At 40.2% G+C, this 125,818-nt stretch overlaps 1 protein-coding gene and 1 pseudogene across 5 annotated transcripts; both read right to left on the bottom strand.

The window, feature by feature from the left end:
- Positions 1-19,635: 19,635 nt before the first annotated feature.
- On the bottom strand, positions 19,636-99,053 carry GK (glycerol kinase). 4 transcript variants are annotated; one of them, XM_025372134.1, is made up of 21 exons: positions 98,790-98,979; positions 86,595-86,668; positions 83,734-83,840; positions 74,141-74,218; positions 60,106-60,182; positions 57,056-57,193; positions 55,256-55,365; positions 54,724-54,790; positions 53,667-53,684; positions 51,310-51,345; positions 50,848-50,915; positions 43,853-43,895; positions 43,320-43,400; positions 32,364-32,442; positions 31,448-31,544; positions 30,869-30,953; positions 30,225-30,345; positions 29,972-30,115; positions 27,088-27,168; positions 23,388-23,474; positions 19,636-21,501 (listed from the first exon to the last, which is right to left on the bottom strand). In XM_025372134.1, the coding sequence occupies exons 1-21, from the start codon at positions 98,865-98,867 to the stop codon at positions 21,491-21,493; spliced, it is 1,680 nt and encodes a 559-aa protein (XP_025227919.1). In that variant the 5' UTR covers positions 98,868-98,979; the 3' UTR covers positions 19,636-21,490. The 4 variants fall into 4 exon arrangements, with proteins under 4 accessions (XP_025227919.1, XP_025227921.1, XP_025227920.1 ...); XM_025372136.1 differs by lacking the exon at positions 23,388-23,474 and having other exon boundaries at positions 98,790-99,053; XM_025372135.1 differs by lacking the exon at positions 53,667-53,684.
- A 21,997-nt stretch (positions 99,054-121,050) lies between these two features.
- Positions 121,051-121,929, bottom strand: LOC112616412 (annotated as a pseudogene). Its single transcript, XR_003117631.1, has one exon. The product of XR_003117631.1 is annotated as a ferritin light chain pseudogene (transcript).
- Between the last annotated feature and the right edge of the window lie 3,889 nt (positions 121,930-125,818).

The raw sequence follows: 125,818 nt of genomic DNA, 5'->3' as shown, positions 1-125,818 counted from the left end.
AGGGGGCGGAGAGAGAGTGGGAGGAAGGTGGGGTGGGGCCGGGAAAGAGAGGAGAGGGGGGAGAGGGAGAGGGGGAGAGAGAGGGAGAAGGGGGGGGAGAGAGAGAGAGAGAGAGAGAGAGAAACAGAGGGTAAAATGGCGGCAACGGGGAGCATGAAAAAAAAAAGTGGGAGGAAGTACTTCAAAGGGTAAAAAAAAAAAAAACAGTGGATTTGAACTCCTGTTTTGGTCAACATTTGACTTTTTAATTGCTTACCAGATATGAGCCTTTAAAATATCTTCATCTTTTATTTTGTGCTGACATCCATATAGTTAGTTCTGGTTGTTCCTGAGGCCCAAGTACGTCCCATCTTTCTTCTGCTTGGCTCAGTCTCAGAACACACAGGGTTGTCCGACAAATTTTCCTTGTTTTAAGCTTAAAAAAAAAAAAGCTAAGCAGTTAGCTTTTACGGCGTAACTCCCTCCTTTACGACAGTGGCGTAAAACCAGCATTTATTTAGCTCCTGATAATGTGGGTCAGCTAGAGGACTCTGGGCTGGGCTGCGTTAGTTGATCTCACCTGCGCTAACTCACGCATTTGTGGTTAGCTGGCAGCTGGGTTATCCAGAGGATGACGTCATTTATGGGCCGACAGGTGGTTGGCTATTGGTTAGGGTGTTGTGGAGGTGGGGGAGCCATGTTTTTTCTTGTTTTCAGTAGGCCAGTTCGCCTTCTCCACGCGGCAATTGTGGGATTCTGTTTGCTGCTGGAGAAGGCAAGCCTCAATATGCAAACACTTTTCAGGCTTCTGATTGCATCACATTTTTTAGTGTCCGATTGGCCAAAGCCAGCCACATGGTCAATCCCGGTGCAAAGGTTAGAGAAATCAATTACACCTTGGGAAGGGAGGAAAATAATTTTGATAGTTTGCAATCTACTATAGCTAGTTCAACTTGGATTTCTGTCACTTGATCAACTACTGATAGAAGCTATTTAAAAATTGTTAAAGTGGGCCGGGCACGGTGGCACATGCCTGTAATCCCAGCACTTTGGGAGGCCGAGGTGGACGGATCACCAGGTCAGGTTTTCGAGACCAGCTTGGCCAACATGGTGAAACACCATCTCTAGTAAAAATACAAAAATTAGCCAGGCGTGGTGGCACATGCCTGTAATCGCAGCTACTCAGGAGGCTAAGGCAGGAGAATCACTTGAAACTGGAAAATGGAAGGCGGAGGTTGTAGTGAGCCGAGATCACGCTACTCCACTCCAGCCTCGGTGAAAGAGCGAAACTCCGTCTCCAAAAAAAAAAAACAAAAAACAAAAAACAACAATTGTTAAAGCGTTAGTGTGGAATGTTTACAATCATACATCATTGCCACAGCAATCACTTACAACTAATCAGGGAAATTTTACGAGACGTCTATTTCAAGTCTTTAAACCAACAGTAACTTCAAAGCAATCCCCTACTGGCATCTTAGCTGGGTAATCCCATTTTTAAGGACTTTGGATAGGATATTTAATTAATGATCTCGGAGATGCACATTGTATATATTTATTCTTTGTCCTGAAACTTATATATCCTTTGCAAATCCAGTTGGTAATACTCCAAAGTGCTTTTCTGCTAGTAGGCTGAGGGACAGTTCTATAAATTCTCAGTTGTGGAAAAGACAGTAACAGTTCCCTGTTGCAATAGCAAGCAGTTCTGATTACTTTGTCACACTTCATGTGAGTTTTACCAGAAATGCTGTAGGCTTAAACTGAAAACTCCTCCCAAAGTGGTACAAGTGGCTCCACACATATTTAATCTCCCAGCTCAATAAAACATTCTTATTTCCTCAAGCATTGACGAAGCCATCTGGAGCCCAAAATGACCAGACAAATGGGCAACATTGGTTACTACCGCTTCTCCTCAAGGAACATTAACTAAAATGTCCTTTTAAAGTAAAACATCTACACCTATTTATCACTGTTTAAAAATGTGAAGGGGTTGCATCCTAAACAGAGTATTGCACTAAGATGCTAAGTATGCATCAAAAAAAAAAAGAAAAGAAAAGAAATTCAAGGAGAGAATGACTACAAACATTTCTCTTTCCCTAACACTTAGAACTCTGTCAATATCATGTATGAAAAAAAAAATCCCCAAAAGTCTGAATTTTCAAAATAAGGTTAAAACTTGCCACTAGATTAGATTCCACAGAAACACGTGTAATTTCATGGACACTGAGTCATTCTCTGCCCCAAACACGTGCACGCGCGGGCACACGTGCACGCGTGCACACACACACACACCCCTTACCAAATTCCTGAATGAATCTTGACTTTTTTTCTGAGAGAGACCTTCTTGGCTAGTCCCCGGTTCCTCAGAGATGATGGTTCTTGAAGGTTTTTAAGTAATAGAATGACATATCAGATTCATGTGTGGAAAACTCTGCTACAGTGGCAACATTGGGGCAGTTAGTTTTTGCTGAGTAGCAAAATGAACCCCAAACATAAAGGCTTAAAAAAAACAGTCATTTTATTGCTCATGATTCTGTGGGCAAAGCAAATCACATGGTCAAGCCCTGATTTAGTGCACTTGTGCACGTGGGGACCAATCAAAGGCGTGGATACAGAGAGGTCTGACAAAATTGGGGCCTATCATTGCAGCAATCTATAGCAGAGGGTTTCATTGTATCACCTGTGGGTTACTTCAAACTTTGTGGGCAGATTTTCTGCAGCTCTGGTGACTTTTTAAACATCTGTGTACATTTGAGAGCTGATGAGGCTTTAAATAAGGTTAATAAGGGGGACAATTGGGGGACAGGCTAACATGTATGTTCTATTTTGATTTCTATTTATGTTTAGGAAAAGTTGACTATAGTTTGTGCTCATTTCTGTACTGGGAAGATGTTAACGTCGTACAAACCTAGAAAATTCATCCTGTAGACTGTATAGAAATGTTAGGTAATTATGATCCCAAAGTATTGTCCTATAGAAACTCACCACTGTTTCCAGCTCTACATCCAGAGAGGTACCCATTTAAATTTACTTTTTGTTTGCAGATTAGTTTCATATCTACACAAAGGAGGCCACTTAATTCACGATTATTTCAAGTATAAAGGAAACAAATTATTGTTCCCTTGTTGTCCGTATTCCTATTTATCCCTTCAAAATTTCCTAGTTAGTTGTTCATTCTGAAAATACTTATTTGGCTTATTATGTGCAAGGAGCAATGCTAAATGTCACGTAAGATATGGTTTCTTATTTGCCAGCCCCTCCTCATTGCAGGCTTATTCATTCATTCCGTACTCATTCAGCAAATATCTATTGAGTAAATTTTGTATGCCAAGTACTACAATTGCAACTCTGCATATCAAACCATCCATTCCATCGACAAATACATACTGAGTGTCAGTTATGTGTCAGACATTATGCTTGATGGGTACAATGCCTGATATTAGAACTCTACAGGTGAGCAAAATTCAGCATTCTTTGCTTTCTAGAGTTTATACTGTAGTTGGGAATACAGACATCAATCTTATGATTATACAAACGTAAGTATATCCAATCCAAAAAATGCGATAAAAGTACAAATAAAGGAGAAGAATATAACCTGGACCTGGGGGGCAGAAAAGGCTTCCCTGAGTAAGTGATGCCTGAGATGAGATGAGAAGGTGGGAAGGAGAGTGGGGAGCAAGAGGTGCAGAATCCAAGGCAAAAGCAACAGCACACAAAAAGGTTCTGTGGCAGGAGGAGCCACCACCCTTCAGCAGAACTGAAGGAAGGGCCGGAGGCTGGAGAAGGGGAGCAGCATATCCTGGGAAGGGCTGTAGGTCCCAGGAAATACAAAGGTTTTTATCCTAAGATAAATGAGAGTGAATAAAGGATCTTAAGTTGGGGGAAAGGGCATGTTCAGATTCGCTTTTAAAATGATTGTTCTGACAGTTGCATGGAGAACAGATCTTCAAAGTGGGACCAGGGTGGGTGCAGGGAGATGGGTTAAGAGGAATCCCTGGTTATTACTATAGCTGAGAGCCTGGACTAGGATGGTGCCAGTGGACATGGAGAAAAGGAGTTCAGATGTATAGGAGATAAGAACAACAGACTTTGGTGATGGGTAGATGCAGGCTGAAGAAAGTGTCAAAGTTGACTCACATATCTCGCCAAATTTCAATATTATCTTTATTAAGGTTTCTAGCAACTTCTTAAAGGTAAAAACAAGCTAACAAGCTGCACTTTCTTTTGGACAAGAATTGCAACGGCATTCACATGAGGTCACTCACACAGTGTATCAGGTAGCTTTTACTGTATAATCACCCCCAAAATGTAATGGTTTAAAACAACAATAATCTATTCACTCACAATTCTGAGCTTGCCAATTTGGGCTGTGCTCAGATGGGTGGTATGCTCCACATGATCTGCTCATCTTCCAGTAGGCTAGCCTGCTGATATGGTTTGGCTGTGTCTCCACCCAAATCTCACCTATAATTGTAATAATTCCCACATGGGGGGGCAGGTGGAGATAATTGAATTATGGGGGCAGTTTCCCCCATACTGTTCTCATGGTAGTGAGTAAGTCTCATGAGATCCGATGGTTTTACAAAGGGCAGTTTCCTTGCACATGCTCTCTTTTGCCTGCTGCCATGTAAGACGTGCCTTTGCTTCTCCTTTGCCTTCCACCATGATTGTGAGGCACCCCACCCCCAGCCATGTGGAAATGTGAATCCATTAAACCTCTTACCTTTATAAATTACCCAGTTTTGGATGTGTCTTTATTAGCAGCGTGAAAACAGACTAATACACCTGCTCTCTTTTACATGATGGTATCAGAGCTCCAAAGACTAGCTAGCCCCAGAGTGCTGTCAGTTTCCCTGCTTTCATTTGCATCTCATTTACTGTTGTTCCATTGGACAAAAGTCACATAGTGAAGTCCACAATCATTGTACAAGAGGACCACTTAAGGACCTGGATATAGAGAGCTGTGACCAAATTTGAGATAATTACTGAAAAAATCTGCCACATATGTTTTTATTGTTTTAATAGTGAATGACTTCAAAACTTGTAGGAGAATTTTCTACAATCCCAGTGATTTATTGACATTTATGTAGAGTCAGTACATTAGCATATGCCCAACACCGATTTGACCTAGTGTTCTTGACCTGGTGTCTAGCTATGTTAACGTTATTTGTGTCCTCAGTAGTCAAGACCAAAGCATAGAATTGATTGATGCTCAGTCATTCCATGGCTTTGATGCATTGATTCCCTAGCAGGTTCTCCAGCCACTGCAGTATCACTTCTTGTGGATTTTGTGATTCTAATGAGAAAACTTTGAATTGTATTTTGGTATGTCCCATGTCTTCTACTTGACTCAAAGTATTTCATGGACCACTATACATTTACTTATGTAAGCTTTTCATCTCAAAAAAAAATCCTTTCTTTAGAACATTTAGAAGAGATATAATTATTGTATCAGTCAGCTATTGGTAAGTAATGACAAAATGCAATGTTTCTATGGCATACAGCAATAAACGTTGATTTTGCTTATATGTCTGCGGATCAGCTGGGGGGGTCTGATGGTTTAAGCTGGATTTTCATTAACTCCATGTGTCTCTCATCATCCTTGATTCAGAGGGTTAGCCAAGGCACGTCTCCTGATGATGCAGGGGCGCAAGAAGACACACTCAACTGCACAGGCACTTTTGAAGTCTCTGCTTGTGGCATATCTGTTAACATTCCACTGGCCCAACATGTAGCCAAGTTCAAAGTTAAGATGGGGTGAAATAGAGTCCTTCCACAGAAGTAGAGGAGAGGGATGGAGTATTTTTGCACAATAATTTATCATATTAACTTTGACAGTGAGCTAATAAGGGTTTTTCAATAATGACTTGTCTTTTCAATCTACTGGCCACACTGAGTTCCTGGGTTGGTTGGTTTGCTTGTTTTGTTTTTCTTTTTTCAAGATGGGGTCTCACTCTGTTGCCCAGGCTGGAGTGCAATGGCATGATCACATCTCACTACAGCCTCAACCTTCTGGGCTCAAGTGATCCTCCAGCCTCAGCCTCCCAAGTAGCTGGGACCACAGGTGTACACCACCACACCCAGCTAATTTTTTAATTTTTTGTAGAGATGAGGTCTCACTATATTACCTAGGCTGGATTTGAACTTCTGGGCTCAAGCGATCCTCTTGCCTCAGCTTCCCAAAGTGCTAGCATCCACCATGCCTGGCCATTTGGTTTTTAATTTGCTTCTTTCTCCCTCTCTCCTCTTTCTCCTATCTTCCCCTGTTCCCCTTCCTCTCCCTCCTCCACCTCACATTTAAAATGTGGTTTTAAAAAGTTTTAAGGCACAGAAGATGATTTATTTGACCTTTTATTTCCAATTTTTTCCCCTAAATGATGGTTAAATTTATCTGAGATGGCTTCTCCTTTATTTTATTTATAAAACATATACAAACCTTTTAATTTATCTATTATTTCTACATGTGTATATTGCCAGAACAGGTGGGTAAAAAGTTTGTTCATTAAACTGAGTTATGAAATGTATCACTCACTGGGCCCCTTTCACCCCAAGTATGTAAAGAGATTCTTTTCTTGTCTGGTTTTTAATTATTATTCACAGAGGAAGGTTCACCTTCCATCCTTATTTTTAAATAAAAGTTGTAGACATTTATCAAACATCCAGCATTTTCAAAGACTGCTCAGTCTATTTTTCTAGTGAGCTAAAAAGCAATGGCCATGAAAAGCTCTGAAATCCCCACGCCCCACAGAGAATCAGTGATTACAAAATAAATTACTCCTGGAACAAATAAATCTTCTGTGGTTGATAGGATAGAAATTTGATAATTTAGGGTCACCTACTTAGGTACAATCATGTAGGCTTTGTGGATTAATAATAAATATTAATGGCAGAAGCTATTGAAGTAGAAAATAAAGGCTTAGAAGTAAATATACCTGCAAATATTCGTCATGGCAACTTTATTGAGTGGGAGTGGCGCACGTTCCTGGAAAGTCTGCGTGTGTCATAGACTAGAATGTATAATCTAAGCTATCCTAGTAGGATGTCAAGGTGGGTGGCTGAATTGCGCCTGACCATATACTATCTCACTACCATTTCTTGGTAACATTTTTGAACATATGCATCCCCCAACTTTTGGCCCCAGAAATGCATATGGCAGAACAATAGTTGATCATGTTCAGAAGAGGGTCAATGATGCTAAGAAACTTGGGGGAGTGGTTAAGAGGTTTGGCTTTGGAGTCTGACACTTGGGATGACTCTCAGTGTCCTTTGCTTTTTTTTTTTTTTTTTTTTTGAGACAGGGTCTCGCTCTGTTGCTCAGGCTGGAGTGCAGTGGTGTGATCTTGGCTCACCGCAACCTCTGCCTCCTGGATTCAAGCAATTCTCCCACCTCAGCCTCCTGAGTAACTGAGACTACAGGTGTGTGCCACCACACCAGGCTAATTTTTTTTTTTTTTTTTTTTTTTTTGTAGATACAGGGTTTCACCGTGTTGCCCAGGCTGGTCTCAAACTCCTGACCTCAAGTGATCCACCCATCTTGGCCTCCCAAAGTGCTGGGATTACAGGCCTGAGCCACCATGCCCAGCCTCCTTTGCATTTTTTAATAGTTTTACTACCTATATATGCCTCCAGCCATTAGCTCCTGCAGGACCCATGTCAGTTTTTGAACAGAGATTATGCTTTTCTCAGGGTGGCCCCCAGCCAATGACTGAGCATGAGGTATATAAACTATATAAAGAGATTCTTTTCCTGTCTGGTTTTTCATTATTATTCACAGAGGAAGGATCACCTTCCATCCTTATCTTTAAATAAAAGTTGTAGACATTTACCAAACATCCAACACTTTCAAAGACTGCTCAGTGAAACTTGGGCCTGGCCACTTCTGCCCAGTGTGAGACTTCTTTAACTGGCAATCTCCACTCCAGGACTCCTAGTCGGGCTGGCAGAGATTTTTTCCCCCTTCTTTTTTTTCTTTGCTCAATGCTGGGTAATTTGTCCCGATCTGCTTTCCAGTTTGCTAATTAATGGCCGAGAACGGTAGCTCAAGCCTGTAATCCCGGCACGTTGGGAGGCTGAGGTGGGTGGATCACTTGAAGTCGGAAGTCAGGAGTTTGCAACCAGCCTGGCCAACATAGTGAAACCCCATCTCTACTGAAAATACAAAAATTCGTTGGGCATAGTGGTGTGCGCCCATAGGCCCAGCTACTCCGGAGGCTGAGGCACGAGAATCACCTGAACCCAGGAGTTGGAGGCTGCAGTGAGCTGAGATTACACCACTGCACTCCAGCTTGGGTGACAGAGTGAGACTCCATCTTAAAAAAACAAAACCAAAACAGTTTACTAATTAAACTGGGAGAGTAATAAGATGTGTCCAATCTGTTCAATATATTGTGAAAGGAAAATAAATTTCAGTACCCCCAAATCGCTAAACCAAGGGAAAACTCAAGCTGGGAACTGCATCAGGCAAACCTGCCTCCCATTTTATTTCTAAATAATATAGCTACAAAGATTAAAAAAAAAAAAAAAAAAAAGCTACAGACCTCCCTCACAATTCGCCCACAAATTCTTTGTGGACAAAGGACAGACAGACAGGATCCGTCTGAGGCTCCTGAGATCCCCTTCCTCTGCCCTATTATTTCACTAAACCACACTAAGACGTTAGTGACTGTTCCTCTACCCTCCTCTCACATGTAAATCGTCCATTCAATGAAAGGCTAATCGGAAACTCGAAAGAATACAACTGTTTGTCTCTTAGCTACCTATGACCAGGAAGCCCTCTCCGTGGCCTGAGTTGTCCCGCCTTTCCAGACCAAATCAATGTACATCTTACATATATTGATTGATGTCTCATGTCTCCCTAAAATGTATAAAACCAAGCTGTGTGCCGATCACCTTGGGCGCATGTCATCAGGACTTCCTGAGGCTGTGTCACGGGCACTTCCTTAACCTTGACAAAATAAACTTTCTAAATTGGTTGTGACCTGTCTCAGATATTTAGGGTTCACAATATCCACTGCGTTCTTAAGTTTGGTTATTGAATTTTCCATCCCTAGAGGTTCAGTTCGTTTCTTTTTCAAACCTGCCATGTCTCTTTTATAGCTTTCTGCCTTGTGAATGTTTTCAAGTTTGTCATTTATTTCTTGAAACTTGTCTGATAACATCTGAAATTGTTAAAATCTCCTGCTGTTATATCAGCTGGTTCACATTCATGATGCCTTGCTTTCTAGTACTGAAGCAGCATCGTTGTCTAGGGTAAATACCCGGGGTTCATCATCCTGCTCCAAGAAGATTAAGGACACAAACACATGTGAGTGGGTTAAGGAGCGGAAAGTCTAACAGGCAAAAGAAAGAAGAGAGGAGAGCAGCTCTCTCTTGCGAGAGAGAGGTGTCTGAAAGGGAAAAGCCAGCCTGCGGTGGACTGCAGCAGATTTTATAGGCAGAATTGAGGAGACAGTGTCTGATTTACATAGACCCACAGATTGGTTGGACCAGGTGTGACATTTGCATTGTTTGTGGGGAAAGCCAGTCACCCTACCTAATCTTATTATGCAAATGGGCTTTCCACTTCGCTGGTGCCATCTTGTCTGTTCCCTATTGTACACATGGCTGGCAAAAGGAAGGGAAGATGGAGCTGCCATTTTGATCATGTCTTTTCCTATTGTCACAACTACCGGCATTCACCCGTGCAAAATTCAGGCTTGCTTGTCTCTATCTGCAGCTCGATTTTACAGGCTGCTTTTTGTTAGAAAATAAAATGATTTGGGGGCTGCTTTTCATTATAAGGAAGACCTTACTGCGGACTCCCGTTCCTGTACCCTCCCTATCCGCCTAAGTACTTTCTTCTTAACTGCTGTATCAGTACTATCTCTGACCCCATGCCTTTCATTGCCTTTGGACAATTATTTTTGGTGGCCTCCAAAGGCCTAGGTTAAAGAGGCTTTGTGATTTGATTCGCTCAGCCACCTGGGAGCACTTCCAATCCAGATTGCAACGACCAAGTTTAGGGCTTGATGGACCCTGTTCATTGGGGCTACGGGTCCCTGGGGTGCAAATTTGCAAAAGGGCAGGTATGTGGCAACAACGTCTGAGGGATACGTTTCCTTTTATTTTTCCTTCTCTAGCTCTGCTCTTAGCCAAGGCAACCATCTCTGTAGTCCCCAGGGACAGGGGAGTTAGGCAATAGATCGAGTCCTTATACTGGAGGTGTAGTCTTTTTGGATCCTTCTGTAATGCTGGAGAAACTTCTAGAAGAGTCCCTATATTTTGAATGCATCTTGATCCTGGACTTCTGGATCTGGATCTCAAGTGTGAAGCCTGTTCATCTTTGGTGCTCAGAAGCTTATTTCTCTGATTACAGCCTATCCCCCCGAAATTAAAACTTGCCCTAGGAGTTCACAAATGTCTTTTCAGCTCTTCAATACTCTTCTATTTTTTTTGAGATGGAGTCTCGCTTTGTCACCCAGGCTGGACTGCAGTGGTGCAATCTTGGCTCACTGCAACCTCCGCCCCCTGGGTCCAAGCAATTCTCTTGCCTCAGCCTCCCAAGCGGCTGGAATTACAGGCGTGTGCCACCAAGCCTGGCTAATTTTTGTATTTTTAGTCGAGATGGGGTTTTGCCATGTTGGCCAGGCTGGTCTCGAACTCCTGACCTCCAGTGATTCGCCTGCCTCGGCCTCCCAAAGTGTTGGGATGACAGGCGTTAGCCACCACACCAGGCCACTTCAATACTTTTAAGGTATTATTTTGACATTTTCAATGAGGTTGATCTGAATAACCTACTGTGAAAGATAAATATAGCCACAAACTATCTGCTGCTCTTCCTATCAAGAGGTCTTAGCCAGGCACGGTGGCTCACGCCTGTAATCCTAGCACTTTGGGAGGCCAAGGTGGGCAGATCACCTGAGGTCAGGAGTTCGAGACTAGCCTGGCCAACATGGTGAAATCCCGTCTCTACTAAAAATACAAAAATTAGCAGGGCGTAGTGGCTACATGTCTGTAATCCTAGTTACCTGGGAAGCTGAGGCAGGAGAATCACTGAAACCTGGGAGGCAGAGGCTGCAGTAAGCCGAGATCGCGCCACTGCACTCCAGCCAGGGTGACAGAGCGAGACTCCATCTCAAAAAAAAAAAAACAACAAAAAAAAGGGGGGGTCTGTTTTCCCTTCCCTTGAATGTAGGCAGTCTTATGATTTGCTTTGACCAATAGAAAGGTGTGGAAGTAGGCTTGCTGTGGTGGCTCACGCCTGTAATCCCAGCACTCTGGGAGGCTGAGGCAGGTGGATTGCTTGAGTCCAGGAGTTCAGGACCAACCTGAGCAACATGGCAAAATCCTCTCTCTACAAAAAATACAAAAATTAGCTGAGCATGGAGGCACGTGCCGTGACCCCAGCTACTTGGGAGGCTGAGATGGGAGGATTGCCTGAGCCCAGGAGGTAGAGGCTGCAATGTGCCACTGCTGTGATCATGCTGCTGCATCTATCCTGGGTGACAGAGTGAGACCCTGTCTCAAAAGAAAAAAAAAAGTGGCAGAAGTGACACTGTGGGACTTTCCAAAGTCAAGGCCTCATGAGGCCTTCCACTCTTGCCCTCTTGGAATCCAGCCACTATGGGAAGATGTCTGAGCTATCCTGCTGGATAAGCAATGTGGAAAACTGAGGGGCTCTGGCTGATAGCCCCAGCTGACTCCCAGATGTATGAGTGAGGTCAACTAGGGCCATCCAGCCTCCAGCCAATGGGCCATTTGACTTGGATTACTTGTCCAGGAGTAATCTAAGCAAGACCAACGGAACTGCCCTCAGTAGAACAGATCAAATCGATGCTCTACAGAATACTGACCAACAAAATGGTTGTTGTTTTAAGCCACTACGTTGTGAGGTGGTCTCTTACATAGCAATAGATAACTGATATACCCAGCTCACTATTTATTAAAAACCACAAACACTGGCTGGGCGCGGTGGCTCACGCCTGTAATCCCAGCACTGTGCGAGGCCGAGGCAGGCAGATTATGAGGTCAGGAGATCGAGACCATCCTGGCTAACACGGTGAAACCCCGTCTCTACTAAAAATACAAACAATTAGCTGGGCATGGTGGTGGGCGCCTGTAGTCCCAGCTACTCGGGAGGCTGAGGCAGGAGAATGGCATGAACCCGGGAGGCGGAGCTTGCAGTGAGCCGAGATTCTGCCACTGCACTCCAGCCTGGGCAACAGAGCGAGACTCCAACTCAAACAAACAAACAAACAAACAAACAAAACCCCACAAATATCTTAAACTGAAATTTTAATGCCTAAAACATTACTATCATAATTCTTGTTATTTGTTATTTTGAGAAGATATTTATGAAAAACGTGTTAACAATGTAAATATATTTTACTGTAGTCATCAAATATTTGATGGCAGAATTGTATTTTTTTTCCTTTTGACTTCAGAAAAATTTTTAAGCATACACAGTTAAAATGGCCAAGTCCACTTGGGTATACCAAAGTCAATTGATTACTGAAGCAGGGTAAAAAAACTGAATTTTCCTTTTTCCAATCCCTTCACCCAAGGGGACTACAATTAGCTCTGCCAAAGCAACATTTAGAAACAAAATTCATTATTTCTTAACCTAGAAACCTGAGAGGAGAAGGAATAGCATAACCCTAAGGCCATTCACTTTATTTCAAGTTAACATCCTACTGAAACATTTTGGATAAAACCCTTTTTGATGATTTTCTATAAGAGAGTTAGCTCCAAAAATAGTTTTGTGAGCAAGACAATTTATATGCCTACTTTCCTTGCCTGTACGTTCATTGTTGTATAATTATAGCATCTATAAATCTACAACTCAGTTCTCACTAATAGTACAATGCAAAGCAAAATGCCTTTACTTCTTTTACATTTGGATTACTGAGTTCCAAAATAGTTTGGTTTTTAGAGTAATATATTAAATTTTTAAAAATTTCTTATTTTAAATAAAACAATTCAATTTGAAATAAACCTTATCCAAAAGATGCCCAACAGATTACGGTGTTAAAATTGCTGGTTTAGGCTGGGGATGGTAGATCATGCCTGTAATCCCAACACTTTGGTAGGCCAAGGTGGGAGGATCTCTTGAGCCCAGGAGTTTGAGACCAGCTTGGGAAACATGGCAAAACCCTGTCTCTACAAAAAACACAAAAATTAGCTGGGTGCAGGTGCAAGTATGAGTCCCAGGTACTCGTACTGGGGAGGCTGAGCTGGGAGGATCACCTGAGCCCAGGAAGGTCAAGGCTGCAGTGAGCCATGATCACGCCACTGCTCTCCAGCCTGGGTGACAGAGTAAGATCCTGTCTCAAAAAAAAAAAAAAAAAAAAAAAAAATTATTGGCTTAAAGATTAAAGAAATTTTGTGATTAAATAAATTTAATCCTATATGTAGCTTATTATTGTTGATATGAATCTATTGTGGTTTTTTTAAAGAAGTATATACTTTGTGTCTTAAAACTGTATGTGGAATGTTAGCTAGGACCACCGGCATGTACCACCATGCCTGGCCAATTTTTCTTTTTAAGATTATTTTTGTGTAGAGATGGGGTCTCACTGTGTTGTCCAGGCTGGTCTCAAACTCCTGGCCTCAAGTAATCCTCCCACCTCAGCCTCCAAAGTGTTGAGGTTATAAGTGTGAGCCACTGTGCCTGGCAGTTTTATTATACTTGGATGCTATGGCACTTCCAACATATGATCAAAATGCTGATGGATTGTGGTAATAAAGAATACTTTCTTAACAACTTCGTAAAGCTCAACATGTAAAAAGCTAATGACAATGATAATAGAGTTACAGATTTGCCTGGTATTGATGCAATAATGATGCTATCAACATACAGGACAATTAACATGATTTTGTCTTGATTTGGCCATGTTTATAGATTGTTATATAAAAAGAGATTTTTTTTCTGTATACCTCTCTAGAATCATTCGGTGAAAGGCAAAAGCAAAAAAAAAAAAAAAAAAAAAAGAGTAAAAAAAAGTTGGTTCATACTGGGAAAATAATGAAGGAACAATTTTGCCTTGGAATTGGTTGATTCTAGTATGTCATTCCAAGACTCAAGCATAAACAGAAATGTTTTTATTAAAAAACGCTTTAATAGAACAGGGTATAACTAAGATTATATTTGTGATTAAATAAATTTAGCAGAGTATATGTGTAATTAGCGGAGATATTCAAGTAGTAAGTGTTAAATTATAAAGAGAAATGTCTATAAACCTTACTTTTATGATGAGCTGAAAGTCTAAGGAAAATCAAAGATGCAAGAGCGTAAACGGATTGTTGGATTCAGTTAATCCTCTGGTTTTTACGATCCTAGCATGAAAGCATTCTGTACATCTCCCACGGTCACTACAATGCTTTCACTTTACTATGATTACTAAAAACCAGTACAGTAGCAACTTCTGCTGATAGACTGAGACAGAGAAGCCCAACTGTGGAAAGTAGCGCCACCTAGCGGCCGAATTTGTTTCTTACAAGAGACCAGCTTTTCAAAAGGTGACTGACTGGGTCACTAGAGCCTATTCTATTTACATGGCCTTTAGCAAGCTGATAAAAGAATTTAGGCTGAGTGTGGTGGCTCACACCTGTAGTCCCAGCATTTTGGGAGGCCGAGGTGGGAGGATCTCTTGAACCCAGGAGTTCAAGGCCAGCCTTGGCAATATAGTGAGCCCACATCTCCCCAAATTTTTTTTTTTTAAATTAGCTGGGTGTGGTGGTGCGTGCCTGTGGTCCCAGCTACTCAGGAGGCTAATCCTGGAGGATGGCTTGAGTCTGGGAGGTCGAGGCTGCAGTGAACCATGATTGTGCCACTACACTCTAGCCTGGGCAATAGAGCAACACCCCATCTCAAGAAAATAAATAAAACTTAAAATAGTTTAGACTACAAGTGATGGATTTGGAAAATAAGGGAATTTTTTTTTTCCCTAAGCTTCTGATTCTCTGGTTGAAAAACAGGGGAATCTTGTATGGTACAATTCCTTAATAAATTTTGATTGGATATCTGAGACATTTCAGTAGAAATGGTTCAGCATCTGTTCACATTAAAATCACTTAATATTGGCATTATGGTGTCTAAAATACAACTTAATAATAAAACCACAACCATTGAAGTCCTGTCCACTATGATTTAAATGTAAGAAATCTATGTTAACACTTGTAGCTTCACCAGTTCTTCGAGTTGGGCACAAAAATCCTTGGCTTGAGCTACATAGGTACTTGGCTCAAGCCAAGAATCTGGGGCTGGATAATGGTGTGAAGATTTTCTTTCCTTAGTTTTGAAGGGCAGTCTTCTTTTGGGGAGACTCAGGTGGCTAGCAGGGAGTGCAATTCAATTAGCCAAACACAGTTATTGGAGCTAACTAGGAGACAGTAATAACCAGCTGCAGGCTTCAGCATATATGAAGCCCTGTGTATGACAGGCATGGCCCTGCCCACGCCTGCCATCTATGGGTGTCTCTCTCTGAGAGGGAGACAAGGGGAACATGGTGTCTCTGATGAACACCTGTATACATGGGAGACCTGACAAAAAAATCTCCTTCCAATAATTTTTATTATTCCAGTCTTAATCCATAGAAGATAATAGCTCTGGTTTTGTTTATTCTAAATGAACCTGCTTAATATAAAACATTAACAATCTCTCTTATACTCATTTCTGATTATCCTGAACAAAAATATGTACTCTGGCTGGGCGCAGTAGCTCACACCTGTAATCCCAGCACTTTGGGAGGCTGAGGCAGACGGATCACGAGGTCAGGAGTTCGAGACAAGCCTGGCCAACATAGTGAAACCGTGTCTGTACTAAAAATACAAAAATACCAGGCATGGCGGCATGTGCCTGCAGTCCCAGCTACTCCGGAGGCTGAGACAGGAGAATCGTGTGAACCCGGGAGGTGGAGTGCAGTGAGCTGAGATTGCAACACTGCACTCCAGCCTGGGCGACAGAACGAGACTCCGTCTCAAAAGAAAAAAAAAAAAAAAAAGTACTCTGTGTGTGTGTGTGTGTGTGTGTGTGTGTGTGTGTCTGTGTGTCTGTGTTGGGGGTGAGTGTATATCCTTGCAGGATACACATTTATTTAACATATAGAATTAGAGAATTAACTGAACCTGTGGGATGGAGACATAGATAACATTGAAAAGCCATGGAAGAATCCTAATAACTTAGTTTTAGTCATTAGTTATGTCTCTTCCTTTAAAATCGATTATATAATGCAACTAACTACCAGTAACGTCTCCCTGAGTGGGCAAGGAGAATTAAAATATCAAACCATAATTGGGGAGAAACCCAGCATAGGTGAAATTAGAGAATTGTTCTATTTTAGAGTCAAGTTTTCCCTTCAATAGCAGGTTTTAATCACTTCCATGATCACCCTACCGTTTTGTTTTAACCACGTTTTTGTGGTCTTTTAAACACATATTCGAAAGGAAACAAATGTCATTCCATTTTATTATTTAGTGCTTTCTTTGGACTGTAATGAATTAGAACACGGAATACAATAAAACAGGTCTCATACGTAACTTAAAATCTAATATGATGATAACAATTATTTTCCCTTGGACACTAAACTTAAATGTAGAGTCAAGACTTTTCTGTCTAGAAACTTGCTAGCCTTAACACGTAATTACAAATATGATGGTCTTACAGCCATGCAGTTATCTATTAAAATTCATGGAAGGTACTATATAGAAAACAAATGGGCATTTCTTTTTTGAGTCTTCTAAATTTTGTTCATAACAAGTGAATGGCTAAGTAAGGATGTAATTTCTTTTTTTTGTTTGTGTGTTTTGTTGTTGTTGTTAGAGATGGAGTCTTGCCCTGTCATCTAGGCTGGAGTGCAGTGGCACCATCTTGGCTCACTGCAGCCTCCACCTACCAGGTTCAAGCGATTCTTCTGCCTCAGCCTCCCAAGTAGCTAGGATTACAGGCGTGTGCCACCACACCCAGCTAATTCTTGTATTTTTATTAGAGATGGGTTTCACCATGTTGGCCAGGCTGGTTTCAAACACCTGATCTCAACTGATCCGCCCACCTTAGCCTCCCAAAGTGCTGGGATTACAGGCGTGAGCCACCACGCCCAGCCAGGATGTAATTTCTAATACACATTATTTCTTCTGTATATTGATGCTTCATAGGAGGTGCTTGAAATAATTCTGCCAAAAGATAAGATCAATAAAATTTCAACCCTTCTAATTGGGAAGGCTGTCAGTACTAACAAAACTACACTGATAGACAGACAGTAAGTGATGGATTTAGATCCACACAATCAGGAGAAACACACTTTATCTTTTTATTATGAAATATATGGAGCATACAGAAATGTAGAGGATATAATAAAGACATGTGTACCCACCACTAAGCAGTGCCAAATCTTAAGGTATTGCTATATTTGTTTTAACTCTTAATTTTTTTTACAAACACAACTTTCCAGGTTTCAGCAAAGTCCCCTTCCCTGACCCCATCCACCTCTTTCAGAGGTAATCACCACTAAACTTGGTATTCATCATCTCTATGCCTGTTCTATACTTTTAGTTTACCTGTGTCTACATACATGACAGCCCTGATTATTTTGCATGTTAAAATTTTTATATAGTTTATGAACGCTCAAGTTCTATGAAATATTCCCTTAAAGTCTGGGGGAAAATCAAAATAACCACAGGGATCATTTTAGGACTATGGGTGACTTTCTCCTTTCTAACCTTTCATTTTACAATTTTTATAAGAGGAGTAACATTCTCATTTCCAAGCAAACAGTTTTATCAAAGAAATAAAGTGGACAGGCGGACACAGTGGCATCACGCCTGTCATCCCAGCACTTTGGAAGGCCAAGGGGGGGGTGGATCGCGAGGTCAGGAGTTCAAGACCCATCTGGCCAATATGGTGAGACCCCCGTCTCTACCAAAAATACAAAAATTAGCTGGGCGTGGTGGCATGTACCTGTAGTCCCAGCTACTCGGGAGGCTTGCGGCAGGAGAATTGCTTGAACCTTGGAGGCGGAGGTTATGGTGAGCCCAGATCATGCCACTGCACTCCAGCCTGGGCAAGAGTGGGACTCCGTTTCAAAAAAAAAATGTGTATATATCCACACACACACACATATACATACACACACACACACACACACACACACACACACATATGTATAGTGAAATTTTTTCCCACCCCTTTCTCCCAAGTGCCTAATTATCACCCCTTTCTGTCCCAGTGGATAAGCACTATTAACAGCTTTTCTGTCCTTCCGGCATAGGCAAACATTCTAGTTTCTCTGTCTCTCTCTCTCTCTCTAATAGAAGGGTAGTACAGTTACATGCTGCTCCGCACCTTGCTTTTTCACTTACCCTGAATACCATATCTTTCTAGAGAGTATCCTCATCCTTTTCTAAAGCTACACATTTTCTCTGTATGGCTGTACCAGAATTTATTTAACAAGCTTCTCTTTGATGGATATTTTGGTGATTAAATGATTTGATATTTATGAAATCCACTTGTAAACTAGTCATACAATAATAAGAAATCTATGAGACAGATATTATCAAGTTCAATAATAAGGAATAAAAGAAACTACTTAATACTAAACAGGAAAATTGAAAGCGGCCTGAAGCTGCTTTTTAAAATAAAATATTGTCATCCTCTCAACTGTTACACTGTCAGGTAGAACTAGTTATTTGAAATTGAATGAAAACTGGCAATTAAAGATATTGGCCTAGTTGAGAAACTTGTTTTTAACCTAACTTCTCCTTCTCAGAATATTTATCTTTATGGTCCTCAAATTTAATTTAATGTGTCATTTTCATTAAATTTGATGATGGGGCAATCTCAGGAAATACCTGTGAGAGGTTTTTTTTTTGTCTATGATACTTGGCACAATGTATATTTAATGATAAGGCCAAAATGAAGATACGTACCTATAAAGTACACACAAAGTAGAAATCAGATTGGTTTACAAAGTCACTCAATTTTCTACTCATTGTTTATTATGTGAACTTATTATTAAAGTTGTTAGGTTGCAAAAGCAAAGGATCAAGGAAACGTCATTATTTAAATATTACTAGATAAAACAAGCTATGAAAGAGTTACAGTTAAAAAAAATTTTGTACTTCTATCTACTATGTTGTAAACACTACAGAGTAAATACTACCTACTCCACTGTCAACCCCATTAGCTTCTGTGCTATCACAGCTTTCATTTGTTGATTTCTCCAAAAACTTTCATTCTTCACTCCCACATGATACCAGATACCCAAAAGATATCCCAAAGAATTGGGCTTTGGGCATTTCAAAAGAAACATACTAAAAATTCTAAGATATCATTACAGAAGCAGAGATGCATTACTTATTTTACTGATTAGTTGGAGAACAAAGGATTGAGGTGTTGCCTATCAGATTGAGAGAAGAATGGTGGTCAAGGTTAGCCACGCAAGGCCCTATTGATAATGGCTGCTGACCTTACCAACGTATTTTCTGCAAATGCTGAGATGGGACAGTGTAGTCTGTTCTAACAGAATGATTAAGGTGTTCATCATTACAGAAATTACTTCTTCGGCTGTTGGTTAACTCTTCAGAGTGTGCCCTATCAAGTGCTAACAGCCAAGTTTCACATTTCCTGAAACATCTTTCTTAATTTAACTTTCATCTAAGTTCTAGTCTGTAAATGAGAAGTGCAAGTAAGAATGAGGGGTCAATTTATTTTAAGTAAATTTGTCATTAAATATCAATGTGTACAATTTCAAACATTTATAAATCTACAATTTATAGAAAAATTAATGTAATCTTAAAATTATTTGAACAGTGGTTTTCACAATTATTTACAATGAACTCAACCTACTTTTGTAGAAACATTGTTTAAAAGTACCCCTGCCACAAAGTGATCATTTCACAGTACCTCTCTATAATATTTATGTCACTTAAGTGGTGGCTGCATCAATGAAACCTAGCAGATTCAATAATTTAGAAACAGCACAATCAGAACAGTAAATAAAGCTACCATCAATTCCAAACAAAACAGAACCTTTTATAGTAAGATATAAATGTTTTCCCATTCAGCACTAATTGAAAAAAATAATTAGGAGGCAATCTTTTCTTCACTGTTTACTACAAAACTAAGTAATTTTAAGATTTTTTAAAAATTGACATTAAGAAGCTAGATTAGGTAACTTCTTATGTGACATTAAATGTTTTGAGAAATTCTTGGTTTCATTGGAAGGCATTTGTAATGATAAACCTTTTTTCAGTTACAATAAGATACTAAGCAGAGATAATTCCGTCATCCCAGATAGCAATTTCTTATTAACAATTGCTAACATTTGAACTGAAAGAGATTATTGGCTTTATTTCTATATTTTTTTCTACTTAGGTATTTAACTTTTTTTGACATCCTCTTATCCCCTCAATAGGATCCCAAATATGTCTAAAATTAATTCAAAAGAAAAATAACTATTTGAATTATTGCTTGTGTTTGAAAACAATATTTACTGTAGTATTCCACAGTTTCTTCTTTTTTTAAGCTAAGACAAATAAAAATGTAAGGGATAAGAAATATAGTTGAAGTCACAATAAAGTATATTTTCTTTTATTGACATAAAACATAAATTTTAAATGTTGGCTTTTTAAGAAAAAAATTCTCCTGGTAAATATTATGCATAACCGTTGCCCAAAAATGTATACAGCTGTTTTCTAACATATTTATATACATAGTGGTTCACTTAAGACCAGCCCTGTTAGAACCTTCTGAATTTAATGTGCTCTTAATTTATAAATGGGCTACCCTCAGTGTATAAAATATATAGGCAGGTATGACAAAGTAAAAAATATAAAAAGGAAAGATGGAAGAAAAAAGAAAGTATCCTTTCCTGTAAGATCCAGACAGAAAGTCATCATAACTAGTGGGACAAAGGAAAATATCTGAAGGATTTCAGTTTTGGCAAATACTTTTCAGAAAAATATCCAAGCTGTGAGAACACTAAATGTCTATTTTAATAATTTAGTAGAAGCTTCTATTCAAACATTCAGTGAAGGTGTTGCCGTCTTCTACTATGTAGACAAGAAGACTTTTGGGGTGTCCGTTAAAATCAAAGAGCTGTTCATTTGTAACAGGTTAGTAATAACCTTTTAATCAAGTATATGTCATGCAGAGACTCAAATCCTGGTCCAATAGTGTTTGAATATGTTTGATGGAAGATTCCAATGGTGAGGATCCAAATTCTTCCTACATCTTAGAGGCAATGCAGCAGGATGTTATGGCAATGGAGGGGGTCAGCCCCAAAGGTAGCTGGTCCAACCTTAACTGTGGATGTTAAAAAAAAAAAAAGAAAAAAACAAAACCACCAAATATTTCTATAGCATTCTTTTTGCTGCATTTTCTTTATTTTAAGCCACAGGTCTACTCGGAGGGTCATGCAGCAAGTGGCTTATAAATAAAATCAAAGTCTATGAATAGTGTCATCGCATTAAGAGACAGAATTGCTGGGTTCTTTCATTATGTAAAAAGCTCACATCTTGGGACTCCATGAGTTGGTAAGTTTTATGGAATACCTGAAATGGGGAACAAAAACCACATATGTCAATAATACATGCATACAATGCAGGAGTTAAAGCAATGAAGACGATTCAATCATTTATTAAACTAGAAAGTCCATATGATTTCTAAATCATGCCTCACAATTAAAATGCAACAAACAGGGCTAATTCCAAAATTAGCAAATATTGCCACTGTTGCTAATTGTTTACCAAGGCAAACAATTTCCAGCCCTCTCAAATTGCAGGGTATGTCATCAAAGAGAGAACCTAAATATAGTGACCACGTGCATTTTAGAAGCCTAAGAATCTAGACACGTAGCACATCTTTTAGCTTAGAGAGATGCCACATGTCTCAATTTTCATAGAGACAAGGCCTTTTCATGCTGTCATGATACCAAGGGGGAAACAAACAAACAAACAAATCAAAACTTTCAGCTGCAATGTTTCTTTTCTTTACTTTTCCAGACCATTGTTATGCAGCCCAAAATACTCAGGATAATGAAAAGTAACAGAACTTTTTCTAAAACAATGTGTACGTTTCTTTATAGATTTAAATTACAGTTCTCATGGGAATGTTCCACCAAACATTCCTGAGAAGCAGAAAGAACAGATTCCATATAGATTTATGTATACAGAGGCCTTTTGTAAGGTAATTCAAAGAAAAACTAACTATTTGGACTAGTGGTTGTGTTTTTGGAAACGCAGTATTTACTGTAGCATTCCATAGTTTTTTCTTCTGTTACTGATACCAAATTAAGGTATTGTTAGTACAGAAGCAGACAATTTGAACAAATTTATTCTGAATATGCATGAATATTCAGAATATGGAAAAAGTAATATAATCTAGTTTTAAATTCTCATGCAAGTAACCCAAATTTTCTCATTAAAAGATAACCTAATGTTCTGCAAATAATTTTCTGTAAATAATTTTCGTTCTACATTTATGTATAGCACTAAAATGATAATGACAAGCTAAATAAATGTTTGTCAGATCTCGACAAACAGATGTTCCCTCTCATATCACTAAAGTTTAAATTTCACATCTTAAGCTCAGGCCATTATCTTATTAATTGAGAGAGAATTTAACTCTCCCTAACCATGAAGATTTTTTTTTTTTAAGTTTCACTTTCATGGGAACATACAGAATAAGAAGCATCATTTCCATTTAAGCCAGTAATTTTAAGAAAAATTGAGCTATCATCAAGAGCAGCTTCCAAAAATGGCTATTATAAATTAATAAGATTATGCAATATATTTCATAACATGCTGAGCCATTTTACTTTTATTTTAAAAAGATTATTCAGTAGAAATTAATGTGGAAAAATAATTCTATTTTCATTTCAACCCCTTTATTTAAGCAATCATTTTTAAAACTTCAGTTCACAAAATACATTCTTTTAACTAAAACAAAAGTGACTATAAATCTTCCCTGGTTTTAGGGTTTTACAGGAACTCTGCTGACATGCTCTGGCTGAAACTCTTGCCAGAATTGAAAAGTTAAGACTTGCTTAGCAAATTTTCAGGAGTATGAAAAATAATTTGTATACATTTGAAAGACAATTTAATTTATGTCAAAACTATACTTTAACTTTCAGCAGTCTGAAAGTCCTTTCATTTAAATATTAGTATTTTCACTTTTGCTTATTGCTGCAGCTCACAGCAGAATGTAGTCCCTCTTAAATAAATCATCACATTAAAAATGTAAATAGGTTAAGCAGAGTCACAGTTCTTACTTCTAACTGCCCCCAAAGATTAATTGGTCTAACTAATTAGAACTTTAATTGAGTTTCCAGCTTCCTAGACACAGAAAGAATGAAAAACACTGAAAAATTTCTGTTAAGTTATACACGAAAACATTAAAGCTAACTAAATAGAGTTGTCTAATTTAAAGAGTAACTAACCTGAGATGTACCTTGCTCCGATTAACATTACCATGCTACTCACTATAAAAAAGCCCAAGGGCAGACTACAGAAGATACTAGGGTCACCTGTGGTCATCCAAGCAGAAGAGAATTCCAGTCAAGCAAACCAAAAGAGAGACACATAATTACAATATTTGTGTTAAGAATCACAAGATAGCAAAACAAAATAAGCTATAAAAATAGTATATTCATAAAAGCTAGCAAAGAGTTATTACTTCAAATCAAAAATATAATCAATATTGAAGGCTTATGACAGTTAACAAACAATACAGATAGCATGCCACACAGCCAAGAACATAATACATATAGACCAACATTAGCCTTCCGCTGGCAAAGCCAGAGAGAGCCTATGGATAACTTTTTGGGAGGCTGTTAATTTTAGCTTTCTTGATTCTTCCCCCAAATATACTAAATGATCTATTTAATTCCACCCAAGTTCAAATTATAGGTCTTTTGGCTATGAGAGAAGAGTTATATTAGTGTTCTAAGATGAACTTAAAACCCTATTTTTTGCTAAAATATTAGTTCAATTTTAATTTTTATTTATTTATTTTTTTTTGAGACGGAGTCTCGCTCTGTCACCCAGACTGGAGTGCAGTGCAGTGGCGGGATCTCGGCTCATTGCAAGCTCCGCCCCCCGGGTTCACGCCATTCTCCTGCTTCAGCCTCCGGAATAGCTGGGACTACAGGCATCCGCCACCACGCCCGGCTAATTTATTTTTGTATTTTTAGTAGAGAAGGAGTTTCGCCGTGTTAGCCAGGATGGTCTCAATCTCCTGACCTCGTGATCCACCCGCCTCAGTCTCCCAAAGTGCTAGGATTACAGGCGTGAGCCACCACGCCCGGCCAGTGTTATTTTTTTAATAGAATTTGGTATGTAACAAGATGCACCTGACAATACATTTTAAACACATATTAAAAATATGTTAAAAATTGTTTACAAAGCATTCAAATGTAGTCACAAACAAGAAAATAAATATGATTGCTTCAAAATTGGCAAACTGCTTTGAAACTTAAGCAAGCCTCATATTCTTCCCATAGGTAAAGATACAGGTAGCAGTTCTAATATCCTTTCAAGTTTATTAAAATAGGATTCTATCTGCATTGCTGTTATCATATAAATTATATAGTTATATAGCTTAGATTGCTTAAAGGAATACAACTAGCATTTTATTAACTGACGATTACTATTCCAACTTTATTACACAGCTTAGAGACCCCCAAAATATTACATATTAGAGTGTTTTTCATAAATCTATTCAAAAAACATTTTCAGGCCGGGTGCGGTGGCTCATGCCTGTAATCCTAGCACTTTGGGAGGCCGAGGTGGGCGGACCACCTGAGAGGTTGGGAGTCGAGACTAGGCTGACCAACATGGAGAAATCTAGTGTCTACTAAAAATACAAAATTAGCTGGGCATGGTGGCACATGCCTGTAATCCCAGCTACTCAGGAGGCTGAGGCAGGAGAATTGCTTGAACCCGGGAGGCAGAGGCTGCGGTGAGCGGAGATCGCGCCATTGCACCACTCCAGCCTGGGCAACAAGTGTGAAACTCCATCTCCAACAAACAAACAAACAAACAAATTTCAAACTGGCTTAAATCCACTGCAGCCTAACTGAAACAAAAACAAAGTTCTTTAAAATATAAAACTCTCACAAACCAAACTACTTTTATCATTAATGCTGATAGCAGAAATTGGAGCAATCATATCTTTTTTTTGTTTTATCAACTTTTTTTTAGGATTTTAAATTCATTGATAGTCAAGTACACAAACAAGGGAAAAATGATCAGTTGATTTTGTGGGAATTTTGCAGTTAAAATTACATCCTGAACTGCTAGTGAGGAGAACTGTATATCTGTGTGTAAGACATGGGGTTGAAGGGAGGGAGACAGGAGGATTAAAATGCCATTTTAAGGCCGGGCGCGGTGGCTCACGCCTGTAATCCCAGCACTTTGGAAGGCCAAGGCTGGTGGATCACGAGGTCAGGAGTTCAAGACCTGCCTGGTCAAGATAGTGAAACCCCATCTCTACTAAAAATACAAAAAAATTGCCGGGCGTGGTGGCAGGCACCTGTAATCCCAGCTATTCGGGAGCCTGAGGCAGGAGAATGGCTTGAACTTGGAGGGCAGAGGTTGCAGTGAGCTAAGATCGCAACACTGCACTCCAGCCTGGGCGACAGAGTGAGACTCCATCTCAAAACACAAAAAACAAAACAAAATGCCATTTTAAACATGCCATTTAAAGTGCCATTTTAAAACGTCTAGCTAGTTAAAGAAATCATGTAACTCCACTTCTTACAAGCAATAATTAAGGGCAACTAGAAAAGAAGTCAGGGCTTACGTCTATCTCACACAGCAACTAGCACTGTGCTAGAAAAATACTTATGATTGAGAAGTTTAATTGTAAAGGGTCTCTCAAAATTACAGTCTTAGCAAGAAAAACTTTGCCACCATCTTGGAAAAGGAAGCTGAGTCTCACAACAAAAGATATTAAGCTTATTTAGGAGAAAAACAAAAGCTTCAAATAGGAACATCCGGGACTGAAAATACAGACCACAGTTATCTGTGGCAGTAGATAGTTCTGGAAGCTTTCCTAAAAAACAGATACATTAACTTTGGGGTTGGAAGGAAGGCAGGTATTATTTCATTTGTCAACTCTTCCCCATTAAAGTATATGCTCAAGTCAGGTGCGGTGGCTCACGCCTGTAATCCCAGAACTTTGGGAAGCCAAGGCAGGTGGATCACTTGAGGTCAGGAGTTCCAGACCAGCCTGGCCAACATGGTGAAACCCCGTCTCTACTAAAAATACAAAAAAAATTAGCTGGGCGTGGTGGTGGGCACCTATAACCCCAGCTACTTGGGAGGCTGAGGCAAGAAAATCATTTAAACCCACGAGGCAGAGGTTGCAGTGGGCCAAGATCGTGCCACTGTACTCTAGCCTGGGTGACAGAGCAAGACTCTGTCTCAAAAAAAAAAAAAAAAAGTATATGCTTCAATAAATTATTTGCCATTGTTCCATTCATTATGCTCCACATCTTGTATTTAGCAAAAAATAATACTATGCATCTTAAGGCTGTTTAAATGGTTTACTTAAGCTCTTGACCTTCCTAAGTGATCGTAAGGTAGAATAGTCCACTATTTTTTCTGCTAAGAGCATTTCCCAATCTATTTATAAGAGTTCGAATTTACTATGTTTGGTATATTTCTTCCTCTCTGATTCCAAAGGAATTCCTATTATGTACTTGGAATCAGCCTAGGAAGTAGCAGAATATATTCTGAAATTAATACAGTTTTCAGTTGGTTCAAGTCATAAAGACAGCCCCCCAAAAAGGTAAAGTAAGAGGAGAGGGGGAAAAAAATGAAGACTCTAGTTGATTTTTTTTTTCATTAAGAAGAAACTAGAAATAATTTTACTCTTGGAAGACTAAGTTGTCAATTGAAGTACCAAGAATAAACTAATAAGGAAAGATATGGCAGGATAGAGTTAAGTATGTATATCAACCTGATAATTTACATTTTGTGTTTAGAACTTTAAAGTGTTTTCAAAATGTTAGAATCTCTGGACATACGATAACGCTTTGCTTCAGAGCAGCCTGGCTATGTGTAAATGGCTAGATACTTAAATAACTATTTAACATACTAAGAAAATGTGGCAGTAATAAACAAAAACATTTTTACCACTTTCTGGAGATTGAGTTGTAACCCAACCCATTGACTTCATCACAGCTTTCTTCCATGTAGAATAACGAATTTCACTTTCTAGAATTAGAAGGTAGAAAAAACACATATGAAAGGTAGTTTGCTGAGATGTTCTACGTACCATACTTATGATCACTCAACATTCTTCACAAATTATTGCACACATTAAACTGCAGTGGGGCTTTAGCAGTACTCAGATTTGAAAGCACATGGTTGCTGATGACTGCCAGTGACTGGAAGAGATGCTTGCTTGGAAGTTGGAGTGAAACAGGACACAGGGAGGCTGGGTGTGGTGGCTCATGCCTGTAATCCCAGCATTTTGGGAGGGTGAAGAGGGAGGATCGCTTGAGCTCAGGAGTTTGAGACCAGCCTGAGCACCATGGTAAAACCCTGCCTGTAGTACCAGCTACCCGGGAGGCTAAAGTAGGAGAATCATTTGAGCCTGGGAGGCGGAGGTTGCAGTGAGCCAAGATCATACCACTGCACTCTAGCCTGGGTGACAGAGCAAGACTCGGTCTCAAAAACAAGCAAGCAAACAAACAAACAAACAAAAACAGGATAGGGGAAATTCAGCAGGGTAAAGGAAGACTGGTAGACAGACTGCCTGCTATGCAGACTGGGCCACTCACAAACAAGTGGTAATGAATTAGAAAGGGGAATCCCATTTGATCTGCTTTCTCTTCTTTTTGGGGGAAAGAGTATGAGGAAAAGGGTATGCTGTAATGTGGGAAGACTAGAAGGAGGCGTTTTTATTTCAGTCAGAGGATTTAACAAATACTGGTTTCTCATAAGATTTGAATTGCATTCCTCTGAGTCAGCCCCATGCCCCCTAACCCCAGCATCTTAAAGCAAGATTTTTTAAAGGTGGAAATCCACAACAGAAAGTCTAAACAAAAATGAGCTTGATGCTGTACTTCTAAGGGTGGTGAACCCCATGTGGGGCTACCTTTCTCTCAAGCCTCCCAGACTTTCCATAGCACCTGAGGCCTGCAACACCCAGGAGACAAGGCTCAAGAATCACTCACTTCAGAAAGCCTTCTGGTGCCCCATTTCTATCCCCGCCTCCTCTTCACACATACCCCAGGATGTCAGCTACCACAGTGAATTTTTATGGTTTTGTCTACTGCTCCCAATATACTTTAATCTTCTGAAGGGCAAAAGAAGGTAAGAAGATAAGGCTTTATTCATCTCTATATCCCCACATCAGTACAGTCTCTGGCCTGTGGTTGGCTATAAACAACTGTTTGCTGGCAAAATGTACTATTTATATCTAGGCGCCCATTCATTTATGGGGAGGAGTGAGGGCTGGTGAGAGGGAGGACAATAGGGCATGACTGATCAACCCCAGGCTAAGGCCTTCAACACCAGCAAAGATGGCTCTCCTACGAATGGAGATGGCTGTCTTGACATAGAGCTTCCTTGCTTTAAGAGTAAGATTGGCATTTAGAGGCCATATACCTGCTCTGGACATTATTTGCTTATTATAAAGTTGATTTTTTTTTTTGAAAAGTAGAAACATTTTTTGAACTTCATATTTCATCCAGTATTGCAAAAGTTAAAAATGACAGAATATCAGATGTTGAAATACATTTCTAAATCAAGGTACATGGTATACTCTGACTATAAAATTACTAGTATTATAATTCATTTTCTTATATGTTGAATGAATAAAATTGAGAAACACTGGCATAGTCTCCCAGAAAACCAAAGAAAAATGCATTTGAAAGCTTATTCCCAATATCTTAAAATCCACTTCGATGCTTTCTTTTTTTTAAGAGACAGGGGTCTCATTATGTTACCTAGGCTGGACTCGAACTCTTGGGCCCAAGAGATCCTCCTGGGTAGCTGGGACTATAGGCACATATCACCATTCCCAGCTGATGCTATTTTATGCATAGGTTTTTAAAAAGTTATAAAACCAATTCTAATATATAAAACCTTATTTTTTCTACATTTATTTAAATTTAAGAACGGCATCACTACATTTTAGTGAAAGTGCTGATCACAGCTTGTGGCTTAGCTTAGTTAGCACAGTGAATCAGATATCTAATGTTCACTTACTTAAATTGTTGCTGCCTTCATCAGGTTAGTCCTGCTGTGCTTAAAAGTTAACAGAGTGTCTCTTAACCCAGCTAATTATGTCCCAAAGCTGGACCACTGGCACCAAAGATGATCTGGTATAGACATTAGAGATGAGTGGCTGATATATCTTCCTTCTCACTTTAAAAAAGGCTGTTCTAACTAGCTATACCCGACAGTGTGTCAGTATTATTATCCTACACTAAAGGACCATAAACATTAAAAGCAAATGGTTTTTAAAAAGTGATTTTAGAAGTTCTTTTGATAAACAACGATTTCTGTCATTCACATTTATTCAGTAAAGCCCAATATGCTTAGTACCCGAATCTGCAATGATAACATTTACTATTTTACTTGGTTCCTTAACTTTTTTTTTTTTTTTTTTTTTTTTTTTTTTGAGACGGAGTCTCGCTCTGTCGCCCAGGCTGGAGTGCAGTGGCGCGATCTCGGCTCACTGCAAGCTCCACCTCCCGGGTTCACGCCATTCTCCTGCCTCAGCCTCCCGAGTAGCTGGGACTACAGGCGCCCGCCACCACGCCCCGCTAATTTTTTTTTTTTAATGTATTTTTAGTAGAGACGGGGTTTCACCATGTTAGCCAGGATGGTCTGGATCTCCTGACCTCGTGATCCACCCACCTTGGCCTCCCAAAGTGCTGGGATTACAGGCGTGAGCCACCGCGCCCGGCCGGTTCCTTAACTTTTAACTAAACAGAAAAACAAAACTCCCATGCACTAAGGTCGTTTTCACAGTATTATCACTAAACATTTCATTATTTAAATGTACCCTCAGCATTAATCTGAGGTTCAAACCGCTCCATTGTGACGGCAGACAAATCCTCGGGTTCGAGACTCCATACGCCGACTCCTTCTGCAGCCCCTGCCGCCATAGCAGCACCTAGTGCAGTGGTTTCAGGCATCGAGGGCTTCACTGAGGGGAGAGAGTTCCATCAACATCTTTGTGGTTACATATGCCCAAAGAACTAGTTTTTCCCAAGAAACATTACTCCAGGAGTTTAAAGGAATGAAGACTTACTAACCTACTGGAATATACAGAATGTCTGCTTGTAGCTGCATAAGAATTTTGTTGCTGGTCATTCCTCCATCTACCTGCAAATGACTGAGTGGAATTCCACAGTCTCGATTCATGGCATCCAAAATCTTAAATAAACCAGTGCAATTAATGTTATAAATCTATTTCATAGTAACATCTCTGAAAATGGCAATCCTCCACTCAACTCTCAAGGCTTCCAAGAGCCTATGGAATAAATTGAGACTTCTTATTCTAGTCTTCTAAGCCCTCTTTGATCTGCTCACAGCCAACCTTTTCTCTCACTACACCTCTGCATTCACCTTGATATTCAGCTAAGCTATACAACTCTGTTTGGTACCCTGTTTTTCTGCCTTGATGCCTATGTTTGTGCTATTTCCTTTGCCTAATGTGTGCCACTCAGCCTCCCCACAACCATAACATTCTCAGTGCCTGACAGGGAACAGGAACTTAGAAGGTAATGACAGCTGGAAAAAGGGAAAAAAAACCCTGCTTATATTTAGATTAGTATTTAGGTAGCCGTAATATTTGATTAACTACATTTTCAGTACTGAATAAAGCTCAGGTGTTACCATATAACTTAAGAGTGATAAAAGTGAACTAAGTACAAGAAAACAGGCCCGTATTTGTTACCTCTCGAGTTTGGAAACAAACAGCTTCTAATGCAGCAAAAGCAATATGGCATTTATTGGTGAACTGAGTGAGTCCACAGATTATCCTAAAAATACGCACAAAGATTTTCAGATTAGAATGGTATAAACCAATCAATTTGAAATATCTCAAATATGAAAAGGTCAAATTTGATAGATAGAAGTGTCCAGGAAGAGAAAACTGGATATAATCATTAGGTAACTCAGAAAGTCCTTATATTTCACAATTCTGCATTCATACATGAAAAAGTTTATGATGCATTTGAAGAGATGATGGCATCGTAAAACTGACCAATATTCATTATGATGATGTCCCTTCACTATACAACTTGCAGACATCTTGAAGATAAAAGATAACATGAATATGGATATGGCAGGGGTTATTGTCAGCTGATTCATAACTTCTTGGAGCTTAAAGTTTCTGAAATTATATTCTCCAAAAATAAAAGGTTTTCTCAACACATTATAATTATTTGAAAATAGATAAGAAACTAATTAGTTATTAATGACTGTAGTAAATAAATAAAGATCCCCAAAAGCACACCACATTTTCAATACTTACCCTCTTGCACTGGGCTCCCAATAAGGTGCATATAACCCCGAAAATGCTGGGACAAAGTAGCAGCCATAAGAAGTACCTACTTCTTTAGCAAGCTTTTCTATCATTAAAAACAAAGCAAAACAAAAAAAAAAAAAACAAAAATCATACAAATATTGTGTATTATTAAATAAGCACACCTATTTTAAAAATTAGAAAAATTAGGACAGGGGTTTTGGTTTCCAATTCATTGGTAGAGCAAAATGTTGCTAACTATAGTAGTATGCTAGGATCAACAAAAACGAGTTTCTCCCACATTAAATACCCCCCACTAAAATGTAGCTTAGCTCAAGAAATCAAGGAACCAGATGCGTTTCTTTAAGGTATTTTAGCTCATTTCCACTATTTTTAAGGTTGCTGACTAGGAGATGAAAAAGTGGCCTCTAGTGTGTCCCTAATCAGAAATGTATTTCTGATTGTCTCACCTTCAGGCAAAGTTAAACAAGCGGATGAAAGAGTGACTAGGGAAGCTCAAACTAATTATCTATAGACTGAAAACAGCCGTATTAATACTTAAATTATAGGTACCAGAGTTTTAATGCTCACTCTAATCTAAGAGTTAAAGCTCTTTCTCATCAGATAAATTTAACTCAACTTCTCTATCTGCAGCTTCTGGCAATCTCCAGTGTTCAATTTTACACTTGGATAATTTTTATGCCCTACATTGCCAGTTTATTAATAACCACCACTAATTATGACAATTCCTTGTTTTATAAGTCCTCACAAAATAGTCTTTTGTATAAGTCAAACTCATACTAGGGATCTATATAATTTATGGATCACATTTGGGGCAAAGCATAAGTATTCACAGATTGCAAAGATAAAATACTGAAATGTGTCATTTTTCAGATTTTCTGACCTTTTGTTAGAACACACTCACCAATTTCTTCTGAGGTCTTTATAATTCCAAGATTGTCTCTTAGCCAGCGAATAACAGCACCAGCTATAGCTACAGAACCCTAAAGAAAAAAAGGAATCCAAGACAGAACATATTTTATCACGATCAAAGGTTTTTATTGAGCATATTCTGTGTATGACACAACCAGATGGACAGAATTCAGTTTCCATTTTGGGACTCTGACAAATACGATAAACTAGGTCTTCTAATACAAACATAGTTTTGTCTAAGTCACTAATAAAAGTTTTTCATGGGATGGGGAAAAGAAGTGAGCCTTCCAGCACACCCTTGGATTTGTCCCTATAGGTGGACATCGATCTGTTGGTCAGTTTGCTTCTTGAACAATTTTCTGTCTGTTGCTAAGCTACTGAGGTATGTTATCACTTAGAAATATATTGCCATATTATTCATAAAATTACTGGGAGAGGCCACATTAAAAGTTTTTTCAAGTCTGTTTCCCATATCTAACAGTATAGTAAATAAAAAAAATAAAATAAAATAAAAAAGCAAAGAAGCTAGCTAGTGAGTAATTTTTCTCTTCTTTTTTTTTTTTTTTTTATTTTTTTGAGACGGAGTCTCGCTCTGTCACCCAGGCTGGAGTGCAGTGGCCGGATCTCAGCTCACTGCAAGCTCTGCCTCCCGGGTTCATGCCATTCTCCTGCCTCAGCCTCCCGAGTAGCTGGGACTACAGGCGCCTGCCACCTCGCCCGGCTAAGTTTTTGTATTTTTAGTAGAGACGGGGTTTCACTGTGTTAGCCAGGATGGTCTCGATCTCCTGACCTCGTGATCCACCCGTCTCGGCCTCCCAAAGTGCTGGGATTACAGGCTTGAGCCACCGCGCCCGGCCTGTAATTTTTCTTTAAAACAAAATCACCTAGAGCTGTGGCAATAACGATAAAAACATATTTTAGAGTTGGATAAACTGGCTTTGAGTCCCAGTTCTAGTACCTAATTGCTGTGTAATCTTAGTAACTAATCTAAGTACTTTAGTAAGTTAATCTTAGTAAATTAAGTAACTTGCCTACGTTACTTAGGCTTTCTGAGCCTCCATTTCTTCACCTATAAAATGATGACTATGACAACACTTACCTAAACAAACTACTGTGAGGCTCAATATGAGAATATATGTGAAGGTTCTTACTAAATGTGAATATTGACTTCATTAATTTTTTAATGTTAAAGTATCAGCCAAACACCAGTGACTGATGAATAGATAAAACACAGTATGTCTATACAATGGAGTATTATCGGACTATGAAAGGAATGATGTCTTAATACATGCTACAACATGGATGAGCATTGAAAACATTATGCAAAGTGAAAGAAGCCAGGCACAGAAGACCATATATTGTATGATCCCATTCATATAAAATGTCCAGAACAGACAAATCCATAGAAAAAGAAAGTAGTGGTTGCCTGGGCTAGGGGATAGGGGGTGGTTATGGGGTTTCTTTCTGGGGTGGTGACAATGTTCTAAAGTTAGATAGTGGTGACGGTTGTAAAACTCTGTAAATATAGTATTACTATAAACCATTGAACTGTATACTTTAAAAGGGTAAATTGTGTGGAATATGAATTATATCTCAATAAAGCTATTATAAAAAAATCCTGACGGCAAAAAAAAAAAAAAGTACCAGCACAAACCACTAGGAATTCCAAGAAAATTTTTTTAGTTCTGATAGTTCATTCATATAGATTATTAATGTATATTACTTCCACAGAGTCACTCCAAACCAAATGTCAGGTGATATTAAATGTAGGGACCTGTCCCCATTTCTATTAACTGAATTACAAATGGTAATGCCTTCTTATTGTCAGTTGTCAAGATGCAAGTAAACTAGAGAATGAATATGCTGGCATATTCCATCATTCATAGCTTCTATGAGAAGTTACTATGTTACTGCAAACCTACAGAATGCCTGTATTCTGTTTATACGTTTACACATTTTTATATATGTAGACATACATACAGTACTCTGTATTACTACATACATAAAATGGCTTTTTAACCACAAAAAGTATTTGAGGAACAGATCTGACATAGCTGTGCAAATATGACAAGGCTTTAAAAATGGGACAAAAACAATTCAACAAATACCTTACAAGGGACTCTAACACAGCTCATTCCCTGCCTAAAAGAACTCGTTGTACTTATTAAGTTTGACACATTTACATATTTAGGTACTTAGAGGGATCATTCAAGAGAACTAAGTAAAATTTTGGTTTAAAGAGATTTAAGAACTTTACTCTCAAATTTCCTTTGGAAACAGACAATTCAGAGATAGCAGCTGCCAAATATTAGTAAATATGTAAGAGTTTCTAGACCAGTGCTGTCCAATAGAAATATAAAATGAGTCACATATGTAATTTACATTTTTGCCACATTAAAAAGGTAAAAGTAAGGTAAAATTAATATTTTATTTAACCCAGTGTATTAAAAAAATAATTTCAACATGAAATCAATATTAAATTATTGAGATTTTTTTTTGTACTATCTTTGAAGTCTGGTATATACTTTACACTTAACAGCACATCTCAGTTAAGACTAGCCACATTTCCAGTGCTCAATAGCTGCATGTGGCCATGGCTGCCATGGGCAGTATAATTCTAGACCTAATTGAAAAACAAAAACAAAAACAGGTGTCCCTCCTCCTTATACTCTCAAAGACACTGCCCTTAAATGGCATCTAACAAGAAATGCATACATAATTGTTTTAGGCAAGTAGAGTTAAACTATGAATTTTTAGAAGCCACTGTGCTAGGAGTCTAGTAAAGTGATTTTGTGGCACAGCTGGTGGGACTTTATACTCCAGGAAACCACATGCTGATATACCTCATTTCCATTGAAAAAGATAGGATGTGACATGCTTACACCATATTTTTAAGAGGAAGCAATATGATTTTAGCAAAAGGAAAATCAAGGTTTTGATTAGAGGTAACTAGTTGAGAATCAGAGTATCATTTAGATTAAAACAAAAGAAAAAAAATACATAGTTACTGTTAAGGCTCCAGGAGATAATTGTTTTAAATTCTGTCATCAGGAATATACAGAAGTGACTAGTTTCAATATAACACAATAAAAGGTAGATAAAAACACTTATCTGAAAAAAGTAAATAATTTTGCTGTCAGGATATAATACATGGTATGATTTAGCTTTTAAAGAAATAAAAATGAGAGACACCTCTAAATTCACAAAAGACATGTGGTCTTCTGAATTCAGAGGCAGGAAATAAAATGGAAGATGGTTGGCCGGGAGCGGTGGCTCAAGCCTGTAATCCCGGCACTTTGGGAGACCGAGACGGGCAGATCACGAGGTCAGGAGATCGAGACCATCCTGGCTAACACGGTGAAACCCCGTCTCTACTAAAAAATACAAAAAACTAGCCGGGCAAGGTGGCGGGCACCTGTAGTCCCAGCTACTCGGGAGGCTGAGGCAGGAGAATGGCCTCAACCCGGGAGGCGGAGCTTGCAGTGAGCTGAGATCCAGCCACTGCACTCCAGCCAGGGCGACAGAGCTAGACTCCATCTCAAAAAAAAAAAAAAAAAAGGAAGATGGTATAATGCTTCAAAGTTGGACAGGAAAAGAGTATAGCAGCCAAAGCCTAAAGTGATAAATAGAAGGTGACTGTCTATTTGTTATCAATTAAGTTGCCATAAGTTACATCCTAAGTATAAAGATCCAACTCTTTAGTATATCATCTACAAATTTGAATCAGCCCTTGTTCTAGGTTATGACTCCCTGGAAAAGATGCATGCAAGCCTAACAGTTGTATACTAAGGGAGATGCAATGAAAGTGAGAGGGTGTAAAGAATAATGGATTAAATTATAACAGGGCAAGAGGAATAAATTATTTTAAAACTAGACACGTAGCCTGGAAAGTGAAAGGCTAAGAAATAAGCTATACGAAGATTGAATTAAAAATAATCAAGTAGATCTGATGTAATGTCATAGCAGGCAAACACATTTTTCTTCGAAAGCTCCTTGACATGAATGCCACTGCCACTAACAGTATAAAAATAAAGCAGGATATTTCAGGATGCAGTAGAATTGTAGCTTACAAGGCAATTAGGGTGAAAATTGGTGAGTATGAAGAAAAATCACGTAAAGTAAAGATTACCCTAAATTGCTTACAATCATCCATCAGGCATAGCAAACACAGTTTTGTGTATACTACAGTGCCATGTATCTGTACATATATAATTTATAATGTAGTTAATTTGTATATATTATATTACAAATGCAGTGTCTAACTCTATAGCATTTTTAATTGCATAGAGAAAAGGAAGAGTTGAATTGGAGCAACATTATTTTTGAAATGTGACAGATTTCATTAATACTTCAGTAACAAGTTGGGGAACTACAATTAAAAGCATTTATTGCTCAGAAAGTATACTTTTCAAGAAAGAACATTGTAAAAGTTCATAAACAATGTTTACATGCTTGTGGCAGATAGACTTTTAATTAAGGTGGCTCCCATGATCCCTGCCTCTTGATGTTCATACCCTTGCATAATCACCGCCTCTTGAGTGTGGTGATATCTGTGACTTTCTTCTACCCAACAGTACATGTCAAAAGTGATGGGATATGTGTGGTGATGTGTATGTGCTTCCATTACATGATTTACTGTGCCTGTCTTGCTGGATATATTCCCTCCCATCCTGACTTTAAGGAAGCAGACAACCACAAGGAACTGAATTTTGCCAATAACCTGAATGAACCTGGAAGCAGATTAAACCTCAGATGACAGAAGAGCCTCAGTCAACACCTTGACTACAGCCCTGTGAGACTCCGAGCAGGGTACCGAGCTAAGCTGTGCCTGGATTCTGAACCCATGGGAACTGAGAAACAACACATGTGTTGTTTTAAGCCACTTAAGTTTGTGGTAATCTTGTTACACAGCAATAGATAATCTACTACATAGGTTTATACCTAAAATCGGGATTTAGCTCAAGAAGGATGAAAAACTCTAAAAAGGAAATCTTAATGCTATAATCGTTAAACCATACCAAAGAAAAAATAGGGGAAGAGACATTTAAAGAAACCAATAAGGCGATATAGGGAACCCTCTTTGAAGTTCATATTTAAAAAGAAAAAAAAATGGCCTAACATAGGATTCTGTATTTAAACAATATTTAATGGGTACGTATTATCTGCCAGCCTGCTGGGACAGAGTGGTAAACAAGATAGACAAGTACCCTGGCCTCGGGAAATCTATATTCTAGTGACAAAACACAGAACATGGAAGTCTCAAGTCATAAGCTCAAGTTCATAATCATTAAAAGTTCCCAAAAGGATTTTTGTGTTGTGAAACAGTATTTGGAAAAAGAAGGGGAACAAGGATGCCAGAGGGAAGGCAGAACCATTCAGTGGCTCTATTTTGCTCCAGTCTCTTCCACTACTGAGAAATATTTTCCAACTAGAAAGGGTGGGACAAATTTAACCAGTTTAATATGAGTTTAATGTCACAGAACAACTTAAGGATCATGAACACCAATTTCTTTTTACAAATATTGAAAATGAGAATTTAGAGGTGTTAAAATGTCAGGCCTTAGTATCACCTGCCAGGGGCTTCAGAGAGAGAAAAAGAGTTCTCTTGGTGATGAAAAAGAAGATGCAGATGCTTACATGAGCAGAAATAATGAGTTTGTACTTCAAAAATCCCCTTTGTTCTAACCACAGAGGATAACAGACACTATATAAAAGAGAAAACTGAAACAACATGCTGACTCAAATACAGAATAACATCTATGTGGACAGACACGGAAACACATAACCAAACAGGACTGAAGCCACGAGCATGATGGCTTCTGATTTATTTTTCTATATGTGTCAGGGAGTAGGAGTGGTGGCTGGGAACTGGTTCCTCCAGAAGAAAGGGGTCCAAAATGTTTTGTGTAAGACAGGGAATAGAAAGAATCAGGCTCAATGCTTGAAGCCAGGGGCTAGGTGGCGCTCTCTTACTTGTGTAGGAATGTTAGAAAAATAAGCAAGTGTGTATTTGCTGACTGAGGCTATATGGCTTAATGGAAGACAAGGCTGGAAGTGACAATTCTAAATTATATGAAGAACTCTTGTATTAAGAAATCCAACAAGGCCGGGTGCGGTGGCTCACGCCTGTAATCCCAGCACTTTGGGAGGCCGAGGCGGGCGGATCACGAGGTCATGAGGTCGAGACCATCCTGGTTAACACGGCGAAACCCCATCTCTACTAAAAATACAAAAAATTAGCCGGGTGTGGTGGCGGGCGCGTGTAGTCCCAGCTGAGGGAGGAGAATGGCATGAACCCGGGAGGCGGAGCTTGCAGTGAGCCGAGATGGGGCCACTGCATTCCAGCCTGGGCGACAGAGCAAGACTCCGTCTCAAAAAAAAAAGAAAGAAAGAAATCCAACAAACTTAATAGCTGGACTAGAGTTCATTCTGGCCTAACACAGATTTTAAAATACGTATGCTTTAAGTATTCGGAGATAAATTAGGAAATGAGTTCCATTTTAAAAACAAACAAACATGAAATTAAGAATCAAAATAAAAACAGAGAACTGAAACAAAATCAGGTGGATGTGAAAAATAACCAAATAAAAACTATAGAAATGAAAATATTAAATAAGATGAAAAATGTAATAGATGGGGTAAACTCTAGACTAGATAGAGATGATGAGTAAATTAGCACTCCCCCACATTGCTGGTAGGAGTGTAACTTGCCACATCTACTGCGAAAAATGGTTTGCATTATCTACTCAAAGTGAAGACACACATAATCTATGGCCTAGAAATTCTACTCCTACACAAAGGTGAATATATTTACATCAGGAGGCATATACAAAAATGTTCATAGCAGCATTTTTCATAATAGCCAAATACTGAAAACCACTCGAATATCATCAACAGCTGAATAAATACTGAACTTCAATAATTTCATATAGCAATAAGAAGGAATGAAAAAAACAGCTATGTATAATACTGTGGATGAATCTCACAAACATAATGTTGACTGAAAGAAGCCAGATCAAAAAATACAAAAAAAATATATACTAAGTGACTGAGATACGCATGCACATGCTCTCTCTCTCCTCTTTTATATTTTTAATATATCAAATATTAAACACATGCAAAACTAAACTCTGGTGTTCAGGGCTGCACATTTAAGTGTTAGAACTACAAAGAAAAGCAAGGAAGTGATTATGATAAAAGTCAGGCTGATGTTTATCTCAGGGAGAGGGAGGAAGTTGTGATCAGGGGCAAATAGAGGTTCTTGGGATTGGCAGCGTTCTAGGAACAAGTTACATGAGACTTTATAGTAATTTTTCGAGTTGTACATTGATATTTAATGCATTTTTCTGTATGTGTCTTATATTTCACAATACAAAAAAGGCTTTTATGTTTTGTCTTGTTTGTTTTAAAGAGAGAACTTGGAAATGGAAGGTAGATACTGAGAAACTCACCAGGGACGCAGCACAGAGAAACAAAGAGATTAAAAAATTATAAAAGGGCAGTTAAGAGACATGGATGATGGGTTGAAAGGTTCCAATATTCATCCAATAGCAATTCCAGAAGAGGATGGAGGTAATGGTAGAGGAGCAATATTTGAAGAGATAATTGCTGAGAACTTTCCAGATCTGAAGACAGACTTGGATCCAAGTACCTAACAGGATAAATAAAAATAAATCCAAACCCAGGCATATCATAGTAAAACTATAGAACATCAATGATAAAGAGATAATGTTAGAAACTCCCAGACAATAAACCAGATTATCTACAAATGAACCACATATTAACAGCAGAGGTCTCATCAGCATCGAAAATGGCCAGAAGGGATGTGGGAAAAACAATTAATATAGGCTTTTATACTAATCCTTAGAGTGAGGGCAAAATAAAGACAAACCTAAAAAGAATAGGCTTACTATCCCACACTATTACTAAAAGAAATATAGAAGGATGCCCCTCAGCAAAAAAAAAGAAGAAAAAAAAAAGTAGATGGGAATAAAAAAGGTATGAGACGAAAGAAATGATACTGGACACAGAAAACTAAGAAAAATAAGTCAATAAATATGATTTATTGTGGACTGCAAAGTAAACAATAGTAATTATTGCATGTTGAACAAAATGGGGGAAATGAAAGCTTTAAACAAAATAACACGATTGGTGATGAAGGAGGTAGAATAAAATATTAGAGGTCCTCATCATGGTTGGGAGATTAAAAATATCAAACAATGACATACACGCTTAGAAAAATATATGGTTAAATAATGTCTTAAAAATCTAAGGGTATACACAAAAGAAAAAAAAAATCACCAAAATAAAAACATAGAAATACTTCTTATTCCTCCCAAATCAGCAGAGGAAGAATGAAAAAAGACTAAAAGACTGAAGATGGGTAGCTATAGTCTCAGGTTTTAAAGAGCATAAAGACTAAAATGTTCCTATCTCCAACTTCTAAGCCTAACAACAGTCGATCAAATGAAAGACAATATTATTAAATATATACTTCGTAAGCATTTACAAAAAAATGAATTAGTATGACCAAGTGAAATTAGCATGAGTTTACTGATAAAAAGTCTTACCAATCTAGCATTATTCCCCACCCTTGTTTTTTGGTTTGGTTTAATTTAATTTTTTTAAATGTTTGTTAATTGTAAAAAAAAAAAGGTAAGAAAACATAAAGAAAAAAATTCTAACTACACCGTTAACATTAGTATGCGTATGTGTGCTGTTGTTGTTGCTGAGACTGCTAGGTTAGCAGATGAAGGAAAGGACATAAGCTAGATGCAGGGACAACAACACTGGGCTTGGTAGACTGGAGCCCAGAACTTCCAGACTTACAAGGAAGGAAATGGTACAGCAGGGTGGCCTAGGCATCAAGGTTTTGATGTCCAAGCATCTGGATGTGCATCCTGGATCTGCTACTTACTGTTGTCAAAAGTTACTTGGCCAAGGGAGTCCAATTTCACTTTTCTAATCTCAGTTTCCTCACGTGTAAAACATGGGGATAGGAGGGTGTAACTAAGTATATTGTCATATGATCTAGTGTCTCTCTCAGCTTTTACAATTCTAAGCATCTAAAAGCATTACATAAATTGAAACAAAATCATAAAGCATATGCCTGTTAAATCTCTAGATGAGACAAAACTGAAAGAGTAACAGTAAAGAATGAAAACGAATTCAGACTATATAGGAATAGGCTAAAATCACTATTATGAAATTAAACAGGAAGAAACAAAGACCTGAATTTAGATTTAACAAAAAAACTACACAAATACAGAACGAAGCAGACTTGGTTTGACAATGATTCATTTGAAAACAAGCTAGGTTTTTTAGCATATCCTCCCAGGGCCAATAATATGAAGGGGTTATTAGTCTAAATTAATGAACTCTCAGGCTAGAAAAGCAAAAGTAGTGCTTATGGCAGGAGAGGCACAAATCACCCTATTGATTGAGTACAGGTCAGATTAGATGTAGAATATTATATTCCATTCTGGACGACATGAATTGCAATGCACCCAATGAAGGGAGCTCAGAACTATAAAGCATCCATAAACCATGTGAGATCAAGGCATTGGGTCAGTTTACCCTGGAGGAGGAAGACCCAGAGAAACTGACTGCAGCCTCTAATGTTGGAACGCTTTTGACAACCAATGCAGGTCCAATGCTAGAGGTGTTATTAAGAAGCAACTTTGGGTGCTGTCTTCAGATAGAAGCTGGATGGCTACTGGTAAAGGACTGGTAAAGGAGACAGGAGAAGGCTTTTCATATTGGGAGGGGAGTTAAGACCCGGTGACCCCTGTCCCTGAGGCCTGTCCCAGGTCAAAGGCACCTGTAATTCTAAAGCACTAATTGTCTCCTATGCAAGAAGAAAAAAGGCAGAATCATATTCTTCTTATCATATTATAGGTAACACTTATCAAGTGCATATTTTATGTGCCTATTGTTGTGCTATGCACTCTCCACAGATGGAAAGTAGAAAGGGAGAGGGCTTGTAGGATTTTAAGTTCTGAGAAGTGTTAAGATACCTTTAATATACAGACTAAGTTTTCACAAATGCTTCCATCCATAGAAAAGGAGCTGGGGCAGATATTATAGTGTTTATGGGTTGGGGAAGGGAGAAAAATAGAAATAAACTAATATTCTTCATGTGCTAGGCATAATGACTAATAAAATGTTTTAACTCTAACTAGAAGTCTTTAACTTGTGACCAAATTATTATCAGACACTCCAAAAATGAGCCTCAATAAGTTTGCAGATCACGTGTATACTTGTGCATTATAAGGTAGCCATTTCAAAATTAATTATATAGAAACGCTTATAAGAAATGTATCTAATTTTACAAAAAGAATACTATTTCTTTGACTTTATAAATAAACGTTTCTAACACAAACTTACCATATCCTACAGGCTTAGGCTGGCATATTCCTACTATAACATACAAACATGTTTGAAACAAATGTTTCCAGTGATAAGTGGTATAAATCTCCTCACTTTCTTTTCTATATCAAAATGTTACACAAAATTTATTTTTATGAGGAGACAAGTGAAAAGAGTTATTCTGCTTTTTTGTGCCCAGGGTTCTCTTTGGAACACTGGAGCATTTTATTTATAAAAACAAAGAATTTTCAAGATGAAAGAAATGTTAGCACGTTAATCCAATTAAACTTTAGAGATTGAAAAAAAAAAAAAAACCTTACATTGTAGAGCTGTCAAGTAATATGCCTAAGGTGACACAATTAATTGGCATAAGAACTGAGGAACCAATCTAATCAAGGTCTCCTGTGAGTCCTGACACCCAGGTCAGTCTCAGGTTCCTTCAACTCAATCAAATGCCAAGAAAGCAGAACTTTTTGAGTCTTCTGTATTAAGATTTACCAGAAAAGTGTTAGAAAACACTGTAATTTTTATTAGCTTTGAATGTTTGTCATATTATCCATATTGATTAAAAAGAACTTACTTCCAAAGCATAATATACTGGTTTGTCTCTGCCAAGTTTGTAAGCCACTGTGGTGAGAAGGCCATGATCAGAAAATACACACTGTAGGAAAGAAAAAAAAAAAAAAAAGATTTCAGTAGTGGAAAATGAAAAGATAACATGAGAACATTTTTTTAAAGTTATAATAACATAGGTACAAAATAATGCAATCAATAAACCAATTTTAAAAAATAGTCAAAATGATCAGAATTAAGAACACATTTCAGCCTTATAAAAAGTTTATTCCTTGTTTCAAATTAGATTTGCATTAAGAATTTGATGAGGTCTCAGTCTAGATTTCCCACCAACACAATTAAAAACACACATATAAAATTCAAAAAGCCTAAAATGGTTCTTATTAGAACCATTCAAATTTTGTATTGAGCTCTAAATTAAACCCTGATAAAGATTAAGTAAAAGCTAAAGACTAAAAGTAATTTAATAGCAAATTATGTTCAAGCATTATTTATATGAACTTAAAGACTTTTATCAATTTTTTAATTTAAAGAACCAACCTTATGGCCTGTATTACATAGTAAGAAACATCCTGTTCCATACCTAGAGTTGAAGGGAGAATGAATAGTAAGACAATTTTATTGAAAGCAAATAATGAAACATTAATAATACAAATGATCAAAACTGACATATAATTTAGTCCAAAAAAGTCATTATATTATAGTTTTATAAAAGTTCCTAAAGTTAACAAAAATCATATATCTTCATGGAATGTTTTAGAAATCAGCCTAGAAGAAAATGTACTTAGAGCAATCTTTTTTTTTTTTTTTTTGAGATGGAGTCTCGCTCTGTTGCCCAGGCTGGAGTGCAGTTGCACAATCTTGGCTCATTGCAACCTCCGCCTCCCGAGTTCAAGCGATTCTCCTGCCTCAGCCTCCCAAGCAGCTGGGACTACAGGCATGTGTCACCACGCCCAGCTAATTTTTTCTATTTTTAGTAGAGACGGGGTTTCACCGTGTTAGTCACGATGGTCTTGATCTCCTGATCTCGTGATCCACCCCCCTCGGCCTCCCAAAGTGCTGGGATTACAGATGTAAGCCACTGTGCCTGGCCAGTGCAATCTTAATAGAAAAATGCAGATACAGTATTTAGTGTTTAGTCAGTCCTAGGCCAGGGCTGTGTTTATAAAATACCATTGAATTACAATAAATTCTAAGTTCTGTCATAGTATGTTACTACTAATCCATGTGGAGTGAAGCATCATAACTGACAGCCAGCTTAGCTCTACCATTAATACAGTCATAAACCGAGAAACACCACTATCTTCAGGCAGCGTAGGGAGGCTGGATACAGAGTGTGGGAGGGTGTAGTTGGAAAGCTAGGACAAGAGTGGCATGGAAGGGAAGGCAATTTAAGGTCTACCTTTGATAATCAGAGCCAGAATGTAACATGGCTGTTACAGAAGAACTAAATTTATTTTGTGGCAGCCTTATCAATATAAACTTTGGACTCTGCAGCAAGTCTGGCCCTTGGACATTAATAGGTAGTTTTGACTTGTGCCAGGCAGATAAGTGGCCCAAAGTGATACCAATAAGAGTCACAGAGGAACAGTTAAGCTGAGTTGGGGTAACAAGGTTGCTACAGTCACCCTTGCTTAGCTCTGCCCAAGCTGGGCATTCCCTCCCCGTGGGCCTTGCTGCTATGCCCTGCACCACCAGGGTTCTGACTGTGTTGGTGACATTCCAGCAATTGAAAGATGGGACAGCACTCAGTCCAGGAGCTGGCAGAAGGATCCCAGAAGAAGCTACTACCAGTCAGCACTAATTCAAAAGATCCCGTCAGCTGCATTTTGATTGTGCAACAAACACAAAACCAAGGGAAATTGTTTTCTGACATTTTTCCAGGTACCATTGTTCTGAATAAGGATTAGCCTAGGATAGTCTATATCCTCTCATCCAAATATATTCTTGGCCTGCTTCATGAGCAGGTGACAAATTCAAGGAGCATGGGACTGATATCTAATTTTGTAAAGACACTTGTCAAATAACACTAGGTACAGGTAACACATTTACAAACTAAAACACAAAATCACTATACCGTTTTATTGCCACACACTGAAAAAGCTATATATTTCAAGTTAATCTACTGTGATAAATACTCATAAAAATGGAGGTTAATTATCTATTTCATGCTTTTTAAAGGAGAACTCTGTACCAATTTAGCATCCATATAAACACTATACTGAACAGTTGCATATGTGTCTTAGTGCAAAATTGATGAGAAGACTCAAGGCACTTAATAAAAGTGAATTCTTAAGTGAGTATACTTAATAAGCAATTAATGAGTATTAGCAAATATGAAGAGACTTCCTTGCTATATTTAGGCCACAGCTTTTAAAGCAGTACACATGCAAGTATTTTCCTCTTAAATTTTATTGTTCTTTCTTCCCAGTCATCAAGCACATATGGAGCTTTCAGCATTTACGTGATCTACCTCGCCTTCTTCACTGTACATTGTACTCATAGAACACTGTACTTTGTTCAAACATCCCAGAAAGATGTCTCACTTTTCCAGCTTCTGCAAAGGTAAAGGTTGCTTGCTCTCCTTCATGACTATCAGATCAGGACTGAGCAGCCCAAAGAGGTGTGACAAAGATGGCACACAGGGGCAAGGGGTTGACCCTGGAGGAAGCTATGAGGGAGGTAAAAACTTTGTCACACTCAATCAGCACTCCTGGATAAATGAGACAGCTATCTTAGGTGCTCTTTCAGAAAAATAAAATTTAATGTTCAAATAATCAATTTTTTTTAACATTCTAGAAAAATTGGAAAATACAGCTAAGCTGAAAGAAAAATTAGAATCATCCATAATTTCTTCCCCCACTCTGAAACAGAGATGGGCTTTTCATTGAATTCTGAGTGGACTGTCATTTTCTCTCTGCTGAGGTTGGGAGAAATTAACTAAATTTTCAATCCCAGTCTCTCTAACCTCTTATTTGGTCTTGCCCATCACTTATACCCCATTTATTTTACAACTTTCATCTGTTCTCTGCTCAGACTCCAAAGAAACATTCTCTGATCTTACCATAACTTACAAAGAAAATCAAACAAAATTCCCAAAATGTTACATAATCCTGTTAACCTCACAAACTATGTCCTTCTCTCACCATTCCTAGATGGTTGTATTTTTGCAAAGCACATATCTTCGATTTCCTACCTGCTTACATCTCTTTTGACCATTTGCAATCAGGCTTCTATCTTGAGCATTCTAGTAAAACTTCACTCTTGAAAGTCACCAAATGGCCAGGCATGGTGGCTCACACCTGTAATCCCAGCACTTTGGGAGGCCAAGGTGGGCAGATCACAAGATCAAGAGATCAAGACCATCCTGGCCAACATGGTGAAACCCCGTCTCTATTAAAAATACAAAAATTAGCTGGGTGTAGTGGCGTGCACCTGTAGTCCTAGCTACTTGGGAGGCTGAGGCAGGAGAATCACTTGAACCTGGGAGGCCGAAGTTGCAGTGAGCCGAGATCACGCCACTGCACTCCAGCCTGGTGACAGAGTGAGACTCCATCTCAAAAAAAAAAAAAAAAGTCACCAAATGAAGACCTAATTTCTATGTATAATGGTCCATTCTTGGTACTCAGCCTCTATGACCTCTTAATGTTTTGTGCTACTGACCATGCCTCCCTCATAAATATCTCCACCCTGGATTTCCACACTAATGAATAACTTCAGGCTAGGTGCAGTGGCTCATGCCTATAATCCCAGTAGTTTGGAAGGCTGAGGCAGGAGGATTGCTTGAGCCCAGGAAGTTGACACAACCTAGGCAATATAGTAAGACCCCATCTCTACAAAAAATTTAAAAATTAGCTAAGTGTGGTGGCATACACCTGTAGTACCAGCTACTCAGGAGGCTGAGGGGGAGAGGATTACTTGAGCCCAGGAGGTCAAGCCTGCAGTACGCTGAGATCTCACTATTGCACTCCAGCCTAGGTGACAGAGTGAGACCCTATCTTATATATATATATAAGATATATATATAATTTGTAATCTATATATAATCTGTAGATAGATATCTATATATATCTATAGATAGATATCTATATATCTATAGATAGATAGATATCTATATATATCTAGATATATATAACAAAGATAGATATAACAAAGATAGATATAGATATAACAAAGATAGATATAGATATATATAACAAAAAATGAATAACTGCATTGTTTTTCTGACTTCTCTATCCCAGTGCCTGCTACTTCTACTTATGTAAATATCTTCTCTACTTGTGTATTTTTTCTTGGTAATTTCTTCTACTTCTACTGCTTCAAAATCCCCTCTATCTAGGGAAATAGGGAAATTCCAAATTTTCCATCTTTTTTTTTTTTGAGGCAGTCTCACTTTGTCACCCAGGTTGGAATGCAGTGATGCAATCTCAGCTCACTGCAGCCTCTGCCTCCCAGGTTCAAGCAATTCTCATGCCTCAGCCTTCTGAGTAGCTGGGATTACAAGCACTTGCCACCACACCCAGCTAATTTTTGTATTTTTAGTAGAGACGGGGTTCTGCCATGATGGCCAGTCTGGTCTCAAACTCCTCACCTCAAGTGATCCACCTGCCTTGGCCTCCCAAAGTTCTGGAATTACAGGTATGAGCCACTGCGCCTAGCCAAAAATTTCTATTTCTATACAGAACTTATTCCACATTTCCAAATGTGTGCAACATACAGTGTGCCAGCACCACAAACATGCTCTGAACAGAAATTCTTCTACTCAGACCCTTTCCACTTTGGCTAAGCCTAACCACAGGGTCCACGTACCTAGATGACATACCTACTTCCCCTCCCTTTCTCCTCTACAGTGCCATGCACATTCACTCATGGCCTCCCTCTGTCTCCATCCTTCTGAGCCCATGTGCTCATTACCAGGACACTACAGTGGCTTCCTCCATGGCGTCTTGGCCTCTAGTCTTTCCTCACTTTCACCCAAGACTGCTACTGACAACTCCAGTCATCTCTGAACACCAGCTCATAAGCCTTCAAAAGTTTCCTACTGCCTATCAAGAAAAGCTCCTTAGCCTGAAATATCAGGCTTCACAACATGATCCTAGCTTTATATTTTTTGTCACTTCCCTACTCTAATGTTCTCTATATTCTCTAAACAAAGTCTTCTATTTCCCCATACGTATCTTTGTTCCATGTTCCCTGTACCCTCCAATACTGCTCATTTTTCAAAGCATCTCATTACTAAGATAATCTTTTGTAATTTTTATTTCCTCCCATTGAAACCCAACAGCTTTGCTTCAAAGTTTCTCATGGCACATAAGTTCTGATTTATACATGATTAACTGCATATTTGTGTTCTTTTCCCTCAGGGAGATAAATATGAGATCAAAGATCTTATAATTTGTTATTTCCCTCTTCCAATCTGTAGTAGCTGCAGAGGTACTCAAACAAGTCCTCCCTAACTTAAATTCATCACTTAAGGACTTGGCTGATAATGCTAGCGGGGAGGGGAGTAAAGAGAAGAGGAAAAGCAGGCTACTGTATTGGGTACCTACCATATGCTACATACAGTCATCCCTTGGTATCTGGGGCGGACGGCATTGATTGGTTCCAGGGTCCCCTACCGCCCCAACAGATACTAAAATCCAAGGATGTTCAAGTACTGTGGATAAAATTGTGTCTATTTGCATGTAACCTACATACATCCTTCTCTTGCATGTTTTAAATCATTTATAGATTATTTATAATACCTAACACAATGTAAATGCTGTGTAAATAGTTGTTATACTGTATTTTAAAATTTGTATTTTTCTGTTGTATTGTTATTTTTTTCTGGGTTTTTTTCCTGAATATTTTTAATCCACAGATATGGAACCTGCAGATACAGAGGGCTGATTGTACCATGCTAGGCACCTAAAATATAGATAACATTTGATTTACTAGCAATAGTGTTCCTGGCAGAGGAGGAAAGAAAGAGAAAAATAACCTAGTTTTCTACCTTATTTCTCTTGACTCTTGATTCAGCTGCCTGGAACCCAGATTCCAAGAATGTTTCCAGACTCAGGCTGACTCAAATGCTCTTGGTCATGTAATCTCAGATTACCATGACCTGCAAAGAATTCCCACATCCCTCCTCCTCAAAAACTTCTCACACAGGCCGGGCGCGGTGGCTCAAGCCTGTAATCCCAGCACTTTGGGAGGCTGAGACGGGCGGATCACGAGGTCAGGAGATCGAGACCATCCTGGCTAACACAGTGAAACCCTGTCTCTACTAAAAAAAATACAAAAAACTAGCCAGGCGTGGTGGTGGGCGCCTGTAGTCCCAGCTACTCGGGAGGTTGAGGCAGGAGAATGGCGTAAACCCGGGAGGCGGAGCTTGCAGTGAGCCGAGATCACGCCACTACACTCCAGCCTGGGCGACAGAGCCAGACTCCGTCTCAACAACAACAGAAAAATTCTCACACAAATAATGTCACACTCTTACATGAGAACCGCTGACCCTGCTAGATTACAAGAACGTTTAATCTAGAAATGTTACATATTCCATTATTCACAAAGGAAGAACTTAACCACTGAAGTTAAAATCGATGAGATAATTAGGAAATCCTCAAGAAGAGAACAATTAAATGTAGCCTCTTGCCAGTCGTATAGAAATCTTTTCCATACAGGAGGTAGTATAGTACACAGGTTAAGAACCCTGGCTAAGGAATGAGATGGATCTGGGTGCAAATATTACATCTCCCACTTACTGGTTGTATGCTGTTGCATAAATTATTTTCTTTAATTATCAGTTTCCTGATGTATAAAATGGGAATAATAGGATCTATATGTGGATTAAATGATATCATGTGTTTAAAGCACATGAAACATTATAGGTAACACAATAGCCATTGGCTGAGCTTGTGTTATAATTGTCACTATCATTTCAGCTTTTGAGGCATATTCATTTTTGTTCATGAATACATATACTTGGCAGGTAGCTTTTTTAATATTTAAAAGATTACGTTGGCCAGGAGCGGTGGCTCATACCTGTAATCCCAGCACTTTGGGCCACGCCTTCTGAGTCTGAAGCTGGCACTTCCTTTCTGTTCCACCAATCACTATACTTATTTGAAGGTAATATTATTTATTTATTTATTTATTTTTATTTTTATTTTCTTGAGACGGAGTTTCGCTCTTGTTGCCCAGGCTGAAGTACGATAGCGCGATCTCGGCTCACTGCAACCTCCACCTCCCGAGTTCAAGCGATTCTCCTGCCTCAGCCTCCTGAGTAGCTGGGATTACAGGCATGTGCCACCACGCCCGGCTAATTTTGTACTTTTAGTAGAGACGGGGTTTCTCCATGTTGGTCAGGCTGGTCTTGAACTCCCGACATCAGGTGATCCACCTGCCTTGGCTACCCAAAGTGCTGGGATTACAGGCGTGAGCCACTGTGCCCGGCCTACAAATTAAGGTCTTTATAAGATCCATATTCCTTATTCAAAGCACCAAGTAGAAAAAACAAAACAGTACTGGTTTTTAAGTCTGTTTCTTAAACTCACGTATTTTTGGCTTGTCCAATCTGGAAGCACATTTGTCCCACCAATGCAGCAGACTGGTCCCCTAAACACTGAAAGTACAAATGACAATAAAGAACACTGACTAATACAATAGTATTAATTTCCTTTTTAGAAGAGCCATAGGATTTATTTTTCATTTTTTATTTATCAAAGAATGAACTGTCTACATTACTTTGAATTTTCTCCATTTGGCCATTTTCCCCATTTGGTAATACCATTTGTTAATACATAAGAGAATAGGTATGGGAAGGGAGAGTTAAAATTAATTTATTCAAAAGATTCTCAATGGCCTACAGTATGTCACATAAGAACAAGAATTAGCCAATTTTGTGACTTTCACTTGTTTTCCCTAGTTTAAAAAGGGGCAGACTGATGAACTAAGAGGAGGAAAGCCTTGACATGGAAAAGGGTGGGGATGGGAAGATACTTGGTGATGAAACTTACCCCAGATATTGGCACACCTTCCAAGGCCCCAGCTTTCTAATAAAATTTAAAAAAAGGATTATGAATAGTCACAAAATTTTGGCTCTACTAACATAACTGCAACAAGAGTGAACACAAGTAGCAATGTGCCAGAGGATGTGGGCAGACAAGACAAAGAAAGCATTTCAACTAAATGAATGATACAGAGACAGATACTACAAGTATTCCTAGAATGACAGGAAGAGATGTGGCACTGGAGAATGAACATAAAACATTAGACGGGGAGCCAGTAAATGAGGGCTCTACTCTTGGTTAGTTAGTTAGTATTAATCCACTAGCAGGCTGCTGAAACCTCTCAATACATCACATTATTTCTCTACAAAATGGAGATTGGGCTATGTGGTTGCTCAAGTTCATTAGTGCTTTGCTATTATTGCCATTATTAAGAAATGAAATGACTAATATATTCTTGCAATAGCCATCAAACCAGTATGAAACATATTTATTTTGCAAGGCCATATTTTAGCAACTTTTCTTTTTTTTTTTTTTTTTTTTTTTTTTGAGGCGGAGTCTCGCTCTGTCGCCCAGGCTGGAGTGCAGTGGCGCGATCTCGGCTCACTGCAAGCTCCGCCTCCCGGGTTCCCGCCATTCTCCTGCCTCAGCCTCCCGAGTAGCTGGGACTACAGGCGCCGCCACCACGCCCGGCTAATTTTTTGTATTTTTAGTAGAGACGGGGTTTCACTGTGTTAGCCAGGATGGTCTCGATCTCCTGACCTCATGATCCGCCCGTCTCGGCCTCCCAAAGTGCTGGGATTACAGGCTTGAGCCACCGCGCCCGGCCTGCAACTTTTCTTTCTACTCAAGCTGCTCTAAACACAAGAGTGTTCAGGTATTGGATATTATTTGTTCATAGCAAACATCTTTCTTCAAATTTAGATAAGCAACAGTTAATTTATGTCACAAATACTGGTTTTTATTTTGATCATGATGGCCAGCATTCTAGGAAGAAAAATGAGATTTAAGTGGCTGACTGTAGACTTTACAACCTTAATTTTAAAAAAAGACATACTAACTTAAGGCAATATTTAATGATATTAAGGAATTAGGAGAACTAAGAAATAGAATCCCTGGCCGGGCACTGTGTCTCATGCCTGTAATCCCAACACTTTGGGAGGCCGAGGTGGGAGGATCACCTCAGGTCAGGAGTTCAAGACCAGCCTGGCCAACATGGTAAAACCCCATCTCCACAAAAATACCAAAATTAGCCATGCATAATGGCAGGTGCCTGTAATCCCAGCTACTCAAGAGGCTGAGGTGGGAGAATCACTTGAACCCAGGAGGCAGAGGTTGCAGTGAGCCAAGATTGTGCCATTGCACTCCAGTCTGGGTGATAGAGTGAGCCTCCGTCTCAAAAAAAAAAAAATAATATATATATATAATCCCTGAAGTAGGAGTGATGTACTAGGATGAGCACCAAACTAAAGCTTTGGACCTGACTCCTTGGTCTGCCACGTATAAGCAAATCTCCCAGGCTCTGAGAGCTTTAGATATCCCATCTATTAAAGTGAGGGCAAGAATAGAATCCACCTCACATAGCTACGATAAGGAAGAAATAATAGGATATACGTAGAAACCCTTTACAAAACAGAAAACGTCCTCTAGATGGCTGGTATTATTTTATTTCTTTCATGTTTTCCAGTTAATTCAAAACCTGCTATTTTTATTTACTGTATATATTCTTTGAAAATCTGAACCTGGATATTAAGTAAAGGGTAAATTTCATAAAAGGCTTAAAGTGAATCTATAGGAAACCTAGAGGCTATATATCCTGATATATTTAAATATTATAAGAAGTCTTTGCTTATACTTTCAAAATTAACAAACTATCAACAGGATCTACTATGTGTGTTCAGGCATGTAAAGTGCTCTTTTTTCTTCATAGGGAGGGACCTCTGATGCTCCTCCTGGAGCATCCTTGATGAAGCATGCAGAAAAAGTAACAGTGCATTTCCAACTAACTGGTCTGGAAAGGTGGTCAATATGCCATTTAAAATAGACGTTTCAAACTATATCTATCTAATTGCCCTATTATGGTAAAGCCCAAAGTACATCACAGTTGTACTTTATGAGAATATCAGAATCTCTCATTCCAGGAAACTACCTTAGTCTTTTATTTTAGAACATTACTCTTTAAAAACAAACAGGATTAAGGTTTTTTAAAATTAAAATGTGACTAGAGCTTATAATAATTTGGAAGGTCACGGAAGTTCTAGATATATATGTTTAGTAAATGGACTTCTGCTTGTGTAAAAATAAATGGAAGTGCACTGTATCTTTTCCAAATGAATGGGTACATAATTGGTGGGCAACCTACTCACCAGGCTATGAGAGATTTTCTACAGTCAGCAAGGGGGAAAAAGAAGGATATAAGCATAATATTTTAAATGCAAGAGAAAACTAGGCCAGTTCAACGGTTTTCTTCTAACCATCCTCTGAAACTATTTCTCAAGCATTGTTTCTTTTTCCTTGACCCAAGTCAGTTTGCAGACAGCTATGAAATGATCAAAGCACTTTTACTGTAGATAAGCAATGACTATGGCTCCCTTAAGAAATTCTATGTTGCCTTAAAAAGCTTTATTGTAAATGAAACAGTTAAAAATTCTTGCTCAAGCTTTATCCAGAGCACTTACTGCTCATCTATATTAACTTTGTAAGTGAAGTTTTTCTTATCTTTCACGAAATGTCTAAGCAATACTTTTTGTAATTTATCGGACTTACTCTTGAGTATTATCATAAATTCCAGATTTTTGTGCTCAAACACCAGTGCAAATCCTCCTAGAGGTTTTCATTCCTGATGTTTAACCACAGACTCTTAATGCACACTTTTTGCTGAAGCTATGTCTTTACTGGATTTCAATTAAAACAAAAGTAAAAATGTCCATTATAGAAACTAGTTTAATTAGCAATCCCAAATCAGAAACAGACTCTTTGCTTTCAGTTTCTTTGCTAAATTTTGCTCAGGCAGATAAAGAATCTAATATATAACATAGTTTGGCCATAAAAAAAGATACAACGGGAAAAAGAACACTACTAAATATGCAGAGTCTCTCCGCTAAATTAAAAGCAGACACCACAAGTACTAAACAGTTATTTGGATTCAAAGAATAAATTGGCTCATGCCAACATCTAAAGTTAGAGTATCCCATTAATTCTTTTAAAATAATAATACTCAAAGAAAAACCAATTAAAGCTTATAAATGCAAATCCATTGATAAGAAGGGCTTTAAAGTTTTTAAGTTACAAAATATAACACAGTTGACCTTTAAATTTCGAATAGTAAAGGTGTTTTCTAATAAAAAAACCTTTAATTATTAGGTTTTTACTTTTTTGTTGTTGTTGTTGTTTTGTTTTTTTTGGTTTTTTTTTGTTTTTTACCATTAGGCCATAGATCTCAGAAGAACTCCGGACATTTGGAAGAATTTCCATTGGAATTCCAAAAAATCTGAAAAACAATAAGATTGGGTATTTAACACTGCTTTAAATAGACATATAGAAACATATATATGTATTTAAATGCAAAAAGTGTAAATAACAATTAGAAATGGATGTTTTTGAGCATGGAGTTAGATAGTAATAAATACATAAGCCAACAGAACATAGTTGTATTCTTAGATATTTAACATTCTAACTTTATGCAAGTCAATCAGTAAAAATTAGAAAGCACACAGAAACCAAAGTACTTTTATAAAGGAACCTAATCTTCCATGAAGAATAATTAATTTGGCCTGTTTATTATATATGCAATAATAGTCTCTCTTTAAAAAACACACAACATAGATTTGCATATTGTAGTTGAAATATCAACAGTTAAATTTTGGTGCTCCACTGACATCTGAAAATAGTAAGATTTCGGTTATAAATAGGTAGTGTATTGGGAAAACTATATGTAGAACAAAGCAGAACTCACTCGCAGAGCTGTTTATCCCATTCCAAAGAATGAATGTTGAAAAGCATAGTCCTACTTGCATTTGTTACATCTGTACAGTGGACACCTCCATTGACTCCTCCTGTCAAACTCTAGACAGAATAAAAAAGACAGGATTTATTTGTACTTATTTGCAATTTAATTTACATATTGTTAAGGGTCATAATCAGCAGAGCATATAAAGCAAAACAATGGAACATTACATTTATCTAGTTTTCTAGTTTACAGCAGTGTCCAATAGAAATAAAATGTGAGCCACATATGTAATTTTAGATTTTCTAGTAGCTATGTTGAAAGTATACAAGAAACAGGTAGAATTAATCTTAATACTGTGTATTTTATTTAACCCAATATATCCAAAATATCATTTCAACATATAATCAGTAAAAATATTGAGACATTTTACCTTCTTTTTTCTGTACTAAGTCTCTGAAATCTGGTGTATATTCCATGCTTACAGCAAACCTCAATTTGATCATGTTTCAAGTGCTCAATAGCCAAATGTGGCTAGTGGCCAGTTTATCAGCACAATTCCAGTTACTTGATGGATAAATAAAAAATCAGTTTTGTTTTCATCCTATTATGTTTAGAAAACTCAGAGTCTTATTAAATTTGGCAAGATGAAATAAATTGAAATATTTGCCTCATAAGGATTATTAGAGAATTCTGTGTTGTTGTTATCTCTGTTTTGTTGTTGTTGTTTCTGCTGTTGTTGTTTAAACAATTCGCATTATGCTGTCTACACTCACCTAAGCATATATCTTAAAAGGAGAGTTTTAAACTTTCTTTCTCAGGTATACCCACATGCCTGAACTGGAGGCACTGCTGCCTTCCTTTACATGGAAGCAATAAGAGGTAGGAAAGGAACAAAGGTCGATAAACAGCATCCAGTGGGTTATAGCCAAAATGTGCTCCCTTGAGTCTCCTGCAGCTCACGGTTTCCACATCTTGCCTTACTCTGGTCGATGCAATTGTCAAAGGTACTCATTCGACTGTGACTGACACACGTGAAAATGGCTGGCCATGAACACAAAGCACATTCTGCCCTGGCCAAGCACATGGAGAGGTGAAGAATGTGCCTTTTTCTGATACGGGTTCTGAAAGACCTGCTCTGTGGATCTCGCAAGTGAGAGTGGGGATAATATTTCCTTGACGTTCCTTGAATGTTGAAAAACATCATTACATACTGAAATATTTACAAATAAAATGAAATGTCTGGCATTTGTTTTAAAATTATCTGTGGGGAGAAAGAATATGTGAGTATAGTAGAAACAAGATTGGCCATAGGTTGATGATTGCTGCGTGTTCAGCTTAGGCAAAGAGATTCTAAATAGAAATGTCCACTATGATTTAGTTTCACATTGTGGCTTGATTATACAAGAGACAGTTGTGTAATGTTGAAAGCAAAACATAAAAGTACTCTAAGTATTTTATCCTGCTAAAGAGTTATTTTGTCTAAGACATGGCTAGTGGGAAAGGAGTATATAACAAACAATAGAGAAAGGGTACCTAAATTACTCATCCTAAAGATAATAGATATGAGATACAGTTTTGGTAATTATCCTTCGTTTTCACTGAAATAAAACAAGAAAAAATAAAGAGGAAGTAGGCAAAAATCCTTCTCGAATGGAAGCTGAAATGTTCTCCTGCTGCTTCTTGAGTGGTTTTTCTTCATAATGCTGCTAATTAAAAAGTCTGACCTGCTAGTAGAAAACAATAGGCAAGGCAGTCTAGAAAAATTTCTGAAAAAATTCTCCATATATCCATTATATTTAAACATACCCAAATAAGCCATGAATCAATAGTCCCAAAAAGAGCTCGTTTTTCTTCAACGGCCTTTTGAACTTTTCTCACATTGTCAAGGAGCCAACGAAGTTTCACTGCACTGAAGTAAGTGCTAAGTGGAAGGCCTGTCTTGGACTAAAACAGTTGTGAAGTTCAGTTAGCAAATGAAATGTGTAACAGTTTAAAACAAAACCACCAAACCAAAGAACTCAACAAATCACAAAATATTCAAAGACCCTGAAGGCAATCCCATAGTATTATGAATAAAAATACTTTTCCTGTCTCATGGCACAGGAAAGCATGTTCATGAACAAAGATTAGGGTGACATGTTTACAGTTCAAAGGGCATCCACATAGCAAGGTAAAGAAAAAATTAAATGACACAACATCCTATAATTAGATAGTGACAATGCAGATGTTGATTTTTGCAATAAATTAGTATTGTATGTATAACCTAGTTCAAAACTATGCTGTTTATTTTATATTCCATAAAAATGGTATTTAAACTATTAAAAATCAGAGAGTATACCAAATCATAAACTAATGATCATAACCAGAAAACTTTTAAAACAATAAGACTTAATAACATATTTTACATATATACACACACATGTTCAAATAACATAACATGAAATTAGTAGACACTAAAGCAGAACTCAAAGACATGCCAAATCAAAGCAACACAGGGCCAGGTGTGGTGATTCATGCCTGTAATCCCAACACTTTGGGAGGCTGAGGCGGGTGGATCACTTGAGGTCAGGAGTTCAAAACCAACCTGGCCAACATGGTGAAACCCCGTCTCTACTAAAAATATAAAAATTTAGCTGGGCATGGTAGTGCACACCTGTAATCTCAGCTACTTGGGAAGGTGAGACAAGAGAATCGACTGAACCTGGGAGGCAGAGATTGCAGTGAGCCAAGATCACGCCACTGCACTCGAGCCTGGATGACAGAGCGAGATTCTGTCTCAAAAAAAATAAATAAAAAATAAATAAAACAACACAGAATTACTCTATATAAAACAGCAATTGCCTAAATTTAGCAAATATATTAAACAGAGGGAACATGAACTGAAGAAAGGTTAATGGGTAAAAATGAAACACACATGTGCTTACCAATCTTCCTTGAGAACGGGTCAAACCCAGCTCATTTGTGGTTAGTATATTAAACACTAAATGCATATATAAAGGCTGATTAAAGTTAACTAGTTAAGAAAATACATACACAAAAATAATGCAACTATGTTCCCCTCCCCATCCCTATTCTCATTTGTCACCTAACTACAGAGAGTGATAACTTTTTCCCTCCTATCTCATACAAGTATGGTTTTGTAAGAAGACTCAAACCAAAATATTTAATACTCTAATGCAACCTGTAAATTAAAAATCTTAACTCAAGGTTTTCTAGCTTTCTTTAAAAAAAATAATAATAATCAATGTACAAAAATAATGAAAAGAGACCAGGCACAGTGGCTCACATCTGTAATCCCAGCACTTTGGGAGGCTGAGGCGGGTAGATCACCTGAGCTCAGGAGTTCGAGGCCAGCCTGGCCAAGACGGTGAAACCCCGTCTCCGCTAAAAAATAGAAAAAAAATTAGCTGGGCTTGGTGGTGCATGCCTGTAATCTCAGCTACGGTGGAGGCTAAGGCAGGAGAATCATTTGAACCCGGGAGGTGGAGGTTGCAGTGAGCAGAGATTGTGCCACTACACTCCAGCCTGGATGACAGAGTGAGACTCTATCTCAAAAAAAAAAAAAAAAAAGGAAGGAGATAATTTATGGAAATATTATTTAATTTGAAGGACCAAGGGTCATCCCAAAAGACGACCTGGGAAGATCTCACAGAGTCAATGGCAAGGTAATACATAATATCTTATTTTCATGATGGGGGTAGAAAGTGTAAAAGTTGCCTAAAATGACATTGGAGAGAAAAACATGCATCCCTTGAAGCAGAGTGCAGCTGGAGGTGAGGATGAGGGTTGGGCAGGGTGATGAAGGGAACGGAATAGAAAATGATTTATTCAGGACAAGTCTGAAGTTATTGTGGGGGGACGGAATGGTCAGATTACTGCAATTAATAGGATTTCAACAGTAGTTTTAGAAGAAAATGACACAAGCATCCAACTGACAAATAAAAAGGGGATAAACAACAACAACAAAAACACAAAAAACAAAAACAGAAAAAGGGAACTTCCTTTTAGATGCTAGAAGAACTTGGCCTTGACCTTGCTAAAAGAAATTCCTTGCCTATTTTAAAAATTCACTCTCCCTTCCTTTATGTGAAGAGGGATCTATATAAGGACTGAAAAGTAGGCAGTTTTATTAGCCTTCTTCATATGAAGAAAGTGGAAGAGGGGTTCAATAAAGAGCTAGAGCGTTTTCTACTTTCTCTCTTTCCCTGAATCCAGATGCTTAAAAACTCAAAAACAGCCAGAACATTCTTTGATGGGCAGTAGAAAATAACAGGGATAGATTTGGAAAGCATAGTTCAATTATAGAAAGCACACCGCCCCCAGCACTTTGGGAGGCCGAGGCGGGCAGATCAGGAGGTCAGGAGATTGAGACCATCCTGGCTAACACAGTGAAACCACATCTCTACTAAAAATACAAAAAATTAGCTGGGCGTGGTAGCATGTGCCTGTAGTCCCAGCTACTCAGGAGGCTGAGGCAGGAGAATTGCTTGAACCCAGGAGGTGGAGGTTGCGGTGAGCCGAGATTGTGCCATTACACTCCAGCCTGGGCAACAAGAGTGAAACTCCGTCTCAAAAAAAAAAAGAAAGCACCCCTAGGGAAGTTATGACTTAAGCCACTGGGACACATTATAATCTCCTCCAGCCTGTCAATTTTGTGGTATTATTGTTCCAATCCACCACAGAGCAAGAAAGACAGGAAGGTAAAGACTTGAGTTGGCCTCAATTATCCGGGAAAAAGATTCTATAAATTGTATCAAATAACTATTGTACCATAAGATGCTTCTTTCTAGTGAAATCTGCAACCTTTTTTTTAAAAAAGAAATATTCTTGTAGCATACTTTTGAAGAAATTCTTACCTTGACAAAGTTATTATTTCCTGGAATTCTTTTACTAAGACTCTCAACGGTAGACTGGGTTCTTAGATCAAGCCACACTATAGACCAAAATAAAATAATATACATGAAAAACTTCATTTAAAAAATAAGAACTTACTGAAATCACCATCAAGGATAAAAGATTGATTAGTTTCTATAAGAAATTAAAATGCTATAGCTTTCAAGAGATAGAAATTAGAAAATTAGAAATGAATAGGCATATTGTTAGATAAAAATAAATTTATGAGAGGATTTAAAGCTTTTATACAAAATTACAGACCAAGTTAGGAGAATAATACAAACCTTAGAGTGCTTATTTTATATTATTTTTATAGAACAAAACCACAAAAAATATTTGGAATATAGATTTTCTAAGCACACATGAGGCCAGAGAATATCTAAAAGCTAGGCAGGCTAGTTGGTAGCACAAAATGCAAAACCCAGGATCATCATACCATATATAAAGTGTGCATCATAACAAACTAGGGAGCAATTTGTGACAAAGACAAAGTAGAGAACTTGATTCTATTATTGAGGAAACAAAAGATTCCGTCTGTTATATATAAAATGCTTATTTACATTGAAATCTTTCCAAGTATGCTAGACCCGGAATCGTTAGAATACTTTTAAAGGCACCATTCTTTCTCTCTGCTGGACTATAGAAAAAAAAATCTCCATTTTAATGGATCAACATTATCTTTACTAAGTAGCTATTATCTACTTTCTAACCCCCTGGTGGAAAGGATTTCTATTTTGCTTCATGATAGTAGGCTTGAGGAAGAGGAAACATTAAATAGTACATAAAGTAATTGTGAAAGGCAGCCAATAGAATCATCTGAATTTTATTTGCCAGATTTAAGTTTTGTACTTAAACTTTGATAACTTTTAATCTATTTGTGGTCATTTGATATTTTTAGGACACTGACTGCTCAGATACCTCCTGAAAAGACTCAGTCTCATAGTCTATTTAAAGGACTCCAGGGAAGACTATGCAAGCTTGCCCACTACCACATATTTGAATGGTAGCAATCACTGTGTAGTTTGGTTAACTCTTCTCTATTACTCCATTCTCTTCATTAAAAAGCAGTTATTTCCTGTAGTAAATGTTAATCAATTCTTTCTAAGTACTTATGCTGTCATTTCCCTGGAGGGCCCTGCACTTCATTTTGACAGTGGCTACTTCCCACAAGATTGAAACTGGGGACTTCAGGACAAGATACTGGTTTCTGTAGGTGGGAAAAGCAGCAAGAAAAGACTCATCACAACCAAGAAAACAGGAGGGAAAAGAGAAAGACCATGAAAATAGATGGCCTATAATAGATAACGTCTGCATTTGCTGTCCAGTATCTACTCCTCCTGCATCTGTTGGGGAGAGGTATTTCGAATTCTTTTTAGGAAATCGGTCCGCCCTCATCCTCAGCCATGTAGTGTGCCTGAGATTTGATCTTACTCCCAGCTCCAGGAATGGGTCTGGATCCCAGTGACTGGATCAGGAGATAACATGTGGTCAAAAAGATTTGTGCTCAGTCTGCAAGAGTCCCTCTTCTCAGTTGACCTTGGCAGTGTGTGGCTTGGGCCTGCTGCCCTCATGAAGGGAGAGTTGAATATGCCACATCAGGAGCCATCCCAGAAAAGGCAGGCTTGAGGGGGATGCAGGTGATACTGTCTGAGTCTGGAATCAAACAGCACCTGAACTTAGCTACCCTTGGACTGCTGCTTCCATGAGCAAAAGAACTGCCCCCTGCTTTAAATTTCATTTAGTTGAAATAGAATTTTATATTATTTACACTGTGATTGATATAAGCCATTAGTGACATCATCATGGAGGTGGCAAGATCTCCCATGTCCAGGGAACAAGGGCAGTCTACTTTTACACTGTGACAAAAGTGGACCTTCCTTACAGGTAAGCAATCCTAGCAGGTGTTATTGGCTTACAGAAATAACTAGAAAAAGCAGAAGAATTAGAAAAGTTTTAAATCTATGATAGGTAGAATTAACAAGCACATCTCAATACTCAGTGTTTCAAACTACAGTGAGCTATGAGTTTAAAAATGAATTTAGTGAGTTTTGATTGCCTACTTTAAAAATTGAAATAGGATGAATTAGAATGGAAAATATCAGAGTTCACTGCACTGGGTAAGATAAATATTGATTTGTGAAACTTTTGTTTTAGTTATGTGGATTTGCCGAATCATTATGTAAAATGCAATTCTTACCAAGGGGCATGAACAAATACATTTGAAAGCCACTACTCTAGGCTTTTTTGGTTAATGACTTAAAATATTCTAGACCAGTGTTTTTTCATATTTTAATGGATATAACATTCACAAGGGAGCTTAAAGATGGGCTCCATCCCCATAAATTCTAGGATAGAAGTTCTGGGAATGAGGCCCAGAAATCTGAATTTTAAATAGGTGCCCCATTTTGAGAAACACTGCTAGACTTCACAGCAGTGGTTATTTCCTCTAAAGCATACCATGACTACCTGGAAAACCTTAAAATCCAGGCCCTACCTTGCATGATTCTGATTGCAGGTCTAGGCAAGGCCTGAGCTCTGAGCCTCTGTACTTTTGTTAAAAGTATCTCAAGTAATTCAGTATAAAACTAAAATATGAGAACCTCTTTTCTTTCTCTTTCTCTCGCGCTCTTTTGTTTTTTTTTTTTTTTTTTTTTTTTTTTTTTTTTTGAGACAGAGTCTCGTGCTGTGGCCCAGTCTGGAGTGCAGTGACGCAATCTCGGCTCACTGCAGCCTCTGCTTCCCGGGAGAAACTCTTTTCATCTTTTGAAGAGCATGTTCTTTAAAATACTAGGTGTGTTCCAATTATTTGTTAAATAAAAAAAAAATCTAAAAGAACCCCCCGATTGAGTCCCAGTGGCCCTGTGATTCTATTGTTTATTAGCAAGGACCACTTAGGCACTTTATTCCTCACTTGAAAGTCTGCAGCTATGACTGACAATAGCGATAAACACAGAGTTAAATCCTCACCACAAAGAATCAAAACACTGGATGTGAAATCAGGGAGACCAAAATTCAATGTTTGGCTTTGCCAACAATAAGCTATGTGACTTAGGCAATTCATTTTACCCTTCTTGGTCTGGATTCTGTAAATATAAAATAAGGAGGCTGGACTAGATGGTCTCTAAAGTCTTTCTCCTTCCATTGTTCCATGATCATAGAAAGCTGTCGTAAGAATTACTTTGTTTTTATAGCCAGACGTTAAGGCAGTTAGAATACATGGAATGCATTAGTAAAACTGCCAAAGAGAAAACTATCAGTGTTTGGTACACTACCAAGCAATTCACAAATGCTCAAAATTAATTGAATTAAGAACAAAAAAATTAGAAAACTCATTAAAGAAGCTAAGACGGCAGAATTAGATTTGCAGAAGAGACCAAAGCCAAAGAGAAGACTCCCAAGCTGGAGGACTAAGCCCCTTGTGTAGGTAATCTCTGAGAACAATCAAAAGGAATGATAGATCCAGATCTGGCAGCAGAAGTCAATTTCCCCCAACATATAGGACTTGGGAGGCTGGGAAGTGAGCAATAGCCAGAGCACCAATACCTGAGGAAGTACCAGCAGCTGGAACTGAAGAGCCAGAGGGAACAACGGCAACTGGAACTGAAGGGCCAGGAGAAACTGGAGCAGCTGGAGCATTAGAAGAAATAAGGGCAATTCATGCTACAGATGGCCAGGTTCAAGGTCTCTTGTTGACCATGTAGGAAATGATAGATCACTTGGGCAAGTTCGTCAGAATGAACATTTTTCTACACACTGGAGTGTAGAAAAAGAAAAGGAACAGGCGAGGAGCAGAAAGGGAACAAAGGAAGTCCAGTATGAATCTCTGATTCAATAATATTTTCATTTGGATGAAGACAGGTAAATACCTGCTTCTTGTTTAGGATGACTCTTCTCTACCTGGCAACATATATGCATCCTAATTAGAAAAGTGGCTCAGGTGGTAATCGACTATTCATTCAACCACTAAATTGAAATGATGGATGGTGTACTGAGGAAGCACAATCCTAGGGGATGTTAGAAAGGAATGGCAAGGAGCATGCTACAGTCTGTGTTGTGACCATCTGCACTAAGACATGAAAGGGCTGTTTTGGGAAGGCAGGTCCCCAAGAAAGCACTTTCCTGGTAAGATAGCTGGGAGTAAAAGGCACCTCCACAGAAGGGAGCAACGTGTCTAGAGGGAACAGGGGATTGCTAACTTCCAAAGTAATTAGGAAAAAAATAGAAGGAAAATAGATGCTAGGGAGTCAGAACACTAGACAGCCCACTTCTAGAAGGTATATCCCTCCCCTTATCTACACCAAGTAAAGCGGAATTAAATGGTCAAGCCCACCAAATAAGTAAGTTAATAAAAACAACTTGGACGATCTGAACTTATTTGTATTAAATAGTCACATCCAATCTGTCTGGTAGATTTAGTTTGTTCTGGAAAAAACAAAAAGTTTGAAGAGTGAAGATAAATGTAGTTGCCTCAATCCCCATGGACTAGAGTTAGTGACATAGTAACAAACAGTACAGAGGAATAAATTATTTTTAAAATATTTAGAATAATAAAACCTCATAAATTTCCAGTGTTTCATTAGTCATAACAATAGAAGGAAAAACAAAACACAGTAAAAAAAAAAAAAAAAAAAACCACTAAAATCATCTAACTGATTTCCAGTTGACTAGAAACAAAGACAAATAATAAATCTTCTCTGAAATGGTCTGTCATGAGCTGCTAGGGTGATAGGAAGTGAGGTGAAGGTGAGGCTCCAGGTTACGGAACACATCCTAAGTACAGACTGCTGACAGTTACACAAAGTGTTACAGGGTTGTTTCTCCCACAAGAGACATGATAGTAAAACAGATTTAGTTATGGCATTTTACTATTTGTCAAAAGCTAAGCTATTAATTAAGCTGGGTAAGTGGTCATTTGCAAGGTGGAAGAGACTATATTGATGGCTGCCCCTCACCTTCATTCTCAGAAACAGGTGGGGCCAAAAGTAAACCAGAGAGTTGGGGAGGAAAAATTGATTTACATATATGCCAAAAGGCAGGGGCTAAAGCCAATTTCAGCTCTTGGGTATAAAATGCCAAAATATCAATGACTGACTTGAGTGTGGGTGATCCCAGGTAGGCTCTGCATTTCCCCCAGGAACACCTGTCATGTATAAACCAATCATTTCATCTGGCATTACTGGATGAAAAAAGCTATCAGCTGGCCGGGCGCGGTGGCTCAAGCCTGTAATCCCAGCACTTTGGGAGGCCGAGATGGGCGGATCACGAGGTCAGGAGATCGAGACCATCCTGGCTAACCCGGTGAAACCCCGTCTCTACTAAGAAATACAAAAAATAGCCGGGCGAGGTGGCAGCGCCTGTAGTCCCAGCTACTCGGGAGGCTGAGGCCGGAGAATGGCGTGAACCCGGGAGGCGGAGCTTGCAGTGAGCTGAGATCCGGCCACTGCACTCCAGCCTGGGCGACAGCGCGAGACTCCGTCTCAAAAAAAAAAAAAAAAAAGAAAAAAGCTATCAGCCAATTCAGAACAGTGGCCCTAGCTAACAATTACTGAAGCCTTAGAGTCTGTCAGGCCCTGGCTTAAGTATCCTACATGGATTAACGCACTGATCTACACCTCAAGCCTATAAGGTATACACTTTTCGTCTCCCCAGTTTAACTCTCAAGGGAACAGGCACAGAATGGTAGGAAGTGGAAAAGCTAGGATCTGAACCCAGAGCCTGAATCTAGAATTAAACCTCTAGGTAGGTATAGCCATGATGACGTCACAGTCTTAACGGGATAAAAATGATTATTAAAGATTGGAGAACTCAAAGTTGAAAACTAAATCAGTTTCTTTTTATTTGGACAGATTTGAATAATTCAATCACTCCAAAATACAGCAGTATTTCTTTATCCAGGATTGAGGGAGATGTAAGGTTTTCAAAGAATCCTGTAATATGGAATATTTTTTAAAGGCAAATAAGTGGATCTTAATAAAGCTGAAAATTCTAGATTTTACAAAAGTGAAAAACCTCCCACAAAGAACCAATTTAAAAAAAAAAAAAACATACTTTATTGTCTAAAGTGTGCTTAGGAGTTTTAGGTGGTTTGTCATCTATGGTTTTCTTTTCTGCTGATTCTCTGAAACATAAGCCAGTTCCAGAAAAGATAAAAGGACTGAGCTCAAGGTTCAGATCTCAACTCATGATCACATAGGTTTAATAATTGGCCCACTGTTAACCAGTATGTGAAAATAAATGTAAAAACGATAACCAATCTTTAAAATTGCAACACTCTGCATAAAGAGTTATGTGTGCCATTGGGAACTTTAAATCCAACATCTTAGCAAAAAAATGTTTGCACTACCATTTAAATATAGAAAAATGTTTCAGGGACAATGAAATATTTTTTTGTGGGTGGTTTTCTTTAATATACTAAGTGTTAAGCCAGGGACTCTTGCCTTGCTGGATTAGTCCCTACTATGAATGGTTTCCTTTTTTCTTTTCTTTTTTTTTTTTTTTTTTGAAATAGAGTTTCACTCTTGTTGCCCAGGCTGGAGTGTAATGGTGCAATCTCAGCTCACTGCAACCTCTGCATCCTGGGTTCAAGCAATTCTCCTACCTCAGTCTTCTGAGTAGCTGGGATTAGAGGCATGCACCACCACACCCAGCTAATTTTGTATTTTTAGTAGAGACGGGGTTTCTCCATGTTGGTCAGGCTGATCTCAAACTCCCGACCTCAGGTGATCCACCCACCTTGGCCTCCCAAAGTGTTGGGATTATAGGCGTGAGCCACCACGCCCGGCCTATTAATGGTATTTTTATATTAAATCAAGAATTGTGCTTTACAGAAAGCTACCAGAGTGAGGGTCATATTGCTCTATACTTATCATGCATACCAATCAACTGCAGTGGTGAGTGAGCAAACTTGGCCAATTAGGGGGAAATACAGCTAGGCCTTTAAAGTTCGGACAGAACATTTCCCTGATAGCATCAATAAAATGTATCTGTAAACATACTAAACATCACTGATTCAAGCCTTCTCCCACTTCACATTTTAACTACTTGGGTAGTTTCGTGCTTTCTGATCAATTGAATCTGTGGCTTAATTACTTTTTCAATAATAGTTAGAAGACAACCAGTTATATAGACCATTAATAAAAGCTGCGTTTGGAAGGAAAAGGCTTAGAAAAATGGGTGGGTAGAGGAAACCCTGTGGAAGGGAATATTGAAGATAATGCTAAAAGGGAGAGAGAGAAGTACCAGGAGGACTCAGATAACTGAAAAGAGGCAAGAGAAGCCCAGGGCCTGCTTCAGATCCAGGGCCACAAAACTCTTGCTGATCCACCAATGAGGTCATTATTGTAAATGCCTGCATCATGGCACAGTGGCTGGGAAGCAGTGATGCAAAGTGACATTTCCCCATTTTAGATATCACATTAATGTTTACCTTGTTAATCACAGAATTAAAAAATATATAGAACTTGTAAATTAGGCCATCTGTTCCTCAATGGACCCATTTAAATTTTTTTCTGTTTATAATCGTATCTGATAGAAAAGATGTCAATAAACGAACATACCTTTATTGCAAGCAAAATCAAATAGCCCTTCTCGGTCTTAACCTTCATCAAGCCTATGCCATGGCCAACAATGATATCCTGAAGTTCTCCTATCTTGGGTTTTCTGTTACTGTAGTGGGGGTGAGTGAATTACTGCTTATCAAGTATCCCTGGGCCATAAAGAAAGGAGGCCATGTAGAAGTTTTTAAAAAGGGAAACATAAGGTGCTCCTCTCATATGCTTGTTTGTAATAAATATTGCTCATCTGGCCGGGCATAGTGGCTCATACCTGTAATCCCAGCACTTTGGGAGGCCGAAATGGGAGGATCACTTGAGGCCAGGAGTTCAAGACCAGCCTACTCAACACAGTGAGACCCTATCTCTATTTAAAATATATATATATTTACATACAGCTATATATATGCATATATCATCTGTTGTATAATTTAGTAAGACAGAGAAATAAAGAGGAGAAGGACAGGCCTAGAGTTACAGAGATTTACAAGAGAAATAGACAAAGAAAGAAGAAAGCATACAAAGAGAATGCTATGGACTGAATGTACATGTCTCTTCCAAATTCACATGTTAAAATCTTAACTCCTAATATGATGGTATTAGAGACGGGACCTTTGAGAGGTAAATTAGGTCATGAGGGTGGAGCCCTCATTAATGAGATCAGTACCCTCATTAAAAGAGGAGAGAGCTTGCTTTCTTTTTATCACTCTCTGCCATATGAGGATGAGAAGACAGTCATCTGCAAACCAGGAAGTAGGTCCTCACTAGACACCAGATGGGTGAGCACCTTGATCTTGAACTTCTAGCTTCCAGAAATGTGAGAAATAAATTTCTACTCTATAAGCCACCCAGCCTATGATATTTTTGTTAAAGCAGCATGAACTGAGACAGAGAAAAAAGTATAAAACCCACAGACTGTGATACAAACAAAGCAAAAGAAGTTCAAAGACAAATATATGTGAAAATCTCATTGTTTCCATTCATCCTACCTTGTGTTGCTTTAGAATAAAACTGCTGAAGATTTAATATTATGTTGATATTTTCAACTGAAGACCTACATGGAGATATGACACTTCAGTGTTTTCCTGGATGAAATATAACTGGAGGCAGAATCTATCCTTGTTATTTCTTAGTGGCTCTCCTCCTTTCCTATTTCCCTTTCTCCTTCTAGCTTCCAAACTCCCATCCTTAGTTTCTGTAGCACAAAGGCAAGTACAAGGTCTTCCTGGTTTGTCACTATATGCCAAGGGTTATCACAAAACCTGGAACACAGAAAGGCACCTATTCTTTCATTGAATTAATTTTACATTAATTACTATAGTGAGTTCATCTATAATAAATTGAGATTATCACATCTATGTTATCAATTTCCAAGTCTACATTTGGAACCATCTAATTTCTCATTGCCCAAAATTAGCTTCTATTACAAGTCCAATACTCACCTTGTCCAAAACAAGGCCATTTTTTCTCTCAGTTTGGTACCCCCTAAATATTATTTAATTTCCTTCTGTTCTCTCAGGCTGAAAATCTCACAGGCCTGCTTTATTTTCTCCCTCCTCTTTATGCCCTATCCAATGTATAAACAATACAATTTTTGTTGTTTATAAATTATCCAATCTAGGGTATTTTGTTATAGTAGCCTGAATGGACTAAGACAATGGGTTAGCTGCCTAGTGTATCAAGTCTACACTACTCTGCATAGCTTTTGGTGACCTCTATATCCTCACCAACTCCTAGTATATTTCACTTTCATTTCTTAATAATTTTTTCACTGGATATAGAACTGTATGTGGAAGTTACTTTCTTTGAGTACTTTAAAGGTTTCATTCCATTGCATTCTGACTTCCTTTGTTTCCATTGATAACTTAGCTGAAAGTCTTAGGGTCACTCTTTTTGAAGTTTACATATCTTTTTTCCTCAGGCTACTTCAAAACTTTATATCTTCATATCCCAGCGTAAGTATGGTCTTCTGTATATTCATCTTGCCTAGGGATTATAGTGCTTATTGAATCTACAGCTTGGCATCTTTCATCAGTTTTGAAAAACTTTCTCCCATTATCTGTCAAATGTTATTTCTGCCTTGTTTTTTCTCTTTCCTTTCCTTCTGGAAGTCCAATTACAAATATATTAAACTTCTTCACCTTTTCCTGTATTTCTCTTACATTCTTTTGTGCATTTTCTAAACTTTTGTTTCTCTGTGCTTCAGTCTAAATATTTTACTCTCTCTTGCAGTTCTGATTCATCTTCCAGCTCACAAATTCATCTGCAGCTATGTCTCCTCTGATGGTAAAACCCCATCAATTGAGTTCTTAATACAGTTCTAGAATGTCCATTTAAAATGCACTTTCAATTCTTTGCCAAGATCATCAATCTCAATCTTGTCAATTAATTCCTTGAACATATTAATTATGGCTATTTTAAAGTCTAAAAACTCTAGTATCTGAATTTCTTGAGTTTGTTTCTAATGTCACTTGTTTCTGTTGCTTTTCAGTCACGTTTTGTTTTGTATGCATGCTTTTTTTTAAATAGAAAACTAGATAATGCATATGAAAAATTCTAGAGATTTTTTGAGGCTCTAATTGATGTTGTCTTCCTCCAGAAAGGATTTACTTTTATTTCTGAAAGGAAGTTAGGCCACTAGCATTAGCAATCTCAGATCATCTTAATCCAATTAGCGTTAAAGATCATTTGAATCTGTGCTTCAATTCTTGTGAGGGTTGCTTTATTTTCAGTCTACCTCACTTTCAGGATTTGACTTTTCACAGTTCCAGTTCAAAGTCTGGGATTTTACCAATACTCATCCTGACCCTTGGCAGCCCTTGACTCCACCTTTTGCCTCCTTATCTTTATGGACCTGTCAGATACTCCTTTCAGAACCTACTGGTATCTCTAGGAGATAAGCAACACCAAGTGCTAGGCTTACATCTCTGGGCTTTCCTCCTCTCCTCACTGTCTTGGTAGCCTTCCAGTTCTTCAGAATTTTATTTCATTTTCATCCAGGTTTTCTGGCTGTTCTCAGCATACTGATGCGCTTGAAACAACCCATTCCACCATCATGGGATGGCTAAACTCTCCTTTATCATCTGTTTTGCCTCAAGCTGCCCGTGCTTTAAGTCTACACTACACTGCATGGCTTTCAGCCCCCTCTATATCCTCACCAACCCCCATCTATCCAAATTAGAACATAAGCTTTGAGGTTGGAGGGTGTTCATGTTTAAACTGTGGTTTTACTCTACTTATACTACATGCCATTGGACAAGTTATTGAGCTTTTCCACAATTAATTTATAAAATAGGGGTAGTAAAATCTGTTTCACAGGGTCAGTGAGATTAAATAATATGGGTAAAATACTTAGCACAATCCCAAAGTAATAGCAGTTAGCACTTACTGAGTATTATTATCACTGCTAGTTCTACTAAAAATAAAAAAATGAGTCAACCTATGCGTGAAACTCATCCATTTCTTTACTCTGGCAAAATATGTGTACACATTTTCACCTTCATAGCTTGTTCACATTATTCCTCAATTTTCTCTTTTCCTTATTTTATTTATTTATTTTTTTTTTTTGAGATGGAGTCTCGCTCTATCTCCCGGGCTGGAGTGCAGTGGCCTGATCTCAGCTCACTGCAAGCTCCGCCTCCCGGGTTGAAGCCATTCTCCTGCCTCAGCCTCCCGAGTAGCTGGGACTACGGGCGCCCGCCACCTCGCCCGGCTGGTTTTTTGTATTTTTTTAGTAGATACGGGGTTTCACCGGGTTAGCCAGGATGGTCTCGATCTCCTGACTTCGTGATCCGCCTGTCTCGGCCTCCCAAAGTGCTGGGATTACAGGCTTGAGCCACCGCGCCCGGCCAATTTTCTCTTTTCCTAATGCAATCCAACATATGCTTCAAGGCCCAAGTGGAGTTCAACCTCCACTGTGAAAAGTATGCTAAAATTTCAAAATCCATACTGATATGTACTTGCTCTAATTCCTATTCAACTTATCAACACATGATTTATCAACTATTCCCTAATTTTGTTTTATAGATTGTTCCCTAATCTAGTTTTTCCTTTCCAAAACTAGATTATAAAGTGCTTACAAAAACAGCCAATATAATTTGTATCTTTTATAGTACCCAGGATAACATCAAACATGTAAGATGTTCTCAAAACATGCATGTAGCTCAGGATAGAAGAAAAGAGTTCCTCATATTCTATGAACATTTGAATTAATACTGCAAAGCACATAGAATGGGGGAGGGGTGCAGAGAGACACAGGCAGAAGAGAAGGAAATAAGTAAATAAGCACATCACAGAAAGATTTTCTAGTAAAACATTTACTTGAATCTTTACTGTAAGAGTAACTTCAGCTTACCTAGTTGCATTATTTGAAAAATAACAATTCAAAGTCCAAAGTTCCATTTTTACAGTTCAGTGTTTAGAATTTAACTGGAACTGGCCAGGCGTGCCAAGGTGGGCAGATCACCTGAGGTCAGGAGTTTGAGACCAGCCCGGCCAACATGGTGAAACCTTGTCTCTACTGAAAATACAAAAATTAGCCGGGCGTGATGGTGCACACCTATAATCCCAGCTACTTGGGAGGCCGAGGCATGAAAATCACTTGAACCTGGGAGGTAGAGTGAGCCGAGACTGTGCCACTGCACTCCAGCCTGGGTGAAAGAGAAGACTCTGTCTCAAAAAAAGAAAAAAGAAAAAAAAAAAAAAAAAAGCTCAGAATTTAACTGGAACTTTCTGGTTTGCCTGAGTAGGCTCTTCCTTTCATTAAGAAAACAAAAGAAAGTAAAACCTTAACTAGTTCAGGAAATTAGCTAACACTGATCTATCAAAGGATACTCTCCTAAATACTAGTCATTTGTCTTACTTATATTCAAAATGAACTACTCATGAGAATGAGAACAAAATAAACATTTAAAAGATGTACTTTTGTCTGGGCGTGGTAATCCCACACCAGTAATCCCAGCACTTTGGGAGGCTGAGACAGGTGGATCACCTGAGGTCAGGAGTTCAAGACCAGCCTGGCCACCATGGTGAAACCCCATCTCTACTAAAAAATACAAAAAAAAAAAAAAAAAAATAGTTGGGCGTGGTGGTGGGCGCCTGTGATCCCAGCTACTTGGGAGGCTGAGGCAGGAGAATTGCTTGAACCCAGGAGGCAGAAGTTGCAGTGAGCCAAGGTTGTGCCATTGCACCCCAGCCTGTGCGACAGCAAGACCCTTGTCTCAATAAAAAAAGAAAGAGAAAAAAACAGTACAGAAAAAGATGTACTAAAAGGATCTTTAGTTGTAATTCTTTCAAATTTTTTGAGAATTTATTTTATCATAAATGTAGAAAACATAGTAAATGCTTTCCTATAATACAATAACATTACTTTAACTTTTAATAAAGATTATTCTCCCAAAATTGTCCCCTCTGTGATAATTTCTGATTCCATTCCCCACCCCACAACCTAGTATTTTATTGATAAAAAATTGTGCTTTGCTATCTGACACAATGACGTCTTTTAGTGATTGCAATTTAGAACAAAATTTTCCTTTTAGGAAGTGGTCGTGTCATTCAGTGTTCAACAACTCTCATATGCTAATAATGATGCTAAAATATACTTAGGATCATTTACACCTAATAAGTTGTGATACCTAAAAGTGGTATATTTGAGATTTTGGGCTTTTTAATCCCTGCTCAAATAGCCACATGTGTAGCAGAAGCAGCTAAAATTTGAATATTCTATTTTTATAACCTTACAAGAAGAATTCAGATTCCTAGATGGAAAGACACACACACAAGTACTTTGTAGAAAAATGACTGTGAATATACGTTATTTCAATTTTTTGAGGGTAAGGAGGTAAGATCTCTTTTAGATGTCAAAACAATTTGGCAAACATTTGCCCATTTGTAAGACAATCAGCAAGAGGAGAGAGCATAGGAGAGTTAATTCACATATAATATGTGAATATGTATGATCCAAAAATGGTAAATATACAGCAGTCAATTTCTTAGCAGACTCTTCTGCCCATCCCATCAAGGTTATAGGGACCATGACTGCATGCTTTTTTTTTTTTTTTTTGCTTTTTTTTTTTTGCTTTTTTTTTTGAGATAGAGTCTCACTCTGTTGCCCAGGCTGGAGTGCAATGGCAAGGTCTTGGTTCACTGCAACCTCTGCCTCCCAGGTTCAAGCAATTCTCCTGCCTCAGCCTCCCAAGTAGCTGGGACTACAGGCGTGTGTCACCACACCCGGCTAATTTTTGTATTTTTAGTAGAGAAGGGGTTTCCAGGTTGGTCTTGAACTCCTGACCTCATGATTCACCCACCTCAGTCTCCCAAAGTGCTGGGATTACAGGCGTGAGCCACCACGCCTGGCAACTAAATGCTTTTTTAGCAAGATATTTTAACATGACCACATCTGCAATGTGAAGAAAGGCCCTACATTTGACATCCATGCATGACAGCTTACCCACAGCATTGTAGAGAGGCTCTCCAGTTATCTTGTCCCAGACTACAGTGGTTTCCCTCTGGTTGCTGACACCAATAGCTTTAAAGAGAAAGTTAAACAGAAGGAAGTCGAAATTTTAACAAGTAGGAAACTACTTCAGGAGAATAGCTCTCATCTTACTAGAGACGCAACTAAACATAACAAATCAAAAAAAATATTTGAAATATTTGTAGTGATTCGTTTATTTTCTTTGAGTGGCTCCAGAAAAAGTCAATACTCAATGCCAAGTATTTCTTTTCATTTCTACATACTCCTTCCAGCTTTACTACTAGCACACAATGACATGGACCCAGATCAATACCCAAATAAAAGGCACACTGGTTGCTTTAAGGAATGCAATAACTTTGCAAATTTATAATACCCAATTTATTATTCTGAGCAGACCAATAATCAACTCATTCAATTGTTTACCAAATGCTACAAGAAATTTTCCTCCTTATGTGTGTGCATTTGTGTGTGTGTGTGTGCGTGTGTGTGTGCGTGCATGTACATGTCTACATTTTAAGAAAATAGCTATGGACAAAATCCTTTATGCTGAGCATCATTATGATTTGTTAGAAATTCAGTTTTATTCCTGTATTTAATATGTCACAATACATAAGAATTTGAATCAGGCATAAATATAATATATAATGGCATTTACATTACACTGACCTACATAAAACAAGTACAAGTACTGTATTTAATGTAAAAAACACTAACCCACACTATCACACTATCTTACTCAATTCAGCTTGCTTGAGCTAAATTGGAGGTTTTCAGACTTGATTGTACTTTAGAATCAACTGAGGAGCTTTTTTTTTTTTTTTTTTTTTTTTAAAGACGGAATCTAGTTCTGTGGCCCAGGCTGGAGGCTGGAGGGCAGTGGCGCGATTTCGGCTCACTACAAGTCCCACCTCCCAGGTTCACGCCATTCTCCTGCCTCAGCCTCCCGAGTAGCTGGGACTACAGGCATCTACCACCACACCTGGCTAATTTTTTGTATTTTTAGTAGAGACAGGGTTTCATTGTGTTAGCCAGGATGAACTGAGGAGCTCTTAAAAAATACCAATGCCCAAGCCCTGGTCAAAATATTCCAATTTAACTGACCTGGGATGGGATGTGAGCATTGCTATGGGTTCTAATGTGCATCCTGGCTAGAACACACTGGGCTAAAGGATCCAGCTCTTCCAGAATTTAAGATCAGGACAGACCTTAAAGGCTGTATAACAAAAAATACTTTCTAAGCTCAAATCTTCTCTAGAATCACCTGGCATATGACCATCCAGACAGCACTTCTAGTGACAAGATATTCACTACATCTCTCAAGGCAGAGCAATCTCTATTGGACAACTTTGGTGCTTTTCTTCTTTTTGTAAATCCACCAGACTGGAAAACGTAGCAAGACCTCATCTCTACAAAGAAATAAACTAATTAGCCAGATGTGGTAGTGCACAACTGTAGTCCTAGCCACTCGGGGCTGAGGCAGGAGGATTGCTTGAGCCCAGGAGTTCAAAATCACTCTGGGCAAAATAGCAAAACCCAGTCTCTATAAAAAAATTTTAAAAATTAGCCAGATGGCCTGGCGCGGTGGCTTGCACCTGTAATTCCAGCACTTTGGGAGGCCGAGGCAGGTGGATCACCTGAGATCAGGAGCTCAAGAGCAGCCTGGCCACCATGGCGAAACCCTGTCTCTACTAAAAATACAAAAAATCAGCCAGGTGTGGTGGCATGTGCCTGTAATCCCAGCTACTCAGGAGGCTGAGGCAGGAGAAGCACTTGAACCCAGGAGGCGGAGGTTGCAGTGAGCCAAGATTGCGCCACTGCCCTCCAGCCTGGGCCATGGAGGGAGACTGCATCTCAAAAAAAAAAAAAAAAAAAAAATTACCTAGGTGTGGTGGTGTGTTCCTTTAGTCCCAGCTACTCAGGAGGATTCCTTAAGCCCAGGAGTTCAAGACCAGCCTGGGCAACATAGTGGGACCTTGTTTCTACAAAAAAATTTTTTAAAATTAGGGCGGTATGGTGATGCACGCCTGTAGTCCCAGCTACTCAGGAGGATTGCTTGAGCCCAGGAGTTTGGGGTTGCAGTGAGCTATGATGGTGCCACTGCACTCCAGCCTGGGCAACATAGTTAGATCCTGTCTCAAAAAAATAAAAATAAAAATAAAAATAAAAATCATTTTCTGTGGCCGGCCACGTCTGTAATCCCAGCACTTTGGGAGGCCGAGGTGGGCTGATCCCAAGGTCAGGAGATCGAGACCATCCTGGCTAACACGGTGAAACGCCGTCTCTACTAAAAATACAAAAAATTTAACTGGGCGTGGTGGTAGGCGCCTGTAGTCCCAGCTACTTGGGAGGCTGAGGCAGAAGAATGGCGTGAACCTGGGAGGCGGAGCTTGCAGTGAGCCAAGATTGGGCCACTGCACTCCAGCCTGGGTGACAGAGCGAGACTCCATCTCAAAAAAAAAAAAAAAAATCATTTTCTGTGTAGCTTCTACCTCCCGATCTTAGTCATATTCTTTGGAAATATATAGAGTAAGGGTAATCCTTCTACATGCCAGTCTTTCAAAAACTTGAAGCAGCTCTTTTGTACCTCAAGTCTTCTGCTGTGTAGGCTAAACAATCCAATTTCCTTCAGCTGACCCTGCCTAAACACAGCATGGTTTAAAGTCCCTTTATCACCACGCCTAGGAACATGCAAGTATATGTCCACATCACTCAAATTGTACACCCAGAATAAAACACAATACTCTAGGAATGTTCTGACCAGCACAGAGCTGAGGGGGAACCATCAGCTCCCTTGTTCTAATACTATTTATCCAATGCAGATTGACTTACTTTATTTAACATCTTTTCTAAAACTACCTATTGGGTGGTATGCTCACTAACTGGGTCACGGGATCTGTACCCCAAACCTCAGCACTCAGCATCATGCAATATACTTACATAACAAACCTGCACATGTACCCTCTGTATCAAAAATAAAAGTTTATATATAGATATACATATAGTTATTAAATCTTTTCTAGAGATACAAAGATGATTGAGATTCTACTCCAAAGAAATTTAGAGGCATTGGGTACAGGGAAGAGATTCTGGGTAAGACAAAAATGTTTATAAAAGTAAATAAACAGAAAGGAGAATGAGGGGATGGATGGAGCTGGGAATCAATGGGGACTTGGTTCTGACTGATGTAGTGACAGGAGAGGCTGGATTACCAGCGCAAGTGGAGGGAGGAGTTCCAAGTAGGGCAGAAGGCTATTGCTGCCCTTGTGATGAAGGAATGTTGGCAGGAGATCCAGATATTAAGCACAGGAACAGGAAGGTGAGGATTTAAGGCCGCAGAGCCTCAACTTTCTCCGTGAAGCAGGAGGTAAGGTTATCTGCCAAAACAGGGCAAGAGTTTGGGGCACCATTCAGTAGAGCTCAGGCTCTGAGGCCAGATAGCTGGGATTCCAATTCCAATTCCTGTGCTTCCTAGCAGTGTGACTCTGGGTCTCAGTTTTGTGTCTTGTGAAATGGAGAGAATAATAGTTCCAACTTTACAGGGTTACAGTGAGGTGTCAATGTATTTTAAAACAGATGCCTGGTACACAGTAAGCACTCAATAAATCTACTGCTGCTGCCTTGGTCATCATTATTGAGAAGAGAGTAGAGTAACAGTTTCAGAGAATGGGACTGAGCGAAGCAGGGCAAATAAAGGAATTCTGCAGCAGCTCTATGGGCACATACTGTGAATGTGATTTTTTTGTGTGTGTGACAACTTTACAACATGGGATCAAAATGAACTCATGGTCAACTAAAATCTCCTATTCCTCCTCACTATGTTAATTTTACCATCAATAAGCTGGCTGCTTTCTTATTCACAATCCTTGAGTAACTATTCTACGCCTCTCATGCTACCTATCTTTACTGGGTCATTCTAACTTTTCTTCAGAATCTAATCTAGAGGTATTTCAATCTGATTCTTCAGTCACGGGTTCCTCCCTGGGCATTCCTTTTTTCTCTTCTATCTTAATTGGATTCCTTCATGCCAAGTAAAATTGCTTTGCTTGCAGACAAAGTCCAGTGAAACAGCTTCCCAGGATTCTCTGCCGGCCACAAACATGTCTTTATTACCCATTTCTCCCCAGGGCACACAAGTCTTATGTGTGAACTTATCTCCGAACTTTTTCAATGTTCCAGTGTCTTGTCATTCCTACCCTAAAATCCTCTATGTTTTTTAAAGAAAATGTTTCTGGCTGCTAATCTCAGCACATGTGCCATTCCTAATGGTTCCTAATTTTAATTCTTCTTTCTTGGAATAACACATTCAGGTTTTATAATTCTCCACTCCTCCTCATGTGCACCATTTAAGATAATATGAAAGTCACATGCATAAAACACGTATTTCCTGGCCTCAAAGTCTTTCATTTACGGATATCATAACCATTGTCATATATTGTATTACTCTTGCATTTACCAGCTTCATACTTTACCCACATATTCTCTTTGGGGGCACTTTTCTCTACACTGAACGTCAGTAGTAAAATTAAACTAGTTAAAATCTACACTCAAAATCTCTGGTTAATTTTTCTTAAAATTATGTGTGAAGTTATAATCGCAGTTAAGAAAATATACCTTAGAAAAAAGAGCCTTTGAAAATACTCCAGGATGTTAATAATTGTTGTCTCTGTAGAATTATGGATGAGATGCATCCTTTTTTAAAATTCAAATCATAATGTATAACACATTTTTTGGGAGAAAACTAAAAACACACAGAAAATAAGAGCTTCAGAGGAAGGTTCTCTGGCTACAAAAAGTAATACCATATGGGAAGAGAGATAAGGCTTTTATTTTCTTTTTTTTTTTTTTTGAGACAGAGTTTTGCTGTTGTTGCCTGGGCTGGAGTGCAGTGGCGCGATCTCAGCTTACCGTGACCGCTGCCTCCCCGGTTCAAGAGATTCTTCTGCCTCAGCCTCCCGAGTAGCTGAGATTACAGGCATGTGCCACCATGCCTGGCTAATTTTGTATTTTTTAGTAGAGACAGGGTTTCTCCATGTTGGTCAGGCTGGCCTTGAACTCCAGACCTCAGGTGATCTGCTCGCCTCAGTCTCCCAAAGTGCTGGGATTACAGGCGTGAGCCACCACGCCTGGCCTGATAAAGCTTTTTAAAACAGGCTCTGCAATATGTGTACTTGAGGTGAGTTAGAAAAATTGCAAATGAGATGTGGCTGCTGCTGGAAACATTTTGGAGAACGAGGTGCCTTCCTGAAACCCCTGAGAGGCCCCTGAGAGTATGAGTCTAAGAGGTGATAGAAATGTGTGTGAATATGTTGGGTAGGGCAAGGCAGTGGAGGAATGGATGTGTGGGTTTCCCTTTTCTCTAACACGGAAATAATTGTTTTAGATACAAGATAATCTAATCTCTGAGAATTTTATGCTCTCAATTTTGAAACAGTTTATGTTATGTTTTGGTTCTATCACATGAATGAATATGTAACTGGCTTTTTTTTTTTTTTTTTTTTTTTGAGACGGCATTTCACTCTTGTTGCCTAGGCTGGAGTACAATGGAGCAATCTTGGCTCGGTGTGTTCTCGGCTCACCGCAACCTCTGCCTCCTGGGTTCAAGCGATTTTCCTGCTTCAGCCTCCCGAGTAGCTGAGATTACAGGCATGAGCCACCACGCCCAGATAATTTTGTATTTTTAGTAGAGACGGGGTTTCTCCAAGTTGATCAGGCAGGTCTCGAACTCCTGACCTCAGGTGATCCGCCCGCCTCGGCCTCCCAAAGTGCTGGGATTACAGGCGTGAGCCACCATGCCCAGCCATAACTCTTTATATTTTGTAATTGATACTGTAACTCTTTATACTTCGTAATTCCTTGAGCCCAGTGACAGGCAAACAGAGCTGACTCTACCCCTAGAAGGAAAGAAGCAGTCTATTTAATTGCCTTGGGCTAGTGTGTGCTGCTCAGTTGGAGAGTTAATTTTAATTTTGGAGGCATTGCTCCTAGTGACCTGAAATCAACAAACCTTCTGTCAGATAAGGACAACAAAACCAATGAAATGGAAATTTGCCAAGGAAATACCAGACATGAAGAACCCTTAATGACTGTCAGGTAAGACTATAAATGATATCACTCTTCAGTTGGCAAAGTTAATTTACTTGCCATACAAGAAATAAAAACAGAAGTGGTTTGTGAGATTATCATCAGTGTGGCTCAGGATAAAGAACACTGGTCTAGGAGTCAGGGGAGCTGTGCTTTAATGCTAATCCACCATTAAAAAGCTACATAACCTGCAGTAAGTCCCCTTCCCTAATTTGCAGACAGAGGGAGCTGGTCTAGTTGACTGAAGATCCTTTACAGTTTTTCCTTTTTTTTTTTTTTTTTTTGAGTTGGAGTTTCGCTCTTGTTGCCCAAGCTGGAGTGCAATGGCGCCATCTCAGCTCACTTCAACCTTCACTTCCCAGGTTCAAGAGATTCTCCTGCCTCAGCCTCCCGAGTAGCTGGGATTACAGGTGTGTGCCACCACGCCCGGCTAATTTTTTGTATTTTTAGTAGAGACAGGGTTTCACCATGTTGGCCAGGCTGGTCAGGAACTCCTGACCTCAGGTGATCCGCCTGCCTCGACCTCCCGAAGTGCTGGGATTACACGCGTGAGCCACTGTGTGCCCAGCCTTTTTTGTTTGTTTGTTTGTTTTTTGAGACAAAGTCTTGCTCTGTTGCCCAGGCTGGAGTACAGTGGGGCAATCTCGGCTCACCACAACCTCTGCCTCCCAGGTTCAAGCGATTCTCCTGCCTCAACCTCCCAAGTAGCTGGGATTACAGGCACCCACCAGCACGCCTGACTAATTTTTGTATTTTCAGTAGAGACGGGGTTTCACCATGTTGACCAGGCTGGTCTCAAACTCCTGATCTCGTGATCCACCCACCTCGGCCTCCCAAAGTTCTGGGATTACAGGCATGAGCCACTGCACCCGGTCTCCTTTACAGCTTTAACAGTTTGTGATCTAGAGTTCTACACAGGCAAGCAAAAGCTTGGCCCTTGGCAATGCCAATTGGATAAATTTTCTGGGAAAAAAAAATAGTACAACTGGCCTGGTATGTAGGAGCTTGTGGGATGTTCTCTTCTGTGGCCAGAGGATGGTAGTTGTACAGATGGAAGTGCTGGGTCACTTTGGCTCAGATGTGGACTTCACACTGGCCAGAAACAGAGGAGTATAGAGAAGTTGCCTGTTCAATTCTTAGACCAGGTAGTGCATGTGGAAGACAAGTCACTTGGGCAGGAGTTGTGTGTCATCTTCACATAAACCGTAAAAGCAAGAGAAAAAGGAATAGCACCCAAGTGGGTCCAGAAAGCCAACATATCACAGCCTACCTTACCTGTAAGGGAGGTAGAATGATGTCGAAGCCATGGTCAATCACCCTGGACTCTACATTCTAAATATGGCTTTAAGCTGCCTGGATTACCTATGTCTTTGGTAATTTTGACAGAGCGTGCTACTGATTACCTATTATTTGTTCCCACGGTTTAGACTGTGAGACCTGCAAGAACAGCTCAAGGAAATGATCAACAACAATCACTAATGCACAATTAACCTAAAGTTCAGGACGGCAACCCTAAAATAAGTTGAAACCCTTCCACTTAGATATAGGGATAAAAGGAGGATAGGATTAATATGTGCACAATATTAAAAGTTGTTAATAAAATATCAAATTATACTTTAAAAAATCTGCAAAAACAGAAATAACTCTATTATTTTATGCATTTCCATTTATTTGTGATTATCAGATTAACATGTCTGCACTTAAGCATTAGCTCCATTGTATCCTTAGCACATCTGACACATAGTAGGCACTCTACACATTTGTAGTCTTTTTTTTTAAGTGAGTTTGAATTTATACAAACAGAGGAAAGGCTCAGGAGTGATGGTATCAAAGCCAAGATGATGGCAATCAAGCCACCACCACCAACTGATGATCTCTCTATCTATAGTCAAACTACCTAAGGAGGAAAAAAAGAGCCCTTGAATGGTGAACTTGAAAATTTGAGGCTATAAAGTAGACAGCAAACTTCCACATTATGCTTTCACCTTTTATGCTATTACATCAATCTTGGGTGGCTGGATTTTTTTTTCCCTACATGAATGATGAAAAGTCAAACGTAGATATTCAATTAAAACTACTAGGACTTCACCAGGCGCGGTGGCTCACGCCTGTAATCCCAACACTTTGGGAGGCTTAGGCAGGTGGGTCACGAGGTCAGGATTTCGAGACCAGCCTGGCCAGCATGGTGAAACTCTGTCTCTACTAAAAATACAAAAAAAAAAATTAGCTGGGCATGGTGGTGTGTGCCTGTAATCCCAGCTACTCGAGAGGCTGAGGCAGGAGAACTGCTTGAACCTGGGAGGTAGAAGTTGTAGCGAGCTGAGATTGTGCCACTGCACTGCAGCCTAGGTGACAAGATTGAGACTCTGTCTCAAAAACAACAACAAAAAAACAAAAACAAACAAACAAACAAACAAACAAAAAACTACTAGGACTTCACAGAGAAATTCATAACAATCTAATACTCTCAAGCAATTATTTCAGGGAAATTTTATAAGTGAAGAGTTTGGATTTCAAACACCCCTTCCCCACAACCTACTCCTTCCTCTAGTCTTTCTCTCCTTAGCAAAAGGCATCCTCATCTATCCAGGAGATCTGGCAAAAATGCAAGCATCACCTTTGACCAATCTCTTCCCTCAACCCCACTACTCTCTCTGTTACCGCAACATCCAGTCTATCAGCAAATTATGACCCTTTCTCTCCACGTCCACTGCTACCATTATTGGTCAAGCCACCATCCTCTCTCAGGACTTCCATAGCAGCCTCCGCACTGGTCTCCCTGTGTCCACACTTTTGCCTTTACCATCTACTCTCCACACAGCAGTCAGAAAGTTGCCTTGAAACTGCAAGTCATCCCTTGCCACCTTGCTTAAACTTTCTCATGGCTCCCTATGATACTAAGAATAACATCCAAAATCCTAAATATGGCTGATGAAGCCTGACCCACTTCCACAATTTGATCTCCTACGGAAACCCCCTACCCACTCTCACTGCTCAACACTTTTAGTCTTCTTTTGACATGCTGGCCTTCTTTCTGACCCGGAAATGTCCCAGGCTTATTCCCACTTCAGGGCCTTTGTACGTGCTGCATCCTTTCCCTCAAACACTCTTCTAGACACATAGCTGACCCCTTTTGCCCTTTGAGAGCTCAGCAAAAGTGTCACATCCTCAGAAAAGCTTTTCCTGGCCACCTAATCTAAAGCAAGCCCTTCTAGGCACAACCCACCATACCACTTGGTTTTTATTTTTTGGATGGAACTTTTTAGTATTTGAAATTATATTTGTCTGCTCTTACTATCTTGCCCCCATCCAAATAAAAGCTCCATAAGGACAAGAACTTGAACCTTCCTGTTTAGTGTTGTATCCTCAAGTTCTTACAGAAATGCTTGGCACTGCATAGACACTCAATTATAAGCTGAAAGAATAAATTAATGAATTTGATTGAGAGAGTCTTATTATGTGGGTAAAATATTCTATTAAAATACCTTTTATGTTGGAAATATCAATATTGAGCTGTCCAAGTTTCTCACATGTTTTCTCTATACACTCATAGACAGAATGTAGAATTTCTTTAGGATCCTGTTCCACCCATCTTTGAACAAAAGAAGGCATTTGGTTAGTCAGTAAGAAAGCAACACAAATATAACTTTTTTCTATAGAAAAGTTAACTTATGAGGGTATGGCTGATGCATACATTAAAGAAAATCAGATTAAGCAAAGCAAATTACATTCCACATTTTAAAGAAACGATTTCAATAAAAGCCTATTTCCTTACAATTTTAATATTCTCCACATAGTAATTAATCATTTTCAAGGAGGCCACTAATAGCAGGCCACAAACAGCAAATATCTACCTATTTTAAATTATTTTTCCAAGTCCAATAAGAAATTTGTTCCCCTTCTTTATATCCTGCAGATTCCATTAATTTTGATAAATTATCTGCATGTTTCACTAATCGCTGGTTATTTCTAGGTAGACAGAAATATATTTATTATTATTCAGAATGATATATTTGTGAAGCAAAAGGAATTCCGAAAAGTCAAATAAGTATACTATTCTTTTTTGCTACTTTTTTCCCAAAATGTTTTGTTGGAATTTAGGGAAAAATTTAAAACTCCTTTTAACTATTTCATGTAGATAAGTGATTGGTCCAAGTTCTTAGACCCAATCTCAGTACAATTTTGGTAAAGTACCAGGGCCTCAGAAGGATGAAAGGCTAATAGTAAATGAGAAGGGTGAGAAGCCTAGGAGAAATATGGTAATTTGAGGAAGTTCAAAAGTAGAAATGATACAACCTAAAATGATTCTACCATAGGATCCAGAAGTAGCAAGGGAATTCCAACTGCCTTTCTTCTCTGCCTTTCTCAGGCCTAACTAAATTCTTCCCTTTCCTGGGCTTTGAATTGTGTCTCTAATTTATTTTATTATTTTTATGTATTTCATTTATTTATTTATTTATTTATTTATTTATTTTTTGAGACAGAGTCTCGCTCTGTCGCCCAGGCTGGAGTGCAGTAGCGCAATCTCGGCTCACTGCAAGCTCCGCCTCCCGGGTTCATGCCATTCTCCTGCCTCAGCCTCCCGAGTAGCTGGGACTACAGGCGGCCACCACCACGCCCTGCTAATTTGTCGTATTTTTAGTAGAGACGGGGTTTCACCATGTTAGCCGGGATGGTCTCGATCTCCTGACCTTGTGATCCACCTGCCTCAGCCTCCCAAAGTGCTGGGATTACAGGCGTGAGCCACCGCACTTGGCCATCTTTAATTTATTTTAAAAAACCCAGTCTCCTTCTGTGTATTTATAATTTTCATCTAGCCAAGAATCAGGTATCTTCTTTACAAATTGCACTGGGCTCAGTCTTGTGGACAGTCATGCTAATGCTGCTAATGTATCAATAACTTTTATTATTAAACAAAGGAACTCTAAAAAATAGAACATTTTTTTCATGTGAAGAAGACAATACAATTTGGAAACACATCAATTTTTTTCTCTCTTTCTTAAATTGAGGTAAACTTTACAGTGAAATGCACAGATCTAAAGCGCACAATTTGCTGAGTTTTGACAAGTGGAAATACCCATCTAAGCAACACCCCAGTCAAGATACAAAATACTTCCAGCATCTTAGAAAGTTCTTTCATGCTCCTTTCAAGTGAATGACACACCTCACAGACAACCACTTTTCTGATTCCTATCATCCTAGATTAGTTTAGACTATTATAAAATTTCAGATCAATGGAGTCATGTAGTATATACTCTTTTGTATCCAACTTTTTTATTTTCCATAATTCCAGTGACATTCCCTCGTGTTGTTGCAAGTATCTGTTCACTTTTTAAAAATTACTAAATGGTATTCCATTGTTATCCATCCTACTGATGACAGACATTTGGGTGGTTTCCAGTTGGGGCTACCTTTTTTTTTGAGATGGAGTCTCACTGTCTCCCAGGCTGGAGTGCAGTGGCGTGATCTGTGCTTACTGCAAGCTCCGCCTCCTGGGTTCATGCCATTCTCCTGCCTCAGCCTCCCGAGTGGCTGAGACTACAGGTGCCCGCCACCACGCCCAGTTAATTTTTTTTGTATTTTTAATACAGACGGGGTTTCACAGTGTTCCCCAGGATGGTCTCGATCTCCTGACCTCGTGATCTGCCCGCCTCGGCCTCCCAAAGTGCTGGGATTACAGGCGTGAGCCACCGCAACTGGCGTTTGGGGCTACTTTTAATAAAGTAGCTATAAACATTCGTGTGCAAGTCTTTCGATGGGCATATGCTTTTATTCCTCTTGGGTAAATTCCTAAGAGTGAAATGCTGCAGGTGTATGGTTAGCTTTGCAATAAACTGCAACACAGTTTTTCAAAGTGGTTATATCATAAACATCATTAAATTTTAAATAATATACTTAACATTATATTTAATTACAATTACTACTTATGAATACTATTCCCAAAAATGTGATTTTAGTATTAGATATTAAGATATGTGAATACTTTTTTAAAAGATACCTTTATTATAAAACAAACCTGACACTCAAATCAGCAAAGCAGCATTTTCGCAATAATAGGAACACAGAACTCAATGACTTCAAAGTTAACGTAAAATTTCTGATATTTAATACTCTTTTGCTTTATTACTTTATTATTCATTCCTTGTTGGTAACTGAATTCCTAAGCCATCAATTCCTGACATGTAAGACATACCAAGTTATTGCATATTTTCTTGACTAATAACAACCTCTCAAATCTTTTCAGGAGGATGTCTGACCAAGTTTACTTTACAAATCCACAGGGCAAGTCAGGTGAGATGAACTAACAAACATAATGTGTCTTTACATATCGAATTAGGAAACATACCCTTCTCTTGGGAACTCTTGTTTTATTTCCACTTGATGATGACTAAGTAGTTCAGCTGTTTTTGAATTGAAAACCTGAAAAATATATTGTAATATTAAGGTAAAAATGCAGGCAGATATCAAGGATGTTTAAAGTTATTCAGTAACTGAAGTTCTTGTTCACTGGTAGAAAAAGTCCAATGACATGAAATGCCATATAAGATGTTCGACTTTCTTTTCATATGGATTCATAAAAGATATAAGGCAGCATCAGAAATAACTTCTCTTTAGGTAAAAAGAAACCTATTGAAGATAAAGGTAAATTAAGAGGCAATTCCCTACTCCTTAAAAAACCAAAATGGTTCTCTAATTGTAGGAAATTTAACACATTAATTAACAGTATGGATTTCTTTTACAGAATAGGAAAAACAAGAATAATAAAAGAGAGCTGATACAGTACTAATAGCAATGGTGTAAGGTTCCACTCCATTTATCTTGGACGTGGAGACAGAAAGGGTCACAGATACTCAGCACATAGATGCGTACTGTGTAGATTCCTTTGAAGGGAAGTGCGGCTATGCATCTAGCTCTTATAAAAGAGAAATAGAAGGCCAGACGCAGTGGTTTACACCTGTAATCCCAGCACTTTGGGAGGCCGAAGCAGGCAGATCACTTAAGGTCTGGAGTTTGAGACCAGACTGGCCAACATGGTGAAACCCCATCTCTACTAAAAATACAAAAAATTAGCCAGGCGTGGTGGTGGGTGCCTGTAATCCCAGCTACTCGGGAGGCTGAGGCAGGAGAATCCCTTGAACCCACCCAGGAGATGGAGGTTGCAGTGAGCTGAGATTGAGCTCCACCCTGGGCGACAAGAGTAAAACTCTGTCTCAAAAAACAAAAAACAAAAACAAAAAGGTAATAGAGTCCTTGTTAGTAGAGGAATAAGTATATACTTGGCTCTATCCAGCTGAGTACTCTGTGACATGCTTGTCATAAATTGCTGACCCTTGATATAAAACATTAAAACCAATGGATGAAAACTAACAAAGAAGTGCTATACAATCCTCTACAATTTTAGCACTACTAAAAACAACACTTTTTAAAATATATCAAGTTTTGCTGGGCACGGTGGCTCAGGCCTGTAATCCCAGCACTTTGGGAGGTTGAGGCGGGTGGATCACAAGGTCAGGAGCTCCAGACCAGCCTGGCCAACATGGTGAAACCTCGTCTCTACTAAAAATACAAAAATTAGCTGGGTGTGGTGGCGCGTGCCTGTAATCCCAGCTACTCAGGAGGCTGAGGCAGGAGAACTGCTTGAACCAGGAGCTGGGAGGCGGAGGCTGCGGTGAGCCAAGGTCGCACCATTGCACTCCAGCCTGGGCAACAAGAGTGAAACTCTGTCTGAAGAAAAAAAAAAGATGCTATATGCAAGTTTTTCATATATATTGTTTTCCATGTTGTAGTATCTATATTTGAGTACCAAAGTACTTACTCTTACAGAGTAAGATGCATATTTTGATTAAAATTAACTTCCAAAATTACTCTAATTACAGCAGTGAAGTAACTTCCAATTAGTAAAGCGTTTCCATGCTTAGGTTTCCTGTGGGAGAAAATTACCTGTTCAATGCAGACTAAGAAAATAAAAAGCATTGAGTCTGTGACTTGCTGCCTTCCTCCTTCTACATCACACACACTCCCTTTCCTCTTTTCTGGAGGAAATAATAAACATAATGAAAGCAAGAGGGCAAATTCTGAAGTCCTTTGAGAAGATAAAATATCTTACAAGTCAAAGGTTAACTTGACACATCATACATCATATACCATGTGATAGCCCTGTGATTTACAAGGCAGCATTAGGGCATGTCTCTAGGATGCCAGCTCCATTAGCATTAGGGTGTGTCTCTAGGAAGCCAGTTCCATTTGCCCTGTTTTATTCACTGAAGTATCCCTAGGAACTAGGGCACAAAGTTGGTGCTCAATAAGTATTTGTTGAATGTCCAAAAAATATGGTGTATTACATATACTTATTAGGACAAAAATTATCACATAAAGTGAGAAACACTTATGTGCAGAAAAACTTCACTACAATAGGAAACTCCAGCTGTATTACTGTTATTCATATTACTGCTATTCCCTGCTACTCTCAAATTCCTAAAGGACTCTAGGTTAAGAAACAAAGTGTTGGCTGGGCGCAGTGGCTCATGCCTGTAATCCCAGCACTTTGGGAGGCTGAAGCAGGTGGATTACCTGAGGTCAGGAGTTTGAGACCAGCCTGGCCAACATGGCAAAGCCCTGTCTCTACTAAAAATACAAAAATTTGTTGGGTGTGGTGGCACATGCCTGTAATCCCAGCTACTCAGGAGGCTGAGGCAGGAGAATCATTTGAACCCAGGAGGCGGAGGTTGCAATGAGAGAAAGAGAGACAGAGAGAAAGAGAGAAAGAGAGAAAGAAAGAAAGAAAGGAAGGAAGGAAGGAAGGAAGGAAGGAAGGAAGGAAGGAAGGAAGGAAGGAAGGAAGGAAGGAAGGAAGGAAGGAAGGAGAAAGGAAGGAAGGAAGGAGGGAGGGAGGGAGGGAGGGAGGGAGGAAGGGAGACAAGGTGTCCCTTTTTGCTGGCTGAATTCATAAAAACCTCAATAGCAGACCTGTGGGGCTCTGAATGGAGTGAGACCCCTCTTCCATCACCTCCTAGTTTTAATTAGGGCAACGTCAGGGCCCTTTATGCTAAAATGGATTCATGGATCTTTGGAAGAGACAAAGAAAACAGAAGGATTTTGGTAAATTATATTTGCTGTATTAGACCATGAAGCCACCCAATCAAACAACATTTGGATGTACCAGGATGGAGCCTAAACCTCCCGACTTCATTAAAGCTCTGAAACTTAGGAGACTGACACCACCTTAGTGTAGCCTGTCTGATAGAAATATAACCCAAACCAAAAATGCAAGCCACATACTAACTTTAAGTTGTCTCATTAAAAAAGTAAAAAGAAACATATGAAATTAATTTTAATAACACATTTAAGCCAATATATCTATAAACTTGTTTTAACATGTGATAGATATAAAATATTAATGATTTGTTTTTACTAAGTCTTTGAAATCTGGTATATATTTTATACTTATAGTCTACTCAATTCAGACTAGCCATATTTGAAGTAATCAGTAGCCACATGTGGCCAGTGGCTATTGTACTGGACATGAAGTTCTAGAGTAATTTTTTCCTCATATATCTAGGTTCATATGAAGCCTTCTGGCCATTCATTTGTCTGCAGATGGACAAATGTACAAAGAAGGCTAATGATGTTTCCACAAGACTCTATGGTACAGGGTAATTAACTCCACATTAAAACACAGTGCCCAGAGGCAAGAATGCTAGTCTGATTTTTTCAAGTAGATTTCAGAAATCATTGTCAATTAAAGACAGCAGTGGCTGTGTCGTTTGCTTTACACAATGTCTAGCCTGGTCATTTGGTTTTCTTGGGGGGTGTTTGTTTGAGACAGGGTCTGGCTCTGTCACCCAGGCTGAAGTGCAGTGGCACAATCTCAGCTCACTGCAACCTCTGCCTCACATAGGGCTGTGTCAGGGCTATGAAGAGGAGAAAGGACAGGTAACCCAGAATTGAGGGTCCGAGAAGGGCTCTCAGAAGTGGTAACTTCTAAACTAAGACTTCAGGTTGAACAGAGGGAGTCCATGTGGGACAGTGTGCGTAGGAGTGCAGGGTGTACAGGTGGGCAAGGGTGCGTAGTACTTGCTGATCAGAAAGGATTAGAGGGAGGCAAGGCTGGGACAGGAAAAGCAGTTGCAATGTGTCTGCAGTTAAGGTGAGACATACAGAGGCCTCCACTAGGAGGGCAGCTGCGATGAGGTTGACAGAAGTGAAGTGCAAGTGCAGAGAGATACTTAATTCAGGAGGTACAAGCAGGAAAAAGAGCAACACTCAGGGAGGAGAAGTTACAGGTCAGTGCAACTGAGTAGGCAGTGTTTACCAGACAAGGGATAGGGTAGGAGCAGTAGTTTCAGGATAGGAACGCATAGGAGATTGCAAATTTTGTTTTAGATAATGTGTGTTTGAGGTGTTGCTTGGGCACTGAAGTGGAGATATCCAGTGATCAGTTGCTTCTATTTCAGGTCATAAGCTTAAAGAAAAAGATCCAGGCTGGGCACTGTGGCTCATGCCTGTAATCCCAGCACTTTGGGAGGCTGAGGTAGGCAGATCATGAGGTCAAGAGATCGGGACCATCCTGACCAACAAAAATTTTCCAGGCGTGGTGGCGCACACCTGTAATCCCAGCTACTCAGGAGGCTGAGGCAGAAGAATCAATTAAACCCAGGAGGCAGAGGGTGCAGTGAGCCGAGATCACGCCACTGCAATCCAGTCTGGTAACAGAGAGAGACTCTGTCTCGAAAAAAAAAAAAGAAGAAAGGAAAAAAAAAGATCCGTTCTCAGACTTTTGTGTGGGCCAGAAAGGTAGTTGAGAACGTCATGCTTGGTGTGATGTCGAGGCAAAGAGCACACACAGACCCCGGAAGCACAGAGAGCTGGGGGACATCAAGCTCCAGCCCTGCCCACATCAGCTATTTCACATTTTCTTCTGAGCCTCTATGGTTTTCGTTTGTAAAAGGATACTAAAGTAATTAATGAAGAGTATTTAGCATAGAATAGGCAGAGTATACATCCAAAAGGTGTTAACACTATGACTGTTGCTACTACCGCTACTAATTTTATAATTACTATTATTACAATTACTACTCCCACCACCACTAATAGATGACAGAATAAGGATTAGAAATCACTAATTCTGAATAATGAATATAGGAAGCCAGTTCTATATTCATCTCTAAACCCAAATCATGTCTCAATTCCAGATTTTGTTTTGGGTGAAGGGTAATTTAAAAAGGAAGAAACAAGGAAAGTGAACATAGGATGAGAATTTAGCTCAGTGCAGACACAGTATACACTCGAAAGATGTAACTACTACTGTCACTGCTGCTACTACTGCTACGTTATTATTATTATTATTATTATTATTATTATTATTATTATTACCTATAAGTGGTAGTATTAGAATTGGAAGTCTCCAGGTCTATATTCAGCTCTATGCACAAACTATGACTCAATTCCAGATTTGGAGGAGGATAATAATTAAAAACTGAAAAAACAAGGAAAATTGTTTTTATAAAAAAATGTTTGGCCGGGCCCAGTGGCTCACGCCTGTAATCCCAGCACTTTGGAAGGCCGAGGTAGGTGGATCACCTGAGGTTCAAGACCAGCCTGGCCAACATGGTAAAACCCCATCTCCACTAAAAATACAAAAATTAGCTGGGTATGGTGGTGCACACCTATAATCCCAGCTACTGGGGAGGCTGAGGTGGGAGAATCACTTGAACTCAAGAGGTGGAGGTTGCAGTAGGCTGAGATCATGCCACTGCGCTCCAGCCTGGGCAACAGAGCAAGACTCTGTCTCAAAAACAAAAAAAAAAAATATTTTTTAATTAGCTTCTGAAACAACACATGTATTTTCTGCCTTATAAGAAGGAGAGTTGTGGGGCGCTGAAATGCTCTCTTGACTAAGTAACTGCCCTATAGGCTTACCTCACTCATCCTATGACTAATTCATCTGTCCTATCATAAATGTGCACATTCATTTCCTTCCCCATGTGATTTCCCCACTAGCCTAGCCTACTCTTTTATGACACACTAAACTTTACCATGTGATAAGACATTATTCAGAAATGTAAACTCCCTCTTGAGAACACCATGATACTACATAAATGTGAGTGACTGAAAATAAAAATATTAGCCACAAATACGTTCCATGCCAAATTTGACCAGAAAAGGCATCTTCCAACAAGCCACAGAAGTAAATAAAACGTAGCAAATGAAATTATGTTTTTCTTAAAAATGAAATTGGCCGAGCGCGGTGGCTCACACCTGTAATCCCAGCACTTTGGGAGGCCGAGGCGGGTAGATCACCTGAGGTCCAGAGTTCGAGACCAGCCTGACCAACATGGAGAAACCCCATCTCTACTAAAAATATAAAAAATTAGCTGGACGTGGTGGCACATGCCTGTAATCCCAGCTACTCGGGGAGGCTGAGGCAGGAGAATCGTTTGAACCCGGGAGGCAGAGGTTGCGGTGAGCTGAGATCGCGCCATTGCACTCCAGCCTGGGCAACAAGAGCAAAACTCTGTCTCAAAAAGAAAAAAAGAAAGAAAGAAAGAAATTGTAGTAAATGGCATATACATACATCAAATACAGCTATAGTTTCTGATTTTGACTTTTTTCAAGATGCCTCAAGTTTTATCTGTCTATTCTTCTAATCCAAGCATTCCAGTCAACACACCTGAGTCCTTGTAGGTCCCTTGCTGCTAATGTTGATTCATGTACCATGTATCTACCATGTGCCAGATGCTGTGTCAGGCTTTGGGGAAGAAAAAGGACATGGTTCTATCCCTCAAGAAGCTCAAAATTGAAAGCTCTTACCACTTAGTCTTGTGACAGACAAGAAGACAAGAGTGGGTGGCAGCTCTCTGTTGAGAACGTATTCCTGGTACTTGTGTAACGTGACGGGCAAGGAAACAAGCAAATGTAGTGAGGAAAGAAAGAAACAACAAAAGAATCACAACTTGGCCAGGTGCGGTGGCTCACGCCTGTAATCCCAGCACTTTGGGAGGCCGAGGCAGGCAGATCATGAGGTCAGGATTTCAAGGCCAGCCTGGCCAACATGGTGAAACCCTGTCTCTACTAAAAATACAAAAAAATTAGCCAGCTGTGGTAGCACACACCTGTAATCCTAGCTACTCAGTAGGCTGAGGCAGGAGAATTGCTTGAACCTGGGAGGTGGAGGTTGCAGTGAGCTGAGATCGTGCCGCTGCACTCCAGCCTGGGCAACAGAGCGAGACTCCATCTCAGAAAAAAAAAAAAAAAATCACAACTCTAGTTATCACAAGAGTGGCCTCATTCCAGCTGTGAGCCAAATCAGTTTTACCAAATTTATTGTTCATTAGTCCTTGGCCCATAATGGGTGCTTAATAAATATGTGTTGAATAAACAAATGAAGGAAAGAGGAAATCCATCTGTAAGCCTTATGAGATCTCTAAGTATGATGGGACAGCTGGGGCCAAGGGAATGCTTCCTGCCAAAGCAAACACTGAGCTACAATTCTAGTCATTCTTTATATGTATTGTCTGTTGAAACAAAATGATTACGCAACCATTATCCACAGTGACACACCTGAGCCCTGCTTAGGACCCACTGAATTTGAGTCACAAGATGATCATAACCCACAGTATTCATTCAAATGCAATATTTTTTATAGATTGCAAAACCAATTTATAAGTATGTTTGTCATGGTGAAGATTCATTCATTTGTGATGATAATCAGAACTGACACTTGATTAATAGGTGAGAAGGTGGCCTCCCCCTTCTCTCATCTCCCCTCTGCAGTACTCTAGACAGCTGAGGAACCCAAGGAGGACTGGTTTCAGATTGTAACAGACCTGGACTTGAATCCTTGCTCTACCAGTTACTCTGTGACCTTGGGCGCAATCCTCAGCCACAGTCTAATCACCTGTGTAAAGAGGCTTACTAATACTATCTACATCACAGAGTTATGAGGATTAAATGAGATAATGCTGGAAAAGTCCTCAACATAGTACCTGACACATTTCAAGCCACAACATACTAAAGTCTTTAAAAAAATCATCATAAGGCCGGGCGCGGTGGCTCAAGCCTGTAATCCCAGCACTTTGGGAGGCCGAGATGGGCGGATCACGAGGTCAGGAGATCGAGACCATCCTGGCTAACACGGTGAAACCCCGTCTCTACTAAGAAATACAAAAAATAGCCGGGCGAGGTGGCGGGCGCCTGTAGTCCCAGCTACTCGGGAGGCTGAGGCAGGAGAATGGCGTGAACCCGGGAGGCGGAGCTTGCAGTGAGCTGAGATCCGGCCACTGCACTCCAGCCTGGGCTACAGAGCGAGACTCCGTCTCAAAAAAAAAAAAAAAAAAAAACATCATAGCGGGGGAAAAAATTAAGTTACCAAATTAAAGAAGGAAGTTGATTGTTTAAGCTGAAACTTTTGTCTTACAAAGAAATGGCTCCTGTTACACTAATTCTCTTTCCAAGAAGTTCCTACTCTGCAATCTGAGTTACCATGTGCCAACCGCAGTTCACTTTCCTATCAGATAAGTTGGAAATGTTCCGCTTGTACAAAGCATATGCATGGGGTCCCAAGATGAATTATTCGACAATTTGATGAGGAAATGAACATGTTCTATTGTATGTCTACCACTAAAATGTAAGAAATTAAGTAACCAAATGTACCCAAGAAAGTTTTAAGAGGTAAGAAAGAAAACCAGAATTAAAATTCAGTTAACTTGGCCGGGCACGGTGGCTCACGCCTGTAATCCCAGCACTTTGGGAGGCTGAGGTGGGTGGAACACGAGGTCAGGAGTTCGAGACCAGCCTGACCAACATGGTGAAACCCCGTCTCTACTAAAAATATAAAAATTAGCCGGGCATGGTGGCGCATGCCTGTAATCCCAGTTACTCAGGAGGCTGAGGCAGAAGAATCGCTTGAGCCTGGGAGGCAGAGGCTGTAGTAAGCCAAGATCATGCCACCGCACTCTGGACTGGGCTACAGTGCAAGATTCCATCTCAAAAAATAATAAAAATAATAAAAAATAAAAAAATTCAGTTAACTTATTAAAGAGAAATAAAAATCTACTCAATAAACATGTATAAAACACTCTGAACAGTCTTTAAGTGCTGTTCATCTTTGTATTTCATAAAACATCTTGGTCAACATGACAAATAGCTTAAAAGGAGGTCCCTGCTCCCAAGTACAGCAGGTATACAATTATAATACAAGGGGGGAGTGTAATAAGAGGTATTAATAGAAGTATTTTTTAAAGTGCTATAGGAAGGGGGGGAAATTCTGAATAACGGTTTGAGGAAGACTTACACTAAAAGGTGGCAGTTAAGCCACTATTTAGAGGTAGAGAAGCAGATATGGGGGATAGAGGTGGAGGCATTTCCCTGGGATGAAAGAGCTCAGATAAAGTCTTTTCTCTTTATGGGAGAAAGCTAATATTGCTAACCGAGAAAAAAGAAGGAAGCTTGCAGAGGTTATTGGTCTCAGGAAAGTCAAGTTAAATATGCAAATTTAATGAATAATAGTCAGGAAATTACTTAAATATCTTTAATCTTATAAGCTTCCTTATGACAGTTCTTTTCCACTGTATTCTTTCCTGACAGGTAAGCAATTATTTTTCAGTCATAATTACAACATGGAGTAATATGACTGGAATAACTCCCGGGAATCACCTTGTGATTGAAGCACTTATTCAGCAAATCTTTTATCTGCATTTTGCAGGGAGTGGTTTAGCAATCTCTTTCCTTATAAACAAAGGAAAAACTACCTTGCGAAACCATTCCCAAGTTTTTCACTATTTCACACAGGATCTCTAAGCTTTTTTATTTGCCTCTAGGGCATTCTTTCATAGTTGTTTCTCAAGGAGCGGGCCATTTTATTGATCAACTTTTATACATCCTTCTCTAAGCAGGATGAGAATCTTCTGAATTTGCATCTTAGCTTACATGCAATGAGACCAGGCCTCACAGAGCCCAGTAAACAGGAGCCAATTTTTGAAGGCTCATGTTGTTCATGTTACACACTGAACAATTAATTGTAGCAATATGAAGTTGATCAAGTCCTTCTTCACTGATGTAGAAAGATGTCTTTTGGGCAACAAAACCTGAGGGACCAAGAACAACCTGCAGTGGATAAAGAAGATTGCTGGGCTACATGGACAGCAATAATGAGTCAAAAAGAAGGCATGGACAGTTCAAGCTGACTCCTAAAGGAAGCCTACAAAGTTATGAAATATTTTACTCATTTTCATATTGAGCAAAGGCTGTATAAACTTGAGAACATCTGCCATGCTTGGTTTGGCCCCCACAGTGCCTTATAAACTAATTGCCAACATTTAAGAATTGAAAGATTTCGTTGAAAACTCTAGACTACCTGCTTTTAATCTGACAATCTGGCAGCACTGGGCTTGCGTTCCTGCTTGGCAGCTACTAGCTGTCCCCTTGGCCTGGATATCTCTCTAGTCTGCTTTCCCCCTTCTACCTGCCTGGTCCCTGCAGGCATTTGTGTGGGCAATTCTTGAATATGGCTTTAAACATCAACCCACAGTTAGTTGGCACATGTCTTAATGGTCTTTCTTAAGTGGGAAGATGATGATGATCGTGTATATTATGTATTAATCAAATCCAGTTAAGCAGACTTTCTTACTTCTGATTCAGGATTACTTTATAAACATTTCTAGCAATATAAGACAAAGTGAAACCTGCCCTGGGTGATCAAAAGATAAACAGTGCAAGAGACAGTGGAACTATGCTTGGCAGCTCAAACCAAGGTAAGTCATTAAATAAGATTCAAACCAAAATTAGACTGAAAGCTTCTCACTTTAGACAAAAAAAGATGTCAGGATCAAAGCACAAATGCAGTTTTTAGTCAAGTGCCAGCTTTGACAGAACTTTGAAAAAATATATACACTGTATGTATAATGCATATGTATAAATATACACATAAGTGTATATATATATAGATACATACATACTAAATAACGCAGGAAAACATGATTTGCGGTAAAGTGAAGAGCTAAATAATCATTACATATTTACATCAACTTGCCAAGTTAGTCAAATATCCATTGAAAGCATGGGCTTTTATCAGCAGGCATTCATTTCAATTATCTTTATTTATTTATTTATTTATTTATTTTTATTTATTTTTATTTTTTTTTTTTGAGACGGAGTCTTGCTCTGTTGCCCAGGCTGGAGTGCAGTGGCGCAATCTCGGCTCACTGCAAGCTCCGCCTCCCAGGTTCACGCCATTCTCCTGCCTCAGCCTCCCGAGTAGCTGGGACTACAGGCGCCCGCCGCTGCGCCCGGCTAATTTTTTCTATTTTTAGTAGAGACGGGGTTTCACCATGGTCTCGATCTCCTGACCTTGTGATCCACCCGCCTCGGCCTCCCAAAGTGCGGGAATTACAGGCGTGAGCCACCGCACCCGGCCAATTTATTATTATTTTTTGAGACAGAGTCTCCCTCTGTTGCCCAGGCTGGAGTGCAGTGGTGTGATCTTCGCTCACTGCAGCCTCCGCCTCCCGGGTTCAAGTGATTCTCCCGCCTCAGCCTCCCGAGTAGCTAGGATTACAGGCGCCCGCCACTACGCCCAGCTAATTTCTATTATGCCAGGTTGGCCAGGCTGGTCTCGAACTCCTGATCTCAGGTAATCCACCGGCCTCAGCCTCCCAAAGTGCTGGGATTACACGTGTGAGCCACCGCGCCCGGTCTCAATTACTTTTAAATTATCTTACTGAACTCAGTGCTAGGTCACTTTAAGAGCAAGTTTCCTAATTTCACAAAAATTAATCAGCAGAGTCACTTAAATAGCGATCTTTTGCGGTAAAACTGTGCTGTCACACATGGTAAATAAAAAGAGAAACAGAATTTCCGTCTCGCTTTATGCTGTGAAGCACAGTAAGGACAATCATTTGTTTGTAATGGGCAAAGTCTCAGAACTGAAATTTGCGAGTCTTCGGAATTAAATAAAGATTCTGGCAAAAGCAGTGTAGTATGACTGTTTCCTAATTTGTTCTGCCACCCTCCCCAGTATTCAACCCTCTGCAATTTCTGTGGGAGAGGATGACAACGCATCATCACTCCAATACTTTATTCGTTCTACTGCTGGAAAGGACGCTGTGTTAGCTACCACAGCCGTGACACAGCTTTCCCCCCATCCAAGGACGTCCTGTGTCTCGCAGGCCAAATGCTCCTAGGGAAGACCGCGGTAGCCGTCATTGTGGCCACCTGTCCCCTCCTGCAAGCCGGCCGCTCTAAGCGGATGCTCAGAGAGTCCCTGCTCCCTCTGGGGGAAGGGTCACCCCATTAGTAGGTGACCCAGCTCCGCCACCAAAACTGCGACTATTCAACTCGGCCGTGGGGGTCATGAGAGCCCGAGGTCCCCCAGGCCTGGGAGGGGCACCCCCAGTGTGGCAGGTCCCGTTCCGGCCTCCCTCCTTTGCCCAGCGGCCGGGGCCCCGGGTCCGAGAGACGCGGGATGGGGACACAACAGCCACCCCCTCCGTCCCCCGACTCCCGCCCCGGCTCAGCGCCTCTTCAAATGTCACCCCGGGCTCACCAAAAAGCGCGTCGAACTGGTGCCCTGGTCCACCGCCCCCACCAATGGCCCTAAAACTGCCTTCTTTGAGGCTGCCATGAAACCAGCTTCAGGTCGGCCGGCGATTGCTGCCGGTTTCCTGGGTGACGGCGGCGGGAGGGGGAGGGGCGGGTGACGAGTCCAAAGAGCGAGGCCGCGCGCGTCCGCTGAACGCTCGGACCGCGCTCCAGGCGGCCCCTTTACCCGCGCGCAGCCTTCTCACCCCGCCCCTCCAGCTCAGGCCCCGCCCCCCACCGCGTTCTCCAAGGCTCCAGGGGCGGGTCAGGGGGGTGGGGGTGGGCGCTGTCACCTGGGCTAGCCAATCAGCAAACGCAAAAGGGTCGAACGCTCGGACAGGCGGAGGGCGAAGAGACGTCACGGGGGCGGGGCCTGGGCGCGGTGGAGGCGGTGGCCCGCGCAATAGGTCACGTGGGGGCCCGGCGAGTCGACAGCCGAGCCTTCCAGCTGCCTGGCTTGGGGCGGAGACGACTACTGCCCTTTGGCAGACAGCGCTCCTGGCCGGCGAAAAGAGCGCACTTCCACTCGTGTCCAGGGGCTCGCCTCGATAGGGGTCCCGAAGTGTGTAGAACTGCTTGTTCCCTCCGGTGGGCTGTGCACAGCACGACGTAAGTCTCTGTGTCGACCTGCCCGGCCTTCCCGCGTTTCCCACGCCCCGCCCACCTCCCTGCATCTGACCCCTGGTAATAATCGTAATCATTCCTTTGGCTGGAACTGACCCCTTACAGGGTCACCTCAAGGAGTAACGCGAATCCTTCACCGTTGCGAGCTTTTCAGGGACAAGAAACGCGGAAGTTCTTTCGGTTTAGCATTAAGGAAAGCACCCAAAATCAACCTCCCCAAGTTCCTCAATCGACCATTCAGGCAGAAGGCGCCCGGCACCACCCAGTCCTGACGCGCCCCTGCTCCTCGTTTGGCCTCACTCTGCGGTCCCCTCCTCCACACGCCATTTCCTCTCCCTCCATTAACTGCTTTGCATGGCAGGGGACAGAAAAGGGTCTCTCCCTTGACCTTGAATTTACCTTGCCCGGATGCTTCTGGATCCTGTGTTCTAAGGGCTTTCAAACTTGGAACCAATACGCACACTGCAAAACAGTTTACAAAACAAACCCAGGCTGGAGTGTGTGTGTGCGGGGAGCATTTGTAGTTACAATCGTTACACATGTAAATACATGTTATATACATCTAATATACATATATAGAGAGAAAAACTTTCCAAAACAATATTTGTCCTTCCACAGTATGCATTCTGTACTTTTATTCTATGGCATATCATTTTTTTTAATGCTGATTGAAAATCACTGAATTGCTTTTGTAACCCACCATGCTCTCTATCAATTTTAAAAGCACTCCGCTATACTCACTGTCATTTCTTTCCATCCCTTTCCCAAATGTCTGTGTTATGGAACATCGTTTCTTTTTTTTTTTTTTCCTTTCTTGCCTTGCTCTACACCACGTCACTTGTCCATCTCTGTATAGTTTTACCACACATGATCTGAAAGCAAATTTTCCTAAACACCGTCTAGACCTCACATTCTAATGTTCCAGAAGAAGTCTGCTTATGGACATACTAGATTTAATAACTATTGATAAACTGGCTTGCTTTAATATAAGAGTGAAGATGAGTCAGTATTTCTGAATTTCCTGGAAGAGGAAAAGAGGGAGACAGGCATATAAACAGGAACTAGGCCAACTTGCCTCTAAAAACAGTGAAAGGCATTGAGTGAATGATATAGAAAAGAATTGTCTTGGTTCTAGAAGGCAGTAAAAACAAAGCCACCAAACCTACCACATCGATCCATTAAAAAAAAAAAAAAAAATCCCTGACCACGTTTGAACTTTCACATACTTTTGACTCTCAGATTCCAACAGGACAGCAAATTATTTGTTTGGCAGCACAATGGGATCAGAATTCAGACATTTCAGAATAAATTGGGCTAGATGTACATGAGGGATTCTTAAATTTGTCGATCCTGTGGTTCCTACAACAATGTGTATTCCACATCCTCATTCCTTTCACCAAAACAAAACTGAAAAGCCAAAATATTATTTGGCCTTTCAGGAGTCACATCTCAGCACCCTGTTAGAGATGAAGTAAAGATAAGGGGAAAGATGTTAGATGGAAGAGTTGAGCTCAGCCTATCTTAAATATTTACTGTGAACTTTTCTTTTTTTTGAGATGGAGTCTTGCTCTTTTGCCCAGGCTGGAGTGCGGTGGTGCAATCTTGGCTCACTGCAACCTCCACCTGCCGGGTTCAAGCAATTCTCCTGTCTCAGCCTCCCAAGTAGCTGGGACTACAGGCCCGTGCCCCCATGCCCGGCTAATTTGTTGTATTTTAGTAGAGACAGGGCTTCACCATGCTGGGCAGGCTGGTCTCGAACTCCTGACCTCGTGATCCACCTGCCTCGGCCTCCCAAAGTGCTGGGATTACAGGCGTGAGCCACCGCGCCCGGCCTACTGTGAATTCCTATAAGTCCACTTTGTCTTATTTTTTTAGAATTACAGTCATCCTTCCATATGTGTGGGTCTCTTATCCAAGGATTCAGCCAACCGCAGATCAAAAATATTTGAAAAAATGTCAGTACAACAATAACAAATAATACAAATAAAAACAATAACATGTAACAACTGTTTACATAGCATTTACATTGTATTAGGTGTTGTAGTTAATCTAAAGATGATTTAAATTTACTGGAGGATGTGCATAGGTTATATGCAAATACTATGCCGTTTTATATAAGGCATTTGAGCACTCTCAGATTTTTGTATCCTGGGGTAGGGAGGGTGAGTGTGTGTGGCGAGGGCGGCAGGGGAGGGAGTGTCCTGGAATTAATCCCCAGAGGGACAAATCCCCTTTTGCTTGACCTTTCTCACTCCTTCAAGCCCCAGCTATTGTCCAAAACCTTTATATAAATGTAAAAATCAACCAATAGACCCTCTGATTCCATTTTTCATACTATCATTGAGACAGAGTTGGAAGTATTAAAAACAATGGGGTCTCTGAGGCCAAGAGCGCATAAGTGACACACATGTCTTAAGACTGGCTAGCCTCCTGTGGCAGAATCAGAACTAGAATTTCAGTCTCCTGACATCAAACCTAGGGCCCTTTTACAGGAATCTGAGGGAAGGGAAGCTGAAGGAAGTTAGGTAGGAAATCAAACAAAAAGGAAAAAGATAGGATGCTGGTTCACCTTCTTCTCACCACCCACCCCAGATCTGAAGGCAAAGCAATAGAGAAAACGCTGGACTGGGAAAGGAAGGACATTGGTTTGATCTTGGCCCTGCCATTCAACACTTAATCATCATGAGCTTGAGTAATAACTCCTTTATTTCCATGGCTTCTTGTTACTTGTTTGTAAAATAGGGAAAATGTCACTGATGTAGATGGGTTAATGTGAGACCTAAATGATGTAATGCCTGCTAAAGTACTGTACAAGCAGAACAGTTAATCATGAGAGGCAAGAGGCAATCTCACTGTCCTATCTCCACCAAAAACCCAGAGGTGAAGATCAAGATCCTTCATGCAAATGAAGTAGCTTGAGTCACCTAAAGCTCACTGTGATGATTTCTGACTGGTAAAGCAGGAAATCAATGTTAACTTCCCTCTTGGAGAGAACCTAGGTGTTTCACTTACTCTTCCTCTGTTTTTTCCTGTTTTTTGTTAATTTACACAGAATGTATGTAAGCAGAAAGCCTATGCTTCCCTCGAGAATCTCTGCACCCCCTTTACCCCCGGAACTGCTTCTTGGTCTTCACGTACTTGTCTGAGAAGTAGCACTTATTTGTTCAAGTTTAGTCTGTTCGGAAAGCTACCCTTTCCTTAACCCCTCCTTGCTATTCTAATGATTACTTGGATATGGATTGATGTGGATATTGGAAGTATAACGTGGAGTTAGTGCTGGAAAGGACTATAGTAAAGAGCACAGGCACATTGTTATTTTATGGAATTGGGATGATTTAAGCAGATATACAAAGTATTTTGCCCAAGGTAGCAGAGGGAGTTAAAGACAGATTCGGGACTCAGTTTGTTGTTGTTGTTGTTGTTTGTTTGTTTGAGATGGAGTCTCATCGTCTCCCAGGATAGAGTGAAATGACCTGACCTTGGCTCACTGCAACCTCAGTCCACAGGGTTCAAGCGATTCTCCTGCCTCAGCCTCCAGAGTAGCTGGGATTACAGGTGTGTGCCACCACACCTGACTAATTTTTGTACTTTTAGTAGAGACGAGGTTTCACCATGTTGGCCAGGCTGGTCTCGAACTCCTGACCTCAGACAATCCACCCTCCTCGGCCTCCAGAAGTGCTAGGATTACAGGCGTGAGCCACCGCGCCCGGCCCACAGATTTGGAATTTAAACCCGCTTGAGAAAAATAGGCAAATTGGGAGCCTACCCCTACCCGCTATAAATTGAAGCATCCACTCACATGCATGTTAATAATCTAAATTATAACTATCCGGAATAATGTTTCATTTTATGCAGTGTTGCAGTTATAATCGAGTTAGGGTTTGGTAGTTTTTCTCAAACTTTACCTACTTCAAGCCGAGCGCAGTGGCTCACGCCTGTACTCCCAGCACTTTGGGAGGTTGAGGTGGGCAGATCACCAGCTTGACCAACATGGAGAAACCCCATCTCTACTAAAAATACAAAATTAACCGGGTGTGGTGGTGCATGCCTGTAATCCCAGCTACTCGGGAGGCTGAGGCAGGAGAATCACTTGAACCCAGGAGGAGGAGGTTGCAGTGAGCCTAGATCGCGCCATTGCACTCCAGGCTGGGCAACAAGAGCGAAACTCTGTCTCAAAAACAAAAACAAAAACAAGAAAAACTTTACCTACTTCAAAACTATCTAGTGGGCTTGTTAAAATCCAGGTTGCCAGGCTGCAAACCCCCCAGATTTTTAAAGTTGGTAGTTTTAATAGTTCTCAGGTGATGCCGATACTGCTGATACAGGGACCACACTTTGAGAACCACTGGGCTATGCATATGCTGGAACCTTTAATTTTCTAGTTTGACAAAATTGTGGCAAAACCATTAGGTAGGAGAACTCTGTTTTATGAGTTGTTACTGCCCTTTTCTCTTATATCCTAGGTCTCTGCTAACAATTAGACAATCCACTTAGAATATTGGTAGATAAAACTGTATTCCCAGGGAATACTTTGGGAGGCCAGGGTGGGTGGATCACCAGAAGTCAGGAGTTCAAGACCAGCTTGTCTAACATGGCGAAACTCCGTCTCTACTAAAAATACAAAAAAAATTTAGCCAGGTGTGATGGTACATGCCTGTAGTCCCAGCTACTCAGGAGGCTGAGGCAGGAGAATCGTTTGAACCTGAGAGGCAGAGGTTGCAGTGAGCTGAGATCTCGCCAGTGCACTCCAGCTTGGATGTCGGAGTGAGACTCCATCTCAAAGAAAAAAAAAAAAAAAAAAAAGAATATTGGTAGGTAAAGCTTAAGGCAGAGGTTCTCAAATATTAGTTTATGTCAGAATCACCTGGGGTACTTGTTAAGGATGCATATTCGTTCCTTCCACACTTGCCCTACCCTGATCTCCCCCTAAATGCAATGAGCTAGGCTACTTGATGCCAGGGATTTTGCCCTGATAATTATTATATCCCTAGGATCTGGGAGTCCTGTAAGTGATTGTTGAATGAATGAATATTGTAGACTGCTACATAGGCTGCTGCTAATGACTCATGCCTTCTAATAATAATGTCCTTGTGTTGTGCCCTCTCATATTGACCCTGGGCTTGGGCCATGTGACTTGCATGGGCAATAGGATGTTAGCAAACATAATGCAAGCAGACTCAATAACTGCTTATGGAGCAGTGAGCCTTTCCCTCTTGGAACTCAGTTGCCATGCTGTAAGAAAGATAATTTAAACTGCTAGCAGATGAAAGGCTATGTGAAGGAGAACTAAGGCCCCCCAGCTGACCAGCACCAACTTCCAGATATGTGAATGAAACCATCTTGCATATTTAAACCCTGTCCGAGGTCCTGGCGGATTGCAGCTGCTGAATGAGTGACCTGGTTGAATGAATGACCTTAGCCAATAGCACAGAGAATGGAAAACGACAACAACAAAGACAACAACAACAAAAAAGCCACAGCTGAGCCCAACTAGAATCATGAGAAATAGAATCCACAGAATCATGAGAAATAACAAACGGTTGTTGTTTTTAGCCACCCAGTTTTGGAGTCATTTTTTTAATGCAGCAATAGATAAATGATGCAATTGGTACATTTTGGTGTGATCTCCATTCCTCACAATCTAATTCTTGGTCATATCTGGTTATAACCAAGGCATTGGGCCTTTTGGAAAAATAAAAATATGAGTATCCAGAAGTTTTCTCATTTTCCAAACATGTTTGAAAAACTTGCTGCTGGTGCAAATTGAGAAATTTTCTTTTCTTTTCTTTCTTTTTTGAGACAGGGTCCTGCTCTGTCTCCCAGGCTGGAGTGCAGTGGCATGAACATACCCCACTGCAACCTTGACTTCCTGGATTCAAGGAATCCTCCCACCTCAGCCTCCAGAGTAGCTGGAATCCAGGAGGTCAAGGTTGCACAACCACACCTGGCTAATTTTTTTTTCTTTTTCTTTTTTTTTTTTGTAGAGATGAGGGTCTTATTTTGCTGCCCGGGGTGGTCTTGAACTCCTGGGCTCAAGAGATCCTCTGCCTCAGCCTCCCAAAGTGCTGAGATTACAGGCATGAACCACCTGGCCCAAGCAGTTTTCAATTTGAAAACCTGTTGTTTCTAAGGGTCTGGGGTAAGGATTATACTTGGAATGCCCTTGAGGTCATGGTTGGATCTGTTAAGGGCAAAGTGGTGCTCAAGGTGGGACCATTGGTAACTTTGGCTGTTTTATTTCCTTCTTCCATATCCCTTTGGTCTTCCAGTTTCACAGTCTTCTCGTTTTCCTCATGCTTTCTCTTTTGTGTGCTTATTTATCTTTCATTTTTCTATGTCCACCTCTACGCCTCCAGTGGCTAATAGAAGAAAGACAAAAATGTAGGTTATTTTATTTATTTATTTATTTATTTATTTTTTCAAGACAGCATCTCACTGTTGCCCAGGCTGGAGTGCAGTGGCACCATCGTGGCTCACTGCAGCCTTGAGCTCCCGGGCTTAAGAGATCCTCCCACCTCAAACTCCCAACTATGAAGTAAGTGGGATTACAGGCACAAGCCACCACTTCCAGCTAATTTCTTGATGTTTTTATAGAGACAAGATTTCATTATGTTGTCCAGGCTGCTCTTGAATCCCTGGACTCAAGCAATCCTCCCACCTCTACACTCCCAAAGTGCTGGGATTACAGGTGTGAGCCACCGTGCCCGGCCCAAAGATGTACGTTCTTTTTTATTTTCTACCTTTTGCTACTATATGTACACAGTAAAAAATATGGATACTGATTTTAAAAATGTAGCCTTAGGAACCACAATTTAGTTCATGTACTACATTTATATTAAATTTATAATCGTGGGACACTGACTCTTCAAGTGCTCCATTCACACATTCATATCATACAAAGAAAATAATATGTGATGCTTCCTTTGACAAGTCACATAGTAGGCACAAAATATATGTTGAATGGATGTAGGGAATTCACTAATCTCCATGAGATTACAATCATTCATTTGCTGACTTTAAACAAATATGCTATTGAAAAGAAAAGGTAACTACATTTTATTTGTTTAGGCCTTGTATTTAAACTTGAGTAGGAAGAAAATGTATCATTTATCACTCAATAATGGCATGAGAAAAAAGAGGAATGATGATCTTAATTGAAATCTATTCTTTGTCTTTTAAATGGGAAACTCTACTTCTTTTTGAAATATTCAACTGAGGTCACATTTATCTCTGGGGATATTTCTCTGTGAAAACATATATCGATTTAATTTTTTTTCCGCCTCCCGGGTTGAAGCAATTCTCCTGCCTCATCTTTTTTTTTTGAGATGGAGTCTGGCTCTGTCGCCCAGGCTGGAGTGCAGTGGCCGGATCTCAGCTCACTGCAAGCTCCGCCTCCCGGGTTTACGCCATTCTCCTGCCTCAGCCTCCCGAGTAGCTGGGACTACAGGCGCCCGCCACCTCGCCCGGCTAGTTTTTTTTTTTTTTTTTTTTGTATTTTTTAGTAGAGACGGGGTTTCACCGTGTTCGCCAGGATGGTCTCGATCTCCTGACCTCGTGATCCGCCCGTCTCGGCCTCCCAAAGTGCTGGGATTACAGGCTTGAGCCACCACTCCCGGCCTCCTGCCTCATCTTCACGAGTAGCTGGGACTACAAGCTTTTGCCAGCATGCCCATCTAATTTTTGTATTTTTAGTAGAGATGGGATTTCACCATGTTGATCAGGCTGGTCTCGAACTCCTGACCTTGTGATCCGCCTCAGTCTCCCAAAGTGCTGGGATTACAGGTGTGAGCCACCGCGCCTGGCCTAGATTAATTTTTATTAATTAAAGGATTAAAGAGAACTTTCAGGATTGTGTAGCACTTACTAGAGATGAAGAAAATGAGGGCAAGAATCAGGGTAAGTTGTCCAAGGTCATTCTAATGCATGATATTGTTCACCCAGTGGTGAGATGCATGTGTGTTTTACGAATTTACTATTATTCATGAAAAAAAGAACTCAGAGTATAAGCCAACCTATAATCAATCAACAGTACTATTGGCCGGGCGCGGTGGCTCAAGCCTGTAATCCCAGCACTTTGGGAGGCCGAGACGGGCGGATCACGAGGTCAGGAGATCGAGACCATCCTGGCTAACACGGTGAAACCCCGTCTCTACTAAAAAATACAAAAAACTAGCCGGGCGCGGTGGCGGGCGCCTGTAGTCCCAACTACTCGGGAGGCTGAGGCAGGAGAATGGCGTGAACCCGGGAGGCGGAGCTTGCAGTGAGCTGAGATCCGGCCACTGCACTCCAGTCTGGGCGGCAGAGCGAGACTCCGTCTCAAAAAAAAAAAAAAAAAAAAAAAATCAACAGTACTATTTCCCCCCAAGTTACTGTAAACATATAAACACTATATGTGTAAATAATTGAGCCATCACTGATAAAATCTGCAGCCTTTTTTCAGGGAGTTTTTCTATCATGCTTTCTATACTTTATTTTCCCAGAGCTCCATTCCTCACCACTGTATACAAAACCCAAGTCTTCATCTGTGTCATCAATCTGTCTGTGGTAGAGACTGAGGGATTAAGTACTGTAGAGAAACATCAAATGCTGGAAAGGATGTGGAGCAATAAGAACTCTCATTCATAGCTGGTGGGGTTGCAAAATGTTACAGCCATTTTGGAAGACAGTTTGGCAGTTTATTACAAAATGAAAAATACTCTTACATATGATCCAGCAATTACACTCCTTGGTATTTACCTAAATGAGTTTAAAATTTGTGTTCACACACAAACCAGCACATGATGTTTATAAGCAGTTTTATTCATACTTTTCAAAACTTGGAAGCAACTAAGATGTCCTTCACTGGGTGAATGGATAAACAAACTGGTACACACAGACAATGGGATGTTATTCAATGCTAAAAATAAATTAACTATCAAGCCATGAAAAGACATGGCCATTTTTTTTTTTTTTTTTTTTTTTTTTTTGAGAAGGAGTCTCACTCTGTCACCCAGGCTGGAGTGCAGAGGCGCGATCTCGGCTCACTGCAACTTAAATGCATATTATTGAGTGAAAGAAGCCAATTTGAAAAGGCTACATATTGCATGATTCCAACTACATGACATTCTGGAAAAGGCAAACCTATGGAGACAGTAAAAAGATCAGTGGTTGCTAGGAGTTGGTGGGGAGGAGTAAATAGGCAGAGCACAAAAGATTTTTAGGACAGTGAAACTATTCTGTGTGATTCTATCATGGTGGATACGTGTCTTTATACATTTGTCCAAACTCATACAATGTGCAACACCAAGAGTGAACCCTAATGTAAACTATGCACTTTGGGTGATAATGATGTATCATTATAGGTTCATCGATAGCAAGAAATGTACCACTCTGGTGGGGGATGTTGATAATAGGGGAGGCTGGCTGGGTGCGGTGGCTCAGACCTATAATTCTAGCACTTTGGGAGGCCGAAGCAGGTGGATCACCGGGGTCAGGAGTTCAAGACCAGCCTGGCCAACATAGCAAAACCCCATATCTACTAAAAATACAAAAATTAGCCAGACATGGTGGCATACACCTGTAATCCCAGCTACTTGGGAGGCTGAGGCAGGAGAATCGCTTGGACCCAGGAGTTGGAGGTTGCAGTGAGCCGAGATTGTGCCACTGCACTCCACTCCAGCCTGGGTGACAGAGCAAGACGCTGTCTCCAAAAAAAAAAAAAAAAATTGTAATGGAGGAGGCTATGCATGTGCAGGGACAGAGGGTACACAAGAAATCTCTGTACTTTCCACTCAATTTTGCTGTGAACTTTAAACTGCCCTAAAAAATAAAATGTATTTAAAAACACCATAGGTCGGGCGCAGTGGCTCACACCTGTAATCCCAGCACTTTGGGAGGCCAAGGCGGGTGGATCACCTGAGGTTGGAAGTTCAAGACTAGCCTGACCAACATGGAGAAACCCCGTCTCTACTGAAAATACAAAACTAGCTGGGCGTGGTGGCACATGCCTGTAATCCCTGCTACTCAGGAGGCTAAGGCAGGAGAATCACTTCAGCTGGGGAGGCAGATGTTGTGGTGAGCCAAGATCACACCATTGCATTCTAGCCTGGGCAACAAAAGCAACTCTGTCTCAAAACAAAAACAAAAACAAAAACACCATAGAAATAATTTCAATAGATTTGGATGGTTCTGTTGCCTACTTCTCCTCAGCTGACTGCACGTTACTGGGTGTTCATTACCTTGATTTAGATATCATCACTCTTTCCCTGCCATTGCCACTTCCATTCCCTGCTCTTGACCTCTCTTACTGTTGGCCACATCGTGTGCATTGGTATATTTCCTTGCTTATGATAAAATAGATTTTATTAGAAATTTTTTAGTTATATTTAAGCAATCATATTAATTTACTAACTTTTATTTTATTATTTTTATTATTATTATTTTTGAGATGGAGTTTTGCTCTGTTGCCCAGGCTAGAGTGCAGTGGCGCGATCTCAGCTCATTGCAACCTCCACCTCCTGGGTTCAACCAATTCTCGTGCCTCAGCCTCCCGAGTAGCTGAGATTAGAGGCGTGAGCCACCACACCTGGCTAGCTTTTGTATTTTTAGTAGAGACGGGGGTTTCGCCACGTTGGCCAGGCTGGTCTCGAGCTCCTGACCTCAGGTGATCCGCTTGCCCCGGCCTCCCAAAGTGCTGGGATTACAGGTGTGAACCACTGCACCCAGCCTTAATTTACTAATTTCTTCTTTTTCCTTTTTCTTTCTTTTTTTTTTTTTTTTTGAGACGGAGTTTCACTCTTTTTGCCCAGGCTGGAGTGCAATGGCATGATCTTGGGTCACTGCAACCTCCGCCTCCTGGGTTCAAGCGATCTCCTGCCTCAGCCTTCTGAGTAGCTGGGATTACAGGCATACACCACCATGCCTGGCTAATTTTGTATTTTCCAGTAGAGACAGGATTTCTCCATGTTGGCCAGGCTGGTCTTGAACTCCCGACCTCAGGTGATCTGCCCGCCTCAGCCTCCCAAAGTGCTGGGATTACAGGCATGAGCCACCGCGCCCGGCCTAATTTACTAATTTTTAAAAGCTAAGGCTATTTTAAGTATTTTGTAAGCTATTGGCACAACATGAAATCACTGACTTAAGTAGAATAATTTTTTTCTTCTTTTAAAAACAGTTGACCCCAAAATCTGTGCAATTCAGCACAATTTCAAGTACATTTTCTATTTACATTTTCAAATGTACCTTAACTTCTCTACCCCCACCCCTGCATATCGCTTCCCCTGATTGCTGGTTAAAGACATTACAGTACACAAGTGGAACTTTTCTCTTTCGTAGTTTGTGTCTGACTGCCTGGAAATGATGATCTCACAACTGTTGGTTTGAAGTTAGGCAACATAGCAAGAGGAACCTGGTTAAAGAGGAAATAACTTATGTTTGTAAATTTGTATTTGTACAATGTGGAAACCATATGTTTGTATGGTTTTCCTCTCATGACTCTCTCTTCTCCTAAATGGGGTGACGTCTCTTGCTTTGAAGATGACTTGCTTTGATGTAGTGCCTATGTTAGATACTTTGGGACTTGCATATTCTACAGGAGACAGAGTTCATATGCTTTGACCATTGGAGAGCTCCAGTCTGTCAATTTCACACTGATATGGACACTCAGACTGGCATATGTGTTCAGGAATAGGGAACAGAATGAACACTTTTAACTTATGATTCACAGCTATGTGGTTCCAAAGTTTAAAGGAACAAGCCCCATTTCATGGAAGGGTTTTGTACTTTCTGTGGCATCCCCTGGTGAGTGTTTTGCAGCAAAATAGTTTTTCACTCCGTAGCTATGTTTTATTATTTTTGATCCTTCTCTGCTATCAAGTCTAAGAGAGCTTGTTAACTGGATTGTATTCAGGAAAGAGTTTATTTTCATTCTCTTGATATTTCTCCTGTTAATTCTACTGAAATTACATTTTTCTTTCTTTTTTTTTTTTTTTTTTTTTTTGAGATGGAGTCTTGCTCAGTCCCCCAGGCTGGAGTGCAGCGGCACGATCTCGGATCACTGCAAGTTCCGCCTCCCGGGTTCACGCCATTCTCCTGCCTCAGCCTCCCAAGTAGCTGGGACTACAGGCTCCCGCCGCCACGCCCGGCTAATTTTTTGCATTTTTACTAGAGACGGGGTTTCACCGTGTTAGCCAGGATGGTCTCGATCTTCTGACCTCGTGATCCGCCCGCCTCGGCCTCCCAAAGTGCTGGAATTACAGGCGTGAGCCACTGCGCCCGGCCGAAATTATATTTTTCTAAAGGAAGAAAGGCAGATTATGTACTCCAATGAGAATGGAAAGCCTATAGGTAATTATTGTATGTTTTATAACTATTTAGACTAATGTTTTTATGGCTGTAGAATTATGAGTCCCCAAGTTAAAATCTTATACACCTCCAAAGATATGTAAGGTCAAGTTATAACAAACTGGAGATTTTCATAGACTCACTCCTGTAAAAACACCACTCCCTTGGCCTTTGGCCTTTACTCACAGGCCATTCTTTCTCAGCATTTTTCCCCTCCCTGTACATTATATTGTCGCAGTAATGGCTCTCAATGTGTTCACTCCTCCCTGTATCCAAGTCCTTGTTTAGTCCCTATCCACTCTGAGTCTACGCTTGACCAGGTTACTCGCTTTGGCTAAGGGGGCAGTAGTAAATATGACATGAGCAGAGAGTTAAAATGAGCTTCTTCAGTAGAGCTAGGGCTCCTTTGTAGTTCTTTTGGGAATCCTCAAACCACCATGTGAAGAAGCTTGGGCTAGCCTGTTGGAGAATGAGAGACCCCATGGAGCAGAGACAAGTCATTGCCACTGAGGCCCTACTAGAAAAACCAGCTTGACAATCACCAGACATGTGAGTGAGGCCATTCTAGAACATGGAGTCTCAGCTCAGCCAGCCTAGACCAGAAGCGCCATCACAAACATCACAAACATCCCATCTATCACAAGACAATCCACAAAATTGTGATCTAAATAAAATATTCTGCTGTTCTAAGCCCCAAAATTTCAAGATATTTTTTGGTTTTTAGGTTCTGGGGTACATGTGTTTAGGATGTGTGGGTTTGTTACATAGGTAAACATATCAACCCATCATCTAGGTGTTAAACCCAGCATGCATTAGCTGTTTTTCCTGATGCTCTCCTTCCCCTAACCTCCCCAACCAACAGGCCCCAGAGTGTGTTGTTTTGCTCCCTGTGTCCATGTGTTCTCATTGTTCAGCTCCCACTTATAAATGAGAACATGCAGAGTTTGGTTTTTTGTTCCTGTGTTAGTTCCTGCATGAGAATAATGACCTCCAGCTCCATCCATGTCCCTGCAAAGGACATGATCTCATTCGTTTTTATGGCTGCGTAGTATTCCATTGTATATATATACATTTTCTTTATCCAGTCTATTATATCCAGGCATTTGGGTTGATTCCTTTTCTTTGCTATTGTGAATAGGACTGCAGTGAAAATATGCATGCATGTATCTTTATAATAGAATGATTTATATTCTTTTGGGTATACACCCAGTCAGGAAAAGCTAAGTGGCACACATCCCACATGCACAGTGAGTTCCATTTTCCACTCTGTGAGGAATATCAATTACACACCTGGTTGCCCATCTTTTCTCTTCTTCCATTATGGAAAGTATCTTAGTCAATTCTTCAGTTGCAAGGGAAAAAATGTTCATATAAGTTAGTTAAAAACCAAACTCTGTGTGCGTGTATGTGTGTGATTGCGTGCACATGAGCACAGAGGCATGTGCTGAGTAGAAAGTAAGAGATGGTTTTGATACTAAAACAGAGAACTTTTTATTTTTTTTAAGACTGAGTTTTGCTCTTGTTGCCCAGGTTGGAGTGCAATGGTGTGATCTCGGCTCACTGCAACCCCCGCCTCCCAGGTTCAAGTGATTCTCCTGCCTCAGCCTCCCAAGTAGCTGTGATTACAGGCATGCACCACCACGCCCAGCTAATTGTTGTATTTTTAGTAGAGAAGGGTTTTCACCATGTTGATCAGACCTCGAACTCCTGACCTAGGGTGATCCACCCGCCTCGGCCTCCCAAAGTGCTGGGATTACAGGCATGAGCCACTGCGCCTGGCCTAGAACAGAGAACTATTTAGACACAAGACCTGCAGCTCAGCCAGACTTCATGTTTGTGGGTGCTGGGAAGCCCCTGAGAACTGAGTCTGCTCTCCACAATTTTTATTCTTCATTCCCTCTGGAACTCTTTTGAAACTTTTTCAGCATCCATTCTGTTTTCCTACTTCACTCTGAAGATTGGCTTTCTCTATTTATTCATCAGGCTGTACAGGGTTCCAAATGACACCTCAGTCTCCAAGTCTAGAAGATTCCATCCTTTATTGATTATAATCTGTTTCCAAATACAAACCCTCAGGAAGATCTGACTGGCTCAACTCATTTGCCTACTACCTTTAGTCAAGTGGCCACCCCTGACCTAGTGAGAAGTGGTGACATGGGACAGATGGGGTGGGCAAGAAGATTTATCTGCTGGTTGATTGGAGTTCTGCAGATATAGGCTGGGCTCAGCTGGGTATTGCTGCTTCAGGCTGTGCTAGATATCATGGACCCTTTTCTCACTGTAGGTTGTATATTGGGTAGAGTGGCTTGCTCTATGAGTGTTTTCTTCTTTGGACCAGTGAGATAGCTTGTTTTGGGGTATGTTCTTCTCATGGTGATGGCAAAAGTGCAAGAGAACAAGGGGAAACATGTAAGCCTATTAAGGCCTAGGCTCGAAATTGTCACACTGACACTCCCTTCAGATATCATTCTCTAAAGCAAGTTACATGGCTAGGTCCAAAGACAAGGGGCAAGGAAGCACTATCCATCCATGATGAGACCATGGCAGTGTCTGCATGAAGGTAAGGCTGAAGAATTAGGGCCAATAATGCAACCTAGCACACCTTCTTTTCAGGTCTTGTGTTGGGAACAGGCCCCCAAATCTGGCCATAAACTGACCCCAAAACTGGCCATAAACAAAATCTCTGCAGCACTGTGACATGCTCGTGATGGCCATGACGCCCACCCTGAAGGTTGTGGTTTTACCGGAATAAGGGCAAGGAACACCTGGCCCACCCAGGGCGGAAAACCGCTTAAAGTGTTCTTAAGCCACAAAGATAGCATGAGCGATCTGTGCATTAAGGGCGTGTTCCTGCTGCAGATAACTAGCCAGAGCCCATCCCTTTATTTCGGCCCATCCCTTTGCTTCCCATAAGGAATACTTTTAGTTTATCTATAATCTGTAGAAACAATGCTTATCACTGGCTTGCTGTCAATAAATATGTGGGTAAATCTCTGTTTGAGGCTCTCAACTCTGAAGGCTGTGAGACCCCTGATTTCCCACTCCACATGCTATATTTCTGTGTGTGTGTCTTTAATTCCTCTAGCGCTGCTGGGTTAGGGTCTCCCCGACCGAGCTGGTATCAGCAGTCTTGAATGCTCGTCTTTGGACCAGCAGAGATGGTAGTGGCAGTGGCTAATGGTAAAGAGCCAGAAGAAATGGGTCCAGGGGATAGAGGCACTAATTTGTCTATAAGAATGGCTTTCAGGCCGGGTGCGGTGGCTCACGCCTGTAATCCCAACACTTTGAGAGGCCAAGGTGGGCAGATCACGAGGTCAGGAGATCAAGACCATCCTGGCTAACACAGTGAAACCCCATCTCTACTAAAAATACAAAAAAATTTAGCCAGGGTGTGGTGGCGGGTGCCTGCAGTCCCAGCTACTTGGGAGGCTGAGGCAGGAGAATGGCATGAACCCCGGAGGCGTTGCTTGCAGTGAGCCAAGATGGCACCACTGCACTCCAGCCTGGGCTACAGGGTGAGACTCCGTCTCAAAAACAAACAAACAAACAAAAAAAGAATGACTTTCAAAGTTGTCAGCAGTCAAAACTACAGAATTTGAAGGGCTTGCTCTGGATCAATACTATTATTCCAGGAGTTCCAATATGGTATCATAGCTGAAATTGCTAGGCATAACATGGCCCACAGTGAAGAGCTAGCCTGCCAAGTAACTCAGGGCAAAGCTGTACCCTCTGGAATGAGAAAACTGCTGTGCACATCAGGAAAGCAACACAGCTACATGGTTACAGATCAGACCAACATAGTAGAGGTCATGGCAAGGTGTGAGCATGACAGCAAGCACTGGTTCAAGACTAAGAGAGCAAGACCACTTCAGAATCCAGAAGATGCACTTTGGTCAGGCCAGAGACACAAGGTTATTGAAGGTCCTCAGGGCCGGCCAGAAAAATGGGACTGATCCTGCTATGTCACAGTGCTTTTCTGTCTTGTAAATTTGCCATCCCCTGCCCCATCCCACCCTACCATGTTATTATCTAAATGACTTGGTTGTCAATTCATTATGTTACACCTTATCTGTTCCTTTAATTTGTCAGGTGTGGATCATGTGAAATATATTGTAACTATTTTTAAATAAAATTCAGATCAGGCCCATGCCTCTTTGTTTGATCTTGATTATTTAAGAAATCAGGGTTACAAAGTCAGAAGACCCAGTAAGTGTAAAACTGGTGGTAGGAGGAAGAGGTAATAGAAGTAAGTCATGTACAGGGATTTACTCTCCTTCTGGGAAAGGCTCCTGATGCAAGCAAGTTACTGATGGAGGAAAGGAGGCCATAGCCTGACTATATTAGGAGAAACAGGAGAGGAGCTCTTTCTGAGCATTTAGGAGAAGTCCACATACACCAAGCAGCTTGTGAACTGTTTAAACTTCCTCATTTCTGAATTCAGAGTAAGCTCCTGTTTACTTTTCCAGCTTCATCTCCCGCAACTTCCCTATCTGTACTTTACCCACTGCCATTAAGAGTGGTTTCCATTTTCCAAAGACATCCTGCTCTTTCCCTATTCTGTGCCTTTTACTGTGTTGTTCCCTCCATCTGGGATCCTGCCTTTCCAATTTCTGCCTCTCAAATTATTCTAATTCTTCAAGGCCTATCTCCACTTCCACTTCTTATTTTATTTATTTATTTATCGAGATGGAGTCTCACTCTGTCACCCAGGCTAGAGTGCAGTGGCACGATCTCAGCTCACTGCAACCTCTGCCTCCTGGTTCAAGCAATTCCCCTGTCTCAGCCTCCTGAAGAGTAGCTGGGATTACAGGCATGCGCCACCACGCCTGGCTAATTTTTTTGTATTTTTAGTAGAGACGGGGTTTCACCATGTCGGTCAGGCTGGTCTTGAACTTCTGACCTCAGGTGATCCGCCTGCCTTGGCCTCCCAAAGTGTTGTGATTACAGGCGTGAGCCACCGCGCCCGGCCTCCCCTTCTTCTATGAAGTAGATTCCCCAAGCAAATATGACCTGTTCCTATTTTAACTCCCACAGCACATTTCACAGTCAGCCTTGTATTATCATTTTACTTGAACTTACTTTCTCCATCCTTTCTCCCTACCTTCCTTCTGTATTAGATATCTATTGGGCGTCCTGTATGTTATCTAAACCTATTAAGATGCATGTTCTGGCTGTTTTTTGTTTTTTTGCTTTTGGTGACAGGATCTCACTGTCACCCAGACTGGAGTGCAATGGCGTGATCGTGGCTCAATGCAGACCTCCTAGGTTCAAGCAATCCTTCCACTTTAGCCCCTTGTGTAGCTGGGCCTACAAGCATGAGCCACCAGACCCAGCTAATTTTTGTATTTTTGTAGAGATGGGAGCCTTACTATGTTGCCTAGGCTGGTCTCAAACTCCTGGGCTCAAGCAATCCTTCCACCTAGGCCTCTCGAAGTGCTAAGATTACAGGCATGAGCCACCATGCCAGGCTCGTTTCTGCTCTTGAAGACTCCAGTTGCTCTAGAGGGAGATGTGGACAGGTAAATAGAAATTGTAACGTGGTAAAGACCAAACAGAAGGAAGCATAAGTTCTATAGGAATCACTAAAGAGGAAACTCTAACCAGTCTTTTAGAGTCAGAATCCTAAAGGTAAAGGACAGAGGTCATTTCAGCACAACCAGCAGCATGTGCAAGGGCCGTGGAGTTACTTACAAACTGCTGTAAGGAGCAATCCATTAAATATTATGCTTAAATCTCAATAAATGAATAATCTAAATGTATAAATTATATAAATACTTTCCTGTTTATGTGTTTCAGCGACCTTCAATTAACCATCATTGACCCCAATTTATAAAAGAGAAAACCAAGGTTCAAGATTTAAATGATTAAGTTGGAGTAAATCAAACTCAGAGTGGCAGAGTGAAGATGACAACATAGGTTTTCTAATGCCAAAGCAGTGCTCTTTTCTCTACATTCTGCCTCTCAGATCTGGTTCTCCCTAATAGGAGAGAATTGGGCAAAAGGTCAAGCAGAGGCTTCAGGAGAAAAGTTAGGAGCTAGAGGAAAAATGATATGACCTTTACAGTCGTTACCCAAAGGCAAACTCTACTTAATAAAGTATACAAAATCCAATGTTTAGTAGTTAGACCAGAGTGCCTCAATCCCTTCCTATGAACTCTTCTCTGCTTTCAATGGTTGACACTGTCATTCACACAGGTAATAAAGGTAGGGAGGTTCAGGATGACCTCTAACCTACTTAAAGGACTAATGTGGATGCAGTGATGGTAGCCAACAAAAATGTCATAACATAGCAGGTAAATACAAAGAATTAGAGTTGCACAAATCACTTGATTGAAATTGTAACCTCGGTATCATTGCCACCCCAATGACATACCTTTTAAAAAAAAAAAAATAGGCCAGGCACGGTGGCTCACTCCTGTAATCCCAGCACTTTGGGAGGCCCAGCCAGGTAGATAATCTGAGGTCAGGAGTTAGAGACCAGCCTGGCCCACATGGTGAAACCCCATCTCTACTAAAAATGCAAAGCAAATGAGCCAGGCATTATGGCGTGTGCCTGTATTCCCAGCTACTCGGGAGGCTGAGGCAGGAGAATCGCTTGAACCCAGGAGGCAGAGGTTGCAGTGAGCTGAGGTCGTGCCATTGCACTCCAGCATGGGCGTAAAAAAAAAAAAAAAAAAAAAAAAAAAAAGTACCACATTCTAATACAAAGTTTCATTTCATTTATACTTAAAAAATATACGCATACCACACAAAATAAGAACGGTAATAAGAGTTTTGTACAATGTAACAAATAATAAGGTCGTTGTAACGCCAATAATCCTGATCTCTGTAGAGACCAGCACTGCCACCCTCAGTAAGAGGTGGAAATTGCAATTATCAAGTAAGAATATTATATTGTTAAATTAAAATGAAAATAGCTCCCCTAATTAGCAGCCTTGATAGACTAATTGTGTTGGAAGAACGCTTGGAGATAATTCGTCATTTTTTACATTAAAAAATAGACTAGGCCGGGCGCGGTGACTCATGCCTGTAATCCCAGCACTTTGGGAGGCCAAGGCGGGCGGATCACGAGGTCAGGAGATTGAGACCATCCTGGCTAACACGGTGAAACCCTGTCTCCACTAAAAATACAAAAAATTAGCTGGGCGTGGTGGTGGGCGCCTGTAGTCACAGAATGGCGTGAACCCGGGAGGCAGAGCTTGTAGTGAGCCGAGATCGTGCCACTGCACTCCAGCCTGGGCTACAGAGCGAGACTCTGTCTCAAAAAAAAAAAAAAAAATAGACTAAGTAGCTGGTGGTGCACATCTGTTGTCCCAACTACTTGGGAGACTGAGGCTGGAGGATCACTAGGAATTCAAGGTCAGCTTGGGTAACATAGTGAGACCCCCGTCTGTATTAAAAAAAGAAAAGAAAAAAGATTAAGAGAAATTTGGCGACTTTTCTCAGTAACATTTTTTAGGGATTTCCATATATATGATGTCATTTTATCTTTGAAACCTTGCAAAGTAGACATGACAGGTGGTATTCTGGTTTTGCAGATAAGAAAACTAAAGCGCAGTCCCAGCATGGTGGCTCACGCCTGGAATCCAGCACTTTGGGAGGCCAAGGTGGGTGGATCGCCTGAGGTCAGGAGTTCGAGACCAGCCTGGCCAACATAGTGGAATCCCATCCCTACTAAAAACAGAAAATTAGCTGAGTGTGGCGTATGCCTGTAATCCTAGCTACTTGGGAGGCTGAGGCAGGAGAATCACTTGAACCCGGGAGGTGGAGGTTGCAGTGAGCCAAGATCACACAACTACACTCCAGCCTGGTCAACAAGAGCAAAACTCCGTCTCAAAAAAAAAGACGGAGCCTGGTCAACAAGAGCAAAACTCCGTCTCAAAAAAAAAAAAGGAAAAAAAAAGAAAAGAAAACTAAAGCTTAAAGGTTTAAGCCTTGTTCACTAGCTCAAGAGTAATAAATAACCTATGCCAGGATTTTTGGCGTTCTCCTGTATCATGTGACTGTGAACTTTTATCTGAAGGAAATGATAGTACGAAAATATAATAGCAAAGAAAAAGGCTGGGCGTGGTGGCTCACGCCTGTAATCCCAGCACTTTGGGAGGCGGAGGCAGGTGGATCACAAGGTCAGGAGACCGAGACCATCCTGGCTAACATGGTGAAACCCCGTCTCTACTAAAAATACAAAAAATTAGCCGGGCGTGGTGGCAGGCGCCTGTAGTCCCAGCTACTCGGAGGCTGAGGCAGGAGAATGGCGTGAACCCGGGAGGCGGAGCTTGCAGTGAGCCGAGATCGCGCCACTGAACTCTAGCCTGGGTGACAAAGCGAAACTCCATCTCAAAATTTAAAAAAAAAAAAAAAAAGGAATTCTAGAAGGAAACATATGTAACTTTGAACAGTTACCTTTGGAGAGAAGAATGTGGAGGAAGGAAAAGAGGAAAGCTTCCACTTAAAATTTTGTATCAATATGTACAGTATGGATTTTCTGCCCAGTAACATGTATTACTGATACTTAAAAATTGCCAACACAGTTTATGTGGGCTGTGGAGTCATGGGCCAATTATTTGTTTTTGTTTTTTGTTTTCACTTTGTTTCTGTGTTCAACTTCAGAATTCTCTGTATATTTTCTTCTTTGTATTTCTTTGCTAAAAAGAATAAGTATTTTAACTTTTATATTGAGTTATATCCTTGTGAATTGACCTGGAAAATGTCTGTGGAATAGTAAGTGAAGAAAGCAAGTTGCAAAGTAAAATTTTTCATTAAAAACAACCTGGGGAAGAATGACTGTTTTAACTTCAGATGAATTAGATTGATGAGGAAGAACACAAAACTGCATTTCCTTTATGCATAATGAGCAACTTACAAAAATCAAATGAAGTAAAAAAAATTAAAATACCACTAAGAGGTCATATAAGGCCTGTTTAGTTTCTTATAGCTGCTGTAACAAGTTACCACCAATTTAGTTGATTAACACAACACACATTTATTATCTTGCAGGTCTGAGGTCAGAAGTTCAAAATGGATCTCACTGGGCTAAAATCAAGGTGTTGGCAAGACTGCATTCCTTTCTGGAAGCTCTAAGGGGGGGTTCGTTTTCTTGCCTCTTCCTCTTCAGAAGAGGTATCTGCATTCATTCTTTGGTTCAGGCCATTTTCAAAGTCAATAATGGCTAGTCTAGTGTTTTTCACATGATATCATTCTGACTCTCCTTCTTGCACTTTTGAGGACCCTTGTAATTACATTGGGCACACAAGGTAATGCAGATAATTTTCCTTTTTTTTTTTTTCATCAAAAAACTTTATTTCCATTTGGTCCAAGGCTTGTTAGGGTAGTTAAGAAAGCTGCCTAGTGGCTGGAGGGAGAGGCTTAGGTAGAAGCCCTGTTATTTTGCAAGGGGCCCTTCAGAAGTCGCTGGGCTCAGAAGGCTCTTAGTCGTGCTTGAGAGTGAGCCTTTTGAAGAGATACTCGCCCAGCCCAGCCTCCGGGCCGGCCAGCCTGTGGAGGTTGGTCAGGTGGTCACCCGTCTTCTTGATGAGCTTCACTTCCTCATCTAGGAAGTGACTCTCCAGGAAGTCACAGAGATGGGGGTCCGTGCGGGCAGAACCCAGGGCATGAAGATCCAAAAGGGCCTGGTTTAGCTTTTTCTCCAGAGCCATGGCGGCTTTCATGGCATCCGGGGTTTTACCCTACCCATCTTCAGCTGGCTTCTTGATGTCCTGGAAGAAAGCGTGGCCGCCACGCTGGTTTTGCATCTTCAGGAGACACTCGTAACCCTCACACTTCTCCTCGGCCAATTTACAGAAGAAGTGGCTCACGGCTTCCAGAGCCACATCATCACTGTCGAAATAGAAGCCCAGAGAGAGGTAGGTGTAGGAGGCCTGCAGGTACAAATTGACCAGGCTGTTGACGGCTGCCCCTACGTCGGTGGAATAATTCTGATGAATCTGGGAGCTCATGGTTGATCGGCAAGAAGGAGCTAACCACAAAAACGGTGCTGGCAGGTCCCAGAAGCAGGAGATGGCCGAGAAGATGGTCCCGGAGGTTGCAAGTGGAGAGGAAATAGGAGGGCGGTCGGAGGCTGGAAGAAAGAGTCCCCGGATCTGTTCCATCCAAACACTGTTGAAGCAAGAGACAGACCCGCAGGACCGCCGAACTGCAATTCAGGATAATTTTCCTATCATAAGGTCATCTAATTAGCAACCTTAACTCAACTTGCAGCCTTAATTCCCTGCTGCTATGGAAGGATACATGTTCACGGATTCCAGGGATTCGAGCATGGACATTTTGGGGTTATCACTATTTTGCCTACCCCAGGACCTGCGAACAGTGACCACTTCAGGGACTATACAGGGATGTTCCCAATTCCAGAGGAGCTGGAATGCTAGTAATTTATCTGGAGAGGACAGATGTGGCTTCTTTATAATACCCCCTTGACAGTACTTCAGTTTACTGTAACCTGAAGGAAAACTTGCTATGTTAGTTTAGTACCTGAATTAAACCTGAGAAGCAATAAGATTCCTAAGTGCTTAATTCCTTTACCTCTTTCCCTTCATTTTGAGGTGTTTGCTGCTCCTGCTTCTGCATCAGTGCGTTTGCTCTTTTTTCCTTTTGTTTTGTTTGTTTGTTTGTTTGCTTTTAATTTTTTGAGATGGAGTTTTGCTCTGTTGCCCAGGCTGGAGTACAGTGGTGTGTGATCTCGGCTCACTGCAACCTCTGCCTCCCAGATTCAAGGGGATTCTCCTGCCTCAGCCTCCCGAGTAGTTGGGAATACAGGCGCCCACCACCATACCCAGCTAGTTTTTTTATCTCTAGTAGAGATGGGGTTTCACCATGTTGGCCAGACTGGTCTCGAACTCCTGACCTCAGGTGATCCACCCCCCTTGGCATCCCAAAGTGCTGACATTACAGGCATGAGCCACCACACGCAGCCCGTGGTTTTGCTCTTTTACAGAGTCCTTCATTCACTGATACAACTATAGCCTTTGCAGATAGAGAGGGGTCTTCTTCTTATGCAGACCAAGTGCTCTGTTCTTGGCACACCTCCTGAGAAAGTTTTACCATCCCCCAGATCCCCTGCTATAACACGTTTCTCCTCATCAACTACTCACTGACAAAAAGTTTGAGTTAGCAACACTTACTATGTGCATACACAGAATTGACTCTGGCAGTTTACATGGAAAAAGAAATGAGAATACAACTTGGCTTATAATAGAAACTCTATGCAAAATTCAGTAGTAGAGTTAATTTGAGGATAATAGAAGAATTGCTTCTATAATTAAATAAAATCGTACTCTTCAGGAATATCAATTCTTTTCTAAGGTCTCAAACGCACATTTTCATGACCAATTATATATTTCTCTCCTAAACTTAATCTTCCCTTCTGATTTCATGGCATTTAGTAGTATCCAATCCAGAATTTGAAAACATCAGAAAAAAAATGATCATCCAAAGTGAAGATAATATGAATCAAAATGAAGGAGATTACTAATGAACAAGATTGATCTAGAGAGTTGATATGTGTTATTAGGGAACTAAGCCCGAACTCAAGTGCAAATCTTCGAACTTCTAAGTCCAGAAATTTTACTCTTTAAGGTAGAGACAAAATTCTGGCTTGTTGTATCTTGGAGGAATGGGCAAAACTTAAGGCTAAGGTGGCTGTTCACATAGGAGAATCCCTCGTTGTTGTCAAAGGACAGGGTTAGTCTCCTGTTTAGGAGGACACTTCCTGTATTTGGTCTACCTGGCATTACGTAAAGGTATGGCCTCATAACAGGCTCTCAGCAAATATTTACTTGCTGCTTGACAAGTGTTTTTTCTTCAGTATAATATATTTTTTTAACCTGGTTTCGACCTAGGTGACAACCTCCACAATGGTTGGTTCATGAGAAAATGGTATCAAAAGAATGAGTGCAGAGTGAGGAGGGTTTGGGGTTGGATTAGGAGTGGAAATTTTGCGTGGCTTTGGACATGTAAATACAGGGAAAGGCAGCTGAGAGACCCACAATTATTGTGTCATTTTCAAGGCAATATAATGAGCTTCTTTCATCTGAATGGAGCTGCTTATGTAATGTGGGCGTGGGTGTTGAGTTGGGGGAATGAATAGGGAGCACGTTCATGCCTTTCTCCAAGCAGACCTATAAGAACATTCCTGTCACCCCCTACCTCTCTCTTCTCTTTTCATTCTACCCACTAAGAGGAAAGACAGGAAGCAGCAAAGTCCACTTCAAATCACACTAAGTAAAAAGCCAAGTATCCTTGTGTACTTAGCATGTTATTTAAATACGTTGCTGCTGATGGTGACATACCCTGAAAAAGTTACATAATCTGGTTGTGAAACGCACAACAAAGAAAGGCAATATCTTCACTGGCAATTGTCTATAAGTTGCACACTGTAGGGACCAAGGGAAAACATTCCCTTCACCCTCTGAAGGTTTGCTGAAAATCACAGACAAAAGGCAGATGCAAATTTATTTGATCATAATTTTACATGAATGTGGGAGCATTCACAATGAAAACTCAAAGATACAGAAGAAACTGTCCATTTTTCTGCTGAGGTTCAACAAAGTACCGATAGCTGTGTAGAAATGTGTTTGGACAAAAACGGTGGGGAAACCCGGTAAGGCCTGTCTGTCTAGATTCTTCTTGGCCTCTGAGCGTGCATTCCTTCCTTCTGGGTATGGGGCAGGTCCCTCTCTGGAGTGGGGGTGTCTCATGACAGTCAAACAAGGTAGATTAGGTAGTTTTTCTTTATGGCCAGTTTCTACACAGAAAGGCAGGGAGAAAGTTAGAGTAATAATTTTAGGTTTTATGGCTGGCTTTGGGAGAAAGGGTTTCTGACTTCTAATTCATTTTGGGGAAGAGGGATTCTAGTTTCTGTAGCTAACCTTGGGGGAGAATGAGAAGCCAGCAATAGGAGGGCAGGAGAAAGTCAGAGATAACTGCTTCTGAGACCTTCATTTTGGGGTATCATTTTCTGAGACCCTACAACACCTATCTTTTCCTTTGCTCAGAGTTGAAAACCAACTTGCCCATCAGCTTCAGAATTCACAAAAATGGGCACAACAACTGAAAGACAGGTGTCATTATTCTTTTAAAATCCAAAGAAGGCCAATCCCAATGACTTTTATAAAGCTGTATTTCCTGAGTTAATGGAAAGAAAACTTTAGTATTAGACATTTAATGGTGTCATGCTTTATTTTCTCTTATCCAAATAAGGTTTATTTCATAGCTTATCTTTCTTGTCTGTGTCCTTATTTTTGGAAGTTTTAAGTTTGCAGTACCTTTATCCTGACTACAGATCAAAACCAGTTAAACGCCCTTTAGCGAAGAAGAACATATTGAGAAATCACAAATCATTGCTGTGTTTACATTTCTATTATAAGAGTTAAATATTTGTTTTAAGTAAGGGATTATTGTTACTCTTAGTTGCTTCCTAATGAAGGTTGTTTAGCAAAGCCACTTCAAAGCTGTGAGAACATGAAAATTTTGTATCTTTCTTCATATTTTATAGCAGGAATCAAAGTTCAGTCAGGGCTCCAACTTGCAGAGACCTCCAACTTAGGTTAATAAAGAACTGGTCTTTTGTGTGGATTTTGTTGTTGTTGGGCAATATTTAAGGGACTTGCTAATAGTTCTTTGGAAATTAAAGAGTTAGTTGTGGAAGACCAATAGAAGGGCAGGGAAAACATTACTTGGGTGAAGTAGCCTGAAAACTTAGTTCTAAGGCCATAACTTATTAACTGAATGACCCTGGGCAAATCACCTTGCTGAACCAAATTATTGGAATTGCACTGGAATTGAGGAAAAGGTAGCTGAAAAACCCTAACATGGAACAATTAGTATATTGGTCCTGAGCAAGCACTCTGGAATCAGACTGCCTGGGTTCAAATTCCAGCTTGGTTGCCTGCTGCATTTGACCTAGAGCAAGTTACTCAACCTTTCCATGTGTAAATTCACTATCTATAAAATGTGGACGAAAATAGTACCTACCACATAGAGTTGTATGGTGAGTAAATGAGCTGGTATATGTAGAGCACATAGGAAGTTCTA

The sequence above is a fragment of the Theropithecus gelada genome, chromosome X (assembly GCF_003255815.1).
Source record: "Theropithecus gelada isolate Dixy chromosome X, Tgel_1.0, whole genome shotgun sequence".
Lineage (NCBI taxonomy): Eukaryota > Metazoa > Chordata > Mammalia > Primates > Cercopithecidae > Theropithecus > Theropithecus gelada.
The sequence above is the reverse complement of the archived record's forward strand: the minus strand, read 5'-3'. Positions and strand labels throughout refer to the sequence as shown.

What these genes read in the sequence shown, in the direction of transcription:
- GK (XM_025372134.1), bottom strand. Translation starts at nt 98,867, where the DNA reads ATGGCAGCCTCAAAGAAGGCAGTTTTAGGGCCATTGGTGGGGGCGGTG. An exon ending in CAAGAGTTCCCAAGAGAAGG is followed by an intron (nt 83,841 to 86,594) that starts GTATGTTTCCTA and finishes TTTTGTTCAAAG; the next exon opens with ATGGGTGGAACAGGATCCTA. An exon ending in AAAGACCTCAGAAGAAATTG is followed by an intron (nt 31,545 to 32,363) that starts GTGAGTGTGTTC and finishes TTTTAATGATAG; the next exon opens with AAAAGCTTGCTAAAGAAGTA.